This window comes from Thunnus albacares, chromosome 9 (genome assembly GCF_914725855.1).
Source record: "Thunnus albacares chromosome 9, fThuAlb1.1, whole genome shotgun sequence".
NCBI lineage: Eukaryota > Metazoa > Chordata > Actinopteri > Scombriformes > Scombridae > Thunnus > Thunnus albacares.
The window spans coordinates 28,524,447-28,635,490 of NC_058114.1; the positions used below are offsets into that span (position 1 = coordinate 28,524,447).

Genomic DNA, 111,044 nt, shown 5'->3' on the forward strand with positions numbered 1-111,044 from the left:
TAATTTGCAAATAATTGATAAGGTTGAGACTACACAAAATCATAAGCAAATAGTTGTTTTTTAAAAGGTTTTGAGTGTCAGTGAGAAACAAAAGGTGGATACAAAGCACCTCATTTTATAGACACATATTTTCTAACTATATTCAAATACCTTTTACGAGCAGTGCCATGACTTTTGAAACCAAATTTAACATTTGAAGTTTCCCTGTAAAAAGTAACACATGGTAAGACATACATTTCCCAATAAAAAGACAGATAGAGCAGCTTGTAGGGTGTTTATGGACATTATTCTCCATATTTAAAGACACACCTGTGCTGTCTAGCCTACCATCACTATAGAGTTGTAAAGTTTAAGGGACCACTGGTTCTGGACGTTTTTTTTCCCCATTCAGTATTCCCATTTCAAATATTTCTTTAAACAAGCTCCTTAATGTTACTGAACAGAATCCTACAGGTTTATGTTATGACCACCAGCTTAAATTATTTCAACTTTGTTTATGAGAAATCACATTTTGAAAAGAATACTACAATACCCATGAGCCTCGGCAATTGGCCTGAATAAGAGCAACAAAACTCTTTGTTGCTGAAGTTGTAAACTTCCATAGTCATAGTTTCTGAATTCACTCAAAAGTGACCCAGAAATTGAAAGTAAATTGATTCACTCTGCAGGTTGTGAAGTCAGTTTTCTCAACATCATAATCCTTATGCTACAATCCATTGCAAATCAGAAGGCAATAGTTCTGAGTTGGTATTCCCAATTTCCAATCTAAATGCATCCCAGTGCATCTGTTTGGGAAAACATGGACGCCCATAGCAAACTGATGTTTGGAGGGCCATGTACATGCATGTACATACAGGGCTTCATTCAAACCCAACAGTACAGCAGCTGATTTATCAGATTAGCACACTTTAAAGAGATGGAAGGAATAGGCTAGTACTGCATGCTAGCAAAAACTTCTATTCAGCGCAAATCAACTGAATGGAAATGGCAACTACAAAGTTGTTACAGCACGTTTCTCAACACAAACACTACAACACATAAAGTAAAACATTGATGAAAAGGTAATTCTGCTTACTGTTCACTGTGTGCGCCACCATATTGCTGTGACATCAAGTGTGTTTCTGTCTGTAAACTTGGGCTAGATGGATCTTGCCTGACTCTCCGACTTGAAATTTCAACTTGAGTGACTGTTCCATTGCACTTTTCCGTGTCGGAGGTTGTTTTTTCCGAATTCCGGGTGCAATGAATTGCAGCATTAGCTTCTGTCCACTGTTGGCTGTTTCTTGCTGAAATGCACCTTGGGAACCGTAGTTAACTTCTACTGCCAAATCTTTATGTACAAAGTCTTAAACCTTCAACTTTTTACTAAAGAACCACATATTTTCTAATGTAGTTCTTTATCTTTTAACCAGGAGAGTTTCATGCTGATCATAGGAGTGCACAAATGTGAGTCATGTAACGTTGTTTATGGGACAAATTAATGGGATTTTTACCTCTGGAACTAGGGGCGCCTGAAATAGCTCCTCCCACACTGCAACTGTATTGCATTGCTGCTTTTAACTAGCATGTATAGCAGCAATCTCAGGGCACATTTGCCACCTCATACGAGGTGGAGGTTCCTACTCCACCGGAGTTCCCCACCCGCTTGATGATAATGACCCGCAAAATCACAGAGGTACCAAGTCTTACCAGTCCATAGAGGGCCAAGAGGGGACAGGAGATGTCAGGGAACAGTATAAAGCCAACATTAGCTAGTGTTGGTTCTCTTTGCTTTGGTTTGATATAGTCACGTACGGCCATTTTCAATTCAAATCACTACCAAAAATATTTTGGTATTAGCTTTCCTGACAACTTTAATTATATTTTCAGTGATGAAAGTCGGTGAGTGTTCTGCTTTTTAAACTTGGCACGGCAACCACAGTTGGTGAGGTCAATGAACGAAATGTACCTCAGATTTTTGGTTGTACATGTTGTTGAGGAGTGGCCACATAATTCAGCTTAACTGATCTTGTAACTCCAAGCAGACGCACACAATATGTGTATTGTTAGAGAAATCGCATAATAATCCATCTTATTATGGGAACAGTGCAAGAATTAATAACTTAATGTGGAGTTCCTCTTAAATTTTGTTGTATAACTATGCAACCATATGTAACCAGTTTAAACAATTTTTGTGTGATTAACCAAAATTCCCTGTACTGCCTTCTGCGTGCATAACAAAAACTTACAGCACACACCCTTTGAAACATGAACGCTGAATTTGGTCTCTCTTTGAGTATTTGTTCTTGTAGATTTCAACTTTCAGTATATCATCAGCATGCTGCAATGAAAATCACACTGGAATGCCTCAGACAGATTTTATTCCTGATATTGACGATCACACTTTCTGTATACTCACACTTTTTTTTTACTGTGGGTTTGCTAAAGAAAGACAATCCTAGAATGATCCACAACAAAGCCATCACTTCTGAATCATCTGTTGTATGTAGCCTGTGTTTCCCCCAGAAGTATATTTTCTCTTCACTCTATAAATGCCAGCTAATGCAAAGCATGAGATTAGGCACTTCTGACCTTTATTAGAGCTGATAGCAGCTGCCGTGGATACCTGGGGAGCTCCATGTTGGCACAACAAAGGCTAGTAGTGGAGTTAGATTACAGATCTATGTGATAGCAGGTGAGTGAAAATGACAAGCAAGCATTATCCTTCACTGATGTGATAATTACCTGCAGTCTACTGGCTCAGAAAGGTTATTGTGCACACAAACGAGCTGGGAATGCTCCAGGAAACTGAAATAATGCAAAATAGCAGTTTGTTTATGGGAGGTCTGTGATTTCAAATCAATAAGTGTTGAAAAAACTTCAAGTGACGCACACTGACACACTTGATAGACTGATAACTTAATAATGTATAAATTCAGGCTGCATCGCTCATGTCACAAGTTTCCTGAGGGCTAAATTTTAATCAAATGGCTCATGTTTTTCTTGGAAAAGATAGTAGGTGTTAAATTCTTCCGCGGACAGTGCGAGGTCACTGTTTGCAACTCCCAGACAATTTCTACAAACCATGCTGATATGAATTACTGCCAGGCACGCCGCAGAGAGAGAGAGGATGCTGTGAATCGTTGATCTTCTACTTCCAAAAGGACAGGCCGAGCCAGAAATATGATGTCTGTCTGGACTTTAAAAACCAAAAATAAACACTTCATGAAATCAAATCAAGTTTGCATCTAGAAGGTTGCAACGAGAAAAAAAAAAAGCCCCCTTTTAAAGAATTTGGTTGATCCCTCTTTTGTTAATTTGATGCAGGCCGAAATTACATCAGATGACAGCATAATCCAACATCATTATCAACATCAAAATGTGTTTGACGCTGTTTGGCCCGGGGCCGACGGCAGCGCAGCTTCTGTAACGGGATGATATGGATTACACTTTGCAAACCGACCTTGCCCCCCCTCTCATTTTTTATGCCTGCCAGTCGAACACAGTGATGACCGCATGCATCGCATTGCTGCCGAATAAAACCCAAATATCCCTCTGATGATTAAGGTCACTCATACACTGCTCTACACAAGCCATCCTCTTATAAGCCTCGCAGAGTAGAAGAGGGGGGTCGACGACTCGGGGTCCACTCAGTCTTGATGTCTTTATTGTTATTTCTCTTTAGCAATGCTCAGGTTCTGCCTGCCTTCGCTGCAGCTGCCGGTGACAGTAAGAGGACAATACAGTAATCAAAGTTTTCCTCTGAGGCAGTGTGACCTGTTGTTGGCTTTCATTTGTGTGTCAGTTCGGAGGTTTAAGCTGCTTCATGAGAAGTTTATCCCTGGATCACAGGGATCCGAGGGCTCACCGGTCATTTGCCGTCAGTATCCCGAGAGCTCAGATTGTTAGGACTGCTTTATTCTGAAATATGATGGAAATGTGTTGGACTAATTTGGTTTTAGCAGGATTGGCTGAATATTAGTCCACTCATCCAATGGATTATCCCATGGCTGCGATGAACATACTGTACACAGACAGATCTGTCACACACCCATCTATATCTCATTTTTCTCCTAATGTTTATTCCTCCTCGTATGAGTGCACGTTCTGACACGTTCATGTCTTATTTTCCTATAATGATGACAGCACTTATAAGCAACACAGCGCCTGGTGCTGACACAGTAAAAACCGTGCAGCATGTAACGCTGTTAATAGCGAGAGCTTTGGGAGTTCTTACCCGCTGAGGTGAGCTTATCTGCACAGACAGCATGTGTATTCATTTAATCTGAGTTCAACATCAGGTGTCAAGAATGATTACACACTGATACACAGCGTTCGGCCAATTGCTTTTACATTAACACTATGGATTCATGTGCAGGATACATCATAAATGCTTTATTGCTTTGCAACCAAAAAATAAAGATGAGTTGATTGCATGCAACTATAATTATTTGATATTCATATGCTATTAAAAAACACTAATGTAACAGTGATATTAGCATTTTTTTTTTCAAAATATTGCTTTTCTGTTTTCAGGATTTGCCTCCCTAATTTTCTCTCCAGCAGCCACATTACTGACCTTCCTATTGGCTGTGCCAGGTTGAAGTGACAGCTGGTGTGATGTAATAACACCCCCTCTACTAGACAAGTTATAAAGAGCAATATCTAGTTCCATGGATTGAGATAAGCTTAGGTAGATTAATGCTCCAGGACACTGAAATGTTTGTTGTATAAAAGCTCTGTTTATAAAACAATGTGTCATAGCTGTATATGAAAAACTCTGATCTGGCAGATGGCCTGAGCTCCGAGAGTTCCTCCACATTAAAGGCACTGCTGGTCTATGGTTTGTGTTCCTGTGGCTTAATGGGATTTTAGACTCTTCATTCAAATGAATTATATATAGAAAAACTGGGATTATTTTACAGGCTGTTTAATCTCTTTTTTTTTTCCCCAAAAAACTGAGCCTGCCCCACGGTTTTAGCATTCGTGGAAAAGTGGAGCGACTGAGTGCTACAATCAATGAACGCTAGAGTGCAGGCGGCCTATCAGCTCAGAGAGCCAGAGATGCCCTGTGGACCGTTGCACTAACATGAAGCGTGCTCAGTCGACTTGACTCACTTCAGCCCGGCTGCCGTGCCGCTTTTCCAGAAGCATTCCCATCCTGCTGAACAACGACAGACAGAGGCTTCACCAGAGCTGCTCCGCCACTGTGAGACACAGATTCGGTGCCCTTTTGCACTGAAGACAGCTTCCTCCCTCCAGCTTTAGCTGCCACTCAGGGGAGGCTCTGGCACCAGTCACACTTTGCATCCTGGATAATCTAGCTACTTGCCAGAAAAAGAAATAAAACTCTGGTGAAAACAGTGAGGCGGGTTGTTTTTTTTGCCGTGCTCCGGAGCTTACCGTCGTCAGGTAGAGAAGTTGATAGATCTCAGTGACTGGCACTGCTGAAAAGACTTTTGGAACCGCTGCAGAGGCCCCTTTGCTTCCTGAACTGGGCTCACAGCTTTGAATTCAAGGTTCAGCACTGCCGCCTGATTCCCACTACAGATCCCATCATGCCTCACTCCTTCCAGCAGAAAAAAGGTAAGACTTCTTCTGTTTCTCAACATCTGAGCAAGTTAAAATGACAATATCTCAACTCAGCGCTGGCAAGATAAATGAATGTGGAGCAGAGCAATGCTGCAAAACAGAATGAATTCCTGGCAAACCTTGCTCGAATGAAAAAAGAAAAAAAGTTTAAATGAAAATAAGAATTTCTGAAAGTTTTTGGATCGCTGTATTACAAGTGCTTGTCTTACACTGTCATGTACAAGGACAAAATGCTCGGGGAAGATTAAAAATTGCATAATGTCAACTAATAATTGTCCACAAATAATAAGTTTGGTTATTCAGAAGAAATATAACTATATCCAGAAATACTTTTGTTTATTTTGTTAATGTTGATAAGATTTGTCATATAATTTTCTGAATTCTGTTGTCTCACATTATGCTCAAGAGTGATTATTGTATTGAAATGCACACTGTGTGGAGAGACGGAACAGCTGCATGTAATTTCAACTCTGAAATAAGACAAATAAATCTGAAGACATCTATTTCCCTTCTCATTATAGTCATACTTCTGTTAAAATAAAGACCATAAGAACGTCACTACTGATGAGTGTCAACAGAAGACAATCTTCTACTTCATCTCTATATTTCCATACAGCATATGTGATAGCTAGCTAATCTCTGAGGTCAGATCAACATACTGCTCTATCATTTGAGCTCTCAAAGCTTTAACGAGAGTAAGCATGCAAAGCAACTTTAAAGCACATACAGTAAGTGGCTGCAGGTCTTGATAAAACAACTGACATCTGATATGCAAATGAAAGTGCCAAATGCAATAAATAATGTCCTTTAGGTTTATCTACACTATGTAAAAAACATGGAAATTAGACATTTAGCTTGAGCCAAGATAGAATCTGAGGGATTTGAGAGAGCTTTTTGATTCACATTTTGATTTTAATTTAAGTATACATACAGGTATGTCTACATAAAAGATACTTATTGGTTTAAAAAAAAAAAACTTTTAAGCAGCAACATACAAGCTTACTGAACCCTTTTTGAATGTATGAATTTATACTTAACTGACAATTCATGTACAGGGTGATTTGTGAAATTTGGTTGTTGATTTTCTGTTAAATTTACATGTGATACTATCAACAAATGCTATGTGGTCTTGTGCATGCAAAGTACAACATTTTTCAAAGTGCAGCAGATATCAACAGAGTCTGTCTGATGTGTGATGTAGAACAGTTATGCGAATGTGTTGAACACAGGATTTGTCACTCTGGTCTCTTGCATCAGCACTTCCACCTGGCATTTCCTGGGCTGGAGTGATACTTTTAACGAAAGCTCTGAGGAATACAGTAGCTTTTAACTACGCTACATTAGTAAGAATACATTGAAATCAAAAATATGTTCATCTCTTCATTTCAGTCTTGCATAAATACAGATTAATGAGGCTTGACGGTTATGAGAGTTGATTTGTTTCTAGCAAATATAAACAGTGGGAGGTTTTCCAGAATTTAGAAGAAAGCACTGTCTAGCTTTATTTATTAACTGTAAGAAGTGTGTAGGCGCTGCCAGAAAAAAAAATGTTTCACACGGAAAATCAAACAAAAAAGATACAGTTTAAACAAAACTAATGCAGTTGATTCAGGAACTGGAAACAATGATTGAAAATGATGAAGTCATCACATTTCTTTTAAAAAATGACATTTTTTATTTGTTTTTGATTAACTATTTGAATATGTACATGTATCTTTAATATTTTATGTATATATTGTCCTTGATATTTGCAAATTCATAAAAAATACCAGAATGATCTCCTCCTGATTCCATGTCAGTTGCCAGAGTTTAAGGGTTTTTTTTTTTTTTTTTTTTTTTTGGTAAAGCAGTTGACTTCTGGGGCTTGGTGGGATTGCTTTCATCCTCGCCAATCCCATGTTTCCACGTTGGATTTAAATCCATTTACTGCTTTGGCTGGAGGAAACCAAAAAAAAAAAAAAAAAAGCTGACATGAAAATACACCTATATACTAATGGGAGCTGTTAATGTTTGATGCAGACAGATTCTCAATCTAACCATCCTGACACCTAAATACACTCAGGGCTAATGCCAGATGAAATTAGGGAAGCTCATCGAGAGTCACTGTTTAAGGCCTCTCATGTTTGAATGTGAGGAAATTAAGAAACAACGCTTTACATTACATTCATTTTAGGGTTCTTATAATGCAGAAGCAATGGAGACAGCATACACATCCACCGCTGCAGCTCCAAATGTACTGTTTTGCTTTGTGCATGGTTCTTGTTGACCTGCGACCCGGAGCTGGTGTGTTTAGTTCCTGTTTAACCAGCCCTGTAAAACAGTATCAGCAGTTGGCATCAGCTGTAGGCACCTACTTTGACCTGGCAGTGGGAGAAATGTAACATGGGAGAATTTGATATAGTTGAAAGCAAAACTGGGCCACAGCATGACGGAGGGAGTTCAGGGGCAAGAGAGAGGAACAGACAGGAGAGAAGGCTGCAACGGTTAACTGATGGAATGACATAAGAGCTGAGTCCCCAATAACAAAACACAAAAACACTGTTGTGACTGCGTCTGTGTGGAGGGAATCTCTACAAACTGTTCAAATACACTCTGATAATATGAAAATGATTTTGCCGCAGCGTTATTCTTCAGTGACAAACCCTCCAGATTCAACATGGGGGAGCAATCAGTACAATACATAATACTAAACAAAGAACTCAAACTGGTTTAGCAACTTTAGGCTTTGATCAAACATCACCATAAACTTGTTGATAACGGGAGATGCTACTGGTACAGTGGAAATACAGTGGAAATGTTACCTCTGTTGCCTTAACGGTACAAATAGCAAGCATGAAATGAAATCTTCACGGTGCTGTCTTTTTGCACAAAGCTCTGTTTATATTCATCACTGGCACAGCGTATCAGTGGTAATCTGAGACTCTTTAAATCACTGGACACAGTTTCTCGAGAAAAGTGTGTTTATGTTTTTGTGCTTCGTCGCCAAAGAGCTGGACAATCACAATATGAAATGAATATGCTGAAACACCCATTTAGCATCTCAGCAGGTATTTTACATTGTTACAACCTGTAGTGTACAGCAGCAGTTCCCAACCTTTTTTGTCTGATGTAACCCTACATCCCTGTCAAATAAACTCAAGTAACCCTTCAGCAACACTGACCTTTATGTTTCAAATGTATTCATTTCAACTGATTTTGAAGTGCATGTTGGATGGAGCAACACTACAAAACATGGATATTGTTATTTTTTCATACAATTGAATTGTAAATGTTTAGGTGGGTTTGGTCAAGTTTCCATTCCTACTATACTTGGTGTGGCAAAAGCTGAATCTATCATCCATTTGTCGATTACTTTTAGCTAATTATCTATTACCTTCAGCGAAATATTTCATCTACTATTGTTTAATTTTAGGTTATTATTTCAACCATTTAAATTCCTTACCTTTAGCTAACGATTTCATCTGTGTATTTTATGTAATTATTTCAATCCTTTCAGCTAATTACTTTGCTAACTACTATTTATCCTTTACATTAGGCTAACAATGTTGATGTCTCTGCTAGCATGCTAACTAGTTTTCATGCTCTCAGAGGCAGAACAAGGTGGGAGGTGTACTGTGCAGTCTGCCTTATTTTAGCTGGTATTTCACTAATGATTGTGACAATAAATTTACTATAAAGATTTACACCAATTTCTATTGGGGTGAATATTTTCCTCTAAACACAAATTTGTCTATATATATTTTTTAATCAAATCAAATTCTGTCTTGTCTTTTATTGTGTCTGTCAAAGACAAAATAAAAATGCTACGATAGGGGAAAGAGCTTTATAAGACACAGCCAGAATATCAAGATCTACAGCGTGATAGTAACTAATAGGTGTTGTGACAGAAGTGTGGGAAAGGGGGTTGGTTCAGACAGATGATTCTTACTGGATCATTATTGAGGGTGGTGCAAAGAAATAAGACCCACTTGTTTACCATTTGAATCTCTGCGCTATGGCTCCTTGCCACTGAGAATGGATACTTCTGTCAAAACCCTGAATCCGTGTAGAGACACATAACAAAGCTTTGAAACTAATCTGTGCAGAAGTTGTCCCAAATTTAACAACTCCTCCTCATGTGCTCTTGGAACTCCCGCATTTGCAGCCCTGGGCATGTGAAAGAAAAAAGGAAGGAAAAGCAAACACTCAGATTCTGAAGATTTGTAAGGATGGTAGCTATTACTGCACGCTCGTACTATGTATCCCCATGTGTTGTGGAAGTAACTGACCCATCATCCAGCAGATGGCACACTGGCAAAGGACTGTTTGTGGTATGTGTGGAAAATTCCATCAAGTTCGACTCGGCAGGCTGCATTCCTGGCTCCTCTCAGCTGGCCTTGAGAAAGTCCTGAATCTACATGCTTTGATTTGACTAAATTGGAATTCTAGCCCACTAACACGCCTCTGCTCATACTATAACCTTAGCATGTAGCTTGCACAGGCAAGCTGATGAACTCAAGGTTATCCACACAGGCACACAAACTTGCTCCAAAGTTTGTGTGTGTGTATTTTCTTTTTGAAATAACTGATAAAGGTTTTATGTCCATGGAGCCTCGTTATTGACCACCAGAACTGAAAAACTTTTTTGGTTGTTGCTTTTCTACAATACATGCAAAACCTTTGAATGCACTATCAAAGTATTAAAGAGGAGGAAAACCTTCCAAATAGATATTTACAATATTCACAGTTATATTAACAACAGTCCGTATAATCAAGGAACTCGTTTTAGATAGGTGTGAATCTCTGCAAAATCTTTATCTCTTATTTTCTACTCCTGGTAATCTTGCTGTGTGTGTGTGTGGGTGTGTGTGTTTAACCTTGTCAATGGGATGAAAGACAACTTTCAACCTGGAGTGTGTTAGCACAGAGACACACAGCAGAATTGTTGCAAGCAGACATGATTTCATGTCAAAAAGGACTGTCTGTTAATTAAAAAAGCAAGAGGCATGCATCCAAGTAAAGTGTGCTCATCATTACCTGCACTGAAAATCTTTTGAAGTGGCATCAGTGAATTTTCCACTGCGTCTATTTATTACACCTCATGCTCTTTAACTGACGTTATAAATTATGCATGTCATATGTTTTCAATGATCTGCTCAAACAGATGATCAAGGAAAAATTATAAATACATACAATAAGACTAGAAGAACAAATCTTTTTATTGATGCACTGCAGCTGTGTTACAATTTCGACCTGCAGTTGTGATGCTGTTTGACAAAGCGCAACTTTGTTGTGGACAGAGCAAGAAAAAAAAAATGCTTCTGGGATGCATGGAGTTAAAAAAGTGAAACTCAACAATATAAAAAGAAATTCTTTTAAAGAAAGGAACTAAAAAGACCTCTGTAGCTAACAGCATTATCTGTTTGGTGTTACAGCTTGGTTGCATCATGCCTCTCAGAACAAAACTCCACACTCACATCTTTGCTGACAATGAACACTGAAGTTGGCAGAAATTTGCTGTGAAACGAGACAAAAGTGCGCAGTTTATGAAAAAAAAGTGAGGCAACCTCCGGGCCTCAGGCTTTTGTCAGTGGGCATTTCTATTCAATGACCTATCATGCACCAAGTGTAGGCAATGATACTGCTTAGAGATGTTTCACACTGTGTCAGAAGTGTACCAGATTCTTTTTAATGTGCAGCAGCTGTTACTGGCTGGCCAGACTTGAATCACTGTCACAACCTGCTTTGGCTGTGATTGTTTTTGAACAGCATGCCACTTAGACAAAGAGACTAAGACTTGAACGTCACAACTCATTGTTTACCTTTATGTCCTGTCTGGGTATAAAGGGTTAATTGATATACCGTTAATAAAGTAAAAATGTGTCCTGTGAGTCCTTTTATTAGTTTAAAACTGGGGATATTGATCAGGTACCCTGCACTCTTTCTCCGTCCTCTGTAAGTGGGTCATTTATTTTTGCTAGGAATTGGTTGAGTAAAAGTTTGCCAAGGATTTGCAGTAATTATCTCATCCTTCTATAGCTGGGCACAGCATGGGGCCTTGGTAAATTACACATCTCTCTCCTAACTCCTGGATGGTTTATGGCCGTGCATTATGCATAACTGTGCTGGAGCGCCTTAAACATCCCCCAAGTGGATTGAAATAAAGTTGACGCTGCTCTTTGTTTGGAGCTCAAGATAGTCTTTATTTGGCAGTGCTGAATCGGAGATTGCTGTAAAAGCGTGTGTCTTAATTATTTTGGAGACTTTTTTTTTCTCCCCAATGGTTTGTGAACACCTGGAGTGTTTTTAGTGGGATGCAGGATCCAGATGGGCGGATGCTTGGGCAATCCACAGGGAAAAGTCGGTTACATTACAGCGGAGTGTTTCGTCACAAAAAGGGTTAAAAAAGAAAAAGAAAAGAAAGGCGCTGCATCTGATTCATTTGGATGCCTGTAACACAGTCTGTTGTACTCTGAGTGACAAAGGTAACCAGCTGCTCGAATGTCCATGTCAATTAAACATCATGTGGTGATTATTGTGTAATAGCGCTGGCATCAAATAATTTTTTAATCTAATTAAAATGCTTTTTTAAAATAGGTCTTGCAAAAAAATTAGGACACGAAAATCAAGAGTGATCAGTTCTTCAAAAGCTGAAAATGTATTTTATACTTTTACACTAGATTATAAGAAATTTACTAGATTTGCCTCAAAGGCTTTATAAAATATAGAAGGATCAGGAGAAGAAGAGCAGGAGGAAGGTTTTTAAAGTTCAGATGTGGATACTTTTACAAAATATAATAGAAATCCACATGGCATGGCTATATGTGTGAATATGAGATATTCTGATAATAACTGACTGATAAAGTGAAGCTCACGCTTGATATACTTCAGCATTCAAATATTTCACTGATATTGTGCCACCAGGGCAATTAAACGTAACTAGGGGTTCTGTGTTAATTTGTAATATTAAAACTACTGAAGATAAATGATATACTTTTAAAGGAGTGTAATATATATGCTAATAAATTTATAAATGTTGTCATCTCTTCTCAGCCCAGCAAATGCTCTTTCTGTGCCAAGGAGTGAACGGGATGAGAAAAGACGGGGAATCCATGGTTTGGAATCACCACAAACAAAGTTTCCAAGGTGAGTCACTAACAGTAAGTGCTTGCCCACATCTCATGACATTAATACAACTTTCAGATGCGATCATACATATCCCCCAACGAAGCATCCACAGCTATTTATCAGTAAAAAAAAAAAAAGAAATACTTAAATGACTGTAATTCACACCAGCCCACATCCCCATGCAAAGCTGAAACAAACCGCACAGCTCAACTTCTCTCTCTTCGTGCAGTCTTTTCATACAAAGCCTGGCCTGTGATACATTTAAGACTAAAAGAGCACAAAGAAAACACTAGTAAACTGAGAAGTTTAAAAAAAGAAAAAAAAAAGTTTCTGTTTATTCTTGCCCATCTCTGAAATGACGCAACAGGGAGTACACATGCCTTATATTAAATAGGAGGGAAAAGATATCACAGCAATGCATTCAGTTAATTTTCCAGGAAATGTTTTCACTTTGCATATCAATGAGCAATGTTTTGGTTGTAAAGTGTGCACATCACCTGACATGGACAATTTCACTGGCACCCTCCTCGTTCAGATTAATTAGAAATCCAGTCAAAAAGATTCTTTCTTTCAGGAAAGAGAAAATGTTTTCAAAGGAAAGTGAGCTGCTGTCCACATAAGAGTCTGAAACTTATCTGTGTTTGAGGAGGATCAGATTTGCCGAGGAGTCAAAAAACACTGTAGCACCAAAAACACCCGGATATGACTGACATTATATTTCAAAATGCTTTTAACGAGTCTCAGATCATTTTTATCATTATTACTACACAGCAAACACATGTTCCTGGTTTTGAATTATAACCGAGGATTGACTGCATCCACTACAACCTCTCTGCTCTTGTCATGCTTTTAAATAGGTGATGCGCTCACTTTCATGCAACAAGTTTTCTGTTATCATGGAGTTAAATAGCCTATAACATATAATAATATAGCCTACTGTAAATCGCAGCTCACAATTAATTTTTTGTTTCATCAACCGTCTACCAAAATCATCGTTTTAACGCAATAGCAGCTACAAAGCGACTCTTTAAACCCGTTATAAGCGCAGATGAGGATATTAAAAACTCACTATCAGTCAGTCAAATGCCAATTCAACCATGCACTGAGATAAACTGGAAAAACCACACCGTTAAGCATTCACATCTACACGATAACACGCTCAACTGACTGCCTATAGACGTGTGAATAATAAATCTATTAAAGCGTTCCTTTTTTTGCGACAAACCCCCCGATGGCGATTCGCAGCATTCTCCATCTATGAAGTCAACATACCTGCAGGACATGTGGCTAAAAACAACAACAAAAAAAAAAGAAATCTGGATAAGAAAGAAAAATAAGGCTGTCACATCGACCTGTCCGCATGGGCCTAATTAAGATGTCTGTCTGTGTGCTGTACATGTAAGGTCTGTGTGTTAAATGCGACGAGAGGCAGCGCAGCGACACATTGCTTAAGTCATGGAATATAAATTAGTTCTGAGAATATCGGGGGTTGGGTTTAAGGAACTGGTGACGTCGCCGGCTCGACGTCCTGTGACTGTGGATTCAACCAAAAGCAGGGGGGGTTGTACCACTATGAAACAATTTCCTACGTTATTTTATAAGATAATACTTATTTTCTCACTTTTTTAAACATTGTATTTATGCCGTGCTTGCTGTAAAAACCACTGTTCGTAATAACAGCTAGAATAACCGCTTTGGAAATAAGTTGTTATCACCACGAGGGGAGAAAACGTGTCTCCCCTGCCTCGGGAAAGTGGTACGGTCTCGGGCTCAAATTCCGAGAATTGAGCTCGTCTGATTCTTAGAACTGGGGTTCTTAGAAGTGGTGATGCAAGAAGTTTCTAGGAAAGCGCTACCAGGTGATTTTTTAAATTCTTTTTTTTTTCTTTTCTAATTTGGCGCGAAGTTGTTATCTGCTATGTATTGCTGTTGTTTTAGACATAGCTTATTTATCCGTTTGTGCTGTTTAAGTGTGTGTGAAGACGGGGCTGTGTGACTGTGTGTGCTGCCTGGCAGGTTGAGACTCTGAAGCGGCTGCGGTGGTGTGACAGGCGGCGCGCAGATTCGCTGCTGCCTCGACGCTGCGCTCCGAGCGCAGTGGGACATACAGCAGCTTCCCGTACCGCGCTGACACTGAGTCATGTTGTAACGCTGTAATAACGCTCGGCTTAGATAACTGCTCAGAAGAAAATTGTCATATCTGACTGCTGTAAACGCTGTCCTAGAGCCCGGGCTGTAGTCCGCGGTGCTCGGGTGGATATAGTTGGCTGTGTTAACAGGGTCCGCTGTAAATGCGCTCTGCTTTAGTGCCACTTTGTACGTGAAACAGCCCAGTGTCAACAAACAGTGTGGCGGCGGCTTGTGCGCGCTGTCAGACGAACTTTGCTGTCAGCATGGCAGCCTCAGGTTCAGGGTATTTTTACTTCGCCGCGGCTGCGGCGGTAATTTGCTCTAATGGAGCGCAAAGGGCTGCGCCGAACAAACCCTTCTGTTACTGTAACATTGTAGCGGAAATATTAGTGTTGATGGGTGTGTGTTTTTTCCGCGGTAGAGGCTACAAGACACGTCGTCGCACCAACTTGTCTCTTGTTTCCACTGTGACACTGCATGATAAGCAAGCCTACCTAACTACATGAAGTTGAAGGGGTTTTACTGTGGCTGAGATGCGCGCAGAGTTGGCTTCAGCTTTCCTGCAAAGTGTTGCCTCATTTCTATCACGGCCTGAGAGTTTCGGTTAGACAGTATTTCTGCTCAGAGGCTGCTAGAATTAGACCATGTGTGTGGGCATATATAAGAAAATGAATTAATATTAGGGAATAAATCTTTGTAGGCTGGCATCAATCTGTGTGCAGTCATTTGAATTCACACACTGAAATTTAAAAAAAAAGTTTCAGATTGACTGAATTTATAGCCTATAACTGAAGTTCACAATATAAATATTTTCTGAAGTAGAGATGCAGTTCATTTTGTTTTAATTGTTGGCTGTTGGTTAGTGACTGGAGGTCATAATTCACCAGCTCTGGATCAGAGGACATCAGTAGTCTGCATTCTGTTCTTGGTCTATTTTCGGACAGACATCAGTTTTCACATTGAGTTAAAGATGTTGTCATATATCCGCGTGCGTGTTATAAAACCAGTTGTGTCTTGAGTTAATGAAATGTTAGTTTTCACTCCATAAAGTCACTGACCTACAAATGCATTATAGCATATTGGCAGACTCATGCGAATACAGAGCGCAGCTGGGCTTCACAAAAACACAGTTTCTTTCATAGCATGTGAAGAAAAGTGGCACTTAAAAGATACAATCATGTCAAGGCCATCTTGCGGTGGAAATTTGGATGTTAATTGTGTGACAAAAAGTTTTCAGTGAATAGTGAGCTGCTTCTTGTCGCCGTTATTTTCCTTATTTTATCAGCCTGCTAACTGTTAATAAATCCGACACAGTCTTGCTGAAAGCAAACGCTTTCTCCGTCGTATTTAACTCAGAGAGACAGTTTATGCTCATTTTGATATATGAAAAATAAAACCGGCAATCTAGTTCAAAATCATGTTCAGCAGGGTACATCTAATGGTGTTTATAATTTGAATAATTTTTACTTTTAATCACCAGTCAATGTCCAACGGAGTAATTATTTCTGTATGTCTGTTTTAAAAAAAATATTTGATTTAAAAAATGTAAATAAGACTGTTTATTATAGAATTATATCATTCATACTTTTGTCTGTTCCAGTCAATAATCATGTGCTACAATTTTTCGTTCATCTAAATATAAGAACTTCATTTGTTACATTAACCTGTCAACCAGTGGTTCAGACAGAAAGTGAGTGGAGAGAAATTACTCCAAAGGTAGACATTTAGATGTCTAGACAGTGTTTATTTAATAAATGGCGCCGCCTTCTGGCGGAGCAGCTGTATGTGTCTTACTCTGCCATGGCAGTAAAGACCTTTTTGAGGGTCATAAATAAGAGTTTTTTTTACTGAAGGATTACCTGTACTTCAGCAGCGATCTGAGGCATATCAGTAAATTAACCCAGTGAGACATTTCTTTGTGAAATAATCGTTATGTTTCTTCTGTTTGCAGAACTTGAGAAAATGGCTTGCGCAGCAGACAGCTGCATACAATTCACACGCCATGCAAGTGATGTTCTGCTCAACCTGAATCGGCTGCGTAGCAGAGATATTCTCACAGACGTCACTATCTTGGTTAACAGACAGCAATTTCGTGCACACAAGACCGTTCTCATGGCTTGCAGGTGTGTGTTATTTAAGCCAAGTTATATGAGCACAATTTTCTGCTGCTGTTTGAAGATGAAGTGACTGATCTTTTATGCTCTGTCTGTATTTCTTTTTCTTTTTCATGACTGCAGTGGGCTGTTTTACACCATCTTTACTGACTCCCACAAGTGCAACCTTAATGCTATCAGTCTGGACCCAAAGGTGGATCCAGAGGGCTTTGCCATCCTGCTGGAGTTTATGTACACCTCCCGTCTCACACTAAAGGAGAGTCTGATTATGGCAATCATGAACACGGCCATCTACTTGCAGATGGACCATGTTGTGGACACCTGCCACAGATTCATCAAATCCAGGTTGGTAGAAGACTGTTGCATTACAGCTCAATATAAATCCATCATCAGCGTCTGCATGTGTTTAACTTTCTCCTTCCCCTCCACAGTGATCCTGCTAAACTGCCCAGAGATGAGTTTTTGGTCAGTCCACTAGTTTTACCTCAGGATGTCCATGCTTACCGGCCCCATGATGTTGTTGACAGTTTGCACAGCCGTGTAGCTCCATTCAGGGATGGGAGGCCCTACGGTTCAAACATGTTCAACGGGGTCAGCACCCCCAGCAACTACCATCTCTACGGGCAGTTTCCTATGCCAGGATTCCCTTTCCCGCTCTGCAAGCTGACTGATGCCAAAAACGCTTTTGCTGACCTCTCAAAGAGTGGTATCCATCACAAGCATTGTTCTCCACATGACAGCGCCAACACCATCAGGGCAGAATACTCCAGGGCGGTTGGCACCAGCTCCTCCAGCATTATTCACTCCACCGCCTACGCTTCCAGAGAGGTAGGGAGAGACGATGAGATGAGGAAGGAGAGCCACGAGGGGCTCAGCCAGTCTATCGGTCTAGGTACAAGAAAGCGTGCGTTTCCTGTGTTGACCTTCGAGCACCAGAAAGACTCGGGCAAAGAGCACGCTCCTCAGGCAGAGGAAGACCTGATCCATCAGCACTACCCGCTGGGAATCTCCTCTGCTGGACGCAAGAGCCTCATGAGCAGCCCGCAGAGCCCCCTCAAATCAGACTGCCAGCCCAACTCCCCAACAGAATCAAGCAGTAGCAAGAACGCCGGCCTCTCCCAAGCTGCCGGAGCGCAAGCCCCGGCAGGTGCGCAGGACCCCAAAGCTCGCAACTGGAAGAAGTACAAGTTCATCGTGATGAATCAGAGCGCTAAGGAAGACGAGGTGGGGATGAGGGATCCCGGGCTGCGTTCGCCTCAGCGCCTTGGCCTGCCACCTTACCTCCACCCCAGCGACTCGGAGAACCTCGACCCACAAACCACAAGCAAGAGCAACGATCACAGTGAGGATCTACCTGTGCCCCAAGCTAGTCGTCTCAATAACATCATTAACAGGTGAGGGGTTTTTCTCCAAATAAACAGCTGTCTTTTGGCTTAAGAACAACTGAAAAATCTAAGTTTGATATGTGACTCTTCATTTTATCTTCTTTATAAAGTATGTATGACGCACTGGCAGAATTTTAAGATAATGTTGGAAGATCAATAGAAGTATTTTATGCTAATTTGCACTTTTACACTTGTTTTTTATAATCCAGTAATCCTGTGTGCCTCTGAAATCTGACAGTTCATTATCGTCTTTGTCTTGAAATTTACTGTCCTTCATTTTGGACTTGCACCGTGATTAAGTAAGGAACTTGAAGTATTGAGAAGTATTTGTGTTTTGTCTACAGTGCACTTGAGGGGTCACTGAGGAATGGTGACAGTCATCCTCCACACTACCTGAACCGCCTAAACTGCTCATCGTGCGGCTCTCAGTCCCCACAGCACTCAGAAGTCTGCGCCAACACCTCCAGGTCCCGTCTAGCAGAAGACATGGCAGAGCTACATTCAGAATACTCAGACTCCAGTTGTGGTGAGTTTATTATTAATTCTGAGCTTATTCATACAACAAAAGACTGATATTAGATGTCAGCGGCTACTGCGAATCAAAAAAAAGTTACCCTTTGTTATTTAGACCTAGAGGTTAACATTTATCGTGATTTCTCCTGAACAGAGAATGGTACATTCTTCTGTAATGAATGTGACTCCAAGTTTGCTGATGATGAAGCACTGAAACAACATATGCTCCAAGTACACAGCGACAAGCCATACAAGTGTGACCGCTGCCAGGCTGCTTTCCGCTACAAGGGCAACCTTGCCAGCCACAAGACCGTCCACACAGGTACACCAACGAGCTACATTTATATCAATTTTCTTCATCTAAGAGATGAATGCACCCTCTGCTCCTTCACTCTTTTGTGCTGAAGTGCTTTTCTTTGATTTTTTTATTTACAGGAGAGAAGCCGTATCGCTGTAATATCTGTGGTGCTCAGTTTAACAGACCAGCTAACCTCAAGACTCACACTCGCATCCACTCAGGAGAGAAGCCATACAAATGTGAGACGTGCGGAGCTCGTTTTGTACAGGTAATGCTGAACATTTTCTCTTTCTTTCATGTATGGGCTAATAGCACTAATACTCAACTCTGAACTGAACTGAACTGAACTGTAATTATGGTTGGGTATTGTTATTTTCAGCTTTACAAAAGTACCCATAATTACAGTAAAGAACATCCTTGAGGGTGTTTTGGCTTTTATACAATGAATACCAATACGTGTACTGTGAAAAATTTCATCAAAGCGTGTGTGTGCATTGAAGAATTTCAATGCACTCTCTTTCCCAGATAAGAGTTTGCATTCATCTGTCTGATTGTTTGGTTCAAGCTGATTTTCTTTTTGCTGTTTTCAGGTCGCTCATCTCCGTGCCCATGTGTTGATCCACACGGGTGAGAAGCCATATCCGTGTGAGATCTGTGGAACACGCTTCCGTCACCTGCAGACACTGAAGAGCCACCTGCGTATACACACAGGAGAAAAGCCCTACCATGTAAGTTGACATGCCGCTTCTCAAGGTTACAAAATCGTTAAATAACGTGAATATCTTTGGAATCAAATGCGAGAAATCACAACACTGTAAAATGCCTGAAATTAATGTTGTGCCGCTTTCTTTTTCAGTGTGAGAAATGCAACTTGCACTTCCGCCACAAGAGTCAGCTACGATTGCATCTTCGGCAGAAGCACGGCGCCATCACTAACACAAAGATCCAATACCGTATGTCAACAGCTGACATGCCCACTGACTTGACGAAGGCATGCTGAGTTGTAAGAAGGGAATCATTTTGACAGAGGCAATCTTGACCTTGGCATTTAAAGACCCCCAACTTGTACAATCATCCAAAATTGTAGTGCCACACTGTGTTCATTAGACATATAAATTGGCTGTGTATGCCATTCTAAACGGGTTTCCACTACATGTGAACGTAGAGCCACATATGGCATCTTAGTCACTTTATTGTTTCTAAATAGATATAAATATATATAGTATATATATACAGTATGTTGGGAGTGTTTCTAAGCTTTGAAGGTACGTATATAAAGCTTTATTTTATTGAGAAGGATGGAATGTAAACAATCAGTTTTTTGAAAATACAGTATTTTATATCAGAGAACTTACTTTTCTGAAAGTATTGAAAATTTTGATTGACGGGTGGTACATATATTTTAAGATAACGGGATTTGCGGCTGTATAGAGTTGTCTATACATTTTTATGTAGATGTACGTACATGTTGCACCATGTCAAGTTGCCATATTCATGTGAAAGGAAAAAAAAAAAGACATTGTAATTGGGTTTTGTCTAAAACATATCAGATGACTGCTGCTGTCTGATGAGGATATGCATGAGGTACTCTTACTGTTGCCAGTTGTCAGTGTACACGAAGTGGGCAACTGCATAAATATTGTGACATATTGTGTAATTATATCTGTGGGATTGCTCTCTGCGGGCAGAGCCAATCTACGACTAAGTGTTGAAATGCATTTCAAGGTACTGCTTTGTTATGACCAAGAAAATATTTTGCTTCAAACGTATTTGTATAGATGTGACTTTTGTTTTTGTTCATTTGTTTTTCATAAGTGAAGGTTTACAGTTTTGGTCATAGTTACAGATCCTACTTGTGTAAGTGTTGAGATTTTTTTGTTTGTACATACACTGTGTATTCAATGTGCCTTTCTCTATGGTGACTGAATTCCTCTCCGTTCAGCACAGCTCTATTAAGGTACAACTCAAGGACACCACTAGTCCTAAATCCCTGAGTGAGTGTGTGTGTATGTGTGTGTGTGTATATATTTTTAAATGCTTGTTACCAACCTTAAAACATGCAAATTCATCATTGTAAATATTCAGGACTTGTTTTTGGATTGGGCTTTTTTAACTGCATTAAAATTATTGTACAATGTTATAGATGTATGAATGTAAAATAAAGGTATTGGATTTCTATGTATTAACATGAGAGTCGACTCTTGATTTGTCAGCGAGTTCGTCACATGCGATGTTGAATTTACAGGCTCGCAGTTCAACTATTTTTCCAGACATACTGAGACAAAACCACTACACACACACACACTAGTGTACATAGCTTGTAAACCAAATATGGCACAACATATAATACGCATACTATCATATAAGCTTATGAGGGCATTTCAGCCTTTACTGAGTTCAGGATTGTCATTTTGAAAGGGAATTATCTAACTGTATCCACAAAAAAAGAAATGTGCAAATAATACACCTCAGCTATTTCTCTTAATGTTGATCACAACTGAATCCAATTTCCAAGAAATTAACTGCATCCTACTGCCTTTCAAAATAATCTCACATATTCCTCCTTTTTTCAAGTTTTACTGCAAATACTGTTCAAAAACTGCGGTAACAGGGAGATAAACTACTTAAAATTGGCAAACATTTGTAATTTTGAACTGGATATTATTAAGACAATGTTACATATGGCTCCAGCTTCTATTTACATTTCTGGTATCATTACTGGCTGAATTGTCATTTACCTTTTACTTCCTATTCTTATCAGTTGTACTAAAATCAACACAACTCCTTAAAAAAGGCTACTGCCCACTAAAAGTGTCCACCACACCTTCACTTTCTTGTGAGAACATTTAAAACAAAGCTATGTATTCTTTGCTAAATACCACTGTTGTCTTAAGTGACAATAATGGGATAATGGTATGTTTAGGGTAAATTGTAAAAGAAATAGTGCAACAGTAGTTCACGGAGAGAGGGCTCATGAAGTCAGCAAGCTGAGTCAATATTGTCAGTTACATCGCAATTTCTAGCTAAAGTTTGCTAACATCAACCACCCTAAGCAACAGGTCATACCAAACCAAATAGGCTGTAGCAGCTAAAGCCCTGGGTGAACTGAATTGAGCAGAAGTGGGTTTTTATTGCTTATGAATTTGACTTTTTGTTTGTCAGAGTGTGTTATTTCTTCTTTCAAAAGTCCCAAAGTCTTGCATTGAATGATCCTACAGGGAAACTGCGGTTACAACAATGATACAGCAGAAAACTAAGCACAATAGTTAAGATTATGCCAAATTAACTGTCGCAAGTATGAAAAGTGAATATGATCTGCACTGATGTGTATAGATAACCCAGTGGCTCCATATCTCACTATCACAGGAGGTTCTCCAGCAGACAGATACTTTATGGTGCATCTCTTAGTGCATGCTGTCACGTCTGTGCTACAATCTCATGTATTTCAAGTCATCTCAATATCCTAATTTGGATGACTAGCACAATGAGGCCACGGGATTTTAATTTTTATTTCCCATAAATGCAGTCACAAAATAACTCTTTCTTCCATGATCATAGCTCTCGGCAATAAAGCTTAATCAGTTTCTCTCATCAGCTTAAAGACAAAAACTAAAACTCAACAAACTCTTCTAACAAACTACAAAAAACTTTTACAAAGGACATCAAAATATAAATAAAATACCTTTTTTATTTTTAAGTGGCATAAAAAAAACCCAAAGTCATAATTTTTTTAAAGATAAGGAACAGTGCCTGTTATCATTCAACATAAAACATTACAACTGATCTTCACCTCTACTGGCCTCTTAATTGTATTAAGTTGTGCTATTTCTTTTAAACAAAAGACAGTATCAAATGAAGACTCCTATATGGCCTGTGAGGTAAAGAACATATCCATTAATTACTTATTACAAATCATCGATCACCAATGTCAGGAATGCTATTAAAGTCCCTGTGACAGAGTGCGAGCTAATGACCAATACTGCTTAATGACAAGAGCAGCACAAACTGTTGAAACTTATCTTTAAATGAACTCCACTCAAAACTTAAACTACTCATTATTCTCCGTTACAAAAATCCCACCCAAACCACCCGCCCACCCTGTTCCGTCCCCGGACTGAACCCCATCCTGCAGGTGAATCACTGCTTCTGCTGCATTGCTTCTTTTCGTGCAGCGTCTTGCAGTAGCTGCGTGTCCACTTCATCTGCAGGTAGCTGAACGTAGCGGACCACAGATCCACGGATGAAACAGTTTTTTACAGACAGCTGAAGGAAATCAAAACAAGACACGATGGAGTTATAAAGACAACCGCCATCAAGATTTAAAGATGTTTTGAGTGAATGTTACAAAATGTATAATCTGTACGGTATTATGTGTTGGCTGATTATGAAATTGACATTTTCATTGTCACGACTGAACCTACCATGTGTGGATATTTTTCTGGATCTGTGACACTGATGTCGGTGAGCTTGATGTTCAGGTACTGAAACATAGAAAACAGTGAGGAAGTCAGAATTCGCAAGCTAAAAAATATCAAATGAGAGGATTTATTCTCAAAAGAAAGACAACAAAGCATTAAAAATATTTCCAACCTGATCAACAGAATGAAGTGTTCCACAGATGCTATAAAAAAAAATGGTGGGACAAAAGTTATTACACACTTTAATGGACATCCTATCCTTATACATATAAGCAATAAGTGGGGTTAAATTGACCACTGGTCTGAAGGTAAAGTGGGTGGAACAACAGAGGAATACCTTATTTCACAACATGACACTGAAGTTAGCTTCTGATTTGCAGCTTCCAATTCGGGGATAAGGGGAAACTTAAAGGGTACCCATTATGCTCATCTCCAGCTCTATATTTTTATTCTGGGACTCCACTAGAGTATCTTTGCATGATTCACAGTTCAAAAACTCCTTATTTATCTTATACTAGCTCTTTATGCAGCCCCTCAGTTCAGCCGCTGTCTCTTACAGGCAGTCTTAGCTCCTGTCTCTTTATGCCCCCCCTCCTGATGAATCCACTCTGTTCTGATTGGCCAGCTTTCAAGAAGCCTGACGTTCAGCTGTATCAGAGTCGTGTCAAGTTACTGCTGATGTAAACTCCATATTTCCTGCTTTACTGCTTTAAATTAAAAGCTTTTAAATGAATAAATAACAGGAGACTTTTTTGTGAAGAATTTACAGGGAATTAAATGTGTTCCTCACCAAATTAGCGGAGCTTCATTAGCAGCGCTAAAAACCAGTCGACACAACAACATATGGAGCTATTTGGAGCTCTTTGTTCTGCAGATCAGTTAGAAATAACGCAGGGAGGAATAGTACAAGTAGAAACAGCCCCAGTGATGATGTTGTTTGATGAGGAGCTGCAGACGACCGGCACACCTCCAACAATGTAAACAAACTTTTACTTTTCCCTGCTGTGCAATGGAAAAGCACAAAATCACCAGCTCAACTCAAGTCATGGCTCAACATGATTACCCCAAAAACAATGGAAAACATCTTAATGTTAGTGGAGCAGAGCAGTGAACTTGTATGCTGTACGTGGAGCAGATAACCATATAAAGAAATCTGTCATGAGCCAACGTCAGCTTGGGCTGAAAGTAGAAAAAACTGTTGGAAACCAAGCGTTCAGAGCAGTCTGAAACCGGTGCTTTTTGCTCACAAGGATTATTTCTACAGACATTTACCTCATTATTTGAGACTTTGGCCACGTTTTATATTGAACATCCATCATTGTAACAGTATATATATATATATATATATATATATATATGTGTGTGTGTGTGTGTGTGTGTGTGTATGTATGACTGAAAATAAGGAAAAGCATAATAGGTTTTCACTTTTTTCCAGACCACATTAGACATTGTCAGTTTTTGCAAACAGAATAAATGTTTCACAAATCTGAAACTGTGTTTCAGTGAGTCTCTGAAGTCTCCTTGGTAATCTAGTCCAGATTTGACAAGTCTAAGTATAGTGGTTTTTGTTCTAGACCTGGTCTAATGTGGTTTGAATGGAGAAATATCAGTGAAATCGCCCTTTTTCAGTTTTCATAAGCAAAATAAAGGTTTCACAAATCTGAAAGTAGATTTAAACAGCATTAAGGCTTTTTGCTACCATGTCTAAAACTCTTTCATAAGTGTAAGTTGAGAAAAACGGGGAATCAGCTGCTAAATGTTATTTATGTTTCCCTTAATTTCCCCCTTTAACCCCGAATCTGAAGCTAACTTCAGCTTCGTTGTCACAACCCATAACAGCCCTGCGATTAATACTGCCTATATGAAAATGATTGTTTTACTGTCTGTGACAGACAGGTGCCTATTATATATACACATGTTGTAATACATGTATATTGCTTTTCTCTCTTACACAGTCGCATGTATTAATGAGCCTCACTAGCTAAAGCTACAATCAGTCAATGCTCCAAACAACGCAGCTGTTGTAAAAATTGAGGCAAATACAGTAAATAGTGGCACCAAATTAAGGCTAAGTCGAACAAAAACCAACCTCAAGTCGTTTTTGAGCTCCACCACCACATCCTTCCCCACCAGCGACTTGAAAAACGAGTAGAAAAGCTGAAGAACAAAACGACATGATAACGTTGAGTTAGCAGCAAGCTAACCATGGAAACACGCTGCAGAGCCAACACAAAAACACTGACAGAGATATGCTGAGTGCAGAGAAACTAAGTTCCTCACTGGGTCTTCATATAGCATTTGATGTGTACTAAAACCAAATACATAAGTTGAAATTGATTTCTCACCATTATTGCTGTCGGTTTCTTGTGGTGGTTCGTCTGGTGTTGATGATGTTTCACACTACGTGTTACTCTGCGCCGGAACACGATGCAGTTACTGAGTAGCTCCACATGGGGGAGCTACAGGTGCGCTCATTGTGAACTTAAAGTAGCTCAAGTGAACAGTGTGGCCATGAACCACAATACCATTACTGCGAGGTGAAATATGTACTAAAGTGCCCCATAAACACTGTGGAATTACTTTCCAGCTGTTTATCTATTGGTCTTGTGTGATATCTCTTACATACTAAAGCAGTGGCTCTCAAAGTGGAGTCCAAGAACCCCCAGGGGCCCTTGAGGGGGTTCTTGGGAGTCCCCAGCAAAAGGGAGAATCATTTATTTTCACTTTAATCCCATCCCTAAGTAACACAATGTCAGTATGTGTGACTATTTTGGTCATGGGTTTCATACATCTAAAAGCAAAAATCTTATCAAATGGGGGTCTGTGGTCTAATTTCTGTCAGTTTAGGGGTCCTTGACAGGAAAAAGTTTTAGAACCACTGTACTAGTGTTTCTCAGGACTGACTGGGGCCCCTGCTGGCCTTTCTTCCTACCAGTAATTTAACAGCAAAGTTGAAACATTACATTGAATAGTCAATCAACAGAAGATAAAACTGCAACTTTATTCATAATTGATTAATTGTTCAAATGATTTTTCAAGCACAGTTGCCAAATTTATCTTGTTCCAGTTTTGAAGATGTGAGGATTTGCTGCTTTTTTTTTTGTATCATTATAAATTAAATATATTTGGATTTTGAACTGAACCCAGCAAATCATGACATTTGAAGACATCACTTTGAGCTCTGGGTAATCACATCACTTTGTGCCCAGTGTCATCTGCTCAGCTCCTCAGAGGTGTATTGACCGGACTACCGGTGATGAGGGACAAAACAGTCATACAGGACTGATTCATTGTGAAGACAAAACGCTAAAAATCAAGTCACAATATGGTGAAAATTCCCTTATTCCCTTTTTAATGGTGCCCATCAGCAACCAGTATCTACACTATGACAGAACAGTGGAGGTCAGCTTTATTCACAACTCATTGGACAAAATAAAACAAGAAAATTCAGGTTTTGATGACTTTATATTTTTACAATATCTAGTCATACGCTCGCCATGATTTAAATATGATTACTAACTTGGATAACATGACATTCTCACTCTGCATGTGGTTCTTTTATGCAACAGCAGAGGGAAGCAAATGATTGGAGTGTTACAGTACTATACTGCTTGGTCCCCACTGCAGACTGAAAGACATATTTATTCACAGTTTCATGCAGTTATTGAAAAAAAAACTAAAGTAACATAGTCTAATCAAGCTTTGATATTTGAATTTATTGGAGCATTTATTGTACATCACTCAGAGCAAACATGTCAATGACTGTGCAAGATAATACTGTGTGGTAAACGTTCAATAGCTATAATATAGTGTAAAATTGTCTATAATAATGAAATAGAATCAGAATTCAATTTCTAACCTAACCTTTTGTAATGTGAGCTTAGCAGAAATGAAGGCTGAAAACTTGTCTCTAATGTCTACATCACAATAAAGTATTAGTTTGTCATTTTGGGAAATATTCTAATTTGCTTCCTTGCAGACAGCTAGTTGAGAAGATTGATACCACTCTCATATTGTGATAGGTATCAATCTTCTCACCTTACTCTCAGCAAGAAAGAGAATATGACAAACTATTCCTTTAACACAAATGAATAGCCACTCATCAGTGATACATTTGGCAAGGGGACTGCCTGAAGCCTTTACTCGGTTTACTTATGTTTCCGAAAACGCAGGCAGAAAGCTGCACAGTCAGTGCTGACTGTGATCTCACTTCACAGAACGGCCCGTCTTGGGAACTTCAGGATACGCTGAAGAAAGACAGAATTTGCATCATTGTATGAATCATATTTGTCTGGGAATTTTGCCATAAGAGAAGCAGAGTTTTCCTTACTGTCTTTGTGAGGCTGTGGCTGGCCAGGTCTTGCCGGCAGTCTGTGTTTGCCGGGGAGCTCGGAGCTCTCTCTGTAGTCTCTGGATTTGGTGGTCTGGGGCTCTGGCAGGCCTGGCCGGGACTTGGCGGGTAAAGGAGGACGGTTGTTTACCACTCCCCCTTCTGAACGCGAGGGCACTACTGGTTTCTTGTGTGTTGTGGGATGCAGGGAGATGGGAGTCGGAGGAGGAGGTTTGGTCTCAGAGCAGGTGAAGGAACGGTTGCGAGGGGTGGGCACCGGAGGACGCTCAGCCTCTCCATCTGCTGGTTTGGAGGGTGTAAAGATGGTATCTGGAGGTGTGAGGTGCTCCTTCTGTGGAAGGTCTTGATCCTTCCCCCGACCGTGTGATTTTCCCATTGAACCATATAGCGGATTGTCAAACATCTCCGACGTTTTTTCATCCTCACCTCTACGAGACAAAGTATTAGTTAGTTTAATTTCCCACTGAATCACATGTTATTTTTAGAGGTGTTTTCCTGAGACTGAACACACATGTAGACTAGTGAAACCACTTACGTTGCAGGTTTTCCTGTGGGACTGCGACTGCCCATCTCATAACTGCTCTTCTTGCAGTCTTTACTCCCTTGCCCAGTGATAGGAAGATTTTTTGGTGGCATGCTGTAACTCCAGCCCCTATCTGTCACATTGCTACCTTTGTAGGGCACACCCATGTAACTTGGGTTAGAAATGTCATGCGCTTGGGTGATGGAAAACCTGTTAACCAGAAGACAGAAAATATCACACCAGAACACAATGCTAGAGATATTTTAAAGTAACCACAAGGTGGAAAAATGTCTTACTTGTTGTGGTCGGAGCATTTGCCTTTTGAGGTGACAGACTCATCCTTTTCAATTTTGATGAAATCTGAAAGCAGAGTAACATTGGCATTGAAACTACAAAAACTGACGTAGAAAGCATTTAGGTAAGTGCTGAGTAGTTGTGGATAGAAAGTGATCAAAGATTAGACTCACCGTACAACTTCTCAGTGGGCTTGACTTCAGAGGTGTGTAGTTGGATGCCACCTGTCAGAGTGCCTGTTTTCTCTCCGTGGTGTGTCAGTGTGATATGAAACTCTGTGTAGCAGAACTGGGCAGCCCTCAGTGCAACACAACCCTCCCCTTTTGAAACAACACACCAGGAAACTGTAAGTATTGCTCAGCTCAATGCATCTGTATTACAAACTGCGTATTAAAGTTAATTACCGTACGACTCGTCACAGTCTGTCGACTTCACACAGATGAGGATGTGCTGGTCCAAAAGGTACTCGGGGTCAGAGATTATGGGGGTGAGCTTGAAAAGATTAAAAAAGACAATAAATGATGATTGCTTGACGCCACAATAAGTCAACTTCAACACTATAAAGCCGCATCTTCACTTTACCTGAACTTGGTTGCCAAACCATACTTTTATTGACCCATCTGAGTGCTCTGTGTTTTCTCCCTCGGAAGTCTTGACAGTCTCTGTAGGCATTTAGAGAAATATTTGCTATGATGACTTTTGCTTTTCTGTAACAGACAATTTTAAGATGTAATAGAAATATGATCAATCAAAACACCAGAACATACTCTCCAAGCAGCTGGAATGGTACTCGATGAAGAATTTGGTCTTTGATTTCGTTGACAAGGTGGCCACACAGTTCATGATCTGTATCCCGCCTTGAGGTGCACTGTTGAGATCTGAATATTTTGGGAAAAAATGACAATATCACACTGCAGGTGTGGAGCAGACAACATTAACTCATCAGCAGTGAGGCATAGATGCTGATCATACCTTGCTTGGAGACAAACTGTGAGGCAACTCCGACTTCAAATGAGGCGAATAATGGTGAGTGGTCACTTGTCATGATGTCATTAGTGCACCCTGCAAGTTAAACAGTTTGTCCAGATGAACATGACTCATCATCATATCATTAAAAACATTAAAAAATGTGATAACATTATATTTTTGGTGTACATACAATACCAGTCAAAGGTTTGTCAAAAGTGTGTCCAAACGTTTCACTGGTATTGTATTTTTACTAATAATTTCCTAGGAAGCTTCCTGAACGACACATTTTACAATTGAAAAGAATTTTTTCGATGCTCTCTGAGTAAGTGTAACAATTGAACACAGCCTCTATTCTCTCTTTAATTAATACCAAATTATATAGCTCTTTCCAGAACCCTTCCTAGAAAACGATTTAGAAATTATTGACGCATAAAATAGAGTGTGACCAAAAATATTCATAGGGAATTACTCACCGTAAGCCTGGCAGACGACATGAACCAGAGGGTATGACTTTCGCAGGACACGATCGCACCATGAGGGTAAGTTGTATTTGGTCTGTAGAATTCATCACACATACATAAGTACCGAATACAACGGTTTTCATAGCCAGGGCTGAAAATCAGTTTAAGCTTTACAAAGCAGCTGTAATGTTAGAGAGTTGAGCCAGAGGTGTCTGCTGAATGATGACATCTGATTTATTTGTTAGATCGCTGTTTGTGAGCAGCCCAACATGTGACAGGTTGAAGATTTGCTATTTCTATCAGAAAGTCCGCTATCAGGTGTCGTGTCATTTCCGGTTGACACAATATCAAACGTGTTTGCTGATCTGGATGAATTCAAGAGATCTAAATATTCTACGCTCTTTATGTCTTAAAAGGAAAATTGTGAAATTGATCCTGGTGCCTTTAAATGGGTGTATCATGAATTTTCTATGAGCCACAACATACAGTATCTTCACAAGGATTTTTCGACATAGATGCCTTAAAGCAGAAAGCATGTTCTGTGTCATTTGAGATCGGTGTTAAACACTGTAGTTGCTTGCACTGTTTCTGCACTATGGGGCATGACAGGAGCTATACAGTGAAAACACATCTGACTAAACATAAGCTTACCCCCGTGGCTTTGGCCTTTGTGTAGGCATACTTCTCTCGCGTATCTCTTTCAAAGCGATATGTGGGGGCAAATGTGATTTCCTCTTCATCTACAATCAAAAGAAAATTAACAAGAGGTGTTATTAATATTTTGACGTATGCTGGACAATTCAGTCATGCAGCCAGAACAGAACAAAGTTGGTATAGTAATTGTAAGTCACATACTGTATACGCTAAGTTAAACCTATCTGCTGTATGTTTTGTGTTGGTCAGTATACTGAAGACTTTTCTCCATGTGCTCATTCATGGCTTACCGAAATGCAAGAAGACCTTTCCATCATTCCGCTCCATGTTGAGCTGGTCTTTACTGAGGAGTTCCTGGTACTGCTGCTGTTTGATCTTTGCCACAATGTTCTCAGCTTCCTGTGAAGGGAACCAGTGCACAATTATGACTTTTACTGTCTCAAAAGTGTTAGCAGCTAAGAGCTCACACACCTGACAACCAGCGTGCTCTTTTATGCACCAGTCATTGAATTACAGCGCTGCTAGATCTCTGATTCCTGATGTAAATGTCAGTCCAATATGCTGATATTTTGCTTTAACAAATTTCTTTAAATTGTATAAAAGTAGACACAGGGCATGCGTTTGTGAATCTACATGTTATTATTAGGAGGATTCTAACAATAAAAAACTTTTCTAAAATTTGTGGGTTCTTAATTTAAAATACATATGTTGCATCATTTGTCCTTTGTTTTGGTGTCAATTGTGTTTACAGTTTGTGAACTACAACTTACTGTGGATGGTAATTCAACCCGATAGTTCAAATCACCAAGCCAGAAGAGGTGAGTGAACCGATGTGTGATGTCAAACGGATTGAGCTTCTTATCTCCCAGATTCAGAAACCGCAGGATGTTGATGTAGTTTTGGTTGCGTCTACAAAGAGAGCAAAAATTTTTGTAACAACATTAAAAATATGATTTCAGGAATAGATATTTACTAGGATGAGGACTTTCTACCTGATCTTTGACTTCAAAGGTGAAGTATGTAGAATTTAGTGGCATCTAGTGGAACAGACTTTGCAGAAATTGAATATAATATTATCTTTCTATTGCTTCATTTGCCTATTTTTTGGTCGTGGTGCATATTTAAACTACCTGTTTTCCCAACATAACATTTCCTTGTCACAATTCTAATTTCACCAGTGCCTGATGGGCTTGTCTATTAATGTCCAGAGCAACTGAGAGAACTGTGTGGCTAGTTAGCTTAACTGAAAACACTAAACACACTGAGCACCAGCTTTTTTAGCTAGCTGCAGCTAACTTTTGACCAAAAACTACACTGTGAGTACACAAGAGTTGTGTACTGCTGTAGCACCATTGTGGAAACTCTTGTAACAGTAGCAGTAGTAGTAGAAGCGACATGCACATGTTCAGGGAAAATAGGGAATAGATAAATGATTAAATGTTTTGCAAAAAATTTGAAAATGAGGGACTTGAAAAATAGAATGAGATAAATAGACAAACTTTACATTTCTTTTTACACCTCATTTTAATCAACAATATTATTTATTGATATATTTAGTTATATATTTGACTTGTCTGATAATCTTTTACTTCATTTTGTCAGTTTCAGGGGGCTCTACAGAAATACTTTTTCAGCACTGAGTAGTGCTTGCATAGCTCCATTCTGTCAGGCTGTGTACAGCTTCAACAACCTGCACCAGTCATGATGTCATGTCAAGGGCAGCCTGTATGTAGCTTCAGAGGCTAAACTCACAGCAAAATATGCATATGTTACCAATACAGTACTTGGTGTAATTTGCTCCTCACCTGAGCTTCTTCTCACTTCCAGAGGTCAAGTGACTGTTGACAAAACCAAAGGATGTACCGTTGAACATGAAGGACACTCCCACTGCTCCCTTGTTTCCTACAAAACAAATATCACGTTGAGTACTGATGGGTCTTTATTCAAATAATGTTTGTCAGGTCATAAAGGGCCTATGGAGAAGTGGAACTGCTTACCCAGAGTGTTGGCAATCCCCGTCTTCACACTGTCTGAGAAAACATGGGAGATCCTGTTTTCATGCTCAGGCTTTGCCAGGACAATAATCCGAATGTTCCACAGAGTGTGAATCGCTACCTGGATGTTAGAAGACGTGTAGGATGCATTACGGCACTGCATCTGCATTCAGTTCTAACTTTGTTCTTGTGACAGTCACTCACTTGTTTAAAGCTGATGTTCGTGATGTCCCTCAAGACCCCTTTCACTGTGTATGCCCAGTCCCTCTCGCCCAAAGGATCCTCCTGTGTCCCAATGACATAAAAATCATGCGGGATGTGATCTGCGGTGTCGTCTCGTGTCTTCCCTTGGCCCTTACACTGGAACCAGGAGCTGATGTTGTGAGGGGGACTGGCATTTCCTGTGGTTTTATGGGGAAGTCTTTTACTGTTGCACTACATTATTCAAATGAATTTGGATATTTAACAAGTCAACATTGTTACCCATGTTCCAGGTGCCAATAAACACCGTGATCATGTCTGGTTCCGGCTTTTCGGAGTGTTTGTTCTTCATTTGTTGAAGAAGCTGACAAAAACCCTCTCTTTTCTGGTGACACAGAAGAACAACGTCATAAACATTGTACCTCATAAACTGCACTCAAAACTTCAACTAAATTATCATTAGGCTCTTGGACAGATGTCACTTAGACAAAACCATCTGCATTAGATTACAATGATTACCTTTGTGTCATCAAACACAAACTCCTTGCGCAAAATCTTCTCTTTCTCTGTCTCCACCACAATGACAAGTTTGGCATGCATTTTCTGGGATTTCACCAACTGTAGGACTGAATAATAATTACAATACACTTATTTAAATATGCAGTGTTAATGCTTTACAGCAGCTGTTAAACAAGATTGACAGTCTACAGCTATGTTAGCAGCTCTGTGAGGCTGTGCTTAAGTGCAGCAATGCTTTGAGCAGAATGCTAACATCAGCATGCTAACATGCTCACAGTGACAATGCTAACATACTAATGCCGCGCTCACGGATGATAGAGAGGGGAAAGATTTCCGTGTTTACAACTTGCAAGCAATCATGTCACAAGGCAACTAAAGAAGGTTGTATGACTACAGAGAAAATATTATGCATTGACAATATACCATAATATCCAGTAAATGTGTGTTTAATCTCCTTGAACGACAGACTTTGGCTGACATGTCCCTGTTTGCTTGACTCTCAGGCACTTCTGTCATTAAGCACCAAGTCAGATATATCAGGGTGTCACCAACGTCAGTAGGATACATGGTCTGAGAATCATTCAAGTCTGTAAAAAATGTCATGGTAATTCATTCAATAGTTGTTGAGATATTTCCATCTGAACCAAAGTGGTGGACTGACCGACCAACAAACCCTCATCGCCATCCATTGAGCAACAACTCTAGCATGGTTAGAAAAACAAGGGAATGAAATTATAGAAAGACATGACTTCTTACTTTTATTGTGCACAAAGTATTTGTCTTCAGGCCCATCTTTCGACTTCTTGAAGTAAATCTTCCCACTTTCAACATCCACTTTCAGGAACATCTTTGTGGAAATACCAAGAGATTCCTGCTTGACCTGTGAGTAACAGAAAAAACTGATCAAATAAACCTCAAACCTCCAGACATTTTATTTCTTTTCATTTTCCTGCAGCTGCAGTGTGATACAATAACAACTTTAGAGAAGCACCTCAAACATAACAATGGGTATGAGAGATTTCCGATGGCCCCCTTCATATCCAACAGAGTCAAAGATAGCACTTTTAGCCTGAAAAAAGAAACAGAGAATCACCTTGTCATTTGTAACTGACATCATCTTTTGGTATGTCGATGACCCAGATGGTTAGTTGATGAGTGCTGACTGGTAAAATGAGCAATGGAACTTTACCTTATCCTCTATTGAGTAGATCAGTTTTGTCAGCTGCTCAAGCCTAAAGGATACGGATTGACCTGAATCAGCACACATCTGAAAATGAAGGAAAAAATACATAATGAGAAATATTTCTGTGTTAACACTGCTGCAAAGGATCAAGGGTGCCACCCACTTGTTTTGGAAAATGTCCAATCCCTGGGGAGAGCTGTTGGTCCAACGCTCTATGAAAGACCTCCAGAGTTGGCAGGATGCGGGAAATTTCACTACATCACAACAAAGATTAGAGCGTGGTTTATTTATCCATGTCAAGATAACTTGCAGTCTTTTTAATGTAATCTGTCAACCAGTAACTATACCTGTTTACATTCTTGCAGATTGTCATTGTTAGCTTCTTAAAGCCAGGGAGGTTGGGGTTACCGTTCTGTAGTTGTTCAGCATCCGAATAGATTGAGGTCCTGAAGTATTCTTGGATGGCTACTTGCTGTTCCTCTGGTACTCTAAAAAATACCGTATGCAACACAGGAGCATGTTATCTCATATTTCACACATCAGTTAGCCTCAGCCAAGCACATCGCTATGTCAAATCACTGCTGCACCCATAATCACATGAAAGAGTCCATATGATAAGAATTGTTGCATTGTATACACAGTAAAGTGCCAGTGCTTTATCAAAAACTTCAGTGTAGTTTTTGCAAATGTGACCATACGTGGACATGTCCATATGCTGCAGTCTCATCAAGTAGGTGTCTGATAAGGACTTGCAGGCCTGCTCAGGAGACTTAGGGTCACTGTCTTTTACATCGTTGGCTGGGAAGTTCCTGGGTGGAAGCTGTGGTGGAAGATTATTGGATTCTGCAGGACAAATACATATATATAGTTTAGGATTTTTAACAAATTTATGAAAGACAGATTGTTTTATAGTATAGCAACTGTACAGATCAAGTGAAGGTGTTTGACCTGGCTCCTCGTCTACCTCCTCCTCCCTCTGGACAGGATACTGCAGATGTGTGATAAGACCCATGTTGGGGCTGTAGTATGCCTCGACCAGCTCAGGCAGCATAGAGAAGAACCTGATAGGAACTCCCTCAGATGCCTGAAGAGCAGACCACAGCACACACATAGTTGTCTCTGTCTCTTGTGGCACAAAAGTAGACCTCAGCAGAACTGAAAAGTGAAACTGTTGTTCTAGAAGACTTTTTCTATTTTTGTCTTTAACTTTTGTGACTAAACCAGTTGACATCAGCTTTGAGTGCTACCCACCGTGTGATGTCACACATGTCTACTTCTATTTTTGTCATTGACACTTCTCTCAGTAGTATTTTGAACCCTCACAGTAACATCTGAAGAAGTTGCCTTGCAAGGTAAAGGATTTACCAACAGGTTCTGAATTTTCACCTGCTCCACTTATTGTTCAAAGAGAAGACTGTTTCTGGTATAAAATCTTCTTCTATGCTTAAGTTCAGACCCCTTTTATGACGAACCAGCTCTGATGTCAGTATTGATGTAGTATTTTACCTTTATTCTGAAACTCAAAGTTACTGAGCTATTACAGATGAAGCACTGAAATGACTCAGCTCCTTCCACTCCACCTCTTACTCTAACTTTGTATCATAGTCAGCAATGTTTGAACAGGAATAAAAATTTGCTGGTACTCTAACTCAGCACCCTACATTAATATCTATACTGACTTGAAAGTGACAGTATTGACTAATACGTCTAGTGAGTACCAGCCTAATTGAGGCACTGGTACTCAGCACACTTTTCCTGCAGGGTTTAATTTGAGGCCCTATCATTGTGTACTTGTCGTAAATGAAATATTTTTCATGTCTGTTCATCCCCCAAAACAAAAATCATTCAATAAAACTTTTTTTAAGGCTCATGCTTCCATATGGTTACACTATCTCTATCTTCTATAATGCTATGCTGATGATACTAGATTATATTGGCCAAGAATAACTTGCAAATCAAGGTTGGTTTCAGGTATGTGTCACTCTGTTTTCTTTTTAGAGCTTATTACAGCAGGCCAAAAATGACAACAGACAAAAACCATGCCAACAAGCATGTCCTGCAATTTCCTCAAATCCTGCCTCTGCCAAAGGCCATCAGACTGAATGCAAAATATGATTAGACATTTTTCATTAAAGCCCCAGCCTATATCTACACAGTGGAAACAGTATGTTCTAAAAGTATAAATGTCAGCTCACCACAGAACCACAGCTTGGGTCTAATGGAGACGTTTGTGACATGGCTCTTGCTATTTGAAGGAAGGTCATATGCATGCATGACAAATGTTATTGCACCCTCATATACTGAGTAAAGGAAGTTTAAAAGGGATCTGTTATGCTGATTTCCAGCTCCACATTTTTATTCTGGGACTTCACTAGAGTATTGTTGCATGATTCACGGTTCAAAAAACTCCTTATTTATCTTATACTAGCTCTTTATGCAGCCCCTCAGTTCAGCCTCTGTCTCTACCAGGCAGTTTTAGCTCCTGTCTCTTTAAGGCCCCCCTTCTCATGAGCCCACTCTGTTCTGATTGGCCAGCTTTCCAGAAGCCTGCCAATGGGCAGCACATATCAGAGTTGTGTTACTGTCAATGCAAACCCAACATTTCCTGCTTTACAGCTTCATATTAAAAGCTTTTAAATGACTAAATAGCAGGAGACTTTTATTGTGAAGAATTTACAGGAAATTAAATGTGTTCCTCACCAAATTAGCAAGCATCATTAGCGGTGCTAAAAACCAGTTGGCACAACAATAAATGAAGATATTTGGAGCTATTTGTTCAGTGGATCAGTTAGAAAGAATGCAGGGAGGAATAATACAAGCAGAAACAGCCACAGTGATGATGATGTTTGATGAAGAGCTGCAGACGACCAGCACACCTCCAACAGGTAAAGTACTTATTTTACTTTGCTGTACTGTGCAATGGAAAAACACTCACAGCATGCCAGCTCAACTCGAGTCATAGCTCAGCGTGACTACCCCCAAAACAATGGAAAAACAACATAATGTTAGGGGAGCAGAGCAAGTGAACTTGCATGCTGTGTGTGGAGCAGATGACCATATAAAGAAATACGTCACAAACTGATATTCACTGATGCTGAAGGTAGAAAAAACAGTTTGAAACCGAGCATTCACAGCAGTCTGAAGCCGGTGCTTTTTGCTCACAGGGATTACTTCTACATATGTTTACCTCATTATTTGACAGTTTGGCCATGTTTAATATGTACATCCAACATTGTAACATTATATATATATATATATACATACATACATACATACATACATACATACATACATACATACATACATATATATATATATATATATATATATATATATATATATATATATATATATATATATATATATATATATATATATATATGTATATATATATGACTGAAAATAAGGAAAAGCATAATAGCTCCCCTTTAACACATTCATACTCTAATCACCATTTTACTGACTTAAACTAATTCTCTTACCATTTTAGCAAGATCAATTTTATGATTATTGCAGTTCTTTTATTGTTTATTATTGCTCTGCATGACTGCATGTTATAATCAGTATTGCTTGATTGTATTTTGTTGCCTCATGTTGCTTTGCACCACTACATGTACCAATTACTGAATTTTGTTGCTGTATTATAGTATTACTTGCTGTTTCCTGGTGCTCTGCATCACTTGCAGAATGTTTATTTTGTTGTTTTTACATTGTGGTGTTGTCTCTTGTCTGCAAATCTTAATTTTTCACTACACCGATAGTGCCAAGTTAAGGACTGCAGTTCAAAATTAGCTAGCTGGCTAACACTGGCACATTTACAGGAATGTCAGTTAGTGTGCGTTGTCCTTATAAATAAATAAATGGAATGAACCAAAATATGCTTTGTCAGTATTAGCAGTCACACAATAATGAGGTAATATTAAAAACACAAAAAATTTCGTAAAAAGTTAGATTTGATTTAAAAATTGTTTTAAACTGTTTTGATCAAAATGTGATTTAAGTCCAGAAAAAATTGCTACAAGCCAATGAAGGGTTATTACAAATATACTGTATATCTTAATACATTGTACTTCTTAAATCAGGTTACAGCTTTATAGGTGCAGCAGCATTAAAAAAATAGCTGCGTGCCACCATTTACTTTTGATATTTGAAGAAAAATAGCCCTTTATTCTCATATATGCTGTAAATACTTGACAACAATGACTCAACTACCATAACACTCATCTAACTTTTGACCAAAATAATGGTGGCATTTGTCAAACAGTTAACCCACCTGGACAGAGAGCTTCTTATCCTCATTTGGCAGGATTCTGTATGTGTACACACAGTTCTGGTATCTGTGGTTAAAATAATAAAGTGCAAATGTCACTAGAATATGACATGAATGTAAATGAAAGGAACATCTTAGCTGGTGTATATTGTGTGCTGAGTATACAGTCAGAAAAGTTTTGGTAGCATTTTAATTGAAGGTTGCCCCATGAAATATGATATGGTTAGCGCGGAGGCAAAGAGAATTATATCTGCAGCAGCACAGTATGCAAATAAAGGGGAACTAGTCGTTGCAGTGCGTATGTGCAAAAAAAAGTGATACTGTACAGTGTTTTACAGGAGGGCAAACCTGTATCATGTTATATTCATCCAAATTATGACAATATTTACAGATATAACTATTTTACTCATATCTAAGGCCAAAAACATACAGTATAACAGTTATGTCATGTCAGTTTTTCTTTCATTAGTTAGGATCAGTGCATATTTCATGTTATGAAGGTTTCTTGAACGAGGAACAAGAATCATCAGCTCTATGGAGCTGTACAAAAATAAACTACCAGCAACATGTGCAATAGCTGAAAACAAGTATTGTCTACTTACAAAACACACAGGGCATACGCTCCCACTATAGACTCGCTGTCCCGAATAAGGAAGCTTCCATCTCTTGCTGCTTTGGATAGGAGATCCTCAGCTTTGGATCGAGTTAGATTGCCATGGCACCAAGGTTGATAAACTGGCATCCTGTTTCTCACCCAAGAGTCTCAACTCAAGAGTTTTACATCTGCTCTTAAACAATATTCCAGCAAACCAAAGTAGACTCAGTTTTTCTTCCTGGCTATTTTCATCTTTCACGGTGCGTACTTTTAAGCCCTTTCTTTCACTTGTTCATGCACTTGCCTCCGAAAGCTCTAAAAGGAAGCTGCTACTAGCTCAGCTCTGAACTTCCTCATTTGAAATGTTAACAGAGGAGGGCCAAGTTGCTTCCACTCTGCCTGTAATGACAGATCCACAGAGCTGTAAATGGAAATAAAGACTCTCACTTGTCAAGTCAAAATCTTTATCACATTACTGTAATGATTAACCAGCATTTCCAGCTTTTTAGTTTCCACACAACTGTTTGTTCATGTGATCTGTCCATAAAATAGTTAAGTACTTTGTAAAGATTTGAGTTGGGAAAAAAGGGAAGTAACAAAAAAGGCAAATATGATGATTCTTGCTTGTTACAGTTTAAGAGTTTTCTTTGATAAATGCACTTGTGGATAAATTCACTGTAAAAGACACTTCATCTGATTATCAAATGTATTTTATAATGCTCAATACATATATATATATATATATATATATATATATATATATATATATATATATATAAAATCATCTTTACCCTCTGACCTAGAATAAAATAAAACAAGATTCACTCAGATTCACCCAGAGAAGCTGGCCTGAGTCTGACTGCTCACTGTTTAATCATCTCATCTGAATCAGGAAAGCTCAGGGTTTTCTGAAATATATACATTCAGGAAATACAAGTTTAGAATGTCTTGCTATGTTCATGTGATGGACAGGAAGTCTTGCAGAAATAAGAGGAGGAAAATAAGCTGCGCACAAACCACAACACGGGTCACATGATACGAAAAGAGAACTACACGGTGACAAGTCACTGCAGCCTCGGAGGTTTCTGTCCTGCACTTGAAATAGGTTTGCCACTTTCACAGAGTACGTCAAAGCCTCAGACATGCAGTGACAGTGTGGAAAAGACCCATGATCTCATGCACAGAGGACATGAAATCATACTTTTGCATTCAAGTGAAACATTGACATACATTTTTATGACTGCTTTTTTTTTAGATTCAACATTTCTTTTGCAGTGTGACTTTGTAACAGTAATTACATGTTTATTATTTACAACATGAAGTCACAAACTCTGTGGTAAACTGGCAGTTTACTAATCTCTAATTACAGTTTGTATTTCCGGATCAATCGTCCCTTCTTTTGCAGATGACATTTAGCCAAACTGATTTGCTGTAAAATAGGAGTATTAGTCGTCATGCAGTAGTGCAATATCATAGAAATTTGGATAAAACAATAAATGCATAGCATAGGAGAGTTACTAGATAATGAAGACTATGTACAATGGAGATTTGTCAAGCACAAGCAAAGTAAACATGGTTCTGGTGTCTTCCAGCAATTGAAAATTCACTGACACATTTGTCAGTGGATTTAAAAATACACCTTAGATTGAAACTAGTGTTTACAGCCATGCTAGCAGGTCTGTGAAGGTGTGCTCAGGCCATGGATGTAAAAAGAGAACTGGATACAGTGTCGGAGGTGGGGCCCAGTGTATTCCTATGAAAGTTGCTCAATGGCGCATGAAACCAAAAAAGCCCATGGCGCATGCTCATTAGAGACTTCCGCCAGCTGGGACAGTTAACTTCCAGTTTAGCCCTCTGGCTAACACCAGCATGCTAACATGCTCACAATGACAATGCTAACATGCTGATGTTTACAAGGTATATACTATTCTCACCAGATGTGTTAGCATGTTAACATTTGCTAATTAAAAAAAACTTTATGCAATACTTTATGCAAAAACACATTTTTGCATAAAGTATTGACAAATTGAAATGTTTACCTGCTGGTAAAAAAGAAAAGTCAAAGTACTTGGGAATCATTCTCTGTAATTTCGGGGTAAGCCATCCAGTGGTTGTTGAGATATTTCAGTTTTGACCAAAGTGGTGGATAGACCACGCCGCTAGCATAGCTAAAAACACTTCAAATGAAAAATTACATCAAAAGCTAACTAATTATTACTTATCAAATTTGGCATAAGATACAGAACAGTAACAGGAAATACACCTTACATGCTGACTATGTACATATTTGGTCAGTCTCTTTGACACAAAAATCATCTTCCAACATGAAGCTTTTATGAACAGTGACATCCAAAGTCACAGGAAGCTGCATGGAGCTCATGCTCATGGGTAATGCTTACATGCTTACAGCACATTACTGTTGGTGGTTGAAACCACAAATGGCAGCAAGGGCAAGTACAATCAGTCGAAAATGCATTTATGCGACTGCGACTGACTACCAGACTGACACACCTCGCTAAGTCTACGAGGGCTAAGGCTTTTTTTATCACTGTAAATTGGCTCTGTGACTTTTTGAGCCCATTGTCTGTGAGTCGTCGACTCTGTCGACTTTCCTCATGGGAATAACCCACAATGCCTGAGTTGTGATGTTCGAACGGCAAGGTCAGTGAAATTTCAAAAGCATAAAAACAACAACAAAAACAAAACATGGAAGAAGTTGGTGAGAAGACATTTTCCTGAAAGTATGAACACACGTCAATATTTGTTTGTCTTAAGATGGCATGATAGTGACAGAGAGCAAATAATAAACTCTCAGATTCATTGATCTACATATGAAATATGCGAGTCAGACTTAAAGGATATTGCTGGCGATTTTCTTTATTTTTCTTGTTGTCAACAAATGTCATGTGGAGAGCCAAACTAACAAATAACTCATCCTACTTACAAGTACTGTGTGTCACCCGTTACACATACAAAGCCTGATATATCGTACCATAGTTTGTTTAGAAACAGCTCCAAGGACTAATAACAGTGATCACGTTTTCAGTCTCCAGAGGGTAGTTCCTTCTACAGCACGTTGTTCCTGTGCATGCTTCACTGCACAGAGCTTCACTAGCTTGTTGCAGTACATATCACAATCTCTTGACTTTTAACTAAAATTCTTTGAGAAATTTACAATGTAGCAAAAAGTCAGAAGCCATTGCCTTTGGGGCAAAGGAACATGTCACTCATTGCAGTGGTGTGGCTCACTGATGTGTTTTTAATAGTTTTTGGACAACAATGGAGCTACAGCACAGAGAAATATGATATATCAGACTTTGGATATACACACAATACTTGTAAGTAGGATCAGTTCATTGTTGGTTTGGCTCTGCATATGAGAGTTGTTGACAGTAAGAAAAATATCCTTTAGTCATATCCAGTAACACAATATCTGCAAAAATGAGCCTTACAAAGTACTGTCACTTTCTTTATATGCAAATTAGAGTTGTTACACCCTTCCTGTACTCAGGCACTTATAGTGATCATAAAGGGGAAATTTCAGAGTCTGTCAGGGTTGACTGATTAGTGCATAGGGTGGCCTCAAAGTCAGGCTAAGTGTAACATTGCCATTATGGCACATTGACCACATCGTGAAATGAGCCCAATTAATGAGAGCCCTCAGTTTGACAAAGATAACAGTATCAGTCAATAGGAGGAACAGTTTTGGTTGTGTTGGGAAAATATGTAGTTCACACAGCGTTCCAGATTGAGTTCAAAATTCTCTTCCTCAAAACTCAGACTTGGCACTGACAGAGCTCTCGTGTGTTCCCTTTAACTCTGCACTGGTGGCCCCTGACGCCACTGCCTTATCTTTGCAAAACAATCGCATCAGTGTGCCACGGAACTTTTCCGCTCCAAACAGGTAGATCAGCGGGTCCATGGCACCGTTCAGGCATGTGAGGGAGGAGGTGAGGCGGTTAGCCAAGCTCAGGCCTCTGCGTGTCTGGCAGGAGATGTCAGGGTGGTTGTAGCCCAGGATGAAGGTGGCCCTGCTCACATGATAAGGCAGGAAACACACTACGTAGATAAGCATGACCAGACCGATGGTGCGCAGGGCTCTCAGCTTGAGGGCTGGCTCTAACCTGGAGCCCCGATGCAGGCTGTGAATGATGAGCAGGTAACAGGACAGGGTGGCCAGGAAAGGTGGGGTGAAGGCCACGGCAAGTGAGATCAGTGCATTGCGTGAGGCTTTCTCTCTGTACAGCTGCAAACACACTGTCATGCCGTCCACTTCTGCAGTCTGGTGGGTGACTAGTAGTGGCGCCATGGAGATGGTAACCAGGGCCCAAAGAGAGAAGCTGATGATGTGAGCATAACGAGCACGGCGAACCTTCAGCGACCTCACAGCATGAACCACAGCCAGGTAACGGTCCCCCGCCACACAGGCCAGAAAGTACAGGCTGGCATACATGTTGACATAAAACAAAAAGCCTGCCAATCTGCAGGGCACCTCCCCAAAGGGCCAGTGGCCTCCAGTGAGGTGGTATGTGGCCCTCAGCGGGAGGATGATCACGTATGACAAGTCTGCCACAGCCAGATGAATCAAGAAGACGTTAGCTGGAGAGGAAGCGCCACGCTGGTGAGAGAAGATCCAGAGAGCCAGGCTGTTACCGTTCAGCGCCAGAAAGAAAACCAGGATGTAGAAGCATCCAAAGAGCATGTTCTCGGTGGTCGTCTCCACTGCCACACAGCTCTGCGATGACTGATTGGACAGCAGGGAGGGCAGCTCTGTTTTAGCAGACTCCATGTTGGTGACTGAGGAGATAAAAACCAGTTATAAAATTTGCTTTAAATGAAATTTTCATGTATAATTAGAAGCTTTTCTTCTCTCAAAGATGATTTTTTTTTATGTTTAATAAACATGTTTAAGTTTTCAGGACAGATAGAAAGAAATTTCAGGTCTGATCTGTAATATGCATTTGAGTCATGACTTTTCTAAACAAGTGCTTTTGATTTCTAAAATAGCTCATTGTTAGTATTCAGACAGCAAACCACCCCAGTGACAGGAAACCATACCAAGCCAACCCCTGTTCACATGACTTTACACACACTGACAATAGGCAGGGAGAGTGTTTGTCACTGTGCCAGTCTCGCAAGGTAACAATAGATGTCAGTGTCCCCGGCTAATACACACATGCCCTCAGGTTTGGATAATTACTTCATTCTGACTACTTCAAGTATTAAGCTTCCTCCAAGTCCAGGAAGTCAGAGTCAGCCATTAGATATTCACTCTAACGTCTAAACAGCTTATCTGGCCTCACAGTCTGATTTTTCGGCAAGAACTCTTTCATCTAGACTTATTGGCGAACTCTCAGGAGCATACAGGCAGAGGTACTAGACTGGAACATTAGCTATTCAACTGTGAAGTGCTGAGGTTTTAAAGGACTAGTTTGACATTTTGAGGAAATACGCTGTTTTGCTTTCTTAGGAGTTAGATAAAAGATTGAGACCACTTTTTGTTCATTATGAAACCAGCAGAGTTAGCTTAGCCTAAACACTGGAAGCAGGGTGAAACCATACACTGCATATAAATATCTTGTATGCAAATAATATCTTTATATACAGTCTATGGGTGAAACAGCTAGCCTGGCTCTGTCCAAATGTAACAAAATCTGCTTACCAGCACCTCTAAAGCTTAACATGTTATGTCTAGTAACTCTTTTAAAAAACTTAAGTATAAAAATAATAAACTGTTATAGGAGGTTAAGGTGACAAAATATGTGGATTTCTCCATATCCAGTTGTTGTGCTAAGCTAAGCTAACCGGCTGCTGGCTAGTAGCAGTATCAATCCTCTACATCTTAAAAAGGAAGCTAATAACAAAATTTCTCAAACTGTTGAACAATTAATTCCTTTAAAGGCTGGTTACAGGTACATACATGAGACATAAAAAATAGCTGTGGGCATGCCCAGGTAAAAAGACTTTCAAAAAAATTCTATTTTTAAATGCAAATTTCTGATTATATTTTGAGGGTATCACTTCCTCAGTAACAGGTTGTAGTTTAAAGTTTAAGTATGAAAAAAGTATGAGAACTATTTAGACACACCTAAAAAATAACCACCCACTCCTGTGTCCCTCTAGCAACTCTGGCAAGCTTCCACGGTCCACTCCTCTCATTCTGTTTTTATCTACTCTTTTTCTGCTTTAGTATAACATCTATACAAACATTACCGGGGCGTGAACATCAGTCTGAAATGAATTAATTGCAGATATGGCCTCTCCTTAATGTTAACTTTGGTATTTGTGGAGGATCCAAGAACAATATTGAAGCATGTGCAGGGATGAACTTGTCATCTCACAGATGCTCAAGGGAGTGTTAAAGGAGGTTATCAGATATACCAAGCTCAACAAACAGTAAAATGGGATTAATTAATGCTGCACCATTGCAAACTGCTTTACAAAGCGGGAAAAAGGGATTGTCTCTCTTTATTGGACTGAGCTAAATCTCCGCTCCAGCAGCATGATGCCCAGACTTTTGGTCCATAAGGAGCCAGCCAGATGTAGCAGCTTGGCTCTTTTCAGTGTGTGTGTGTGTGTGTACTGGAGCTGTGAGACTTGCAACGAAGGACATTTCTCAGCCACAGCTCAGACTCCCAGCATTCAGGGGCACAAAGAAAAGGTCGCAGTGCCTGAAGGGATAACAAACCAGGAGCTGCACAGATGAATGGAAAAGCTTCAATAAATACAGATCCCAGAGGGATAATCCTAAATAGAGACAATCCTAAAATATGCCTTGGTCACAATGATCTTGGTAAACAGATCTGTGCAGGCGTTCCCATGTGAAGAGTGCCAGCACTGACAAAAACGATACTGAGCATCCTGGCTTTGGTCCTGTCAGAGACTAGTCCAAACTGTTCAAACTGTGACAGGTGGGATGTGGGCAATCCTGCAATGTTAAAACTTGTCACAGTAAAAGCCTGTGTAGATTTAGTAATTGGATAAAATATGATTTCATCTGACATTCATCCAAAATTATTTAATGGAAAAATAAGTATTAAATAAGTAAGAAATCGGTATTGTGCAGTAAATTTCTATCAAAGATATATTGTTCTACTGCAACCATTTGTTCAATTCTGTGCCACTTAAACTCAGTGTAATCTATTGAAAACAGTAGAAGGAATCACTCATATGGAACCAGAGCTTTAATAAAGTTAATTTTAAAAATGATTAAGTACATATCTATTGCTTTATAAAACTCTGAGGTAAAAACAAACAAACAAAGACTTACCAGAGCTTGTGATGTCTGCAGAGTGTGCACGACTTGAGGAAAAGTTTGGCTGCTTAAGAAACAATTCAGCTGTTGACACAGCGTGGACGACAGTCAGCGTAGGAGCAGAGAGTAGCACAGCAGTTGCTCGTGGAGCAAAGTGAAGACTGGGAGTTCAACTGTCGAGCCGTGGAAGAACTGGAGCCGCAACACAAAGAATGCTGTCCTATAACCCTCCTTTCTCTCCCTCAAGATGTTCTTGGGAATGAGACTGTAGCTCTTTTTGTGTCTCAACAAATTTGATAACAGAAAAGGAGTCCCGATGGGAGCCTTTCGTTTGAACCTTGACCCCACCCTTTCTTTTTCCATCCCCTCTCCTCAGAGAGCCACTTGTGCACTCCACAATAGCTTGACTCAGAATAAGCAGCACATTTTAGCAGCGGGGAGAAGAATGGCATGCCTAAGTCGCAATGAGTCGTTGGGTATGACTCCATGGAAACGAGACCTAGTGGTGCACCAAGTGCCTATACCATGAACTCCCACCCTCCCACTGATAGATAGAAGATGGACTGTTGTTAATTTAGAAGTTTATGACTAAAGTCTCAGACATGTTTCTTTTATAGATAGTCTGTTAAGTTCTAAAGAGGGCCCCAAGCTCTATAGGAGAGCAAGTGAAAAACAAGAGCAGGGAGGGGGGACGCTTGGAGGAAACAGAGGCCCTTGTTGGTCTTTTGCCTCCTGGGGGCATCCTGAATTGGAATGCCCAAAATAATCAGTCACATAGCCATCGGACAGATGTGGAGAGAAGACACACTGGTTGAGAAGGGATAATATTTCATTCATACATGGAGATCACAGCTGTGCGTCAGACACATTGGCCCTTTCTCCTCTCTGTATCATCGATATGCAAATGGTATTCTGTAGACTTGAATGAGGCCACTATCTGTGCGGAGCTGTGGAGAAGCTTTGACATTACTACCCTGTTAATCTACTGCCAACTGCTAATTGGGACGGTCCCGCTTTTGTTCGGCTTCTCCAGTCTGTCTGTTGTGTGTCTCGTAACCCTGAAGCAAAAACATTGCTTTGTGTAACTGCTTAGTATCATAAATATATCATTCTTCTTACTTCTCTCAAAAAAGTGTTTTTCCCTGCTACTGAAAGAGTTTTTGATTGAAAATAAAATGCTCTCATTTTGCACAGTTACACACACCAACAGGCTTATACTGGGAAAATGATTTATTTTGCAATTTTAGCAGAAAAAAAGAATTTCTTAACAATATGTTTCATTGAATATTTTATCATGTACAAGCAGAATCATTTTAAGCAGTCAAGATACATTCTACAGTTAGGCTTGTTTAAAGGTACCATGTGGAGTTTTTGACCACTAGTAGCGCTATGGAGCAACGTTGTTTTTACGGGTGGGCCACCTTTGTTTGTATCGTATATACATATGTTCCTACACATGTAAACACACAGGTACACAATTCACATTCTGCCATCTGTTTTAAGCTATTCCAGTTATTGACAGTTGGTTGCAGTAATGCGCACAGAGGCAAAGGCAAGGAGGAAGAACACTGCAAGCTAGCAAACATGGCACAATTTAAAATGTTTTTTTTTTATATGTTTTATGAGGACAGATATGCATTAAATGCATTTTTAGGGCCTTAAGGATACACAGTGGGTTTTGGTGAGAAACTCTGAATGCAAACATAACTTTTGTTTGTTTACATTAAAACTCCACAGGGCAACTTTAATGGTTTTCATGCAGGGAGATTAATATGGAGAGGAATTAGTTACAATACTAGTGACTGATGCATGTTTCATGATCCTCAAATAAAAACAAGATTTACAAATGTGTGTGACAATTTGTGAATACATTTCCAATTCATAACAAACTACCACCAAACTTCAATAAATGCCAGTATTTTACATATATGTTTCCAACTTAAAGTTCACCGATCTAATAACAAGTACTTCCTGTGCATATAAATGTATATTTGTGAATTTTGTTGACTAGATGATAATGAAATATGTTTTGGAGAAAAAAAGGCTTTTCAACATGAAAATTCTACAAATTTCTTGAAGGCCAGGCGTTCAAGTTTTCTACAAACATCTGTAAGTGCATCATGAATTTTTGGATCAGAATATGTGAAAAAAGTCGACCAAACACACAAATGTAACTGAATCCAGAATGTGTCGGGTGATCCCTTCACACAGATTCAACTGTCTGTAAATAAATGCAACAAAATTTCATTTCTGTGCATTTATATGCACAGAAAGCGTAAGTGTTCTAAGTGCAATATTCAATAAATTAACTTGAAGTTGAAATATATACTGTATGTAGAATAGGGACATTTACTCAAATTAGGTTGTAGCTATTTCTAAAAATAGTTTTACATTTATTCAATTTGGGCGTTGTTTGTTTGCGGATAGGAGACACACTTGTGAACACCATGTGGTTATACACATTGTTTTTATTTATGCATCATGAAACATGCATTTGTCACTAGTATTGAGACTAATTTCTCTCCATTGATAAAATGATGAAATGTGTGCACAATATAACCTTCCCCTCACTTCAGATTGAGACCCTTGTATAAATGTCAAAAAATCATAACTTAAAATAAAATATGAGAAATCTACAACTGTGTTTCAAGCAATAAATCAATGTGTTTTTTTTTCCTCAGAGCACAAGTAAAATTGATTGCACTTTCAAAAACAAGGAACTACTGCCACTCTGCTTCTATGTGTGTTTGTATAAACTACAAGTTTGAATCTGCAGCTGCAGAGGGCACAAGTTGCGTCACACTCATGCTACTTGACTGTGAGGCTCACATGTTGAAGCGCTGGTTCCTGGTTTGCACTGCCCTCCTCTCTCTGAGGTACATGTTGACATAGGAGGTTAAAAGATCATCCATTTTGTAACCCTGTTAAGAAAAGACAGAGGTAAAGAAAAGGAAATGAATAGGGCACACTTACTGCCACTTAATCACTTCAAAGCTCATGTGTCTCATGACAGATTCACATACTAAACATATCTTACCAATGAAGTTTCACACAGGAATTTACTCCCCTTCACTAAATTGCCAATAGTCATGTGAAAGTAGGTGCTTCCACTGCACCAGTTAGCGATGCGGTTGAATGGGTGATTTGCCAGCACGTCCTTTATAGAATAAAAGAATTGTTAATGGTAAGGATGTTGCCAGGATGTTTAATTAAATATTGTTAATGACAATTTTTGATTTTTTTTAACCTTGGTTTTGGGATGCATGATTGTGAGTCCTTGCTTGCTGATAGCAATTCGCACAATGTCTGGAAAACTTGGTTCCGATGTTTGCTGAAATAAAAGTTAGAAAGAAGAAGATGAGAAAACTGTCTCCTTCACTGTGATCATGACCATCTGCTTTCTGAGCTTGTGCAGTTAGGATACCATGTTGTCAGACTGAAAAAGAGCTAAAGCATCAGATAGATAGACACCCACCCAACCAAATGGACAATAGATAGAAAGATAAAGCACCGTCTGTGCTGCATCCACCACGCTACTTACCTTCACTTCAAAGAATGCACAGCCGAACGTCGGCCAACGGTAAACCACCTTCAGGAAAGCCACCTTAGCTTCTTCAACAGTCATGCCAGCTTGTTTGTTATAAGAGGCGGCAATACTCTAAAAATTAAAAATATATATGTCACAGTGTAATACAATACACTTGTGTTCGCACTGTTTTAAATGAGGTTAATGATTTTCTTACACCCCCACAGCCTTCAGGCAATATTCTCAGTGCACTGAGATAGGATCATGGGAACGCAATAATGGTGATATTGTTCATAGGCTGGTTATATTCTATCTTTTTTATTATCAACAAATCCCATGAAAAACCCAAACCGAGGATAGATTGATGTTACTAGCAAGTTTATCTGTGCATCAAAAGCCTGATATTATTCTTCTGTGCCATGGAGCTCCATTGTTGTTCAAAAACTATTATAAATCATATTAACGAGCCACAATGTTGCACTGGGTGACATGTTCAATCATTATCAAGAACATGGGCACTGTAGACTGTGACTCAATCCTACAAATGACATCTTGCCGTTGTATTCACTTACACACCACTTGTAGTGTATAGTCCCCATCATATAAACTGTTTACTCCTGTTTGAGTAATGTGTGCTTAAAAACTACAGCGCCCGGCTGTTTTAGGAAAATTTTGCCTTTTTTAAAAGTGAAACTACGTATTTGTGACGTGTTTTTGGATGCATTAGTAGCATAGATCTAGAAATAGCAATGTCAGTCAGTCAGTCGGTCCACTACTTTGGTCCAGACTAAAATATCACAGCAACTATTTGAAGGAATGCCATGAAATTTTGTACAAGCATTCATGTTCTCATCATGATGATTTATGATGACTAATGACTTTATGGTCAAATACCAAAACTATTTCCATTAGTCTCAGCTGTACTTTGGGTTTGCAAATCCTAGCATGCTAACATGCTAAACTAAGATGGTCAACATGGTCAACATTACCTACTAAATATCTGCATTGTGAGCATTTTAGCATGATGACTTTAGCATTTAGCACAAAGCACTGTAAACGTTTATATCTTCAGTGGGAACTAATGGGCTAAATGTCACAGACAGGGAAGGGAGTTTGGAAAGTATTGACAGATGGACTGAAGTTTTACTTGTTTTGGTCTTTTCATGAGATTTGTTGACAATAAGAATAATATAGACAAAGCCATATCATTTAAGGTGTAGATAAAGGAAATCTTTAAATGACATGAATGAAAAGGAAGGCCCTCATACCTTCTTCCACTCATTCTCAGACATGGCCTTCACTTGGTCTGCAGGCACCAGCTCCTTTAGCATTTTGGGAATCATGACAATCTGGTTCTTGTCATTGCTGGCCTTCATCCTGAAGAGCAGAGCCGCAATGTTGACCATTTCCTCTCTGGTGCAAACATGATAGCCCCTCAGGTACTTAGGTAGCTCCTGGAAGACAGAAAGATAGTCTATAAAGTGTATTATTTTGAGAATTGTCAACAGATTTGGGCTCAAGTTTGACCTTTAAAACCAGTTTTCATTTAAGAGACAAAAAACTGGTTACAGCCTGTTTGTAGATTTCAATGTCCAACTTTTTAATTTGTTACATTCTCACTGATCATAATGAGTAGTACTGATGCTATCTCATCTATAGGTAGGATTATGTTCATGGAAAGATTTGGCTTTCATATCATGCGGAAAAAACTTATCAGCCTGGAAAATGAGACGGTGGCTGAGCGACATCATTCAAATGTACCTGAGGGAAATGGAAGATAATATCAGCCTCTGTGTCTCTGCCAGGGATCACATTGAACCACAACTTCCGCATGAAGAACACAAGGTAGGATATGCTGACTGTCCCACCTGCAGAGCACACACACACACACATATATACAAAGACGTTTTAAAGGTAAATACAAGAGTATCACTTGCACGCTAATCAGATAATGTTTTATTTACCGTCTTTGACCCGCGTGGCTTTCTTGGACCAGTCTGTGATTTGTCTCAGACTATCGAAGAAGTAGTCTGTGTCATTCAAACTGAGAACCTAAAATGAACACAATTACTTTCTTTATGTGACCTGCAGGCTGGAAATTCATGAATTCTAGATGAGGATATGATGTGTAAGATTGAAAAATGTCAAATGCACCTTGTCATGTGTTTTGACAAAAATGCTGAAGCCGTCTGCTGAAGTCAGCTCGAGTTTGTTGCTGATATTTTGGATGAGATCCCTGATCCTGGTGCTGGTTGCTACCTCAAATACCTGACGGAGGATGATAGTTCACTGGTATTAATGAAAGAATATTTGACCTGGGTTTTTCCCGTGACATTATACATGTGATACGTCCGTGTTCACACCTCCTCTGTGTCGTTGGGGAAGTGGATTTTGTGGAAGATCTGGGTGCTGTTCTGTTGGATGGCGTCTACCTCCACCTGGTGTGGTGGGAGCTTCCTGGGCTCCATCCTACACAAGGACAGCAAATGCTTCGTTATGTAATTTTTACTTTATCTTTTTGACACTAAACCACAGATTCAGTGCAGATAAAAAAAAAGAACACACTCTTATCACCAAAATGGCAAAAACCAAAATGCCAGCTGTGCTGATTAGAAAAAAGCCTCTTAGAGCCCTTTGTCAATGTGTGTATGTAAATCTAATTTATTTATAGAGGAGGCCATGCAAATGCAGTGTGGTCTCACTATGAAGGTGGTGTAACGCGTTTGTGAATGTGGTTTCTGCTGTCAAGTTGAGTGATAATTGCTGCAAGCAAGTTCTGCCCTATATTACATATTAACCTGTAAAAATATGTAGAATAAGAATTCCTCAGCTGTATCAGTTTAGCTTTTAGAGAGCGATTCGGGGAGATTTAAAACAAAAAGCCCCACGACCATGACATTTCCTTTTCTCACCACCCCTGTCGTGGTGTTATGTCATGGTGGAGGTTAACCTGAGGTGGAGCGCTATAACTGTTTCTGCCTTGTGCTTCTCTATATGCAGCATTTGCTGCCCTATAAATGCTGTCTTTGTTTGCACAAACCCTTCAATTGTTATTATGAAATCGGGGAAGAGCAGAAACTTTCATCGTACTCCTCATCTCATTCACCGGTCTTCTTGAAAAATGGGGTACACAGTGCTGTGTGTTGGTGACGTAGAGTATAACATGTTGGGTTAACCTCAGTGAGCTCTGTAGCCTCTGCAGACAGTCAGTGGCCAGGGTCTCTCTGCGCCGCGACTCCAGAAATCGCTTTGTGTGCCTCAGAAGAGACTGGCTGGGAGGAAACAGGCCACAGCAGAGCCACAGCAGCTGCCAGCCCTGCTCCATGCTGAACCTGGGTGATGGACAGAGACAACACAACAAAAATATGTATGTTAGATGCTATAAAGCTTATGATGAAATGGAGTCTTGGTTTGTATTCAAAATGCACTCTAGTCAACCTAAGGTGAACTGAAACATGGGAGGGTGCATTTCAGTTCCACTTCTAGAAAAATGTCAGATTGCTCTTGTACTGTTTGTACTTCCTGCTGTTTAAAGAAAGAAAACAAGGTACTGCTACTGATTAGCTACTTACTGTAAGTCAACTAGTCTTGGTTTTATGTTTTTGAAAATCCATTTTAGACCTCTTCAAATGTCTTGTTTTGTCCAACCAACAGTCCAAAACCCAAATATATTCAGTTTACAATAATATAAAACAGAGAAAAGCTGAAAATCATCACACTTGAGAAGCTGGAACCAGAGAATTTGGACATTTTTTCTTTGCCAAAATCGTTGCTGATGAATTTTCTGTCAATTGAATAATTGATAAATTGAGTAAGAGTTGCAGCTTTAAAATGTACTATCTGTAATAATAAAACAGTTTATCATTACAGTAACAGAACAGGCCAATACCTTTGAGCAACTGCTTTATTATGACTCTAATACGTCATAATAAATAGAATTATTACTAAACATTATACATTGTTTTAAACATTTCCTTTTCCCCTCAAAAGATGTGAGAACCTGACATAGTGACAGTGTAACAGAAGCGTACCGGTTGTTATTGTGGGTCATCTGCTTCATGATCTGGCAGTAGATCTCATCCCTGAGCACTTCATTTTGAGTGGCGGGGCCGAAGATCTGGTCGGTGAGCTCCAGAGGACTCTGCATCTGCTTGGTGGGGTAATCTCCCATATACTTCAGGATCGGTGCACAACAGTCAAGGAAGAAGAATCATCCAGACTTCATAGACTTTGAAAAAGAAAAGCCTGGAGATTTTGCTCAGATAAAAACTAAACCTCTGAAAATGTTAAATAATACATTCATGGGTGTAACAGGGTAAGAAATGCTACTGTTTCATATAATTCTGTATAGGATATCAGTGAAGGCCAGACAGGCTTTGTGGCTGAGCTCTGAGTTGCTCGCCAGTTTCTTGAGGAGGGGCTGCCTGATTGGCTCTCTGGAGTTCACCCACAGCCTCTCGGGAGCAGCGTTCCTCGATATCACCTGACGGTTCACATCCTTAGTGGGCTGCCTGTGGGATCAGGGAACAAGACACACGTTCAGTGCTGTTCCAGGTGAAAACTTACATATGAGCGAGACATGTAAGATGTGGAAAAACAGAGGGCATTTCCAGGTACCTGAAGTACTCGACGGAGAATTCTTTCAGCGTGGCGGGAGCTATTCTTTCCACTGTGCCTGTTTCTTTCTGTATGACGTCCTTCCTCTGGTTGGGAGACAGGTTGAGGAGGCTCTAAAATAAAAAAAATAAAAAAAATATGCATCATATTCAATGCTCCACAAAACCAGGGCCATCAGAGATAGATGTGCAGTTGACATCTCCGTACCATGACCTCTTTGGTGGGTTTGCTGAGTGTTGGCAGGATTAGGATGGCCTCAGTGGGGACGGCTCCTGTTTGTTTTGTTCTCTCGTTTTGACCTTTTATCCAACCACGCTCCTGAGATAACTCCTCGTCTTTGATAATTATGATGAGCTCTCCTTTCTTGAAGCTCAGGAAGGTGGGGTCATCTGTAAAGTAATAGAGGTCAGAATCTGAAGTTAGCAAGAGTAATACGTGAGGTGAGGATATTGTGAGACAGATATGTCACTATTCTGATTCTGGTGTTCTGACCTTGCTTGTCGGCTTCCTTCAGAGACACAGCATACTGGGAGCGCTCTGTGAGTCCACTCAGGAACATGGTGACCAGCTCTGCCATGTCCTCCACTGTGGATCCGCTCAGAGTGAAATCTCCTTTCAGAGTCAGCAAACACACGGCATGGCCAGACACTTTACCCTCCCTGTGTGAGGCATCGCAGCAGAGTCAAAAACAAAGGATTCAAACATGTAATAATATGTTTCTCGCTTCCTTCTCTGATTCTGTGCCGTCCCTACCTTGTGGTGTTAACTCCGATGACTTCTGGGAAGGAGAGTTCCAGCAGCCTCTTCTCTCTCTCATCCAGGAATGTGATGCCAGTCCAGTTTATGGCAACAATGAACTTGCTTTTAGGCAGTGGAGGACCTAGAAACATCCATGAAGGGAAACAAGAGCGGTTCAGCACTAAAGTGTTACTCACATTTCCTTTGTGTATCATTTCAGGCAACGAGGCCCTACAATCAACTCACTGGTAAGGAGGCGGTTTTCACTTTAGGGTTACTGCTAAATTATTTTTATCATTAAATCATCTGTCAATCAATTTCTTGATTAATTGATTCATATGAACTGTTAGAAAATAGGGAAAATTGCCCATCAAAATTTCCAAGAGTCCAAGGTGACGTGTTGCTTTTTTTGTCTTTTCAACTGTTCAAAGATATTCAATTTAAAGTTAAGAGAAGGAAATCCTCACATTTGAGAAGCAAGAAACAAGGAAAGTTTCTCATTTTTGTTCATAAATAACAATATTCGACAATCAAAATTTTGGATGATTAAATTCTGTTAATAAATTAATACTTTCAGCACCACTTCCCTTTACAAGAAGGGTGACATGAAAAAGAATAGCAAGAAGGGGGAGAGATAAATTGATCTTGTGCTCTAACAGAGTATATTTAAAATCTGGCTCAAGGCAAACAGTGTAAAAGATGACAGCGGTGGTACAGGTGAGAAAGAAAACAGACTGCATTTAAGCAAGACTAGGTCAACAACTAGTGTATGACTGGGCTGTGTACGGTCAATGTGTGAAATTGTGGCCAACGTGTTACAGGCATAGTCAGTGGTAGTGTCTATAACGTGAAGTCCTGGATATTAAATGTTCATCTGCAATTTTCTGTAGTGGTCCCAGTAATATTTGCTGGTAAAGTGTACTGAAGTAGCATATTACATGACTTGGTTAAGCTACGTTTGATTCAAAGAAAAGGTTATAAATGCATTTGCAAGAACAATACTTTCCACTCATATCTTGGGATGTTTGATCATAACTAATCTAATTATCTGTTAACTCCTCCTGCTCTTTCATCTGTTTCAGTCTCTCGTTTTTCACTCTGCATTGAGTGTTTTGTCAGAGTGATGGTTATTTGGGGTGTTTTATCTGTGCGCTCTGCAGTAGAAAGTGTAAATGAAAGTTTTGACAGCATTTTGGGTGCGAATTCAGGAGGCTCATCTCCGCCCAGTTACCGCAATTACAGTCAAATCGTGCGAACCTGCAGAGCAGTTGCCCCACGCGAAACTGATAAAACAGTTACATGAGTCACATGTTTTACCTGCAAGACTTGTATTACTGTTGTTGTTGTTGTGAAATGCGATGCACTGATAAAGATTAAACCAGTTGTTCCCAAACCCTTTGGTTTGTCACGTTTCAGATGTCAATGAGTTGTAAGCAGTTCCGAAAGGGAAAGATTTACCCTCTAAACATGACACACTGTGTCATTTAAATAACTGTTCAAGGCTCAAGGAGGTAAAATTATCCAATATTTCACAAAAAAGCAAAGATTAAAGAAAAGTCCAACGAAATTAAAACAAATTCATGTAGCAGAACTTTTTTTCCTTCTTTCCGACCTCCATTACTCATCCCACGACCCCTCAGATTTATCCTGTGACTCTTTGGAGGGAGCCTGAGCCCTAGGTTGGAAACCACTGGACTAAACTTCCTAACTGTATATACTGTAAAGTAGTTTAAAGTAGCTTCACCTTGACCTGCTACCACAGTTAAATACAGTGATGCAGTGAAGTATTAACAATGTAATAATTTCACACAGGTCCACTTCTCTGCTGAACAAGTACTTTTAGTTTTGATACTTGCTCATTTTGTTGCTAAAAGAAAGGATCTGAATACTTCCATCACTGATGACAGCTTATCCAATACTCCTGACAGGAGGTCATGACTTCAGGGTCAACACATACTGTCTGTTTGTTAAAATAAAGCATAAACAGCTCTACATTGTTCACTGGGAAACTCATATTGTGGAATCTTGTTGGCAGCTTGTGATTACTTCCACCTTATCAGCATGGTGTCAATCAGACAATTACTGTACATAGAGTAACAAAAGGAATTTTACTACTTTATTGCCGTTCCCTGTGTGGATAAACTTGATCAGTTTGGGGAAAGATTCACTGTGTGTCTGAGTTTGAGTTGATCTTTGTTAGACAGCTCGGATGTATCGTTTTGCAAATTGGTTGTTCACAAACTGAACAGCTGTAATACTGAAATCCAGGGAAGAGAGAAATCTTGTTCCTGGCCCACTTCTTCCCTCTTAATGAACTATTTTGCTGGAGTCTTAACCCCAGTGGTATAGTACGTCTATAATTAGCATTGAATATTCCAGTCTGACATAGATACGCGTGTTTGTCTCTACATTCCTGAGGAAAGTGTGGAAATGTTTGTGTTAGATATGTTTTATGTTGTGCAGTGATTAGAAAAATGTAAATACAAACCAGTTAAACCTATGTGAGACTATGAATTCAGAGCTATTTTGTTGCTCATTTGAACAAGCAAATACCCTTAAACTGGTTTGAATCATGAATAAAGACAATCCTGCAGTGTTTCAGTAAACTTCACATTCATTATTTGATTGTTATTGTCTAATTTGGGACATATTGTTGCAGATACAACCAGAAACTCCTGGTTTGTTTATAATAATGGAGTACGTGATACATACAATCATTATATCATTCAAAGCTATTTGTACTTCTGATTCTGATGTTATTATCAGCACAGAAATGTTGCTATAAATGCACATAATCTTTCTTGTCACAGATGGGTGTCAATGGTCTCATGTATTAATTATATAATTGTAGCTGTATAATTTGAAATTAATGCACTTGTCCCAATCTGTCAAACTACAAGTCATTTACATACATAAGAAGAGAAAGGCTAGAAAGGTTTTCTGCGACTCGCTGCCTACCTGACAGCTTGACAACCTCAAAGAACCTGGAGAAGAACATGGGCCACTTCTCCCGGGCGTAGTCCACCATCTCTGCCTTCACTGAATCTGTCTTTTGCCTTGAACTCAGATACGGACCCTAGTACGGTTAAAGAAAAATACAAAGAAACATTAAATCTACTCAAACCTGTGTAAGAGCATTATATTCCCTATACATGGTGAACTTTTGATTCTCTCTATGCTTCACCTTCTGTTATGTGATGTGACTGACCTGAGCGTGAGCAGTGCTGACTATCTGCACCCATTTGTCCTCAGATTTGTCCTCCAGCAGAGAGCTTTTGACACAGTCCTGCACAGCTGCCTTCACCTTTTCTGGACTGCTGTCTGAGCCGTGCTGGATGTACAAATGTTTTGCAGCGAGCTGAACAAAATCATCCTCCTGTGTGAAGTAAAGCGTGGAAAAATATATCATATATCAGAGTGTGTGGTCGAAATGTTTGCGAATGAATCATCCAAATGTAAGCCCACCCTTTCACACTGGTACTCTCCACACTTCAGACCATGGATGATCTGTTTGTAGATGAGCTCTGTGCTGATCTTGTCCTCTTTGCAGTCGTGCCAGGGGGTGAAGACCTCCTTGCGGAAGAAGAGACGCCAAGGAGCGTGTTGCTCCTGCCCTCCTCTCCTCTTCACTTCCTGTTCACACTGGGAGATGGCATCCATCACGTGCTCCCGGCCGCTGCCCAGAGCCCAAACCTTCAGGACGTGTCAACAGTTAAAGTTATGGATGTCTAGATACACTACAAAGCTGATGATTATCTGAATTATTGATTAATCTGCAGATTATTTTCGCTACTAGTCAATAAATCATTTGGTCTATAAAACATCAGAAAACTGTGAAAAAGTGCTCATCACATTACACAACCAACTGTCCAAAACCTAAAAATAATCAATTTACTACTATGTGAGCAGCAAATTCTTAAAGTTAAGAACCTGGAGCCATCAAATAATCAGCATTTTTGCTTGAAAAATTACTTGAATGATTAATTGACTATCAAAATAGTTTCCCATTAATTTTCTTTGCATTGAATAACCAATTAATTGGCTTGTCGTTGCAGCTCTACGTTAAATAATCCGTTCTGCCACCAAGCTTTGCAGGTGCAGGGTGGGATAAGTTTGCAAAGCTGGACCTGTGCAAGACTCATAAAAAAATCTTATATTTCCACAACATATAGAATGTTTAATGGTTGGATGTTGTGTAGCTACTTGGATTGTGTGGCTGACAAAGTCTTATTCTGTTTTGGAAGTGGCACAGCGAGGGACCGCCCCAGTTGTCTTTATACACGTTTGTACATTACGTTCTCTCCACTCAAAGTGCAGAAAGAATTTGGATCTCAGTGTTATAAAGAAAAGTAAATAGAATCAGTGTTTGTACCTTTTCATACAGAGCCACATAGAGAGAAAATCCAAATGTGTCTTTGAGTTTGACTTTGTTTGCGAGGACTTGGCAGATCTCTTTGGAGGTAGATGCTGAGTCAACAGGCAGGTTGATGGAGCGTCCATCCATCACTGTCACAGACACAATCATGGGCTTTTTTGTCTTGGTTGCCTGTCATAGCACAAAGAAAAACGACCGTGTTGATTAAATGGAATGAGAAATGCTGGCATCAGAAATTTCAAAGACTGAAACCTTCAAACGTGGACAAATTCAACCAAAACTACCTGTGTGGATAAAAAACCACTAGACGCCAAGTGTAATTTGGGTGCACTGACCCATTAAAATGTAGCATGCTGTAGCATCTTATATCAGTCTCAGTACCTGAAGCTCCATCCAGGCTGGAGGTTCGCCTCGCACTCCGTTCATTACAGTGCGCCTCAGCCTCTCAGCACAGTAGGAAGCGTAGCCCCCTGGAGCGGAGCGGATGAAACTTTGAAGGTACTGCCAAGACAGGAGATAAAAGGGATGAGCACAACATCACAGCATGTGGCTTACTGTTTATGAGTCTGAAGCAGCCAAAGCAACTGTTGTACTTCAGTGTTAATTTTGTCGATGAAAACAAAACTGTGATGAAAAACATTTGTTGATGACCTTTAAAAATGTAACCTTTGAAAATAAGAGCTGTAACTACAGGTTTTACATTTTTTGCCAATGAATAAAAACGAAACAATGATGTGAAAGAATGATAAATGGACAAATAAATGAATTACTGTTTTAATGCAAAGTCTGATTCAACAACCTCAACAACCGCATACATGTGCAGAGTCACACACTCTAGCTGTGAATTAGTAAAACAGTCTCCTCCATCTCCCAAAAATAACTCTTGTTCAGAAGTTGATTTAGCCTCTTGTCCTGCTGCACTGCCTTTAATATGAAACATCTTGCATTAAGTATTATGTGTCTGTTACCTGTAATCTGAAACAGATTCATGGACTAAATTAATTTACAGTCCACTGACAATTAGATGCAGCAGCAAAACAGTTGGGACAAACTATAAAAACATGCAGGCAGCATGCTGACATTTATAATAAGGTAAGCTACAGTAACATTACTGAGTGATGTGGATGTAACATTAATGTTACTTTCAGTCCGACATGTTGCTATCAGAAGCAATGAGTAACATCCAGGATTAATGCAGTCAACCATTGAAATCTTCCTCTGGATGTTCATGAAAGAAACATCATTAGATTATCTGTAATTTTAGCTTCTCAAGACAAGAATTACACCTGTAACCATGGAAAGTGTACACAACAAAGATGGCGACATCAAAATCCACATAAGAATTAAAAATGACAAAAACTAGACTAAAATGTCTTTAATTTTTGTTGAAAAAAAAAACTAACAAATGTCAAATGACTAAAATCTAACTAAAGCTACGACACATTTTCAAAAAGATTAAGACTAAATCCAAATCAGGAGCCAGAATGAACACTATTGTACTTACTCTTATGAAGCGGTCACTTGGAGGGAAAATGCCCAAACAGAGGGACAGCAGGATCCAACCACGGAAGTAGCTGTTGCGATTGTTGTTATCCTGAAGCTGCTTGCAGATCTGACAGTAAATCTCGTCCCTGGACAGAAAAGATTAAATCATTCATTAACGGAGGATAAAAAAGATACTTAGATGTATGTGATTCTAAAAAAACACTTCAACAACCTGAGGTCACGCCTGACGATGGCATATCCCACAATGATGTGGAGTTTTTCCAGAGACGTCAGTGGCCGGTCCAGAGTGGGTCCTTCTTCAGTCATGACATCACTGTCCTCCTTCACAGTCTGCAGAGTGGGAGGCTTGGACACTTCAGTCTGATCCTCTGACTGTCAGAAAAAAAAACATGAAATTGCCATCAGTAAAGTAAAGTTAAAAAAAAAACAGAAAGTGAATATATTCTAGGTTTCCACCTCACCTCCTCCATGATGATAGAGGGTTTCCTGAGGCTTGAAATGGGTCTTGGGCTTCCAGTGTCTTGAGCACTGGATGCCTTTCTGTTTCTGGTCAGCAGGTCAGTGAACGTGGATCCCTTCCTTGCTCGAGGGTTCCCTTCTGGTACGGTGTATATCTTCTGGTTTGAAGCCGCCTCGCTGGGAACAGCAGACGCTTTCCTGTTTCTTGTCAGCAGGTCTGTGAAAATGGAGCCTTTTCTGTTTGGTGTCGGCTCCTCAGGGACTGTGGAAGGCTTTCTCTCTTTTTTATTCCTTAGCACCCTCTAAGACAGACAGAAATGACCTTTTAAAATGAGCTTTTTCAAATCTATGACAGTCTGATCTTAAAAATTCATTGATCATAAAAATTCAGTTAAATATTTACCTGATCCAGGCCCACCATGTGGCTGAGACGTCTGTCCTTTCTGGACATCACGTCCTGCACTAGAAAGCGATCCTGCGTGGAGGTTCCCTGGACCTGCACATGCTTCTTCGGCTCAGGGAGGTCTCCTAAGAACCTCAGAATGATCCACCACACTGTCAACGAAGCCTAATGATAAGACAAGAGAGACGGCATGGTAACTTTAGTGAAATAAAAAGAGCAGAATAACTGAAATGTTGATTTAAAGTCATCAAAGAGAAGCACCACAACATCTCCTTCATCCTCGTGGTAAAGCAGGGGCTGTCGCAGCCTCTGGCGGATGTGCGTGGCGGTGGCTGCACCCTGGAAGTACATGGAAGCAAATTTGGAGAAGGAGTACTCATCTAGGTCGTCGTAATCTTCTTTGGGAAGCTCTTCCTCCATGGGGAGATCGTCAATGTCGATCTCCTCGGTAACTGTCCTTTTCCCCTCAAAATTCTGAAAACGAATAGAGAGGAATATGATGCGTCATTCAATCTACGCTGCTTTCTCCAGCAGAACATGTGCTACACTTTCAGTTCCCACACCTCGAATCCCACAGGTGCTTGCCCCTCCTGCCCTCCAACCACAGTGGGCAGAAAGCCAAAGATGCTGTCCACCATCTCCTGGTCTGTAATGGATTCCGACTGGGTTTTGGCCTCCATCTCTTTCTTCTGCCTCAACACTTCCTCCAGGTGTTTCTGTCTCTCCAAGATGAGCCGCTCTTCCTCTTCTTTCTCTTTAGCAGAGAGGTACAGCTGAAAGTAACAACACAAAGGAAGATCAGCATGTCTTTTACTACCTAATTAACCATGCACCCAAATAACAAATTACTCATTATTCACAGCAGTGGTTTGGGGGGAATGAGGATTAAAAAATAATCATATTTTAACTGTAGAATTACCATTTTAATCACAGTTTTCTGCTGCTGCTTACTGAGTGGCAATATTAGAGCAGTTGGGGGTTCAATGCCAGATAAAACCACCGGGGAATTCTCTTACAATTGTCATCCTTAAAAAAAAAGAACTTACATCTCTTTTCATCTTTTTGAGAGCTTTCCTTGCCAGCATACCCCTGGTGTGTGCCTGTAGGAGGATCACAGCGTCTCTCTTGCGCTTCCATTCCTTCCTGGCCAGATATCCTCTGGCCTTGGCCTGCAGCACGATAGCTGCCTCCCGCTTCTTTTTGTACTGGAAGTGGAGTTGGCGAGAGCGAACCTGTGCCTGGAGCCTCGCAAAGCCCAGCTGGACCTAGAATTCGAACATAATTGAAAAGACGAAAACCAACAACGTGTTAGCAGAGTCACAAAAACAGCAGGGCATTGTAGTTTTTGGCAAATGTTACACAAACAGCGGTAAATAGCGTATTTGTTGTGGACCATTTTCAGCTGTGAGTTAATACACATTCAGTGCTCTAATGAGCATTTATGGCACCAGGACAGATTGTGCGGGAATTGACTCAAAATGAACTACTGTGCCCATGTTCATGGTAATGAAGAAGCATGTGACCCAGTGAAATAGTGACGTTTTTAATTGTTTTTTGACAACACTGGTAAAGAGGGATGAGATATCAGAGACAGAGATCAGGCTTTGGATACAAAGACAATACTTGTTAGTAGGATCAACTTATTGCTGCTTCATCTTTTCATGGGATTAAATGACAATAAGAAAAATATAGAATATCACCAGACTCACCACTTTGTACAGCTTTCTACCTTTGTGTCCTCTCCAGTATTTCTGAATGACAAGAGCACTTGCCTTTTTCCTCAGGAACTCTTTCCTATAAAAGACATAAAGTATCCAGACATGTAGTTATAAATCACATCAATAAACAACACATGTTAAAGATTTTATTTCCCCATACCTGTATTTGTAGCCTCTGATCACTTTCTGGATCAAAAGTGCTTTCACATTTAGTTCTTTCATTCGCTCCAGTTCGAGCATAGTGTCATGGAAGTCCTGAGAAAAAACAGTAATACATTGATGGAAAAAACATCCACATAACTATTAAATGAGTTATTATATACTTTCACACAATCATTGCTAACAACATTAAAAAATGCAAGGCAGCACCTTCAGGAATATCTTTGTCTTTCCAGTCTTCCAGTCGCCCTCTCCAGTAAGCACAGTTTCACAAATGCTTTCACAGCATTTCTCTTTGCTTTCCTGACAGAATGGAAGAATCATCAATCAATCACGGCAAGAAAAGATGAAAAAAAGGTGTGAGGATGCCAAGATCGAAATGATAATAACGTCCAACTCACTGTTTTTGGATCGCAGAGGAAAGTTTTCAGCAGGACACGGTAGCGGCCTAGAAACTCGTCAAAGGTGTAGCGTACGGGATACCCAGCTTTCCGGATCCTGATCGTCTCCATCATACCGGAGTAACGGAGCTGACGCAAGCACAGCTCTCTGTCAAACAGCTGAGACACACAAGTGTGATTTACTAACAAACAAATGGATTTATGCAATTTTGGTGCAGACATGAGCATGTTTTTTTTTATTTTGGTTGAGTAAATGTAGCTTCTCTTCTCACCATGGGCTTCTTGAAGTCATTGGGTTTGATGCAGCGTATGAAATAGGGCTGGCACACAGTCAGTGTTTTCATCAGGGAATCCAGAGACTGACGGAACTGACTGCTCAAAGTTAGCACACGCTTCTTACTATCATTTGCTTGCTGTCAGACAGAAACAAATGTCACATAGTATAAGTAATTATATACAATAATGGTATTTTATTTGTCCATAGCTGTGTCTTAAATGCTAAAAGCTGCACTGACCCGGAGAGAGTTCTTGTTCACGGTGATGACCATCTTGGGGTTGGTGCTGCTCTTGATCGTATTGGAGGACAGCTCACTGTTGAACGTCTGTTTTAGGAGCTTGTTGGTGGAGGTCTCCACCAGCTGAATCAGATCTGAGCTGAGGGCGTCACGGTTTTTCTCGAGAAAACCTTGAAACAAAACATATACAATGAGGACATCACAGAGGACGTGAGGGAGAATGGCTTGTTGATAGTTAAAGAATTAGGCTACCTTTTGAGTCATAGTTGACCACTCCAGCAAAATGATGGATTCCAAAATGTGTCTCATAGTTGTTCTTGGGAGGAATATAGATGTCACCTTTTCCGTGGACCTGATTCATTTTTTGGAGCATAGTGGTATCTGTGCCCTGAAAATAAACAAAAAATTGACAGTTAAAACCTGCTTTCATTTGTTGCAGCAGAATGTTATGAGAGACAAGGAGGATAGTGACCTTGGGGAAGTTGCTTTCCTCATCAACAAGAGCCAGAATGTTCAGAGGTTTGTTGGCGAGTACATCCAGGGTGGACTGGTTGTCTTTGTAGTCAATGTGCTCCCAAACAATGTTTTCACGGGTGTACTCGTCCTGTTCCAGCTTGAAAACATGTCTGACAAAGAACTGCTGCAGCTGCTCATTGGCGAAGTTGATGCAGAGCTGCTCAAAGCTGCAACAAAGACCACATTACAAGGGGAAAGATGGATTCATTTTAGTTTGCGTAAGTAAAACTGTCTAAAAAACAGCAGCAACAGAGCGATGATGTCAGGAGAACTGATGTGAACTCTAACCTGTTTTTGGTGAAGTTCTCAAAGCCAAAGATGTCCAGAAGGCCAATTGACTGTTGAACCTCTTCAGAATCCTCAGGGGCCTTGTAGATGGCAGCATTGACTTTGCCCACCACCCAAATGAAGAGTCTTCCATAAATAGCCTAGACAAATAATACAGAGAATAGCATACTGTATCAACTAAAACAACACAAAAGATCCAATGTCATGAAATTTGACAGACACACACTTCCAAACTATGGTAAATGACTTGTTAATTCTCTGTCCTTAGCCTAATTGTAGCCATTTTAGCATTGTTATCTGTATTTGTAATAGTGTTTTGTCATTTGCCTGATTTTGTGTTGTTTTGACTGCAACTTTAATGCTGCCATTTAAAACCTTATGGGTTTACTGTCCCTTATTTACCTGGTTAAATAAAGGGTACGTTAAAAATGGTGCTCAGAAAGTAAGTCCTGAAGAGTTTTAATCTAGCACCACCAACAGGACAAAATTTCCTCTTGTCCAACACTTCAGTTTATGAATATTTGAAAAACAGATGTATTCCTGTTAGCCTATGCTGTACTTTGAGCTTAATGCTAACATGTTATACCAACATACACACGTTAGCATGTATCTGTACATACTAAACATTAGCATGTTAACATGATAAAAGCCTAAATGTTATAACTAGCATGCTGCTCACATGCTCAACAGCTCAGCTGTTCACATTAATATTAAGCTCAAACCTAAATACAGCTGAGCCAAGGTCAAACTGAGGAATTTTGCTAAGCGGATGGATGTTGAGCTAAGCTTTACAAAGTACAGCTTTGACCAGTAGTTCCAAAACCTTTTGGTGTGTGACCCCATAAAACAAATCAGTGTGTACTTGCAACCCCTTGTTGCAGGATAAGCCTTTAATGCGGCCATGAGCTGTGAGCCATTCAACCAAAGATTACGTTTCAAGGATTTTCAGAGGCCTTAGAAGATTGAAGTACCCAGTAGCATATTTCACAAGAAAAAAAAAAAACAAAGTTAGAAAAAGGCCAGGAAAAATAAATATGATTTTGTGTAACAGTCATCACATATATCTCTGGCTGGGAACCACTAGCTTAGACTGATAAAAGCTGAACCAATTCTGACGATGCCTGACGAGCTGAGAAGTCAACAGCCATTATACAGATGTAACAACACAATATTTCCTCTGGCACCATCCTCATCCCTCGTTGTTTGCCTCATTGGTGGAACAGAATCAAAACATTCTGAGCATTACAGATGCATATGTCCTCTTTTTAAAGAATTTAAGTTTATTACATTAAAATGAGCTGCCTTTATTTCTGAAATAAATTTTTGCTTTAGAAGAACTTAGATCAAGTGTGACTTATGTTACTTTGACAAAGGCGTCTCTGCCGTCCACAGCCTGGGCCGAGGTCAGATGTTTGGTCACACTCTCTCTGGCCGTCATGAAGGAGCGCTGAGTCAGACTCTTCTCCAGCGCTTTAGGGTCCACCTGAGATAACGGGACAAACACAGTCAGAGAAGATCATCTCAACTCTCATCTTAACTGCTTTTCTATAAAATCTACACATACCTCCAACAGTTGGCTGACCATGTTGAAATGTGACGATGAGAGGATGTCACAGCCCTCCATGTTATTCACTATGGTGGCTGAAATTAAGGGGAAATTATGCGCTCAACAGCTGCAGCAATAATGTGTTGAATTTGACAATAATAATCTACTGAATATACATATACAGTACATACAGTACTGTCCTTACCCTTGAAGTCTACATTTCCCATGTGAAGGATTGCAGCGAGCAGTTTGCAGATTTCCCAGGAGTCATTCTCTGTGAACATGAGGATCTTCAGAGCTGAACGGAAGTGAGCGTATTCCTTCACATCATCACGCCCTTCACAGCTGGTGCAGTTACCCTGGTGATAGGATCACACAGTTTAAAGCTAAACTTGATATCTGTGATTCACACTATGTATTTATCTTTAAAATGTCCATCCATCCTTCCATTTTCTTTTACTGCTCATCTTCTAGAGGGTCGCTTATCCTCTAGAGAGTCTAGAGGGTCATGGGGGAGTTGGAGCCAATCTCAGCTCACAATGGGCGAGAGGCAGGGTCTACCCTGGACAGGTTGCCAGTAAATCACAGGGCATATAACATATAGTAGACACAGACAACCATTCACACTCACATTCACACCTGAGCAACTGAGTCACCAATTGACCTAACCTGCATGTTATTGGTCTGTGGGAGGAAGCCGGAGCCCCCGAAGAAAACATGCAAACTTCACACAAAAGAGCCCCAGCCAGCCATTGGGTTCAAACCCAGAGCCCTGATTCAGGGTTCTGGGTTCGAACCCTCTTGCTGTGAGGTGACAGTGCTAACTACTGCACCACCGTGCCGCCTCTTTAAAATGTATCCATCAATAAAAAAAAGCTTTTTATTCAATTCTAGTTTCTCAAATTCTTTCAGTACCATGGTCAGATAGTTGTACTCAGCAGCGCTCCCAAGTGACAGAATCTTTTTCTGGTCAGCTGGCATTCCCATCAGCATGTAGTAAAAGATGTGGTAGTTTCTTTCCTCAGGTGCCTGCACATGAAAGCACATGTTCTTCACCACAAGAAGATTTGACATGTACCACGTTACTATTCCTGGAAATATTCAATTTCCCCACCTGACGACAAACTCTGGACTTCTCCAGCAGGTACTGCTCAACACGGGCCCCTTCAATGGCCCCTCCCTTAGTGAAGTTGATGTCAATGTACTTTCCAAAACGACTGGAGTTGTCATTGCGAACGGTTTTGGCATTACCAAAGGCTGAGAGGGAAACATACATTTCATGAAAGTGAATCAAGTAAAAAGTGCTTTTTAATTGTTTTAAAAGGGAGGTTCAGCTCATTATGACATTATAACTCTGTATTGGTGTTTTACCCTCCAGGATGGGGTTGGCTTCAAGAATCTGCTGCTCTATCCAGGAGTGCTGCCCGCTCACTGCAGCCAGGTACTGCAACATGAGCTTAGTGCTTTCAGTTTTCCCTGCGCCTGATTCTCCACTGAGGGGGAAAATAGAGAAGTAAGCATGTTTAGAGAAGATGCATTTAATAATGTCCTTTGTTTAGCATGAAAATATGTACTTTACTTCCTCGTTTATGATTTCCTTCATTGTTTATTTCAATCGGTCCATGTCTTACACATGGGTTTGACCTTTGGAAATCAACATTGTTTTGCTCTGTCAAAGGCCTTAGATATGGTAGAGAAAAACATGTTGTTGAAGGGGCTTATTTTTGCTCTCGCCATTACCTGTCACTCGGTGGAAATGTTGTATTTCATGTAACTATCAGCGTTTACCCTGAAAACTTAAGGCTTTAATCAGTCATTTAAATACTTGACACAGTCGAAATGAAACCATCTCTAATCAGCCTTAGTCTCAGAACATCTTTGCAGCCTGTTTGCAGAAAAGAGCAGAACCTGATGACGCAGCACTGGTTCTTTTGGTTGCGGCGCATGTTGAAAAAGCAGCTGTCTGCGATGGCGAAGACGTGTGGTGGCAGTTCACCCAGCCGTCGATCTGTGTACATGTGCACATAGTCGGTGGTGTAGAGGGGCAGCAGCTGGTAAGGGTTGACTGCAACCAGAATGGAGCCTGTGTATGTCTGCAAACAGAGAGCGATGTTAACCGTCACACAGAAGCACATTTAATGAGTGTGTGTGTAGATGAGCATAAACAAGTTCTTATGGTGCAAGCACGTCATCAAGCCAGTGACTCAGATGACCCCGCATGGGATCCATGTTCCAAATATGACTCAATGGATTTAAACATTTCACGGATGGTTTACAATCATGAAGAGCTGTGTGAAAATCTGTGGTTAATGAAATGAATGCAAAGTGCCCCGAGCAGTTAACATTAGTAGTTTTATTCTACAAAATGGCCTGATTCATTATTGAAGACACACTGTCGAGCTTTGATGCTGTTACACAGAAACACTGGGACACTCTCTTTCAACAGAGGGTTATTCGTCTCTATGGAGACAAACAGCACTGTGATAAATTGAGGGGCAAAGTCTAAGGCTGAAAGCCGCTCGCAATGAGGGAAGATGTAGGTGAGTAAGCATTTCTACAGCAAGTTATTGACATCATAAAACTGGGTGGTTCAGCGTGAATCTGGGGAATGGAAACCTACGTAGATGATGCCCTCTATGTGTCGCACCAGGAGGTTCCTGAGGAGACCCGCCTCATTGAGGTCGCCAAGCCTGATCATGTCATCCACACCCTTGACAGAGGTGGGGTGCATGGGCCGGATGGTGCCCTCAGTCTTCTTGTTGATCTTGTGCTCCTGTATGTGTGTTAAGAAATAAGTGATGTTACAGACGGTTCACACTGATTGTCCTGGACCTGATGAGAGCAAATTGTTGTGGGTTTTGTACCTTTCCATCATCATCAATCAGCTGAAGCTGTCCAGTGTCCGTCACCTTGACCTCAGCCCCGATAGGCACCCCGGCACCAGAGTCCACCCACACAAAATCTCCCTAGTTAGGGAAACCAGAAGTTGTAATGGAAATAACCAGTGCCGGAACAGCTCTCAAAACTACTTTTTGAGCGGCATTTTCAAATAAAATGTATATTTTATCATTCTTACCTTACTCAAATGCAGCATGGCATTAACCTGGATCAACTCTGTAAAAATATATTTATAATCATAATCTATATCACCACAGTGACCGCAGATTCAGCCCAGTTCAAGCGATTACAATTACCTGCTAGCAAACCAATATAGCTTTAGAAAGGAAAATATAAAGAAACCCTAAATGCAGTCTTAAAAACTTCGAATAACAAAGATTTTTTTCGTTACTTGACTATGAACTCTCACTTTCAAGACACTCCCATTAATGAGTGTACATTGAATCTGACTGTAAAAGATTACAATGGAAAAGAAATAACACGTAACATAATCAAGTGACCTCCTCGGAAACAAAAATATATGTTTTTTACAGTTTGACATTTGAAGACACTTGTGTGTGTTTTGTCAGTTCTTACCTGAGAATACTTGTTTCTTTAGTGGAAGCCTCTACTCCTACTGGTGAGGGAACAACTCCTTGAATGACTACGAAGCAGGAAGCAGGGATTTTTTTCCAGTATGGCGCCTCTTTATGGCCCTTTGACTTTGCTCCTGTGAAGGCAGATCCACCCAATATCACAAACCACGAGACTTGGGACTTAGAGACAACTTGACATAATAGCGAATTTCATCAAAGCGCATCAGTTTCAATAGATTTTATCTGATTGTCATTTACTGGTAAATATCTGGTGCTCATCTTATAGGATTAAATTTAAGAAGTCAACTGAAAAATCATGCTTGGCTTTACCGTGTTAGAAGTTCATCAACTATAAACAATAACCTACATACACACAATATTTCCATCTATTAAATATATGACAAACAAGTGACATTTCATAAAATTAAAATAAAAAGTCAGAATTTTTCCATTTCCTAGCTCTTCCTGACTCAAATAGTAGAGACGTTTGTGTTTCACAAGACATGGAAACAACTAAAAATCTTGTGAAATTATGCTCAAAACAACAGACCTTAAGTAAGGAAGTGTAAGACATAGTGCTGAGGGGAAAGGGTATGCCTGCAACTCACTTTTCCCGATCCATAAACACACTCATTACAGATCAAGCACTGCCATTACGCTGTGCTGTACTTGGAGGGAATTATGTTGTAAACATTTGATAGTAAAGATAATGACGGCTCACTATACAAATGTTATTGTGCTGTTTACAAACACCTCATACCATTAATGCAAACTGTACGGGAAATTCATTAAAGATTGACCACCAGGCTACAACAACTTCCGGAAAGTAAAACTTTAAGACATTATTCAAGGGTGTAGACTGGTTTAACAGACTGTACAATAAATCTGTATCTGTGGATAAAAACATGGTTGTACAGCAAGTATCGTCTGTTGTTTTACACTGTCACGTCTTCATATTTAATGACAGTGAAATATAATCACTTGTCAATGACTGCGCATGTTCAGTAAGAGGCTCCATGATAATACTGGCGATACTGTTAAGCAATTATCTTGCTATGTCACTATCTTTCCTCAGCTGCCTGTTTACCCACTTTGCTTGGCACCAGAATGAGTCGTCAGAAATATGGAATAACAGTATTAAAAAACATTATTCAAATGAAATCTTTCAAAAAGATTCTTGATTCAAGCGTTAGAAGAAAACACACTTCTACTAAACAATGAGATATAAAAACTAAACAGTGCATCTTGTGTTGTTTAAGTATCTTTACTATAATTACACAGACAAAAACGTACAATAGCTGGATGTTTCAGGCTCACTTCATCTCATAACGTCATTATCGTTACACTCGGCAAAATGAAGCGGCACATCACACAGCACAACATGTTTCATTGAGTACAAAACTTGAAAAGAACCGGGTCAATGGAAAACCAAGAGCACATTTACAGTGATTTACATGAATTCAATCTACCATTGTAACCACACGAGGATACTCGCTCTCTGTCGAGCGCTGCACCTTCTGACACCAGATGAAAGTATCATCACCGCTATGACATCCATTTACTTTGGATTAAGTGGATGATTCATAGCAGTTTTAAATGTAAAGGTAATTTGGCGTTATGTATATGCAGTAAGTTCTCACTTCCAGGTAATCATCAGAGGACACTATTTATCTCTTAAGAGCATTTTTTTGTGTATCAGTTCCATTTTTAACCTCAAACCACTAAAGTCTTCTATAATCTTTTAGATTACATCTAAACTTGTGGCTGATAGTTAACTGTTTACCAAATTCTAGATGAACAAATCTGAACTTAACTCGGAAAAATGCAAGTGCAGGATGTTCTGAGAAAAAGGGGGGGGAGCAGTGGATTTGACTTGACCTTTTCCTTTGTGTGATATTTTAAGATGAGTATTTTCAACAGCATGTGGAACAGCTTTCACATGTCCCTGTTCATTTCATGTACACAGACAAAATGAAGGCACAGATCGATGAAAAAGAGCACGTTTGCGATTGAGATTAGTCTGTATACACACAGTTTGCTAAAAGGACTCCTTATATATGATTTTGATTTATTCCATTCGATAATTCTCGGGACGTTCACCTTAACTGAAACACTTTCATCACTTACAGGGATTTACTGCACCAGCATTTAGTGCCTAATATCACAGATACACAATGTGCCAGTTCAAACGTCGTCTTAAAAGAAGAGGCAGAAACTAAGTTAGTAAAAATTGTCTCTGGGGTTTTCAAAAATTAACAAAAAAAAAAAAAAAAAAAAACAGGGAGGGAGGGGGGGAACCAGTGACAGGGCTGTCCAGTTGGCCACTCTACTAACTCTCAACATGTGCGTTTGTGTCTTGAATGAGAACCTATTCCTGAAGGGCTTTTCTGCTTCTGAGGTCTGTCCTCAGTCTCCTGTCACTTCTCTCTGTCCGCTCTCAGGCAGATAGGGAGGGTGCGTGCGATTGTATGCAGCAAATCATAGCACCAAATTCTGAGCAGCTCCTTCACCCCTTCAGAGGGGACAGTGGTGGCTTCGACAGAGGAGACGGCCCCGCCTAAGCACGTTCTTTACGCTTCAGTTTGGAGGACTTCTTGACGGCACCGTTCTTGTTGAGCAGCTTCAGCACTTTCTCCTTGTGGTCGAGCACTTTCATCATTGTGTCTCTGGCCTCGGTCACCTGGTCCATCACCAGCTTACAGCGCTGCATGTTGCCCTGAGGACAAAAACAAATAGAACACCTTGTTAATAAAGACTGATTTGGGAATAGAGGTGACGGCTTTAAGATATATGTTATACTCATTGTTTGAAAGCACTGAGATTGCGCCACTTCTGTTTCCATTTCGTTTGTATACACTTAGAATAACTTACAATGATGATATCTAACAGTTCATGGTGGCAAATCACTGAGCAGAGAAAAGGTCCCAGCCTGCAGTAACAGTCTCACCTGTATAAGCTCGTTGATTCTGTGAAGGTCATCATCAGCGCCTGCTCTCTTCTTTGGAATCAGGCCCTCTTGAAGGGTGGAGAGGCGGCTGTACACATCATGCTCCAAACTCGACTACAGGTCAAGTAACAGACAAACATGTTTACAGTAGTCCAATCAAAAAAATTAAAATGCATCATGTAAACAATCCCTCTGCACAGCTTCAGTGAATATCAATGAACGTATGATAAGGTATGATATAGTATAGTGTTCAATCAGTTACAACGGTAATCTGCTGCAATTTTGTTTGAATGTAGTCAAGATTGATGTGTCTGCAGGTCTAGGACCAGCACTCACCAACTGCCTGAGCTGTGCAGCACACAGGTGAATTTTCCAGCCTTGTGCTCTGCATGCCACTCCTCTCTGATTGGCCATATCCTGTAAGCTGCCTTTCTTCTCCTCTGAGAGACAAACAGACAAGTGTTGTTAGAGAAAAAAAGGCCTCAGTTAGCCTGAGTTGTATAAAATCATCTGTGTACACAAGGTAATATGAGCAGGTGTTTTTGACTGTGTGCAAGCAGCTACTGACCTTTGACCCGGATGTCGCTGTACCTCTGGAAGTGGTGGTAGGCAGCCTTCCAGGGGTTACGGTAGTGCCGCAAAAGGGTAACAGGTGGCCGAGGCCTGACTGGCACATAACGCACTCCTTCCTCATCTGAAAGAGAACAATGAGTGTTAATTAAAGACCCTTTCACACATGCAGTCTTTCCCTGAAATGTTCAGGAACATTTCCTGCATGGGGTCATGTGTGAATGGGACCAGGGATCGATATTCAGGGAATCTGATATTCTGGGGATCTGTACCGCCAATTTCCCACCTCAAGACATAGTAATATTTCAGGGAAAATGCTGGTACGGGTAGAGACAAGCATGTAAAGGGTTAAATCCGTCGCTGTCATGTGGAGTGAGCGAACCAATCACAAGACTCCGCTGAATAGGAGACATTGCTGTTTTTTGAATGTTTAAATATTTTAAATAAAATGTTCACACTCTTTTGTAAATGTTTATTCATGTAACTAACAATATTGCTTTTTTTATTCAAAGGTCCGTCAGACGCTGAGCCACACCCAAGCTGATCATTCATCATCTTCAATCTGACGGAGCTGTAAAAACTTGATATGGCTTTATGAAAGCAATACAGTTAGTTACATGAAAACATTTACAAAAGGTTATGAACATCTTAAATATTTAAACACACCACAAAAACTAGGAATGTCTCCTCTATTCAAGCAACAGCTCTCTTTTAAAAGCCTGCGTGTCTACGTTTAGTGCGACAATATCACGACATCATGTTTCGTTTAACATTATTATATTATTTTTAATATCACAATCCAAATCATATCTATAACATTAACTACTCTTATGAAGCACAGAGCAAAGTTTTAGTGAGCAGGCATATGGAGATTTGTAATTAAGGATTTAAAAGTCACTTGTCACTCCTGCTGATTAACGGGGCTCAGCAGACGGACATGCCGCTTCACCAGAAACATCTCTAAATGTAGCTACAGCAGGAGCATTTACTCACTGACAAACAGCCTGAACTGTAGGCTACACACATTGCACTGGCATTCACAGCTAACATTATACTGCTAACTTCATACTCTGCTCCCATCTGGCAGTCACCATCACACACCCGCTCTCTCTCTCTCTCTCTCTCTCTCTCTCTCTCCCTCCCTCAACCACATTCAGAAAGAAAGAGGCTTACGTAACAGCACAGATAACACACCTGTTATAAGTATTATGAGTATTTTTACTGTCACAATGGTTGACATTACATACCAACATATTCTCTTGGTGGAGATTCACGCCTCTCAGCCCTGCCAGTGATGGGCCTGCCTGGGGCTTTCTCCTCGTCTGTGCTGTTGGTCTCCACCATCTCGCTCTCTTCTGTAGAAATAACATGCTGCTGCTTGCGGGGCTTCTTCCTCGGGGAGGCCCCGGGGATCATATCACCTATTGCGGGAGTGTTCAGGGTTGAAGCCTGGGTGTTGAGGGCTGGCGCTGATGACAAGTTTGCATTTGGATCTGAGGGAGAGAGACAAACAAATTGTTCACTTCTGTGTCTGTTTTTGTTTATTTATGTTTATCAATTTCCCAGATCACATCACTGATGACAAGATCCTCACCTGGCTGAGAAGTGTCCATTGTCTCCACCTCCTGCTTGATTTTCACATCTGGGCAGGCGGAGCTGGCAGCACAAGCTGCAGTGCTACTGGCTGCAGGCTGAGTGGGAGAGGCCACAGTGTTGGCCATTGAAGCGGGAACGGGAGGAGTTACAGCCATGGCTGCTGGCAGAGCCGAGAGGACGGTGGAGGGCTGGGAGGGAGGTACGGGCCCCGGCGTGGCCAGCATGGTGGGTATGGCTTGGCCGAGGTGCTGGGCATTTGAGGACACGGCCTGCTGCTCCCCTCCCTGAGAAGGTAGTGCTTCTACTGTAGCCATGACAGGAGGGGCCACCGCCATGTGCACCTCAGCTTTGGGTTTCACACTGAGAGAGGAATCGAAAGTGTCAGATCACACACTCATATCAGAACTCATAATGACAGGATGCGAACATGTCTGTAACTGATGAGATCAATGCGACAGCAGCTTACCTTGCAGGTCTGGGAGACCCTGCTCCTCTCACGCCACTCTCTATTCTGCCACTACTAGGTTCACTGGCCTGCGCGGGGATCAGGTTCTTACGAACGCAACTGAAACACACAAGTACAGGGAGGATTTGTTCGTTTAGCCATGCACTTTGAATTTATATCAAGTTTTTGCCAGACTTTAATTATAATAATCCAGTGCTGGTAGTTATCCTGCTATGCCGTGACTATGAGACATTGAAAAGCCAAGGTGTGGAAGTCAAGTGACACACAGAGAGAGCAGTCTAAAACCTGTGTCTGGGTTCAGTATGATTGTAGGACTGGGCTTTGTTTTAATGAGGCCAGGGGGTTAGAGTAACCATATTTAGTAATGATCTAGAAAATAAGCAAGAGACACTTTTTTGTGCATTTTAGTAAAGCTCCATGAAAAGGCCATGTTTGACGTGCTGGTGTTAACCTCACCTTTCATTAGCGGGCTTCTTGCGGAGGATGCTGGGTCTAGGGGAGGAGACTAGTGTGGGAGCTCCTCCGACTCCTCCCTGGGCGTGCGCCTGCACCATGGTGGCTACAGGCTGGGTGGTGCTGAATGTGCTGCTGATCGGGCTAGCTACAAAGCCATCAGCCAAAACAACCCCTGAACAAAATAAAACATGCATTACAAACAGCCCACAACTCAGTTAAGTATTCATCAAGATCGTGTTATTTCACTGTTCATTCAGTTATTACCAGATTTTGCTTCAGACTGTGGTTGTTGTTGCTGCTGTTGCTGAGTGACTATTGGTGCCTGCTGTATTCCCTGTGTGGTGATTGGTGCAGATGTGTGCAGGCCCTGCACTCCTATCGGTGCAGGCTGAATGCCCTGTGCAGCGATTGGTGCTGGCTGGATCCCCTGGGTGCTGATTTGTGCAGATGGCAGACCAATCCGATCCACTGCCATCAGCTGCATGTGGTTTAGATGGACGGTGGTGGCCACACCTACTCCAGTTTGAGTGGGCAGTGCTGAACTCGGAGCTTGAGGAGTAACTTGTTGAGAGTCAAAATAAATTTAAAATGAGATCTTTATGCAATCAAGTCATTTATTTAACCCTCTGGTTTCACATTCAACATACATCTTTTAGTGTATTTTGCCAAAATGTCAATTTGCTTTCACATGTCAAGTCAAATGATGTGTGATATGTTGCACTATACACCAGTCACCACAACAGTTAACTGTGACTGCTAATAAAACTGATTAGTAGTGCTTACCAGGATACTGGCGGATGGTAGATACAGAGCTGCTGATGGGGGTGTAGGTGTGCGTCAGGGGGTATGACGAGGAGTATGCCGGCAGGAAGTACTGGAACTGCACTGGCACAGAGGGCCTTAAAATACAACAAACAAGATTAGTCCAAGATTCATCGTCATTTAAATAAAGTATCTCTGCTAATGAGGCTAATAAGTTTGATCATTTGATTTCTTATCTTCACTAATGAGATACAAGATACAATATCTCAGAATTAATTCTCATTAAGACAAGGTACAGAGGTCACAATTTCAAGACATCCTCCCTAATTTTGCAACGTGTCTCCATAAATGATCATTGTTGGCTAATAAAACAAGTAATTGCTAATGTCTAAAGGACACTTTTACCCTGCTATCCCTACTTGTACTTAGTATATGATCACACCCAACAGCCAATCATAGCATATGCTACAACTGCAGATAAATGAGCAATTATGTTTCTGTTTTGTTTCAAGAGGGTTGATTTACGAGGAATAACAAATGTATAAACATATGAAAAGTTTCCAGTATGAAACAACTCTCTGCATGTATACACATTTTAAGTATAATAGGGCATAATATATGAAATAAGAAAAACAAACAGCTAAATATTCATGTCAGTTGATTACCCTCAGACTTTCCAAACACAAGTAACGGATGTAAGATAAACTGGTTGTTCAGTCTTTCCTCGTACACTGTGTCATAGAGTCGAAATCCATTCACCAACATCATGTGCTCACCTGTTGTCACTTCTTGCTTCCATGGTGACAGGGTTAGGAGATGACCGATGGCCTGGGATGGGGATGAGGTTGGCTCTCTCTCCAGGGTAGTCTGGCTGCACGCGGGATGAAGAGTGGGCGATGGGCTGAGGGACCACTTTAGCTGTGAACAACATCACGAGACGGTTAAGAATAAATGTTCATTAGAACACACGATGAAAAGATTGAGGTCAAGGTAACAACGCCTGCTTATGAAGCACACAAAAGTGTTCCAGTGAAAGAAAGGGGTCGACTTACCAACAGGGATGGCAGAGGTGGTCACTGCTGTAGCATGAGAGGAGTGTGAGGCCATCGTCATGGTGACAATGGTGTTACTGGTCATTTGGGTATGTGGCACAGAGCCTAAACATTAAGGAGGACAGGGTTATCAATATTTGTGTAAAAACAACTGCTCTATTTGTGGTTAAAATGTTGGGTCATTTAATCTAGCATTACAAACTTTAATGACTAGCTGATAGAAATGAATATACAAAAAGTTGATACCTATTGTGGTGGTTGATGGCACAGTGTTAGTGGCAACAATTGGTGCCACAGTTGCTGCAGCTACTGGTGTCACAGTACTGAAGATGGGCTTCTGTTAGGGAACAAAAAAGGGGAATTATTTCAGTCACTGTGTAAAATGACTTTTCATTATTTTTTGCTGGTCATCATCAAGAAGCAGTAACCTGCGTCATAGTGTGCGGAGGCTGGGGCTTTTGAGCCCCAATTGCAGGGTGAGATGGCAGTGTGATCCGTGTAGCTGTGTCACGGGATGTCTGAGGCCTCTGGATACTGACGGTGGCTGGAGGAGGGTGAATGGTCAGCCCTGGACGCCTGAAAGAGTCAAAAACTCAAATTACTGACTTCTCCGTGTTACATAAAACATGTTACATAAAAACATTTTTTTCTGACTTTTCTGTAACTTTTTTTTCAGAGAAATACTGGATACTTTCACCTCTTCAGGCCTTTAAAAATCCACCAAATCAAACAGTTTTAGACAGAAAAAACACTGTTTAGTTAAACTGCTCAGCCCAAGGCCATAACTTTGGCCTTTGTTTTAAGTAGTCATAAGCAACCAAAAAGGTTGGGAATCACTGGTCTAAGCTACGTTTTAGAAAGACATGGAAAACAAGTTCAAGATGTTCTTCTGGACATTGCTGCTGTAAAATACTACACAAAAAGCAGCAGTGTTTTATTAGAACTGATAAGATCTTTGCTCTCTGACAGGTCCCTGAATGCACCAGGGCTCTTCCAAAAGGCTGATGGCAGAGATGCACAAAGGCAATTATTGTGACTTTTTATTTGCTTTGCTCAGTTTTATCCTGCGTCTGAGTGACTATTTTTACAGTCATATGACTTCACTGTAAAATAAATATCCAAATGTTCCAGTCTGTGCTTGGAAAAAAGTGATTGAAATTACATGATGCTACCTTAATTTTATACAAATACCTATATAGACCAGAGGAGACAAAAAAAACATTAAAAAAGACATGTTATAGATACCGAAATACAGCCTATCATTCCGACTAGCACCACAAATTGTTTTGTTTTAGTTCGTAGTCGTAAAACTCCTCATCATAAAATCAAACCGTGACCAGCTTATCACCTCTGGCATTTACACATGCAACATCTCTGTTAATGTCCTGGTCAATAAATCGTTACACTGCTGCTTACCCATGTGTCACCTCTGCAGAGTGTGTAACTGTTGGACTGATAACAGGAGACTGAGTTCTTGTTGCTGAAATGGGAGCCACCACAGTTGGAAGCACAGCTGTAGACGTTGTTACAGCAGGGCGGGACTGTGGACAGAGAGATATGACACAGTTACACAGGATGATCCAAAATGCCCGGCACAATATCTACACTTCTTTAACTGTGAGTAAATCTGGGCACCTGAATAGTCTGGTGGATGATGTGCTGCACTGTGGGCTGGCCGGGGCCTGCACTTGCTCCAGTAGCTGGCCGCAGGACAGTTTTGGAGCTTGACATAACAGCTGCTGCAGCAGCCCCTACAGGGCAAAAAATACACTGATCTAGCAAAATACACTGCTGATAAAATGAGGAGTACATGGACTGCTGTTTTAAGGAGAAGCAAACATTTCATCAAGGGCGGCATACTGTTCTTACTACATCATGCATACCTCTGGGTAAATGGGACGTGAAGGTCTGGGGAGGGACCGTAGGGGTCCCGATCTGCAGTGCAGGGGCACTGCCCCGAATGATCTGAATGTTAGCTGGCATCAGGTGGTGTAAGTTGCTGGAATGACCCTGAAACACAAAGCAGCTCAGGTCTTTAGTGACATACACTAAGTAACATACATAATAACATGCACTTATATCCAACGAACATTGCACTCACCTGCTGACCACTGATGGTTGCCACGGGGATAGACGTGGTTGGAGCAATACTGCTTTCTATGGTGACAGTAATGTGACCAGGGACCTTGGAGGGTATGGGGATGTGACCCTGGTTGGAAGCTGGTGCTGGGGCAATGAGACGACTTGGCATAGGTGACTTCAGGACAGCCTGAAAAAACACACAAAACAGATTTTATAACAGAAATTACATTTTTGGCAGTGAAGTGTGTTAAGAACAATGCTAGAAAAGAACACCATCTACTGAAACCAACAAAATGCACATTCACCACATCATCCATGTACACCTTTCACAACATGTTGCAGTAGAACTGCTGTAACTATAATGAGTAATTGTGAGGTTAGACAGTTTGCACGTAGCCAGTATACATACAAAATGTTATCACTGAACCATTTATTAAGAAAAAAAACCTCCATAATTAGCACTCTGACTGGAACGATTTGTTTCTGATTATTTTTTTTAATTTAGCAATAGGTTTATCCATGACAAAATTGCGAAAAACAATTTATCCTCTCTGAAAGTCTACCATGGGTGTAAAATTGGCAAACAAACCCCTTAATATATCAGTTAGATCTTTAAAAGCTCTATGCACATGGCTTCAAAAATGCAAAATAGCAGTTTTTGCTGTTGATATTTTGTAAAAATATAACTTCAGTCTCAGCTTGAATTCTTCCAAATGAATTTACATAGCAAGAACTACATGAAACTGAGAAAGACTGTGTACAGAACAGGAACTATCATAGTTAAGGTTATGATTTTACTGTTCAATCCTTTGTCTTCCCTCTTGAGCTTATCGGCCATTGGCTGTAGCAAGGCTTGCTCTTTATTTCAGCCTGGACCAGTTAACACTAAACAAGACAGACTAGCAAAATTAAGCACACTTTAAAAGGAAATCTGGAGAGCATGAGGTTAGGATGAAGAAGGCAGATTATTACATCCTGAATTCCTTCAAATCACCCAAAATCGGTCCAGCCAAGCTTCCATCTTCATAAAGATGATCAAATGTAAACTAGCCATAATTCAACACTTTCTGAGTGAACAAATTCAACCTCAGAAAGCAACGGTTTATTGTCCCACAACCACAGAATGAGGAATATATATCTTTGCCAGCTTATGTGCAATTAAACTGCATTAATATCAAATTTAAGATGGTAAAGACACCTCATATTTTTATTATATGAAATGTATATACAAGGCTTCTAGATGTTTTAACAGTTAAGAGAAGTAATCATCACCTTCATCTGTCCATCAGTGAGGACTGCAGGCTGGCCCTGTGGGAGGTGGACAGAGGGAGCAGGTACGGTCACGGGTGTGCCGGGCTGGATGGGCACAGCTTGGGGAGCAGCTTGTGGCTGGCCATGTGTCTGTACCTGTGGGTACGGTCTGACCACCATGGTCTCCTGCTTGTCATCTCTGAACACCAAGGTTCCCCCGCCTCCCGCAGGTGGATGATCCTGCTGCCCATGGTCGGCATCCCGACCACTGTCTGCATCTGCACCAGCTGATGGAAAACATTTTGATTAAACAGGTGTCTTCCTTGCCATATGTTATGTATACGCCCAAGTCATTTCAGTGACAGTAAGTTACCTGGTGGGTTTGACGGCTGATTGACAGACACTAGGTTTCCTCCAGCAGGGATCTGAGGTGCTCCCCCGCTGGAAGCAGACAGCCCATGTCGGGGGAATTGCTGGGAGCTCATTTTGACTTTTTTAAGACCTAAAATGGTGTTAACAGTTGAACATTAGTAGTAGCACACATAGGGATAATTATCAAGGTTTAAAATCAATAAATCAGAATCATCTTTATTGACCAAGTATGTTTACACATACAGGAAATCTGACTGCGGTTTAGTGACTCTCAATGTATTTACACAGAATAAACAACAATCTTCAGAAATATACACATGGAATGACTATATACAGGTGAATCACTTTCTGTGAACTGTAAACAGGATATAAATATTGCGAAGAAGTGAAGAGCGCAAGGAGTGCAGAGATAAATCTCACATTTAAAAAAAATGACGTTACAATTAGTAAGTAGATGGTTATGTAGAGTATATACAGCCTGTTCAGATATTCTGTAGTGACTGAAACGTATTGCGCATTTTTTTCAAATGTGTATGTGACAAATACTACTCATGTACGAGGACCACTAACAATAAAACCCCCCAGTTTAACCCTTCACATGCGGCGGGGTATTATCGTTAATGAACCAGGGCCAGGTCGGTAACATTTACCAACCGGTATTGATAAAGTTTGACATAATTAAGTATAACTGTGAAAAACAAGACCAGAGCTTTTGGGTGGAGCTTTGTTTAACGTTAAATGGGCAATAACAGTGTGGTTTAACTGCTCGACAACAACTGCATCATTACTAATCAAATATCAAGTTAACGTGCGAGCACAGCGGCGGCTTTTTGACGGCCTATATCATAATGAACAAACGCGATATCAGCCCGGTAAGATAACAAACGCTGTGGCCGGTGGTTTTGGTTCGGTAATCTTAAAACTAAAAAGCTACCGAGCTAGCCAGCTATCGTAGCTAGCAGCAAGCTAACGTTGTGTTCGCTAACCTGGTTTTCATGCACAATGCTCAACTTTACAACAGTACAACGGCGTAGACTTCGCACAGCTAAACAAACAAATATGTTGGGTATATGTGCAGGAATTACCGTATTGCGGACTTACTAGGCAATGGTCGTTTTGTGGATTACAATTTTTTCCATTCGTCTTTTCTTTTTTCCAACATGTAAGCCGGAAGAACGCTCAGGGACAGAGCCGGACCTCCCTGCTTCATTCCACCAATCAGAGACTACACTGCCAGATCGCGGACCAATCGGAGCTCCGAAAATGTTTTGACCAACCCCCAGTCTCTCAACGGACCGCTCCGACCGCCTTATTTTTTTCCCCACCTGCATTCCGCGAAGACCCGTCCTACTCTGACTCTGATTGGCTAGTAGTCGTTGCCTTCGTGGGTTGGATTGGTTAGTTTAGATATGAGGGTTGCGCAGGGTGTGACATATTTATATGGGGGTCAGAGCAGAGCCAATCAGAGGCAGAGTAGGGGCGGGTCTTCGCAGAATGCAGGTATGAAAAATATAACGCGGTCCGGCTCCGACCTGCAGGACGAGGGTCACATGGTATAAACGGAGGCAGCCGAGCTAACCTGACAACATGTACGTCCCATAGATGTATCAGAGTTCCTGTAATACATCCATGGTACTGCCAATTTACCACCACTGAGGTATACTGTTGCAGTTAAATATTCAGTATTTTGATCATCATTGGCTTGTGGTTGAAGAAGTACTCAGTTCCTTTATTTAATTACAAGTAACAATACTTCTATGTAAATATAAACTCCATGAAAGTACTGCATTCACCATTATATAGTACAGAAGTACAAAAGTATTATCAGCAAAATGTAGTCAAGTATCAAAAGTAAAAGTATTTTTCACAGTTGTAATAGCTATTTGGTTAATATTACTGATGCATAGCTGGTCAAGCTCTTTTTGACCACTTTAGTTTCATCTTTCACCTTTAAACTGCAAAGATATAGCTATATAAATGAGGAATAAAAATTACATTTTTTGTCTCTGAAATGTAGTGGAGTAATAGTATAAGGGAATGGCAATACTCATTTAAGTAGACCTACTGCAACATTGTACAATGGTGGGTAAAGTACTTGATTTTTTTTTACTTAAATAAAAGTAGCATACCACAGTGTAAAAATACTCTGTTACAAGTAAAAAATCATGCATTTAAAATGTACTTTTTCAAAGGGCCTACATGTTAGCATCAATATATTTAAAGTAGCAAAGTACTCATGCAGAATGACCCATTTCAGAATAATATATATTCAAATATTGGATTGCCTTTTGCTTTTCACGGCACCCTATACATTTGATAATTTGAGAGAAAAGACATTTAAATAGAGACTAATGGTTTCGGCTGAGTCTGACTGTCACGTGACCCTTGGCTTGCAGGTCAAGTCTCCCGCACAAACTGATTTGGGCTGTCTGCTCACTCCAAGACTGAAGTAACGTTTGAACCCTCCCAGTCCTACAATAGTGCAAACTACCGTAATAACCTCACTGAAACACTAGGGGGCAGTAGCCAACCATGGAAATGTCGTCAGGTCTGACTGCTTTGACCTGCAGGTCAAGTAATTGAATGAGGGAAAATAGGCTGATTAGCTCAGCAGAAGACAGTTTGTTCATAGGCCTTTTCTCAGAAGACATATTGACATGTCACAGTAGGAAAACCACAGATAATAAGATAAACGATGGCTGAATCCACTTAGCTGCCTCAGTTTCAGGATCCTGGTATTGTGCATAAAGGCTCACTGTCACATTGTCATGGTTTACTGGGACACCTGAATATAATAGAAGCATAACTGGGTTAATGTTATTAGTAACGCCTGTGCTTTTCCTAAGATGAAGTCAAAAGATAATCTGCAGTAAAAAAAAAAAAAAAAAAAAAAGGTGTATTTTGAAACAGGCCTTTCTTAATGTCTGCTTCTCCTTTATGAAAATTTCACACAGGTTTCTGGAGGAAGTTTGCGATTTGTTCACTTTCCAAGACTAAATTAACTGCTGAGGCTACATAATTGTTATTTTCAATAACAGTGGGTTTGTATTATTTGTGTGAAGGAAAAAAAATGCATTTAAATGTTTGGGTGAAACAGTGCTAAGGATCATGTTACATGTATGAAGGTATGTTTACTACATCGTCTGTCTGTATTTATGATTTGTCAGTTCCACCATTTCTTCAGTAATTTAAAAAATCTCTGATATAGTTGATATAAGAGATACAGTAGATCCTACAGGCTACAGCTGTCGCCCTGTGTAACATCTCTGTCACTTGCCTTTACAAAAGGACATCTGAGCGGTTCAAGAGAAGTACACTGAGGCTATTCAGCTCTTGAACTGTAAACTGTAGGCATTTTGTTCAGAACTAAAGCAATCAACTCTAAACTGTACTGGAAATGTGCTGTAAAGTAACTATTATGCCGAACATTGATTTTAAAACCAAAATATCAGTGTGCAGAACACATGTACATCTTTCATGTCTTACATCCATACATCATTTTGAAGACGTATGATTTTAGTGAAAAAACAAAAAAAATAAAGTTTACTTAGAAGGACTGAAGATGAGACATTGTCTTGATTGCTAGCATTAATATTTTTTTTATTTTAGGCATGGAAAAGGATCAAAATAGTCACTTGTGACAATATAAAATTGAAGCCATAAGTCATTTATGTTGAATCTGCCCCCACCTATGGCTCTTTTAAATAATGATTCAAAAAAGTAAAAAAAAAAAAAAAAAAGAAAAGAAAAGAGAAGAGAGAACAAGAACATTTTCTGCTCTGCTGGTGACAATACATTGACAATGGTTCAAGAGTATCTAAGAAGTGCATACCTTATCCACTATCCCACATAGGACTAGTCAAGTATATCATCATTTACATACATCTGGGCCATAAAACATTCCTGCATGCTGAGGCATGACCACTAAATTCCCCAGCTGTACTCGCTCACTCACTCACACACACCTGTTGGTATGTTGCTTTAACTGGGAACTTGTGAAACCTTCATGACAAGCATTCTTCGGATATTATTGCTGATTACTGAGGAAAATGATGTGGGCTGCGATGAAATGTAGTTTCAGAGGAATGTATTGTCACAGAGAAGAAACTAGTTACAGGGAAATGACAAAATGACGTTTCCCAAGACAAGTATGAATCGCTCAGAAAGAGGCAAGGTGAAACTAAACAAGTGTGACAACCAAGTAAAAACATGTGTCAGGGGACTTTCAGGGAAAACATACTGCTTATGGCTCTCTCTCTCTCTAGTTATGCTGATTCCATTGTTCACTTTTGTGACGTAAGTGACATTTTTCACAGGCCAACTGTAAACAACTACAATTTTGTGACATGCTACAAAGTGTACATTACTAGTAATCAAATCAAAATATTGAGCTTTAAATTCATCTTATCATGACTCATCTTAGCATGAATTGTTTGCATCTATTGCTCTTACGATCTCTGCCACTTGATCATTCATCTACATTTCTCATTACTCATTACAGACTTTAAGAAAGCATTTCATATCTTGCACCTGGCTATGCAGTGTCTGATTTTAACTGCTGACTCAGGTATTATTGTCTTCATTTAGCCTGTAGATTGCTCCAGACACAGAACATGTTGACTCATCTACTCATTCCTTTCCTACAGTGAATCAGTCTTTCTGGACTGGGCTCCTCAGTTGATTCACTGGGAACCACTAACAGTCCTAGACTCAAACCAGCCAAACAGTCATAAAGAACTCCTGTGTCAGTGAACTAAGTGTTTTAGTTAGCCTGTGGAAGTCATCAGTAGCAATTTGCCATGTCTCTAAATTTTCACCAATAAAACTGACATGTCCTTTGAACATTTCATTTTCAAAGCTGTGTAAATACAGTTTTTTTTACATAGCTGATACCAAGTCATCTCAGTTCATTGAATATTCAAGCTTCAGCAATGCCAGGCCTGTCTAGCACTGTCTCATTTAGTTTTTTACTGCTCTGATTTTACCCCAGCAATATTTGAAACTTCATTTTTATTGCTTTCAAGTCTCAAGTCAAGTCTTTAGGGAGTCATTTCTCTCAGCACTCTGGTCCAAAGGGTAAATGCTAGATTGGATCAGCTGGAGGGACGAAATCTCGCGACTGCGGTTAGGGTTAGACTTAAAGTTGATTTAAGGTTAAGGTTCAGGTTAAGCTTAGGGTTAAGGTGTGGGTTAGGGTTAAAGTTAGGGTTAAGGTTAGCGTACAAATCTTGCAAGAGTTTCGTAAATCGTCCCTCTAGCTACTCCAATGTAACACCAACCAACCGGTCCCAAGTCCCAAGTCCCAAGTCCTCATTTTTGTGACTTACGCCTGACTTGAGTGAAAGTCGCAAGTCTAAAATTCTGCCCAATAGCAACATTAGCATTTGCTTGGAGTTGTGTTTCTGGCCATTTGTTGAATATAAGTCCGACATTTGCTCTCCTTTTAGCTCTGGTTTGTTCTTCAGGAACTATTTGTGGGAAATATCCAGCTCTTTAGCTGATAAATGCTACACTATGTTCACCAGCTAGCTGCTAACAGTGGCTGCTGTTTGGTGCTGGGCAGGTATTGCACAGTGGGGGTATTAAAGCTTAGGTCACTGAAAACATCTTTCTGCTGTGGCTGGAAGAAAGGAAACTAGGTGGATGAGAGCAAAGAGACTTATCCAAAACAGTAAAGTTTGCTGTAAAACCAAAACATTGGACTGAAAGACACTAAAATGCTCTGTGGAGCTGAGGGGAACTACAGACTCAGGTGAAACTTCATGTGTGATTATCAGTGGAATCAAACTCTTTTATATTAAATGTAGTCATTTGATCCATTGTTAATATAAACACATCAATAAGTGCATCAATCGATGACATCTTCTACTTTGAAATGAAAACTGTGGAGCACTGTGAAGTGATGCAAAGCAAGAAGAGGTGGATGGAAAATAAGTGGTTCAGGGGTGGCAGAGGAGCAGAACAGGTGTGCTGCTCTTGCTGCTGTTCAGCCACAGTAAACACCTAAAGAAAACACCTTCACACCTCTCACTGAGTAGACACACTGCTGCAATTGACACAAACCCAAAAATTTGCTGCAAGTGGCTTGCTATCTGAGAGGTTTGCTTCATCTCAGTAACAGCCCTAAAATTAGAGGACGGTGCCCTGATTTATGTGGAAAAGTTAAGGGGGTGGGGGCACATTCCATGACTGCTGTAGGCAGGAAGTTTTGGAATCTCCATGGAAATTAAGGCAAAACACAGAGCTCCACAGTTATTTTTCCAAGTATTTCTCACAGGCGTTTGGTGCAAAATGTGCTCAAAAGCCTCCAAAAAAAGACAGATGATTTGTTACCAGTTGTCCCCTTTACTGCTGCCAGACACATTGATTTACTCACTTTATAATACAAATATTACATGACTTAAAAAGTACAATAACTGTAGGGGCAAGATGAATATAAGCTGTATGAACCCATGCATACAATATATAAACAACAGGACAGAATGTAAAGAACATACATTATTTCACATAACACATGTGAAATAATGTGTGTTCAGTTTACTGACCATGTAAAACAAACAACAAAACGCTTGTCGGAACAAGCGCTTACTTCATTGACATCTGTTCTTGATCCACTGTGACTGATGTTGTGGTCAAGTGAGAATCATTCACAGTTTCTGGGAGTCAAAGTGGTGAAATCATGGTGATACACGCTACAGTCCTGACAACAATCACAGTAATTCCTGCAGGGCTCCAGATGTGTGTGGTATGCACACCTACATGGAGTTAATTCTTTCTTCATCCTTGCTCAATGATGACGACTTTGGGACACTTGAGTGTTCCCGGGAATGAATCTCCTTCTGCTCAGACTTGGCACTGCCTGAAGTCACGTAATCATAACCTTTCACCTACAGAACCCCTAACATCACTCGCAGTTTGGCGGGGGGATCTTGTCTTACATGTGGCCATTAGTGGCAGGATGAAATATCTGAAATGTGATCTGTCTGAGCACAAATGGGACCAAAGTAATGGTAAATCACAGACAGTGCTATATTTCCCAGCTGAAAAAGGTGTTGAACAGATGGAGATTTGTCTTTGCAGCTTTTTGGAGCTGAGAAAAGTGGCACTCGGCTACAACAAGTAAAGGCAGCAGGAGGAAAATGCGTGGCATCTATGGAATGCCAAACCAAGCTCACCAGGGGGAACAGGGAAGGCAAAAACATTTACATTAAAAGTCAAGGTTTACAGAGGAATTTATACATGTGAAGGCCACATGGACTGATATGAAGACATCTTAAAACTTCCCTTAAAGCAATAGCAGCAAACAATTCAATATTCAACTTGTACACAGATAATTCAGAAATAAGTTCCTGCTTTACTTCTACTTCACTGCGTTGAGTGACGTGGGTCAACAACATTTCAGGCTCCTATAACCATATTCTTAGAATTCATGCTTCGCCCCAGTCAGTCGGAGCAGAACAGTCCCTATTGTGACACAGAGCAGGTTTGAAATTTTACATCATGTGAAACAAGATCTTCTGTTGATGATGAGAATAGCTGAAATTCCAAGTATTCTTCAGTTGCTTGGCTTTTGATGTACAGAACAGAAAGTACAGCTTACAGCACAACAACACTGACTTGTGTCTGTCATGAGAGACTTGTTTGCTTGATAAATAATGGAAAGCAGACTATCAGGGCTTCACCATGTCAGTCAGGGGAGGGTAAATGTTATGAAGACATTGTGTTCCCTAAATGATGATGCCAAGATTATGTCTCACTAAAATAAAACCGTAGATATAAACAATTTTAAAGATGTGGGTCAGTATAATCCTGATCCTCAATGAACTTCCCTTCAATTTAGAAAATGTTGGCAATCGATATTCTATTGATAGTCTTCAATTGCAGTCCCACCCATGTACCCTGCATGTGTAAAAGGTCGCTGTTCAAAGTTTGTTTCTTTCTTCATAGAGAACAGCGGATGTGGACGGTTACATTGTGTTTCTGTGGTGACGAGTTTTCAAGGATATAAAAACAATCAGTCCTGCTGTACCCACAACTCTATTGCCCTTCTGAATATTATGTTCCACCCAGTTGTCTTTGCTACAATGTTGTTATGCTAAAGACACAACCACAGGAAAAAGAGTGATACCACTTGATGAAAGCAATATATGTGGCCAAAGTTGGGTGAAACAACAACCATTTGGAACATACTGAAAATACAAATGTGAAGCAGTGAAGTGGGTTTGGGACTGTCTGTGGAAACTGTGCCTGTGTCTGTCTTGTAAAAACTGGTTGGACCAACCATTGGAGTCCATCATGACCACCATGAAGTCAAGCTAACGACAACCTCTATTCAAGTTAACCATGGCCTCTGTTGTCCATGAAGGGCAGAAACACAAAAGGTTGATGTAGATTTGAAATTAGAAATAACACATTCACCCTCTTATAAATGAAAAGCTGAGTTTTTTCTGCTACAGCCTTTCTTGGTGTGGTTGAACCAGAAGCTTATGGCAGCTAATGTTAGCTAATGTTAGATAAGATATTGCTTTGTAACTGACATTACTAAGTCAGTCTATTGATTTTACAATCTTCTAGTTATATAAGCTAGTCTTCTAGTCACGTTGACTCACTTTAAATATAAGGTACATAAATGTGCATGTATATTTTACAGTTACATTTTTCTTTGACAGGCAGCTGTCACAAGTACAGTACTGGCAGCATTTATGTGAAGTGCATAACAAGCATCCTAATTTTTGCTAATCTAATAAATAACCACTGGAAGGTACATTACATCAAAATAGTCTTTGGATTTGTGAAAAAGTATGTAAAAGCATTTATTTCAGTTTTCAGGACTTTTCCAGCTTTTTCTGCTACTCTGTGATGATGTGACTACGGAGTCAAGACAGATTAGATTAAGAGAAAAATTGAGGTTATGAAGGAAATACTATCAACTTGCACCACTTGTATCTGAAGGACTGTACTGTTGTGTTTGATATTACAAATGATTTGTAAATGATACAGTAAAATAGCAATTTTTTTGCATCTTGCTCTAAAGCTAATACATTTTTCAATGTAGAAACATGCAACTACAAGAAGTTGTTGTTGGGTTCTAGTTTAATATGTCTCATATCAAAATGGACTGTATTGAATAGTTATCTTGAATAAACTGAATAAAAAGCAGTGAAGATCTTAGGTGAAGATATCGATGAAGATACTAACTGCCTTCACTGACATCAAAGTGTTCAGACGTGCATCAGAAGAGGGTCAAAGAGAGCAGTTGGGTTTTTGTAATCAGTCTCATTTACAGTATAACTTCTCTAACCAGTACAACAAATAAAAACAGTACACCTTTTATCAGACATATATTAAGAATTTTAATCTATTATTGTGAAATATTAAGGAATACATACTTTACAAAAGTTCACAGCAACATCAAAATGGGTCAACCAGCTGAAGCAAGGCACCTTAACAGAGCCTTTTGTATTTGTCCTCGGTTATAACTTAAAAGTAGAGTACATCTTTGGCACCAGAAAACAAAACAAATACAAGTATATGAATGAAAAAAAACAAACTACAAAATATATTAACTTCTCTCACTTCAAATAGCCATTCATGTAAACACATTCCAAAAAAGTGAAGGGCATTAACTCAAACTGACACGTTGCATTGACCAGCAAGTGCATTGTGACGGCAAATATGTTGGATAATAATTATTAGCTTCTTCAGAAATGTATTTATGTTCAATTTAAGCGACATTCCCCTCTAAGTGTAGAACAAATCTGAATTCTGGCCCATTCCAGTTAAATACAAAACACATTCCTGGAAAACAGGAGTCTACATTCAGCAGTGTTCAGTGATCCTACATTACACAGGGAGAAATAAATAGAAGATTCCATGTTAAAGACTCAGAAATGTGAGATACTTGAGCAATGGAGAAAACACAGCTGAATATAACACAGTGATGGGGACAACAAATAGAATGGCAAATGCAGGCCAATTATAGTTGACCATTTCTATGCTCATGGTAGAACCAGCTACCATGGGTCAGAAGAAATAACCAGTCCCAGAAAAGGAATCATGTGGAGAATGCATGCCATTTTAACAAGGGCGAGGGGTCAGACTTTAGATAGCCTTTTTCTTTAACGGGAGCATTCCCTCAGCGAGGAATGTGAGAAGATTAGCTCCAGCGTGTCAGCAGAGGGGAGCGAAATGCTGGGCAGTCGCCATCTGAGGCCCCAAACATTAACCCGGGATCTGGAAAATTAGACCCCCGTGAAACACTGTCAATCCTCACAGGCTTTTTTAAGAGAGAACAGACAGACATTCTGCAGTCTCCGCATTCAAAGGAAGTTTCCAAATCCTCTGCTGAGCTGTGAGCAGGCCCCCGCATGTATTTTAAAGAGAGGGCCAACTGTTAATTTAGGTTTGAGCAGTTCTGTTAAACAGAATAATCCTCAAACATGGCATGAAAACATAAAAGATGACTTTATAAATATTCCCATTACTTTCAGAGGGCATGGTGATGGTTACGCTACTGGAAATTCAAGATAAACCTAACAAAACATTGATGGGTTGCATATGTAACTAGAAAAGTGAGCCATTTGTATATAAATGAAAAAGTGAAGCTGAAAAAGACGAGCAGATCCTTCTCGCCTCCCAAACAAAAAAAAGACACCACAATATGAGCAGCATTTACAAATATAAATACAATAGATAACTACAAAAATAACATGCACAACATACAGTATGTATATCAACAATCAGCAGCCCGATTCAAAACATAATGCAGAATACTGTCCAGGTACCTTGAAGAATTCTGACTTGTGAGGGAACGTGGCAAAATTCAAGAGTTTGTGACTCATGCAGAAGAAAGCTCAGCTCTCCTCACCAAACTGTGCCACATTCTGGACTCTGCATGTTGATTCAGGTGAAACTGCTCTGTTTGTGTCAGATGATCACCTTTTCTTTACTTGTGGTCAGATGCAGAGGAATGTCTTTAACACCTTAGCCAAATGTCTCTGTCATCACTGGCTTTCACTGTTCAGTTATATGAACTTCAGTGAGTGATCCTCAAATGAGGATTTCAACCACCTCTGCATCTGTGCTGTTGATGTTCTTGAATGTCCTGAGTGGTGCCTTAGGCTCCTCCGAGGTGTCTGCAAAAGATAAAATTAGCAGATTAGAGAAAGAACTTTGGCATGCTAAAGCAACTGCAATGCTTGAACGACCTTGTGTCGCTGAACAGTGTAGTTTTACCAACAAAGTTTTAACTTATTAACGTTAACAGTCCTAATCCTGGGTCTAGTTACGCTTTAAATAGTGGTCAAATAGAATAGGTCGGGCCGACCTAAAATTAACAGAACAGTAGTTTGTGTGGTGGTGACTGGGTGTCAAGTGCTTAACAAAATAATGACCCACCAGTGGTAGCTGCTGAGATCGCCTCAGACGACTCTGCTGTGAGCTCAGGCTCCTGTGGGACTTCGTCACTTTGGGTGCTGGAGTCTCGGCTCGGGCGCTTGGGCACCACGCAGGGTTGGTGTTGCAGTGAGGCAGCACCTGTCTGGTCATCTGAGAGGCTCTTCGCTGCAAAAGTAGACAAAGACAGGAGGCTGCTTAATTACCCAGTTACATCCACATTTACACACTCCTGAACATCTGCCCTGGCGAGTTCTTCCCATGACTATTCTGGATCGGGCTATTCTGGAGTGAGAGATGATATGCATTCCACTTTAAAAACATGTTGTCTATTTGAGGGACACGAAAGGGTTGTCTCATACTCCCTACTTTTTTTTAGGAAGCATACATTCTGTCTGGCGACGCTGACCAGTCTGCCAGTTGTCGCTTGACACCATGTGTCATTAAAGATTCAAAATTTCTCGGTGTTGCATGAAATGTGAACTCACCTTTACTCTCTGTGCTGCTGGCCACAGTGTTGATGGAAGGGACGGACCTGGCGAGCCGAAGCCCCTGCCTCTCCAGCTTGCCCTGCTCCCATCTGGAGCGCTGGTGGAGGACCTTGATCACAGCATCCTTCTCCAGGAGCTGAGCATGAAGTGCTCGGATCCTAAACATATACACATAGATTACAACATTAGTTAACAAACCCCCAAACTCCAAGCATAAACTGGTATGTAACAAGGACGTAGAAGGATGTGTACCTGTTCTCCATCTCCTGATGTCTGTGACTAGACAAAGGCAAGTCTTCATTAAAACTGCTGTTCGGTGAATGTCGGGGTGAATTGTTGATGATGGTTGTATCCCTGAAAATGAAACAGAAGACTGTTAGAACACTTGATCCCTAAAAGTCACTATATCTGTAATTATCTGATGTTTATCTTTGCATTCTGTACATGTTTTCTCATACCTCTGTGCAGCAGCAGTGGCAGCAGCATCCATTGCAAACTGCCTCATGGTGCTCTCCTCCAGGTACTTCTGTTCCCACTTAGTGATGTCTGCCTCCAGGGCCAGAATACGCTCCTCTCGCTCCCTGAGCTGCTGCTGCAAAGTGGAGGAGCTCAGTTCTGAAGCCATGGGGTCCGTTGCCTGGTTCTGAGACTGAGATAACAGACAACAGTGGTTAACATTAGACTTCCCAGTAAACAACACATTTTAGATAGTGATAGAATAGTTTGACTTTTTCCATAAATACACCTATTTGCTCTCTTGCAAAGAGTTAGATGAGAAGATCAATACCACTCTCATGTCTACATTTAAGGCCACAGCAATTAGCCGGTTAGCTTAGCTTAGCATGAAGACTGGAAGTAGGGGGATACTGCTAGCCTGACCCTGTACAAGGATTAAAATAAAATCTGCCCACCAGAACCTCAAAATGTTCTTACACTTTTCTGGCTGGGTGTAGTGACGCCTTGGAGTATTGTCATCACCATGAGGTTGCTAGGAAACCAGCGGAAACTACAGGAAGTCAATGCACCCAGCCAAGAAATACTCCTGTAAGTTACATAACCCTCATCAAGAATTTTTGTTTTTCCTTTTCAGTTTGTGTACAGATTAACTGTGAGATATAACATGTTTTGCAGCTTTAGAGGTTTTACATTTGGATAAAGCTAGGCTAGTTATTTTCTCCTGTTTCAAATCTTTATGCTAATTTAATGGACAGATATCAGAATCATACCAATCTTCTCATCTAACTCCCTGCAAGAAAGTAAATAAGTATATTCTCCAAAATGTCAAACTATTCCTTGAAGCTGCAGACATAAAATGTAATGAGGATCTTCTTCTCACCTGTTGCGCCCTGAGGCTTTTCAGTTCTTGCTCCAGGCGAGTGCGCAGCCGCAACTCTAGCGTTTCCCTCTTCTCGCATGCCGCTTGCAGCTGAGCCAGCGCGCTCTGCAGCCGCTCCACTTTCTCTACGTAGGCTCTCTTCCTCTGCAGTTCTTCCTCCAGCTGCCGGTTGCGGCCCTGAGCTGAGGCCAGAGTCTGCTCAAGCAGCTCCCTTCTCCGCTGGCACTCCTCCCCAGAGACACGCAGATGCTGAATCTGTCTCTCCAGACGTTCACGCTCCCGCTGCTGCTCTTCATCTAAAACACGGAAAGAAGGGGGACGGGGAGGTGAATGAGATGCAAATAACTACAACAGTGACATGATCGTGGAAGATATGAGGCTGGAAAGTTATCATCTCCTATTGTCCTAGGACAATAGCAGCCTCCTAGGAGAGGTCAAAGGAATGTTAAAGAGGGCCAGAATCAAAACTATTCAGCAACCATTGATGGGGTCACTCAAGCGGCTACATGAGCAGTCACTCAGGGAGGTACATTTTCAATGGAATGTGACCCAACAAGAGACATTTACATGCTGCTATACAGGCATGTGGTTTAACAACAGACCCAAGTGAAGGCATACTGTGCTATAAACACGCAATCATCATTAGATTATAATATTCCACATGTACTCGATCCATGTTTAAATGAAAACTGTTAAAAAGTAACACCAAGTGTTGTGCTACTTTAAAAGCAGGTTGATTACACAACATGAGTGCATGCCTGTGGAGGGAATGCAGACTTCCTCTTATCCACTTACGCACACAGTCATAGCTTTGTACTGGGAAAAGCTCTGGAATGCTTCTAAGGGCATGAAGTAAACAAGCAGCTCAAAATATAATTCAAGTAGTCCTTATAACAAAAAAAAACTATAAAGTACACATCCGACTATTGTATTTTATATGTGGTTTTGTTCCTGTTGTGCCAAGATAACTGTTTTCAGGAAAAACAAAAAAATAATATATCTTATCTTATGGCTAAAGATGATCACATGGCTGTATTGAAAATCCAGAGAAGTGCAATTGTCATTCCAGCAGGGTAATGTATAACTGAATGGTATGTCTGATTATGTAACTAGAAGGATTTTATGCTTGTACCTTACTGTCAGATATGTCATCATTCATTTCAATCCTTTGTCATAAGTAAACTGAGGTTAGGTGGATTTACTCCACAGCACACTCTCTGCACAGAACAGAATAGGGAGGAAGAAATGTTCACAACTGGCCAATCATGATTAAACCAAGAGGTAAAGAAATGTCCAAACAAGGAGAGTGAGCTAGCCGGGGGTCATGTTGAGTTGGGCCTGAACACCCTGGAGTCCCAGACTTATTAGTTCCCCTTGAGGAGGGAAGTCAGCAGTGATGCAAAACTGAATGTGTGTGTGTGTGTGTGTGTGTGTGTGTGTTAGGGGGGCATTCCTAATGCTGGAACAGCCTGAAATACCTAAAAAAAATTCCTGGAATCCAGGCAACATTTACTGCTGCCATGAAAAATAGCTGGCGTCCAAGTGCCAAGAGCAACTCTTAACATTAGAGATAGAGCCATTTGTGTCCCAACATGAGGGGCCCCAGTTTTTATAACACACAACTTCACTGAAGGAGGAAACCAATCCCTGCTCAACTATGTTCCTGCTATTATTAAGTGCTTCACAGGGCGGTGTGATTTATCAGATCAGATAAAAAAATTGATCTGAACCTGAAGTCTTCCTACTCTCTTTTGTGACGAACTTGCAGGCAAAATGGTATGAGAAGACAGTTTGTCTAATAAAAGACTAATGCAGACATAAACTTACTTTGCTCCAAGAGTTTAAGAAAGACGTGCTGTTTCTGGTCTGTACACTCAGCCTCCTTGGCCACTCGGTGTTTGTTAGCTGTGTCAAGTTGTTCTGTAAGAAGCAAAACATGGCGGTTACATATGTGGAATTACATACAAAAGCAGATTTTTTTACCATTACCAGGACAGTTTTGGTTCAACAGACAGCTAGGCACGTACCTCTCAGGTCTCTGTTAAAGTCATGCATCCTCTTAATCTCTGCCTCTAGTTTATTCCTCATCGTTTTCTCCAGAGTTTCCCGCTTGGCAGAGCCCTTCATCAGGGTCTCATACGCTTCAGATATCCTTTGAATCTCCAACTCCAACTGGGAAGAAAATGTGAGAGGAAGATCAGTCTGTGGGAGAGGCATCCTCGTTGGTAGTCTGGATTGTGGTTTATGTTGCAGTTGTTAGTATCAATAAGGCCAATCACTCATCTCTGCAAATGCAGCCCTTCTTTTCTTTAACTGTGAGTCAGCCTGCAGGCAAACGGCTTCTTCACACTATGCGCAACTGAAAACTGGGAATCAACATTCCTGAGTGAACACTTGTGAGTCCCAGGTGTCAAGGCATTTATCTCCTTTCATGGCAATATGCCAGCATGCTTTGAAAGACAAAGGGTGAACGATGTGTCGTAGGCATTCCAGAGGGTGGAATGGAGAGAAAACTATCAACTGTAAAGCGCAAACTAGCTAGTAGAGCACCATTTTAAAAAGTCCCAAGCAGCAGAAACAAAGGCAATTATGGGTAGTACATGATAAATACTTGATGTATCCATGTTACTTCTCCATGAAGTGAACCAATAAACTTGTATCTCTCAACTCTCATACTCCCAGACCACTTATCACCCTGACATGTACTGGCAGAGAAACTACTATTTTACGATTTCCACACCCTCTATGAGCCATTTATCGCACCACCCTCCCCTCTCACCTTCTGAAGCCTGGCTGCCTTCTCTGTGTAGACCTCCAGCTCCTTCCTGAGCCTCTCATTCTCCCGCATCAACACGTCGGTCTGAACTGAGTTATTGCTGGAGGCTGCAGTGATACTGTTGTGAGCCACCTGGGACTGAGCAGACACATACCTGTTGAGGGGAGACATGAGTAATTTGTTACAACACAGCTGAAACCACAAAGTCTTGGGAAGCTGTCAGTTTGATCAGATTTTATCTAATATCTATCGAAATCATAAAATGTCTTGATGTTAAACATGAATCTGTTGGGATTACCTGTGGTGCTGTGAGTAGAAAGGGGGAGGAGGGTCTCTGTAGTAGTGTCCATGCTCCTGTGAGTGGCTGAGCGTATATCCAGGAAGTCTTGCACAGAAAGGATACTCCGGGGGTGGCCCACGCTGTTCTGCACACTGTTGGGCTCCTTGCTTGTTGGGTGACACAATGTTTGTAACATTATTATTATACAGCTGTGGATAGCTGTGTGAAGAGCTCATAGCCAGACCGTCTCTAAGTCCGTTCCTCTCCAGAGAGAGCTGCATGAGCCTCTCACTGAGGGAGCGAGCGTGCTCCCTCTTCAGATCCCACTGTCCCTCATTATGTCCGTGCCCCCCAATTATGTTCATGCCTGGGCCTTCCTGTTCTGCCTGCCCCTTCTGAGAGATCAGGTACTGGGAGTGGGCTTTGGCCTCCTCGTATGTGGGTAGCTCCTCTCCATGCAGCTGATACAAATGGCACACAGTGCTCTCTGAGTGCAGGAAATCCCCCTGGTGCTCCTGGCCTTGGGGCTCCTGGCGTGTTGACATCTGGATGTACTGGGACTCCTCCTGAGTCAGGCTCTCCAGAGAGGAGCGGGGACTGCCTGTGCCCCCGCCGCTGCTGCCTCCACGCAGGGCCTGCTGCTGGATTGCGAGAAGTGTGCGAGTGTCGGTCAAGTTCCCGTAGCGGAGCTGCTCTTGGATGAGACGGTGCAGGACCGTTCCAGAGGAGTCTTCAGCAGTTCTCATCTCAGTCAGCAGGAAATGAGCAAAAAAAACAGCCTAGAGGTGGCAGTTTAGGCACTTCACAAATCACAAATCTGAAAGAAAAACAACAAACTTCATCAGCACTGCACAACATACAGTATGTGTTACATCACATCTAATCAGCTCAGTATTTTGTCAGGATTCCCAACCCCCATTACTATCATCAACAAGTTCCCCATCATTTGTAATGCTAATATTTCAATTGTGAACAACAAGCAGGGGCCGACATTGAGAAATCTTCTGAATTAGCATTAAGAAACTCGTCTATTGAACAATGGATTTTGGCGTGAGTGCATGAGCTGTTGCTGGAAATACCCCTGACAGTGATGTCAGTGCAGATCCAGTTTTATTGTCCACACACTGTAAAGCGTAACTTTCTCCAGTCAGACAGGAGTGTAACACTCAACAGTTGCTATAAACATCAGAGCCTTCCCACACACTCACACAACAACGAGACATAAACCGCAATGACATATTGCTCCAAATATGTTCCTACAGGAAACACATTAAAACATGTAAAAATGCTTTAAATAAATACTCCTATTCTCTAAAAGCTCCCTGTGGATTTAAAATACAGGTAATGAAATCCCACTGAGAGGGTCTTTAAATCAACAACAAACTCAGGTTTCAAGCGAGTTTCATTTAAAATTTGGGATATCTATGGAAATCAGGATGCTGTCCAGTAATGACGCTCTTATACATAAAATATATAGATAAACATGATCCATCGGGAGTCAGCTTTAAGCAACTCACACAAATAATCCAACCGTCAATATTGCGCCATGCAAAAAAAAAAAAATCCGTGCCAATGGGGATTTATCGGGCATCCAAACACACCATGGTAGGCCGAACACACCGCCAAGAGCGAGAGCTAAACTTAAAGAAAATAAAATGTAAAACTTACCAAATGTAAGTCTCATCACACAGGAAACAGTCTTGTAATATCTCTCAGTGTTTTGCGCTCAGTTCAACAATGTCCACAAGTTTCCCAAGCGTCCTCCTCTGCTTTGCCATGTACGTGTGTGCGCGCCGACGGGTAGCAGCAGACTGAGCAGACCGAGCAGCGAGCCGCACTAATAAATAACTGAGGGCCGATTGTTCGCTGCGGCTGGAATGACTGGAATGTAAAGGCTCCAAGTCCCTGTGGGATCAAAAGCAGAGCACAGGGGAGGAGGAGGAGGAGGAGGAGAAGGAGGAGGAGGAGAAGGAGAGTGGAGGGGGGGCCGAGAGGGGGGAGGTAGAGGGACGAGCAAAAAAATTGGATTCAGAGCAGCACCACTATCTCAGCTGGCTGCTTGTGTCATGTAAAAGAGCTTGTTGTTGTGTAATTTTAGGAATTTTAAGTCCTCACAGTACCGAAAGTTAAAGGAGATTTAAGTTCTTACAGTTTTAGGGGATGTTATTGTGAGACAGCAGGGGATGAAATAGAATATAAAATGCAATGAAACATTACAAAGTTACTGTTTTAGTTGAAATATTTCAGCGATATAATATTAAGAAATATGATACATGAGGATTGTTGTGTTTAAAATAGAAAAGAAACATATATGATGAAGGAAAAGAAATCAAGATTTAGGCTGATTCTTTCTTAAAATGTTAATGTTTCTCATGCATGAGTTGGTTTTGGTATTAACTGATTTGACATTTAGTTTATAAAATAGTGAAAATGCTCATCATAGTCTCCCAGAAACCCCAGGTAACATATTCAAAATCCTTGTTTTGTCCAATCAACAGTCCAAAACCCAAAGATACTGAGTTTAAAATGATATAAAACGAAGAAAGGCAGCAAATTCTGACATTTAAATCCCTGGAAAGAGAGAAAATTTGATATTTTTTCATTATAAACATCTTTTACATCATTTACTCTACAGAATAATCAAATAATCGAGTGACTGTTCTGGCATTAAAAATGATAAACAGATGTGATAATGAACACCAGACCTCATAATGATTTGAGACAATTAAAGCTGAACTGTAATGCATGGTGGATATTAAATGATGCTAACACTACATCCCATTAAAGTAACCACAATGAGGCAGTGATGAAAAAAAGTGCTGTCATATAATTGAGACATGGATTAATCATTATTTCTTGAGCAGCCTTTTGTTTGCATGTGCCTGGTAAATATTTAAGCTGTGGCCCGTGCCAGTTAATTGCAGAGTGTGTGTCTGTGTGTGGACACGGAGGGAGAGGGGTGGGTGCGAGGCACACTGCCTGCCAGCTGTCCGTGGACTGAAATCCCCTTCCCCTCCTTTAATAAGAGCTCTGAGAGATGCATTGTTCTCCCCAAAAAGCAGACATGACGGGGGCTGCCCTGCCATCTGCTGTTCTCCCCTCCACCACTAGCACTACACTTCATTCACACACACACGCATGTGGATGGAGACCCTGGGATCAGCTGGCAGTGGGGGGTTGGGTCGTAGTATTGGATAGTAATGTTATTGAGTGCTTTTTGTGCAGCCTTTTTTGCATGAAAAGGATCATCCTAATGTGGTGGCGGTGGTTGTGGGGAGTAAACAAGTCTTCACTTGTTAGTGTGGTGCAGTCAGTAGACAAACTGTAGGTTACTTTATCTCTAACACTCACAGGCAAACGTCCACCTGCTCATTTGCATGGCAGTTGAAGTCCAACAGTTGGTAAAGAATGCTGCTTTAGCAACTGATAAGTATCGACAGGTTTTGCCATTTTCATGATTCATCTGTTGTTATCAAGATAAGCAGAGGTATATAATACCTCACATTGTGTTGTTGCACTTTTAATCATTTAACCAGTTGGCTATTTTAAAATGCACAGTAGTGTAGCTAGTTCTTTAAACAAAGGTTTTACATATGGGAAAATATGCTCACTCACTTTCTCACAAAAAGTTAGATGAGAAGATTGATACAACTCTTAAATTCATCTGTTAAATATGGAACAACAGCCAGAAGCTGATTAGCTTAGCTTGGCATAAAGACTGGAAAGGGGGGGAAACAGCTAGCCTGGTTCTGTCTAAAGAAAAACACCTGCCTACCAGCATCTTTAAAGCTCACTAATTAACATGTTACATATTGTTTGTTTAATCCATGCAAAAATTGAAAAGTAAAAATGACAAGTTGTGGTTTTATGGGGGGTTATGCTATTTCTTGGCCAGGACCAGTAAGTTACTGGAGTCGTACCTCCAGCCCTATGTTGGTTAGTAATGAAACTGCTGTGACACAGGACTCTCTTTGGAGTTCATATCCATTTATTCTGACAATGACAGATAATAAAGCATGACCTTGATACAAATAAAACTGCCCCCTCCACCTCCTACAGAAATGAAATGAATAGAATGCAAACTGGCCGTGTTAGCTTAGTTTACCGCAACTTTAAGCTAGCTTGCTACTGTTAAGTGCCAGTACGCTGAAAATATTAACAGGTGAAGACATATTTTGCGATATTTGGGGGAACAAAAATAAACAACATGAACTTTGAGAAACAATAGGATGGTTTATGATGATAAAAATAAAATAATGCCCATGTCTCCCACAAAAAAATTGCACAAAAGTGGAGAGGTAAAGGTAGCTAAGGTACCGTAGAAGACGAAATGAAGGAGATACGATAGAGATAGATCCACATACTGGGTTTGAAGGCCTTCCTGGTCAGGTATTAACTATTTTGAAAGAATATATGTAATATAAACAAGAGGTTATGACCCAGCTACAGATTAAATTAAAATTAAAATTCATCAGTGAGATTTAGAGGTGCTGGTAGACAGATTTTTAAATCATCGATTTTTAACAGACCCAAGATATTTCCTAGGGTTTCTAATGTTTATGCTAAGTTAAGCTAACCATCTCCTGGATGTTACTTCATATTTAACAAACAATATGTCAAACTATTCCTTTAATTTCAGTTAATATAACTGAAGTAATCCAATATTCATACCACTAAACTCTACTAAAAAACTAGAAAGACGTATCAGCAATGACTGGCCACAGTCTCATATCAGCTGTGCATTATTTATTATTCATTTATTAGATTTATCCTTTATTTAGCCAGGAAGGTCCCACTGAGATATAAAAACTCTTCTTCCAGGCAGTCCTGGTCAAGATGGCAGCATAAGCAGTTTCACATTAAGAAAAACAATTTCACATGATAGAGCACATACAGTACATAAAAGCTAAACAAGAGAAAGAGTAAAAGAAGTGAAACATTATGTCATTCAGAACAACTTTATGGATCTCATGTAACACACAGACACACACAGAGCATTTTATCCAACATGACCCAAACATTTCATATACACTGGAAAAATGTGTTGTTAATATGTATTGTGTATGATGCAGCTTCAATACGGCTAAAGAAAGATGGTTTATGGGATGAAACTCTGCAGAGTTATTAATTTATTTATTTTTATGTCAGTGCCCACAGAAGAGCCAGAGTTAACCCAAGAGGCTTTTCATCTGTGGCCCGCGGCCAGATGTCAAAAAGGCACCCTAAAAATAGAATAAAACAACAACAACTGTGGTACAACAATTTTATACATTTTTTGTACACACAGACAGCACAGTCAATGTGACTCACTGCTAAGCTTGCTGGTACAAGTCATCACAATTCTTTTTTATGACTCCAGTCAACCAAACCCAGTTTATAGACAAATACCTGAATGAGTGTCTGTTTGCTGGAAATTGAATCCTCATTTAGAGGGAATCAGAATAACATTATTCAAGTGTATTTATCCCATTCATGAGTAAATATTTCCCGCAGTTTTGTCAAAGGGGGAATCAAACATACTGCAACGTTTCACAACAGTATCAAACAGTCAGATGAGTCACTTGCTGATGAAATCCAAACAAAGCAAACAAGCTAACACTAGTCAACAAAAACAAATGTTCTCTTAAAGGAAAAGTTTGACATTTTGGAAAATAGGCTTATTTGCTTTCTTGCTTAGAGTAATACAAGTAGATTGATACCACTCATGCCTGTGCATACGGAACTAGACCCAGATGTTAGCTTAGCATAGCATAAACACTGGAAGCAGGGGGAAACAGGTAGCCTGGCTCTGTCCACATGTAAAAAAAAGTGTGCCTGTAAAACTTACCAATTAACACTTATTTTTTGTTTAACCTGTGCAAAAACTGAAATACACTTTGATGTGCTGGGAGGACAGGGCCAGCTGCCTATTTCCAGTCTTTATGCTAAGCTAAGCTAATCTGCTGCTGACTGTAGCTTCATATTTAGTTTACAGGCATGAGAGTGACTGGTATCAATCGCCTCATCTAACTCTCAGCAAGAAAGCAAATAAACATATTTACCAGAATGTCAAACTATTCCTTTAACCACAGGAGGTCCTGATTAAACAGATGAGTCTCCTAATGTTTTTTTAACATGATTACGTAGACAAAATGATCTGCATTATCATCACTTGTGTTTTGCTGAGAGAGAACAAGGAATATACTCAAGATGTAAGTGTTGTTATCCTTCATCTTGCGCCACCTCCCTCTGCTGAGAGTTGTTTCACACAGACAACAGATTCTCAGGGGAGGCAGGTGTGAACCCTGGTGTGTTTCTGAACAGTACATATTTCCCACGTGAAGAAAGTCAAAGATTCAACTGAAAACTCAAACAGCACATTTCACACCATGTTTGTCACCATGTTGGCACATTTGAGCTTCATCACACAGACATCCTGTAAGACCGTCGCCCTCTTTCCACACAGTTTAAAACACAGAAGTGACATTTAAGATCAGCCATTTGAGCCTGTTAATGGTGTGGCCTGGGCTGACTGGGTTAACACAATAAGGCTGTGATCTGGGAGCACCAGCCTTGTTATGTGAGGTGGGACAAGCCAGGCGCTTCAGCAGCTCCTTTTGTTTTCCTGCAAAGGAGGAAATGGCCGCATTCCTCACATTACCATGTGCATGGGGTCTGACCGAGCCTCCAGTCTGCTGTTTTACTGGGGAGGACAGGAGGGCAACCAGCAGCCACTGACGTTTTCTCTTTAATGGGGAGGTTTCTCCATTGAATAATACCGGTGCCTGGCTGACCTAGTTCATAACTTTTCAAATGACTTACAGGTCTGGAAATAAAATGAGTTGAATATACTAAAGCGCACCACCTGGATTGCTTAAGTTCTCAAAACGTCAGCAGAGGAGAATTTTATATGAGAATTTTAAGACTGAATACACAAATGGAAAATATAATGCTTCTAAAAGCAGAGGGTTATTTCTAGGTGTCATTCCTGAAAGCAACACATATGACAGACAAGCTATCTTTGCTTTCTCTCACACACTTAAATGTCTTAATAAACGACAGCAGCCATATTTGAGGACTGTGAAGCAGCTGGAGGTGAGCAACATTTACACAAATCAGACTTGTTGCAGGTCTACCGAGAAACGGTTCCCTTGCACCTGATGACACAAGACATTCCACACTTAACCATAAAAGTAAACAAGTCACACTGAACCAGTGTGGGACTCTAAACAGGGCTACGCCTGTGGGCGATGCTGTTAACAGATAAGGCAAGGACACATTTTTTCACAATTGCCCTGTGGGCTCGTCACCTTGGTGGTTTTTAATATGTTTGACTTCAGCTTAATTCAGTTTGATTCAGCTGGATTAGATTCACTGACCTCAGTGCAGTTTGATTCAGGTCAACATTATGTCTTTCATTTCAAAGAAATCCACAGTGAAATGAAACTTTTTCTTGAGGTCCAAGTATTTTTCCATAAGAGTAACTAAAGAGACAATTTGGGATTCAAAAGTTTTAGTTTTTCAACAACGTACAAATTGAGTAAAAATAAAGAATTTAACAGAGCAATATAATATCCTGATTTTGTATATTACATTCACTCCACTGCACTTTTATGTACCTGCATTTATGCATATATGCACATCAAAGCGGGTGACATATGGGATGGTGGTCAGCAAAGATTAGAAGCAGAGTTTCACATTACCAGCACATTTTCTGTCATCAATTACTTTGCAAAGAAATGTGTGCTGTTATCTTGGGAAGAAGAAACTCCTCCAATGTTAAATTATTATTGGGTGGGTATGTTTTTAAATGGACATTTTAATTTATGGGTGCCGCAATCTGTTTTGATTTTGTATCTCGACAAGATGAACAGTGTCTGCTAGAGCTTTGTAAACCTGCATACGTCATTATGATTCAGTTTTTGTTGCTCTCAAGACTTTCAAGAATTTCAATATAACCAGTATAACAGTAATGGGTGTTAATCAGCAAGATTTATGAGGCGAATGCCAGAACAGAAAAGTAATATACAGTAAATGAGTGTAGGATTCAAGCCCTGTGTTTGGATCTAACACTTTATTTTAAGTCCCCTGATTTAATATTGTAGTTGTATGCAGATATAAGAACTTAAGTGTTGATTAATGTATTTGTCAACAACTATGTATAAACTATTAATAGATGCTTCAATACACAACATATTGTAGTTATATATATTACATCCTTGTGAGTTTTGAACACGTTTATAAAAAAATAAATCTGTGTCGTCTGGTGTGCGGTCTAGTTTTTTTTTTTTTTATCATGTAGCCATTATAACAAAGAATAATAACTTTCTAACTTTTGTACTTTGATGAAACAGTGTGCCTCGATTTTCTTTTGGGAATTCATTTCCTGTTTTGTGCTGATTGCATACCCAAGCACCTGTTCTGTGTCACGCTGCTGTCAGTTCCAGGAAGTGATTCTCCGGCTGTTGTTTAACTTAAAAATGTATGTGAGATAATAATCTAAGCTTAAAATGCCTGTATAGTTGCCTACAACTATATTATAGTGTCCTGTAAACCAGTTATTAGCCATACAGCTCATAAATGTTACATAGTGGGAGTTCAAATAAAGTGTGCTGATCTATATAATGAGTCCATACATGTAATGGTGTTGACCAGAAGCTGTTGGCCATCTGCTTTAGCCAGAGGTCAGAGAGCAACTGCTGCAGTGATAGTCATCTCTGCAGCTACACCAACATCCTGCTGTCTCATTTGCCTAAACAAATCCATCCCAGCCAGTTTGTTATTGATTAAGATGCTCTCCTGACGACCACACTGACGTACATGTAACCGCATGTCACATCTCCACATAGCTTTTGGTCTTGTGGATCACTTTAGTGTATCAGGGTTCTGTTAATGTTAAGGACAGTGAAATAAGACCACTTTAGGAACACATTTATTGAGTAGTACTGGTCCTGATGTGATTTAGTTTGATACTGACGCACCACAGAATAAATGTGGTCACATAGACAGAAATGATCTACTGTAAACTCGAAAAAATGAACAATTCCTGATAACCAGATGTACAAATCTTCATGAAGATGATTAAGGCTACCAATTCAATGACTTACAGTTGTTGTTTTTTTTTACTGTGGCTAAAGTGTCATGAAAGTCACCTTCATTGTCTGTTCTGCTGCGTTGTACACAATGGCAGCTTTCAAGCCACTCGCTGCGTCACACTCACACAATAGACAAGGCGTACTCTGTTGAGGAGGTGTGAACAAAACTCTAAGATGATATAATTCATTCACATTTTCAGATCTTACTAGGATCATTTTGGGTTTCTTACAATGATGGTTTTGCGTTGTGGAGCAATATTAAAAACATCTGTAATTTAGTCTGGGAGAAGCTGGATGTATGGTTATACTGTGGGACATTTTTAAGTTTAATAATGTCGTAATACTTCTAAATTTCCTAAATCCAAAAATATGGTTAGTTCATCTGTTAAGACTTCTAATGAAACTAAATACACTGATATGAAATTAGAGCTGTGTAAATACTGACAACAGCTGATGCTCAAACATTCCTTGTTGTCACTGTTGCAGAAACCTTTGGAAGGTGTTAAGCTCAATTTAGCCTTTTCAGGGAAAACAAGCGACTTGTGTTTGGCTCACAACACCAACCTTGTGTCAACAGACAACACAAGCATTCTTCTGAATGCTTGAGCTGTCTGTTTGAAATGCTGCCTAATGTTTATTGAAAAAATAACTTATCTGAAAGAAGGTTTAGGGAACAAGAAGTGGCATAAACAAGGATATAATCTGTGGAGAATTTAACCAAACACTGAAGGCCTGCAAGATATTGCACATTAACTCTGTTGATGGCAAACTACCTCCCAAATAAAAGAGGAGAGTACAGTTTAAGATGTGAATTTTAATGACTCACACAGGCACTAATCTAAAGGATGGTGTTTAATGGAATATCATGGGGCTTTAGGCTAAGGGGCAGATGTTTTGGGGAAACAAAGCACAGCACAAACTATCTCCTGCCCTCCAGCTTAGAGGCAGATGCACCTGTCAGCCCCCCCCCCTCCACCCCCTCACCATATGGACGTCTGCAAATTCAATGCAACAAGAATGCACGACAGTATGTGTGCAAAACAAAAAGCAGACCAAGTGTATAGTCAACAAATACAGACAAGGAGAGAGTGACGTTTCCTTAAAATATGTAATTACGCTCTGTACAAAATAAATCGACCACCTGTTTTCCTGACAGAGAGGACCTATTCAAGTGTAATCATCCCTTTCTCTGGCTCCACATTCTTAAAGTCGTTATGTCGAGAGCAGGTGGAAGAACCATTTAATGTCGCATCAGCTGCAGTGCACTTACAGCTGTGAACAAATGTTCAGACTGTTTAACAGGCCAGCAGTCGTTGCTCAATTCAAAAACTTGTCATTTTAATCCACACCACATTTGTGGAACAAAAATGACAGTAACAACAAGGCTGAACAATGAATCTCAGGTTACACGCATGCTTGTATGCGCCTGCGCCTATAAGCTGGTCCCCCACCTGCCCCCCCACCCTCCCCATGCAAGCCTGGTGCGGTCCCTGTGAAAGCAGATGGCTGGGTAAAGCCATCGCTTCCAGGCCAGATAAAGATGTCTCCTAGGGCCATGCTGAGTGGAGAGCCCCAATCTGCTCATCAAACACCGAGCCGAGATGGATGCCTCTGTTGCTTGAAGCCTAGTGTCAGACAGAGAGCAGGTGGTGGACCCCTGTGACAGAGGCCAAATACCTCACAGTTCTGGTACTGGAAGGCAAGGGTTAAACACTGGGATTTCCACTTTTAAACCAGGACAGAGAAGGGCTGAATGTTGACAATTAGGACAAAATTATATATATATATATATATTAGGACAAAATAATATTTTAAAAGTTGTCTAACAAACTATGAACATCTAACTTTATTCCTTATTATTTCTTATAGATAAGACAACTGAGATATTTAACTCGCAAGAACAACTTTTAATCAGTTTAGGGATGATATGAATTGATGTAATAAGAAGATTATGAAAACTTAATCGTCCAACCAGTATGGTTTCTACCAAAGAAAGGCATAATTGAAGAGTTTGAAAAGTCAACATTTGTGTATTTCTCAACTATCATATATGAAAAATAAGTTTTAAAGTTTTAGAAAATGAATGGGCAACTATTTTGATAATTGATTAATTGTGTGAGTCACTTTACAAGCAAAATTGCCAAAAATTCACAAGTTCCAGCTTCTCAAAAGTGAAGATTTGCTGCCTGTCTTTGACATTTACGACAGTGAACTGCATGTCTTTGGGTTTTGAGAAAACATTTGAATACGTCTTCTTGAGCTGTGGGAAATATTAGCTGGCATTTTTCACTCTGTTCTGACAATTCATAGACATAAACCAAGAAAATCAACACTTTAATGGATGATGAAAATAATCATTAGATGCAGCCCTAGTTCATAAATATTACTGAAATAAAAAAACCTCTAACAGAACCAGAAAACATGAATTACATTAATTGAAAGGATTTAGTTGTTATAAATGTGGACTGATATTTGTCATTGTGACATTTTGAACATAATGATTCTTTTCCTGATCATTTCTCTACATAATATAATTAATGTACATGTTAAAAATATTTTTCTGTGTTCAGAATGTCCCGTCGCATGCTCAGAATTAAGACACAATCATAATTTCATGTATCTAGTGTTAGTGCACGTATTAAAATACCTGTCAGTCAGACCCCTTTGTTTACATTTGGATCACAGATTGTCCCTTTAGCAAAGCAATAGTAATACATCATTTCAACTAACAGCTGTAAAACTAATGAGGTCGCGCTTAATATAGATCCATCCCCAGAATATTTGACTATTTAGTTTATCCTTGATATATTTATTGTTAGATATAAGTTTGGTAGCAAAGGTTATTGTCTGAAAGTAGTGCCTGACACAGTTTCCTCTGTCTGCCCCCACCTCTGTCCCAAATGTCTGACTTTGTGTTTCTGGCAATTTGCTCCCATTGTGCAGCACTTCCTGATAGGAGGCACTCTGGAAGACTGGGCTCAGTCAACTGCAAAGGAATGTGACATTCCTTTCTAAAATTACGGATGTTTCTTTGAATTTCTGAGGCCGATTTCTGCCATTTTCACTGTGGTGTCTGGAGAAAGTGTTTCCGGAG

The 111,044-nt window shown here is 40.3% G+C and overlaps 7 protein-coding genes across 9 annotated transcripts; 1 reads left to right on the top strand and 6 right to left on the bottom strand.

Annotated features, from left to right (window-relative positions):
* The first annotated feature begins 4,530 nt into the window (after window positions 1-4,530).
* On the top strand, window positions 4,531-21,304 carry bcl6aa (BCL6A transcription repressor a). Of its 2 annotated transcripts, XM_044361721.1 has the most exons (10): window positions 4,531-5,565; window positions 12,604-12,696; window positions 16,760-16,931; window positions 17,046-17,267; window positions 17,354-18,316; window positions 18,652-18,833; window positions 18,975-19,142; window positions 19,256-19,386; window positions 19,709-19,846; window positions 19,975-21,304. In XM_044361721.1, the coding sequence occupies exons 1-10, from the start codon at window positions 5,538-5,540 to the stop codon at window positions 20,116-20,118; spliced, it is 2,241 nt and encodes a 746-aa protein (XP_044217656.1). In that variant the 5' UTR covers window positions 4,531-5,537; the 3' UTR covers window positions 20,119-21,304. The 2 variants fall into 2 exon arrangements, with proteins under 2 accessions (XP_044217656.1, XP_044217657.1); XM_044361722.1 differs by lacking the exons at window positions 4,531-5,565; window positions 12,604-12,696 and adding an exon at window positions 14,446-14,537.
* A 1,482-nt stretch (window positions 21,305-22,786) lies between these two features.
* On the bottom strand, window positions 22,787-25,991 carry smx5. The gene is made up of 5 exons (XM_044361617.1): window positions 25,882-25,991; window positions 25,626-25,693; window positions 23,709-23,739; window positions 23,540-23,599; window positions 22,787-23,381 (listed from the first exon to the last, which is right to left on the bottom strand). The coding sequence occupies exons 1-5, from the start codon at window positions 25,882-25,884 to the stop codon at window positions 23,256-23,258; spliced, it is 288 nt and encodes a 95-aa protein (XP_044217552.1). The 5' UTR covers window positions 25,885-25,991; the 3' UTR covers window positions 22,787-23,255.
* A 1,240-nt stretch (window positions 25,992-27,231) lies between these two features.
* Window positions 27,232-39,943, bottom strand: inpp5d (inositol polyphosphate-5-phosphatase D). 2 transcript variants are annotated; one of them, XM_044361615.1, is made up of 27 exons: window positions 39,558-39,943; window positions 38,959-39,022; window positions 35,634-35,769; window positions 35,384-35,528; window positions 35,033-35,173; window positions 34,849-34,939; window positions 34,692-34,769; window positions 34,494-34,571; window positions 34,259-34,382; window positions 33,503-33,609; window positions 33,266-33,368; window positions 32,987-33,183; window positions 32,786-32,903; window positions 32,594-32,690; window positions 31,559-31,697; window positions 31,079-31,187; window positions 30,786-30,874; window positions 30,147-30,228; window positions 29,677-29,766; window positions 29,472-29,582; window positions 29,287-29,366; window positions 29,109-29,196; window positions 28,878-29,024; window positions 28,707-28,770; window positions 28,423-28,620; window positions 27,867-28,315; window positions 27,232-27,783 (listed from the first exon to the last, which is right to left on the bottom strand). In XM_044361615.1, the coding sequence occupies exons 1-27, from the start codon at window positions 39,695-39,697 to the stop codon at window positions 27,743-27,745; spliced, it is 3,306 nt and encodes a 1,101-aa protein (XP_044217550.1). In that variant the 5' UTR covers window positions 39,698-39,943; the 3' UTR covers window positions 27,232-27,742. The 2 variants fall into 2 exon arrangements, with proteins under 2 accessions (XP_044217550.1, XP_044217551.1); XM_044361616.1 differs by lacking the exon at window positions 38,959-39,022 and having other exon boundaries at window positions 39,558-39,638.
* Window positions 39,944-42,897: 2,954 nt separating this feature from the next.
* gpr17 (G protein-coupled receptor 17) lies at window positions 42,898-46,989 on the bottom strand. The gene is made up of 2 exons (XM_044362172.1): window positions 46,821-46,989; window positions 42,898-44,347 (listed from the first exon to the last, which is right to left on the bottom strand). Exon 2 carries the CDS (start codon window positions 44,337-44,339, stop codon window positions 43,320-43,322), a length of 1,020 nt encoding a protein of 339 aa, XP_044218107.1. The 5' UTR covers window positions 44,340-44,347; window positions 46,821-46,989; the 3' UTR covers window positions 42,898-43,319.
* Window positions 46,990-48,029: 1,040 nt separating this feature from the next.
* LOC122989354 (unconventional myosin-VIIa) lies at window positions 48,030-71,224 on the bottom strand. Its single transcript, XM_044362170.1, has 48 exons — window positions 71,047-71,224; window positions 70,649-70,686; window positions 70,437-70,538; window positions 70,193-70,345; window positions 69,481-69,665; window positions 68,944-69,065; window positions 68,687-68,829; window positions 68,488-68,601; window positions 67,778-67,931; window positions 67,591-67,667; window positions 67,390-67,509; window positions 66,027-66,166; window positions 65,695-65,905; window positions 65,475-65,610; window positions 65,223-65,392; window positions 64,980-65,120; window positions 64,708-64,866; window positions 64,517-64,609; window positions 64,308-64,402; window positions 64,139-64,223; window positions 63,476-63,694; window positions 62,993-63,202; window positions 62,691-62,903; window positions 62,430-62,594; window positions 62,029-62,328; window positions 61,779-61,939; window positions 61,566-61,692; window positions 60,443-60,562; window positions 60,059-60,232; window positions 59,152-59,379; window positions 58,895-59,062; window positions 58,645-58,762; window positions 55,702-55,828; window positions 55,441-55,607; window positions 55,156-55,337; window positions 54,949-55,061; window positions 54,688-54,842; window positions 54,363-54,516; window positions 53,508-53,663; window positions 52,695-52,800; window positions 52,486-52,599; window positions 52,296-52,383; window positions 52,093-52,199; window positions 51,600-51,785; window positions 50,347-50,463; window positions 50,053-50,136; window positions 49,843-49,962; window positions 48,030-49,726 (listed from the first exon to the last, which is right to left on the bottom strand). The coding sequence occupies exons 2-48, from the start codon at window positions 70,664-70,666 to the stop codon at window positions 49,631-49,633; spliced, it is 6,693 nt and encodes a 2,230-aa protein (XP_044218105.1). The 5' UTR covers window positions 70,667-70,686; window positions 71,047-71,224; the 3' UTR covers window positions 48,030-49,630.
* A 1,080-nt stretch (window positions 71,225-72,304) lies between these two features.
* Window positions 72,305-83,803, bottom strand: sap130a (Sin3A-associated protein a). Its single transcript, XM_044362014.1, has 21 exons — window positions 83,701-83,803; window positions 82,601-82,729; window positions 82,249-82,514; window positions 80,996-81,163; window positions 80,778-80,904; window positions 80,530-80,645; window positions 80,311-80,435; window positions 79,323-79,470; window positions 79,141-79,231; window positions 78,895-78,999; window positions 78,619-78,760; window positions 77,864-77,979; window positions 77,345-77,641; window positions 77,081-77,252; window positions 76,625-76,723; window positions 76,157-76,518; window positions 75,810-76,055; window positions 74,561-74,686; window positions 74,329-74,432; window positions 73,993-74,106; window positions 72,305-73,761 (listed from the first exon to the last, which is right to left on the bottom strand). The coding sequence occupies exons 2-21, from the start codon at window positions 82,710-82,712 to the stop codon at window positions 73,603-73,605; spliced, it is 3,195 nt and encodes a 1,064-aa protein (XP_044217949.1). The 5' UTR covers window positions 82,713-82,729; window positions 83,701-83,803; the 3' UTR covers window positions 72,305-73,602.
* An 8,124-nt stretch (window positions 83,804-91,927) lies between these two features.
* amotl2a (angiomotin like 2a) lies at window positions 91,928-100,808 on the bottom strand. The gene is made up of 11 exons (XM_044361705.1): window positions 100,545-100,808; window positions 98,895-99,693; window positions 98,600-98,750; window positions 97,848-97,992; window positions 97,648-97,740; window positions 95,821-96,116; window positions 94,943-95,133; window positions 94,737-94,838; window positions 94,482-94,642; window positions 93,997-94,161; window positions 91,928-93,734 (listed from the first exon to the last, which is right to left on the bottom strand). The coding sequence occupies exons 2-11, from the start codon at window positions 99,620-99,622 to the stop codon at window positions 93,649-93,651; spliced, it is 2,118 nt and encodes a 705-aa protein (XP_044217640.1). The 5' UTR covers window positions 99,623-99,693; window positions 100,545-100,808; the 3' UTR covers window positions 91,928-93,648.
* Between the last annotated feature and the right edge of the window lie 10,236 nt (window positions 100,809-111,044).

Bases quoted from the DNA above. Each gene is read 5' to 3' on its own strand.
- bcl6aa (XM_044361721.1), top strand. From the start codon at position 5,538: ATGCCTCACTCCTTCCAGCAGAAAAAAG. The intron at 18,317-18,651 runs GTGAGGGGTTTT...TTTTGTCTACAG, and splicing joins CTCAATAACATCATTAACAG to TGCACTTGAGGGGTCACTGA. The intron at 19,847-19,974 runs GTAAGTTGACAT...TTTCTTTTTCAG, and splicing joins CAGGAGAAAAGCCCTACCAT to TGTGAGAAATGCAACTTGCA.
- smx5 (XM_044361617.1), bottom strand. The intron at 23,740-25,625 runs GTTGGTTTTTGT...TTTTTTTTATAG, and splicing joins GAGCTCAAAAACGACTTGAG to CATCTGTGGAACACTTCATT. The intron at 23,600-23,708 runs GTTGGAAATATT...TCTATGTTTCAG, and splicing joins CACTTCATTCTGTTGATCAG to TACCTGAACATCAAGCTCAC.
- inpp5d (XM_044361615.1), bottom strand. From the start codon at position 39,697: ATGCCAGTTTATCAACCTTGGTGCCATGGCAATCTAACTCGATCCAAA. The intron at 35,529-35,633 runs GTCAAACACCTT...TTTGTCCTGCAG, and splicing joins GGAGGTAGACGAGGAGCCAG to AATCCAATAATCTTCCACCA. The intron at 30,229-30,785 runs GTAAGCTTATGT...TGAATTCTACAG, and splicing joins CAAAGGCCAAAGCCACGGGG to ACCAAATACAACTTACCCTC.
- gpr17 (XM_044362172.1), bottom strand. From the start codon at position 44,339: ATGGAGTCTGCTAAAACAGAGCTGCCCTCCCTGCTGTCCAATCAGTCA.
- LOC122989354 (XM_044362170.1), bottom strand. The intron at 61,693-61,778 runs GTTGTTGAAGTG...TTTTCTGTCCAG, and splicing joins ATCGTCAGGCGTGACCTCAG to GGACGAGATTTACTGTCAGA. The intron at 55,062-55,155 runs GTACGGAGATGT...TTTTTATTTTAG, and splicing joins AACCCACCAAAGAGGTCATG to AGCCTCCTCAACCTGTCTCC.
- sap130a (XM_044362014.1), bottom strand. From the start codon at position 82,712: ATGAGCTCCCAGCAATTCCCCCGACATGGGCTGTCTGCTTCCAGCGGG. The intron at 80,646-80,777 runs GTATGCATGATG...TTTGCCCTGTAG, and splicing joins CACGTCCCATTTACCCAGAG to GGGCTGCTGCAGCAGCTGTT. The intron at 77,980-78,618 runs GTGAGCACATGA...TTGTATTTTAAG, and splicing joins GAAGCAAGAAGTGACAACAG to GCCCTCTGTGCCAGTGCAGT.
- amotl2a (XM_044361705.1), bottom strand. From the start codon at position 99,622: ATGAGAACTGCTGAAGACTCCTCTGGAACGGTCCTGCACCGTCTCATC. The intron at 98,751-98,894 runs GTAATCCCAACA...TCCCCTCAACAG, and splicing joins TTCTACTCACAGCACCACAG to GTATGTGTCTGCTCAGTCCC. The intron at 96,117-97,647 runs GTAAGTTTATGT...TCCGTGTTTTAG, and splicing joins TCTTAAACTCTTGGAGCAAA to ATGAAGAGCAGCAGCGGGAG.